The sequence below is a fragment of the Haplochromis burtoni genome, unplaced genomic scaffold (assembly GCF_018398535.1).
Source record: "Haplochromis burtoni strain Fernald_Lab_line unplaced genomic scaffold, NCSU_Asbu1 Contig_13, whole genome shotgun sequence".
In the NCBI taxonomy this organism is placed as follows: domain Eukaryota; kingdom Metazoa; phylum Chordata; class Actinopteri; order Cichliformes; family Cichlidae; genus Haplochromis; species Haplochromis burtoni.
The window spans coordinates 3716977-3819476 of NW_024582374.1; the positions used below are offsets into that span (position 1 = coordinate 3716977).

Sequence of the window (102500 nt, forward strand, 5' to 3'; positions counted from 1 at the left end):
GCAAAAGAACGGCAATAAATCTGAAAACAGAACAGCACATAGCCTTATTATCAGAGCCCCATCCTGCACACACACAAGGCCGTCATGAAGAAAACAACGCAGCCCATGAAAAAAACAACAAGGCTTTCCAGTTCTCTGCCTCTACCTCCCCCCTCCTCCTCCTCCTCCCGCAGTCTCCTTCATTCCTCAGCCAAAGGTATTCCCTGATGGCCAGCCATTTCAGAGAGCAGCTCCGCCTGATCATACGGCAAACTAATGAATTGAAAAATGAATCGATGCAGACAGAGAGGGAGCGAGGCCTTGACCCCCTCATGAAGGTGAAACTCAAGACACTCGCCAGTAGATACTCAGGTCTTCCAGGCCCAGGTCTCGTATATTTTTTGCACAGATGTTGGGAGGCCTGCAGGGAGACGTGTCGTTGTTACTCTTAGCCTGAGCCCAGAGTCTGCGTTTCTCTGACCAACAGGAGAGGCGGGTGAGATGTCTGGACATGCTCTTTGTTCTGCTGGGAGCTTTTCCTCTAATCAATAACTGAGAACCGAACGATGACAACAACACGCTCGGGCATCCAGCCAACTACATTACAGCTGCATAGGAAAAGCAGAATGTAAGAGGAGCACATGAGACCCAGTGGAGATGGGGACACAAAGGCCTCACTACAGCAGCAGCAGCAGCATTAGCAGCATCAGCAGCAAGCACACCTCGCCAGCCTTGCCTGCGCTGGCAGAGCAACAGTGCCCCCTGCTGTTGAAAGCAGAGACCGGCATCCAGCAGAGCAAGGGGGGTTCAGCGTGGAGAAGAGGGAGGGAAGAGCCACTAGATGCTGAGGAGAAGTCATGGCACAACACATTCAGGCCTCGCAGCTCTTTGAAGGCAGATCAATAGCTAACCATTATCCTATTGTTGTTCCTCATCCAACCAGCACTGGTGAAGCCGGAGGAGGGGGATGGTTAGCCTGAATGCTGAAAATGCAGGGATTTTGCAAAGGCAGGGATTTATTTGGGCAATCCAAACGGAATACAAGAAAATTACACAAAGAGAGGAAGGGGAAAGTACAACAGAGTAAAATGTAACAGAAAGGCATCCTAAGTAAGACACATCAGTGGTGCAGTGGAGGTTTCATTTAGATTAGTTTTCAGAGGTTTTATGAAATCATTGATTTTCCATTCATTCATTTCATCTGCTTGCAGAAAAAAAAAAAATTCAACAGATGTGATTTCTGTCAAACCTGGTTATTCCCACACAAGGGTTATCAGTAGCTAGCCCAAAGCTAAACACCACACTCAGCTGTTAAAATGCTACAACAATTAGTGCCAATGCTTACTGCCTTAATGCGAGTCAGAGAAAACGGTGCGATGGTTAACACACGGTTACAGTGCGCCCTGCAGATGATGGGCGGTGTGTGCCATAGCGCCCAACAATCAGCTTTTAACTGAATGAAATTATACTTTTTTAGTAAAAGAAAAGAAAAAAACAAGAATCTGATTTTAAAGGCAAACAATAACCAAACCTCAAATGAGAAAGACACCAAACATACAGTGCAACACAAAATGTTTCCAACGCATAACTGGACACATTTTGAAGCAGAAGAAAATCTCTCATTCTATCTTTGGTTCTCTACCTCCTCTGTCCCTCTAACCCCATTTCCCCCTCCAACCCCTCGCCCCCTTCCTCTCTATATTGATGCGGGTATTTAATTAGTACCATAGACACAAAGTTTCTATTTCTTGTTACTATTGTGCTCTGTTGTGCATAAGTATGGCACCTTGTTGATAAATCAGAAACAAAAAAAGGAAGGACTTTTTAAAAGGGAAAAAAGAAGGATGCAAGGACTGAGGCCAACGAAGGACGTGGTTTTGTTTCTTTTTCTTTTTTGCATTCTGTGTGAATATAGACCTGCAGGACATTTACCACAAGAAAGAGAAAAGACAAGAGAAACAGGGAGCTGCTGAAGAGAAGAATAAATGACAGACACTTTCTCTCCTTTGGCATTTCGTGTCGGAACTGTGGTACTCTCAGCCCCCCCGCCCCTTTAAAGCTGAGCCCTGAGGATGGGTTAAAATTAAGAGGGACAAAACATGACCTCCAAATGTCCTGGCTGACTCGCTATGTTTTATTGGAGGGTGGGGTGGTGGTGGTGGTGGCGCGGGGTGTTTACGCTTGGGACTCCGTAGTTATCTGTGTGGTCTTAAGATGCAACTGTAGCATTTCCAACAATGTAGTCAGATTAGCAGTGCAGATTAGATAAGAGGTGGTCATTGTAGAGGAGCTGATCAGGAGGTACTGACTAACTTCACATTGCTGTAAGCAGTGAGTTAACGTCGCCAAAGGATGATGAGCTTAAATTGACTTGTGGTATACAGTTCAGTGAGCATAGATAAATAGCTAGATTCAGCTTTAGGAATGACACTGACAAAATGACGTTTGTAGTAGTGAGAACCAATGTGGCTACCTCACTAAGCTGAGTGGTTTGTGAAACCGCCACTAATACCAAAGATACTGCAGCCTACCAGTCACAAACTGCCTAGGGGGACACAAACCAAAAAAACGAGAGCCCCCCCTCTTTGCCCCAAACTGTTACAAACACACTGATGATATTACGCACGCACACACGCACACACACACACATGTTCCTACTAACAGCGCAGTCAGACTGCATTGTGCCACATAGGAGGAGGTGGCTGCCTTGCAGACAGAGTTGAGTGCCTTTTCCCTTCAACCACGGGTGGGACTGCACTGGACACACACCCACACACCAACACACACACACACAGATGCATGCATATAGCGGCATACCCACTTACAAGCGTGTGCTCACACAGACAATGCACCCATAATTGGATGGACAGAAAGGGGGGCCAAAGAGAGGGACACAGAGTGGGGGCTGTGTCAGCATTTTCTCCCATATTGACCTTCCATCTTGATACACTAGAATACAAGCACTTTATCATGTAGAAAGTCTATAAAACATTTTCTATACGCTATTTATTTGAAACAAAATTATATGTTACTCCTTAATCTGTCGGAGTCTTCGTTGCCGTATCGTCGATCTTCTGCTAGCTCTCAGCCTTCGTGTTTCTCTTTTGCTTTCCGCCCGGCCTGCTTACGCTCTCGGCCGCTTTACCTTCCTCACATCAGAGATATTTTTGTGTAACAGAGAAAGAGAAGGGTAAAGAGGCGGCGGCTGTAAGCACCCAGAGGGCTGTTGTTATAAAATCTTAAATGCCAAATGGCTTTCTTTCTCCCCACTGCGTGCAAGCACAGAGGCTGCACTGGAAAAGTGTGGAAGACTCGCTGACAGTTTATAGACACACACTCTCTCCTCCCTCCCTCCACCTTGTCTGTCCAGTCAACTTTCCCCCTGGCTAGTGCTAGGACTTGGTAGGCGTGTGTTGACAATTAATTCTGAAATACCTCAAAAACCTTTCATGTAAACTTTATGTAATTTAAACTGAAAATAATACTGCTAATGATAACAATGATTATGAAAGTATGATACTATGATAGTTAGTTTTGGAACTTGTGACTTGAAGCTTTATACTGTTAAATTCCTTTTATTCGTTTGCTTATTTTTCTCGTACGTTCTCTCGTTTGTTTTTTGCTACGGCATGTACTTACTGTTTTCATAAAGGAAAAGACATTGTGAATGTTTCTGTGGAGGGTCACGCGAGAAAAAGGAGAGACAGAAGAGAAGGCGAGAATAGAGGGAGACGAGCGAGAGCTGCTCGCTTCAGATGATTAGTTCAAAGCTCTCTCACAGACGCCTACATTCAAAGAAACAACAAAAAGAAAGAAAGAAAGAGAGAAAGAAAAAAATGACAAAAATGTGATTTGGGTTGAATTATAAACCAAAAATTTGATGTTAAACCAAAGGAGGAATAACCTTATATCCATTGTTAGCTTTCTTCTGCCTTTCAGTTGTCTTTTCTCTGAAAAAACAAAAAGAAAAAAAAAACAGTTTCACAGTTACTTCTGAAGGTTCCTGGGTGTGTTCAAGTGCTCCTGATGTTCTTAGAATATTAAAGACCAGCACCTCCTGTTGAAAAGAAGGTGCACTTTTTTTTCTTTTGTGCATGGATATTGTATAACTGTATAGAAACCAACAGGAATGACCTGTGATTTTGTGGGGAGAGGAGGAGGATGGAAAGACTTGGGTGTGGGGGGAGAAGGGTGGGGGTAATAGTTTGGTTATCAAAAATAAACAAAACAGGGTGGGAGGATTTGGGTTTTAGGCGTTGGAGGGGTCTTTGTTTTAGAATTTCTGTCACTGTTGGATTCACTGGTTGTGTGCATGTGTTGTTGCAACCCTTCCCCTTTCCCCAATGTTTCTTTGATGTATATAAATCCAAACAGTAGGGGGCAGTGTGTGCTGGGGGAGGTCAAACTCCTCTCCTCCCAATCAATCGCATTCAATCTTCATTCCTCAGCTTGCGGTCCTCACTCGGGTCCTGAAACGTGTGTCTTGCTTTTCCAAAGACGGGCTGTTTACTTGGAGTTAATCACAGGGACACACTCAGACCTGAGCGGCCTTCCGATACCTGTACGTCTGTCTACATGCTTTCCTTCGGTCTGTGTACAATGTATATGTGTTCATTTCTACCTATGTGGAAGACTATTTCTATTTTCTGTTCCTTTGCTATGGGTTGCAATATTTGTCATGCAAAAATCTGAAACCATTTCTTACTGACCGACCAACCGCAGTACCATGTGGCAACCGATCATCCCGCCTGAAGTGTCGTCCGCATCTACTGTCAAACAGCATATTCGTGTCATTTCTCTGTGGGATTGAATAGGTTGCCGGTGGGACTGATGTAGACACCCCCAGTCACACTGTGCTCTCCCTCTTCTGTTACCTGTTAATCAATCAGAACCAAGTGTCTTTGTGATGGTAGAAGACAATCAGTTTCAAAACAAGAAAAAAGGTAGAGAGAGGGCAGGCCAGAGGAAGGGAAGGACGGAAGAACAAAATCACGCGGAAAAGAGGCTCTCTGAATCGTGACATGCTGTAGTGCCCGACTGCCAAACGACTGCCCCACTCACTCGTTCATCCTTCGTCCCATCTCGACCAGATCTCACAGCTCAAACCCCTCGAACCGACGATCGCATGACCAGTTCCCCGCCACCATTGTAGTCCGACGCAGCAGTGCAAAAAAGAGCTGTGGTGCAAAGACCATGTTTCCCATCACCCACCACAATGTCCTGCTAATGTAATGACGATGTAACCAGCCGCGAGGAATTAAAAAATGGCTCCGGTTGGTGGCTTTTGCACAGAGAACTATGCAAACACCTGACCCCCCCAATCCTAATTGTTGCTGCTGGGTCAGAGTGTAACCCTCAACCCCCTCTCCCATCCATCCGCGACATTTAAACGCTCCCACTCATTTCGACCTTCACAGCCATTTACTCGGCCAATTAACCAATCCCATGAGCCCAGTGTGGGCGGAGTAACCCCAGTCACTCAGGTTATGGTGAGAGTGGCTGGGGACACAAGAGCACTACAGCATCCCATGTTTCACCACACTGAGATCACTTAACTTTACACGAACGCCCCAAACTGCCACTGACATCAAAATGGAGTCCATGCTGATGTTTGCAAGCCGATCCACCACACTCATGGCTCCATCGTTCTACAATGTTCGACTGTCTTTGTCCCCAGCGCCAAGGAAGGGCCACAATCAATGCAAAGACACTTTCATTGTACCTACTTAAGTTTACAAAGTTGTCTGGAGATGGTGGCTTATATTGCACTCGGACAGACAGACACACACACAAACAGACACAGGCACATGCTGGAGAGGGTGAGTCTGCCTTTTGAGAGTGTTTGCTGAAACCAAAGATGAAATCAGAGGTATGACAATCTGGCTGCCAAACCTAGAAGACAATGTTCAGCTCTACGGGTCCTGTGATTTCCCGGCCGTGTGGACATTCCACTTATTGCACTTAAACACACACACGAACACACGTGTACATGCACATACCCCAGCGTAAACCCGTCACACATCTCCGCACCCACAGAAACGAGGGAAAAACCCACTCACGTCTATTCAGAAAGCCTTTTTTCCCCTCCTCCCACTGCAGAAGCCGGAGAGCCTGTGGAGGACTTTTAGTTTCATTCTAGTTGAGACTTTTGAGAAGGAGAATAATCTGAGTAATAACTGTTACAGAAAAATAAAAACTTAAAAGGATAATATGGGTAAATTGCGTGTTTTGAAATAAATTAACAAATAAAACAATTGTAAAACAAGGCTATGCTGTCAGTTTATTGTGTTTGGTTCGATCCTCAAAGGAAATCCGCTGTAACCTCAGCAGATGGAGATTTGATTTTTACCTCTGTTTGAACAGATCCAAAGTGCCAATGCGAAGATAATAAACAAGATTTATGATGCATAATATATTTTGTACATTATATCATTAACTTTATTTCGAAATAGTATCTGTACAATAGTGTAACAGAACTGCCCACAGAACCATACGCAAAACACTGAAAGACACAGAAAAGTTTGCTGCAGGAGCAGACGATAGATGTTATCTGTTACAAAAACTTTTAATGCAGCTCTCCATTACGCATGTTTCACACAGTCAGTCACTTTTCGCCTTTGAGACAGCGCAGTTATGACTTGCAGTCACTTTCTCATGTGTGTCGCTGAGGTGATGTGGCGTCCGGACCCAGCTCCCTGAGAGACAGCATAAGAGGAACGGCGGAGAGGCGTCCCCCTTCTGAAACGAGACCTCAGTTCCACTGACTGATGGGATACACTGTGGACCTGGGTCACAGAAGGGGAGAAACATATCAGCGACTGTTTACTTTATATAAGGTTTTTGGGGGTGTTTTTTGTCTCTTTTAACCCAAGAGTAACAAGAAACTCAGTAAACTGAACCGGAGATGATGGCTGGGCATGTCAGCAGCAGCTACAACTGCAAGCATGATCTCCTTTCTGTCTCCAGTGTCTTCTTATTAAAGCTCCTTTTCTCTGGTCCTCTTTTCCCTCCTCTGTCTCTCACGCTCTCTCACCTCTGCTTTGGACTTGGGCACCAGCACAGCACCTGTAGGTAAGGTGTATCTGTATCTCTGTGTTGTCCGGTTCCTGTCTTTTTCCTCAGGCGGCACACCTTGGGTGCATCGGCTAATCAGCATGCTGTACTCACAACCCCTTTGCCAACCCACTTCTCAACAGACTCTCTGTCAACCTCTGTGGTCTGAGGATCCCCTCGTGCTCCATGCAGCCTTTGTTGAATCCCATCTCTGATGATTTTCTGATCATCGCTGCAACTGCTGCATTATTCAGTAATTCTTTGAACTTCGCTCTCTGGTCTAGTGTACTGCATCTGAGTCTGCCGGTTCTTTGAAAATAAGCTCACAATAAACTGCAGCACACGACTAGAAAACGATCAGATAATAATAGAGAAAGAATAACTTGAGATTGGCGGAGTTTTTACGAGCTGCTGCAGGTTGTTTGGCGTGGTATGTGCTGTGATTGTTGACTGTGAGGACAAAGTTTCTGTGTGTTTCCTGTCAAGAGCTGCAGTTTATGAGTCTACAGTTTTTCTCAGTTTTTATGGCCCTTTTTACACCTCTCTTTTGACAGAGAGATGGCATAAACTGAGCAAACTGTGAGATATGGAGAATGACATTCAGTGACTCGAAACCTAAACGGACATACAATTTACATTTTTAGCTTTTCCTTTTGAGAAGTATTCCTTTTCAAAAAGATACACAAGTAGATCTTCCGTTCATACTCTCCCATACACAAAAAGATCACCTTGTGTTTGTCGTGGGCGTTGAGGATGACACTGAGGGCGTGAGCAGTCACTGAGGGCAAAACAGCTGTCCAGGCAACAAGCAGAGCTGTGAGCCACACAACTGGATCAGTGAAGGCGTAATCAGACGCACCTGATAAAAGGACAAACATAGAGCAACTATATCTTTAGACAGAAATGGATAAAGAGCCACAATTTTCTAAAGACAAATTGAAATCAGCTCCTTGTTATTGCATGTTTTCTTTTTTGATTTTTAGTCCAACAATGGGATGTTATGTGACATCTTAAAGCAAAATCTCACAAGAGTGACAAACAAATAATAATAGGCCTGTGCTGAATACCAAGAAATATATATTCCTTGGGTGATTGCTCAAAAAGGAAGCGGTTGTGGGTGATCCTGGTACAGATGAAGAACAGCCCCACGGAGACAATTACAGCTGCTATGTTGAACTTGGTCCAGTGTCTGGTCAGCAGAATAATCTGAGACGTGGAAACACATTAAAGGATAAAAGTCCAACTGGATATGCAGTACAGTGTTCATGTCAGAAAGGAGACCGAATAGTAAACATTTATATAATCATATAGTAAGTCTATACGAAATAACGGACCAACAGATAGTTCAATTACTGTAAATAAAAATGAAATTATATAATTAAGTTTTCTAAGGTTAGATCATTCCTATTTAGATCAGTGTTAGAAAAAAAGTAATTAGAGCAATATATTATGTATTATATCAGAGCTGGTATAAAAATAATTACGTTCAGATCACCAGTGTTGGGCAAGTTACTTTGAAAAAGTAATTAATTATAGTTACTAGTTAATTCTTCAAAAAAGTAACTGAGTTAGTAACTGAGTCACAAGATTCTAAAAGTTATTAATTACTCGAAAAGTAATTATTGCATTACTTTAAAAAAAGTTTCACTCTCTAGGGTCCAGGGTATAATTGGCCATTTTTACCTCTACATTTTACCTTTTAAAACTATTTACTTTGCCTTGTTTGGTATCATTCTTTTCAGCACAATCTCACGTGTCTGAATTTACAGTCATGTTTTCATTTTGACATACTGTATTAACACAATTGATCTAAATTCAGAGAAAAAAACATAAAATCCAAGTAGAAAAAGTTATATTTTTACTGTAATAACCACAAACATGTTTATTGAATCATATTTTATAACTTTAAATGCAAATATAAATTGTCAGTTTTAAAATCATATGCACAAGTTTTGCAAACAACAAAGTTATTTGCAGCCATTTTCCTTTTACCCTTTTTTTCAAACCATTTCAAACTATTTACAGAACAATCAGCTGTTCTGCATTCAATAAAATGCCGCACAAATTATTTGTGCCGCTCCAAAAAAATAATTTCTGTCCACTATAAAGGAGAACATCTCAGCCTGATACCTGCAGGTCTGACAGCAGGAGAGGTGTATCACTCCTCCTGTTTTCTACCTGGAGACGGCAGTCGCCTCATTGTTCTGACACTCAACACAAAACTATCCACAACACTACACACTAACTACACAACACAACGTCTTGATGCATGCTCAATCATCCAGGTAAGTAAATCTCCAAAAGTTGATTCTGTTCATCTGAACGTAGCGTTTTCAGTGTGAGAAGTGTTTCGTCACTCATCCGAGTGACTTCTTCAGTCTCAGCTGACTGCAGGTTTCCCCAACCTTATAAACAATACCCTTGCTTAATTACTGAAACCAGCCCACTGAAGGAACAAAGGGCTGGGAGGTCAGTCCCTTCATCATAATTATGCAATGCTCATGAGAATTTGCAGAATTCAGAATAAGAAGCCTGCAGTCAGCTGAGACTGAAGACGTCACTTGGATGAGTGACGAAAAGTTTCTCCCACTGAAAACGCTACGTCCAGATGAACAAAATCAACTTTTGGAGATACACAAGACAACACATTAACTACACACTCCAAACACGCTAAACGTCACAAATCTCTCACATTTTAAAACTCGCTCTCTCTCTCTCTTTCCCCCTCTTCCTAAACAACCAAATGTCATGTTGCCATATCATTTTTTGATTGGTCGACATGGTGCATTTTTCCACCAACACAAACGGGCTGTTTTTTGTTTTGTTTTTTTATTTTTTGGTCATAAGCAGAGAGTGCTTTCTAACGCTCTCCTTAGACAGTAAACGTGACGAAACTATATATGTGTGTATATATGTCTGTGTATATATTGTTTATTATGACTCTGGTTTTACATGGTATATATCACCTTGTTGCTTTGTCATCTTAAAGTGGTCGTGTGATTGTCTTACCACGACTACTTTATTCTGCCTCAACCAAACAGCAGCATTAATGCGATTGTTTTGCCCCCTTATCTCCAGGTGTTGTGCCAAAAAGTGATCCTCTGCCAGAAAGTGATTGCCTTCAGCGGGAAGGCCTTCACTTTTAATGATCGCTTTCAAATTATTAAATATGTATTCCAACAGTGGCTATAGATGAATAGGTAATTAATTATAAAACATTTTGTAAACATTATCAAGTTTTCATAACATAACATTCACAAAAAACTTAATTAACTATCTACAAAACATTTAACTGTGGTTATTATAAATATAAATCAGTTAAAAATGTTACACTTTCTGACAACTGCATCTATGAAAAAAAGAATAGAATAGCCCTTTATTGGCATTGCCCATGTACACACAAAACCATAAGACATCCTGACCTCAATCGTGGCAGTGAACGTAACTGCCATGGAAACCGTGATCGCCATCGTCTGGTAGTCAAAGACCGTGTTGTCGAAAACGCCAAGCGGGATGAAGGCGAAAACGAGCGATGCATACACAGCATGCAGGAGTGACAAGGACAACTTGAGAGGGCTCACGAGCTCATGTCTCTGTCCACACTTGTACAACTCGGGAAAATTTAAGCTTTTTTCTGCGCTGACATCCTAAAAAAGAAAGAGGCGATTTTTATTGTTTAGACATTCACACTTATCTTCTTTTAGTTTAAAATAAACTCTCCAGCTCACCTGTTCAAAAAAGGCCAGGCAAAGAATTGGGTATGCACTGTAGAAAACCGTGTATAAAGCGATGAACCATGATTCATACAGAGACTGTGAGAGAAACGTAATTTTTTGAACCTCACTTCATGCCGTGACTATAAGGCTTTAACTGGCATAATTTAATATCTGTTTTTGTCTAACCTGAGCACTGAAGCCATTGAAGAAACCAAACCATAGATGCACAAGGGCAAAACTGCAGGTCTTAAACAGGAAATAGCGCAAGAAGAGGGAAATGCGGCAGTAGGACCAGCGGCCATGGACGAGAAGCAGCCGCTGCAGAAACCTGAACTGGGCCAATGCAAAGTCTGCATTCTGCACCGCCTGACCTCCCTCCACTCCTGCCAGACCCACACCAACATGAGCCGCTGGTGTTGAGGAAAGAGGAAGGAGGCAAATGTTAAAACATGAACACAAATGATCAGAGCACACTGATTTATTTTTACTTTTTTATATTGTAGAACTACAAATAAACCCTTACTCTTGATCATATTGACATCATTGGCACCATCACCAATGCTCATGGTCACTGAGCTGGTATGTTTTCTCACCAACGTGACGATTTCGGCCTTCTGTGCAGGTGTTACGCGGCAGCACAGCACAGACTGACAATGTTCTGCCAGGCTCATGAATGTGGCCCCCCACTCTGGCCTCTGGTCAAACTCTGTCTGGGGAAAACAACACAAATGCGTAGATGCGATGGAGACTTAAATAACAAAGTCATTTATTATGGCTGATGCAAAGTCCAAGATACAAAATCCAAAAGGCAATAGACTCAAAGAGGACGTTAACAGATGCTCAGACAAAGAGTGAGGGGAAGGACTGGACTATTTATACACAAGAGGGTAATCAAGGAAGCAGGAACAGGAGGGTAATGAGACAAAACTGAGCTTAATTTAGACAGAGACAGAGGGGGGAGTAAAACTAAAGGTATGAAACAGGAGAGAAGTCAAAAGTAAAGCAAAACATGATTAAAAACAAGGAAACACAGAAATTTGAACTTTACAGAGGAGATAATGCAGGAAGAAAACAGAGGAACTAAGAAACTCTTTAAATACAAGCAGTAACTAACGCAAACTGAAGACACAAGTACTAGTGAATAAATGAAGATCAACGCTAAATGATCAACAAAACTAAGAACCGAGAAACTATGAAGGAACCAATCAGAATTCTCAAAAACAACAAATCCAGGCTTAATAATAAACAAGAACTGAAATAAAGAAATAAAGGCCTGATAGTAACAAACAGAAGACTTTCTAGAGTTTAAAAAATTACTTTAACCACCTCACTGTACATAACCCTACAACAAAACCCTCGAAGGGGACTGGGGGCAGCTCCCGGGCCTTGCAGATCCTCATGTACTAAATAGAAGTGAATGAGTTAAAGAATTGAAAAGTTGAGAGAGGGTGAGGCACGAAAACGAGAACGAACAGTTTGTAGAAGTGGGGGAACAAACATAGATGAGAACTGGAAGCAGTGTGTTTGGAGTTGTGGTCCCGCTCCTGAAATTCAGATAATTTATCTCCAATTAACCCCTTAGCAGTCCTATTAGTCCCCTAAACCATCCAATGTCCCGTGGGCGGTACGTCCGACTGCTAACAGTTTAATGTAAAACTAATGATTTCTTGTTTGATCATTCCACTGGGCGCAAGAAATTAGTCCTAAAAGAAGAAGAAACAGAAGAATCTACTGCTCAACACCTTTTAATATCACCTCTCCATGTCTCTGCAGAATACAACTTCTCATGAAACCAAATCGTCCGCAAATCATAAGATTTACAAAACTTTACATTGTCTATGTATAGCACAGGTTGGTGTGTTTACCAGCTCAGGTCCGGTGAGGACCACGGAAGTCTTTGCTACAGCCATCTCCTTGTCTACAGCCCACAGCTCTGTCTGTCTGGGCTTAAAGAAACTGACCCGTGGATCTGGGGACTGGAGTATCTGTCTGCAGGGGCAAACAAACAAAGATCAATGGGATGGTGTGAGTGTGTGTATGTGCATGTGGTTGGATGCGTCTGTGTATTTCTAACACTGCTAACCTCAGCTCGTCCCATTCTACTATTCTGCTATCAGGATCCAGTAGTTTGCAAGAATATCCAATATTCACTGCAGTCTCTACAAACACAAGGAAAGAAGTCACAGATGGAATCAGAATAACACAGAAACCACTGTGAAACTTTATTTTTATGACACGTTCAGAATTTATGCCATGCTCCTTGTCGTGTCACAGCTTATCACAATACCTTTTTTGTCTCCAGTCAGTACCCATACTTTAATCCCGGCCTCTTGAAGTAGAGCAATGGTTTCAGGCACTCCATCCTGAAGTCGGTCCTCAATTGCCGTCACCCCCAGCAGCTAAAGCAAGACTTAATTTCAGCATCCATACAGCATATTCACATTTTTAAATATTACATACATATTTCATACCACAAAGTTCTATGACTATGCCCATAAAAATATGAAATCAGCCCTTTAAATTAGACTAAAGACTTCTTCCGGGGAAGAGTGCCTACCTGTGCATTTGTGCGTGCCCTAAAACTCCTGCAATGTGTTGGAACAGACATCCTTCAAATTGATTATCATTTTAGAGAAGCAACCAAAGTCACAGTGAGAAAGACTGTATTGCTGCAGGCAATAATGTTATCAATGTGTTGTGTGCTTGTTGCATGCACTGCAGTTCATGCAGTTTCCACAAAATAGTGATGCAGCAGAGAGCAGACTGAGAATAAACGACGCCATCACAAACTACCAGACTTTCAAACATCCCCAGTGTTTGTTATCTTAATTAACTGTCTACAAATATCTCTCAAAGGTATGTTTAAAAATGCAGTTTATTGAACAGTTTCTGATGCATAAAGTGCAAGAACACTGCAGTGTTTTGCCTCAAATCCTCATGCAGTTAACCTCTCAGCTATAAGGGAAAATACACAAAAAGCTTACGGGTCTGACCTGCGACTTTTGCCCCCTTTACTGATGCAGGCAAATTTTCTGTTTTTAGCTTGTGGTGATAATGCTGAGTGGACTGTGGTCAATCAACAGTTTCTTGCAAACCCAGTGCAGTTTGGTTAGACGTTTAATCACTTACAAACATGCTTCAAATCAGTAATCTATTTGCTGTTACTAAACCAAACAATGGGCAATAAAAATAATAAACAAATATAGATAAAAAGAAACACATTTGCATTTTAATATAGAATATTTTAAATATTATGAAACGTAAAAAGTAAAAAATTAAAATTTTGGACGTCACAGTGGAACTGTTTTGATGTGCCGAGCGTGGTAGGACAACTCATGACTGACCTCAAGCTTTGCATGAGATTCAATCACTGAAAATGGTGTATGGTGAAACCAGATCTTTGTGATTGTAGTCTAAAGTTGTATGACTACATCAGAGTCAAAAATAATGTGAGAAACTTGGTCAAGTTTAACCTTATAAAACAGGTTTTAACGAAGAAAAAAAAATATTTAAATCAGTCTGCGCTCAGCTCCACAAATGCGAAAATAAATTTTGGGGAAAATAAAGGGCTGAAATCTTTAAGAATTAACATTATTAGAACCCTTTAAATGAAGAACTGACAATATATAAAACCACACTGAGCACGAGCCCACCTGCAGGTCCATTTCCATCTCGTCATATAATTTTTCCAGCAGCGCGTCACGGTCGCAGGTGACCATGGTGGCAGACTGAGCCAGAGTTTTGTTCCACTGCTCCCATGATGCTTCAGGAACAGATCGAACCGCAACGCACAGTGTCCGCAGACAGGCCTCGGCAAACAGCTGACAGAAGATAAGTTAGATTGGTTTTTGATAGGCTGACGTTATTTACTGAGTAATCCTTCAGGCAGAACTGGAAGAAAAAAAACAAGCGATAATCAGGGATGCCTCAGCTATCTCATTAGCTAGTAACGACTGGTTGGATCCGTTCTTGAAAACCTACTAATGATTGATTAAGAGCCTTCAGTATAGTGTGTAGATGGTTTGATGATGTGACAAATGATAACTGTAGTGGAAGATAATGTAGTTTTAGTCTGTGTAGACTTGCACACATCGCAGTCACAGAAATTTGAGAGCAAATGCAGAGTACGTGATAACTGTTAACAGGACGGAAAAAACATTACGTTAATTTAGCTTAGCATAGTGATTCAAAACAGGATTAATAGCAAGAGGGAAATGCTTTACCTCTAGAGCTCTTTCAGTCCTTTCCTGATGTGGAGAGTCCTTCTGCAGTCTCTCCAGGATCACTATATCTGCCCCTTTACAGTACAACTTTATTCCACCTTCTGGCTCCCGCACTAAAGGCAAAAAAACCCCTCTTAGTATGGACTAAACAAAAGGATGTCTAAGAAATAAAAAAAGGCTGTTTGACTTAGAATCAAACCTGTGTGAGCCAAATGAAAAAAGCTATTATATGCGTGTGTTTAACAAGAGCTGCTCTTACCCAATACAGACATGCGTCTCCTCTGACTGGTGAAGTCCAGCAGTGCAAGGAGCTGATACCTGCGAGTGATGCCCAGCTCTGAGACAACAATAAAATCTCTCGCCCTAGAAAGAAAGACCCAGCCCAGCTCTCTGGCAGCACCAACAAGTGCTTCCTCATCTGGGGACGCAGCCTGGTAAACTGGAGTCTCTGTGGGAACGCGGTTAGTGCACAAAGGAGGAAAACATGTTGTCTTCCAGAAAAGGACCACAGTTATTCTGCCATGCACATTCAGATTAGTGATTTACAGGTTTTCTTAGATAATAGCAGAGAAAAAAACCTTTAATCTTTATTTAACTTTAGTTAAGTTGACAAAATTCACAACTTAGGTAAAAAACATTACGGACTCACGACATGTGCAAAGCCTTACGTTTCTTCCACTCTGTCATGACAGTATGGCATAAAGCCAGCGCTGTAAGGAACTGTCTGCTGAGCGGACACTGGTTCCCTCTAAGTCTGTCCACGAGGGCTGGGGCTGACATAAACAGGCCACCACAGGAGAAAGGATTCCAGCTTAAATCCATGGGCTGCCCAAAGGCGGGGAAAGAGGTAGAATATAAGATGATATCATTTCAAACATATACTGAAGGATCTTTAGGGAATACCTTAGAATAAGGTTAAGTACATATAAAAAAAAGTGTAATCGTTTACCTCTACATCCTCTGCCCTGACTGAGGCATCACCTGTAAATGTATAAAATAAGACATTTATTTATTAATATATATGTTTTAAAGAAAGAAAAAAGAAAGTGTCATCTGTGGTGAAGGTTGGTATTAATATTCTCCTGTGGTGGTGAATGTTGGGGTTACTGTTGCACTGAGCATGTTAGGAGTCTCCGCTGGCCTTTCTCGAGGGATGAGGTTTATGATGTAAGCATCTTTCTCCAGAGTCGTCTTTGTTCAACTGTAAATCTTTGCTGTCTAATTTGAACTTACCTTTACCTTGTACGAGTTTTTAATGAAGGAAATTGCTGCAAATAATAACTCAGCATGTAACCTCACACATTACTGGGCACAGGCTGTACTGTTGGACCATTAGTTGCTAACAAAGTATTCTTAGGGGAACAAACTGTGTCATTGCTGCTAAAGTTGTGTCACGCTGATGAGAAAAACTGATTTAAAGCTTTCGTGTGTGACTTTGTATCAGCGGCTGAGCAACAAAGACACACAGTTCTTTCTGTGCTACTTCTGTGCTACTTTAAGCTGACTCCAAAAGTGAGTCGATCCCATGTTTAAATGCCAATTTTATTAATATAGCACATTTCACTACACCTAAACTCATTGTGCTTAACACAGAAGATAACAACATAAATACCTTTGTGGATTTACAAAGCCTTGAGGAAGTGCAAACAGAAAAAATAAAATAACAATTGCCACACTTTATGACATTAACCAAAATTGCTAATCTTAACTGACAACTTCTATCTCTCAACCAATCCAGACACGGTGGCTTCATCCAAATAAAAACTGCATAACTGGGCACTTTGCAATTACATTTTAAAACACAGATTCTAAACATCTGTGCAAAATCATCTGATGTATTCTCTGTTAATGAGTTTTGCTTTTGTAAAGCAGAGTATTTGGCTTGTCCAAACATCCACATGTGGCATGACCAGAACATGTATTGGTCTGGCCCGCTTTAAGCTGAAAAATTAAAATATCACATTAAATATAGTGTTTTGTTTAGTCACGACACACTTTCAGGTCAGTAATCTGTAAAAGAAGGAGCTCTTGTTACCATAGATTTCCCCAGCTATGCAGCATTGTCTGACGAGCAGGCGATTCTGGGTTAGTGTTCCAGTTTTGTCACTCAGCAGGTATCCCACTTGGCCGAGCTCCTCGTTCAGTGAGGTATTCCTAGCCTGAGCCGGTTTGTCTGCCTGCTGCCAATACATCTCCAAATCCCAGCCAATAAACAGGCTGTGGACCGTGTGGACCAGCTCAAACCTGCAGGCACACACACATGCATGCATAATAACCCAACACACGCACGCAGATGTGCATACCCACTTTTCTCCCCACCCACAAATGATTGCAGTATTGTAGATGGAACTAACGAGATGTAGAGGGCTATAGGCATGGCTGGGCTGAGAAGGATGATGTAGCTCCAGTAGATGAGGAATCCGGTGTAGACAGCATTGCTGTTAAACACCAGAGCAGACAGAACGCTATTCTGTCTCATGAGCTGAGCAGAAAACACGCCGCTGCCAATGGCAAGGAACAGAGCTGCCAGCAGCACACACAGGACTATCTAGACAGAGCACAGACACACAGAGTATATAAAAACTGCAGAAAATGTCTCGTGGTTGTTATTCTCATGCCCTCCATGCACTCACCCCCATCACCACTTTGTTAAAAACTTTTTCCATCTGAGTCCTCTTCAGTTTCACTTTCCCGCTGTTCCTCAGGATCTTCGTGTCTGCGCCTGCCGTTAAAAACACCACTATTAGATGCTATTGCTGACCGGGCTGATTGAGTAGACGGTCAAGCAGCCAGAGGGTGAGAGTTCAAGCCCGCATGTCAACAAGCTTCTGCTGATGTGCCCTTGAGCGAGACGCTGAATTCCTAGCAGATCCGGGGGTTTCTGACCCCGGTGCAGGGAGGTCAGGGGAAGAGAGAGTTTTTCTTTGCAGGGATCAATAAAGTATCACATTATGTTTTCCGACGATGCTGTCTCAATCTCGCAGACTGTGGAAAGTCGCTGAACTTTGTGTGCAGAAATGACAAAACCATTCTAGGGCAGAAAACTGATTTGAACTCAGCCCTACAACAGCAACAACATGCAAGCTTTGATGGAAGCAGGTTATGTCGAGTGCGAGTTTGCTTAGAGTTATTGTCAGGCTTAACTGGGGTTACACCAGTGGGCAGCTTCAGATTAATAGTATGAAACTCATCTCTGGATAAATTTGATGTACTGATCTGCTTAACCAGAACGGGAAGGGTCAAAGCTATGGAATCCGTGACACTTCTGCCTCGTCCAATAATGTCAAATCAATGATGACTCAAAAGACAGGAAGAGCCTATAATCTGCCAGACGCCCACAGCTATAAGAGTGAGGTAATCAGGACCATTATTAGCAGCAGATTGTATTCCTCATAATAACATTTGTCATTGAAGTGAGTGGAGGCAAAAGTGCAAGGTGAACATAGCAGATCTGGGAACATTGTGTAAAAGTGATATCGCTGTGCACTAAAGTAACAGTTTTCTGAACACAGATGAAATAGTTCCACTCCTCTTTTCCATCTAAAGAGTACCGGTGTAGATAGCCAAGCCATACGCAAAGCCTGTGTTGCGTAGGACTGTTCCCCTCAGCAGGATGTGCTCGCTGTCCAAGAGGAGACCCTCTCCCCGCCACTGCAGCTGACCTCTGAAGGTGTACAAGCGGTTGTTGGGTTCCTCACAGCGTACAACACCTGGGGGAAAAAAAATCACATTAGATCTCACTCTTACTATTTGGTTTTTATAAATGCACATCTGTATTTTTAATAAAAATAGGTTTATTCACCATCAAAGGAACTGAGGGCCTCCTCTGAGGGATTAGAGGTCAGATCTTCGTGTGTAGTGCTGAGCGCCTGTCGGTACTTGAGGTTGGTTTCTCTAAATGAAGAAAAAAACAGAAGTGTTCATTACAAAGTCAAACAAAAGAGCATCAATACACTGAAAATACTGAAAACACAAATTAATGTTTTGGTTATATGGATGAGTCGTACGGTCTTAATTCTGTAGTTTATGAGTTCAATAAAAGACGATTTGTATGCACTGACACATACAGTCACACCTCTGCCTCCTCTATTAATAAAGATGTTACATTTATGTCATGTTTTCAAATTTTCTCCTTCACAAACATTTTTTGACGTCCATATTTGAAGCATTTTTATTGTCCTGTTCAAAGACTTAGAAAATGTATCATTACTGTTACTGTCTACTTTAAGCATCATAAACGTTTCTGCATTTACATCAGTGTGTTCGGTGCCAATACATTTTAAGAGAATTATTCAGGGACCGGACTGATTGTGTCTCTTTACCCATCTATATCAGCCGTCTCCACGTAACACAGACTGTGAGGCTCTGAGCTACATAAAAGAAGAAGATCGGCCTGGGTGGGAAAACAGAAAACATTAAAACAAAGCAGAGAGGGTGATGAGGGCGAAGGTGTGGAAACACAAACTGACACAAAGCACGCACTAAATCCAGTTGGATCCAGCTATCCTAAGAATATACTGGGGTTTTTTTTTTACCGTGTACTGTATTTTCTAACAATATTATTGTTATTATATTCTCGAAACAAGGACAAATATAAATTGCTGCACATTTCTACGTTTTATGAATCAAGAAGCTCACTGGGAAGACTTGGTCTTTGTGGATCCGCAGCACATCCCCCACACACACGTCTTTCCACTTCTTCATTTGAAAACTGAGACAGAGAACAGACGAGAACTGAACGATTGAGAAGAAAAAACCCTTTTGAATGGTTTTCTAGACAAACTCAAGCAAAATGTTTTAAAAAGCAACGCATAAAAACATAATTAGTAACCAACATTCAAATTAAAGTTTTGTTCAGGGCAGGAATTTACAGATTCATACTGTTTAGTTACAAAAACAATGAATCATCTTTACACTGGTTGTGTTTTTTTGTGCATTTAGTTTGTTAGTTCTTTGCAGGACAGCGATGATTACATGAAATAGTACAATTCTTCTGTAATATGTGTAATATTTGCAACATAATATTCTCAGAAACAGTAGAAGTTAAAAAACATGTGTCATTAAGAGGCTGGTCATAGTTCTTATCTTTCAATAAGTGGGGAAACTGCTCAGTGCATTTGCCCTGCTCTAATGCGAAAACGGGACTATCCAGGGATTCACTCATTCACACTTCATTAGAGGTTCATTAGAGGTCTGTTTCAAAGTGGAGATGTGTTGGCTCCTGAGAGAATAACCCCGCCTTTGTCCTCACCTTTGGGAAATGAGAATGTCACAGGGTCTGGAGTTAATCTCAGAGTCACTGCGTCTTCTTGCCTGAATCGGATGTAGGGAGAGAAGGACGGAGACAGATGGAAGGAGAGTAAAAGAGAATGAGCAATTGCTGGGAAGCATGACAAGGGTGGAGGGTAAGAGTGATGGACAAGGAGCAAGCGAGAGGGAGTGAGGGTGGCCATGAAAGGTTGAGAAGAAAAGAGGAGAAAGGAGAAATGCCATTACGGGGCTCTACAGTGACACCAGCTGGGAGATTTACACCCCCCACTAAATGATTAGTCAATAGAGAGGGGTCAAGCAAGCATTTCACCCAGAGCTGTTAACGACCGTAACTCAGCGATGCACTTAACCAGGGAATTCTCCATGCAAAACATCACACCTGCATTTAAAAGGAAAGGCTTTAATGATAGGAGAGATAAATTAATGCTACTGGGATGACTGGTTCCGTCAATGAGGAGAGGACAAGGAGTCAATGAGGACAGTGAAGGAGAGAAACAAGTAAGTGGCATGGGCATAAAAGCATGCGTGAGCCCGGTCACATACTTATATTCAAACTCCTTCATCTGTGTGAGTGGAAACATGCAGCTCAGAGAGGGACGGGAAGCCTCACCATGTCGTTGCTGAGGTCTTTCAGCCCTCTCAGTGAGAGAATGGAGATCAGCGGGATGATGGTGATGTACCATGGTACTGATGAGATGGCAGGGACACACTTGAAACCACATGCAAACACAAGCACGCGTCAGCCACATCATCCAGATAAAGTTCCTCCACCATTATTATAAACTATGCAAAATGCTTGCAAATGTCTGCTGAGTTAAGTTCATTTTGACAAGCTACATTAACCAAATACGAGCTGGTTTGTGATCACGCTCACTAGTAAAAAAAAGAAAAAAGAAAAGTGAATTATAGAAAATTAGCAGCAGGCTATATCAGGTGTAAAATGTAAAAATGTCAGCATATTAAATTATGCATTTGTTAAAGCTGAGCTGACAGAAGCACACAAAGCAGGATTTTTGGATTCATAGCATGTAAAAACAAAGCGAGACGCCACAGCAGAGACTTCATCTGACCTGCAACACCAAGATGAGGAGATAATAGACATTGGCTGCTCGCTGGAACTGTTCAAATAGCGTCAGGGGCAGGAACGTCAAAGGGGTGTACTTGTAGCTGCGCACCACATTGTCCTGGCAACCGATGCGGAGAGCCATGGAGAGGGGCAGGTGGAAGACACACATGCAAACATCAGCGCATCAGCCTGACTCTGAATGTATCAGCAGGTGTAAGGTTTTCGTGTGGGATGGCTGACTCACAGCGGATCTCCCCCAACGGAAGCACAGAAAGGATTTCTTCTGTTTTGGTTTGTGGTAGTGGCGGCTGTTTGCTCTCACCTCCCATGTGAAGCCTGTCAGAAAAACTCTGTGATCTTAGACAACATTTACATAAAGTGATTTTTTATGAGTCATTTTTAACAGTGATTACAGATGCAAAGAATTTCCTGCACTGTGCGTTTTCATGCAGGTGGATGCTGTATAGTACCTCTGTCAGTCCTCTCCTCATATCCCCCACTTAGAGTCTTAAGAAAGTTAAAGAAATACTCAAACAACATCTGCTAAAGAAACTTTATCTACTATAAAAAAAAAATCAACGTGGATGTGAAGGTTGCAAATCAAAACTGACATCCAACTGCATTCCTTTCTGGACGGATCTTATGAACACAGATATGAATACGATGTCTGAAATAAAGTACAAAGATCAAAAGAGACGTACCAGATTCAGCACTTTCATTGACCATGATGTTGATGAAGACTTGGACGCTTGCAGACTCCTGTTTGCTGCTACACAAAGTAGAAATATGTTTTATCAGCAGACATGCAAACTCATCGCAGTTCAGTGACCACACAGGCAGCAATTTGATCTGAGTAGGGCTGAGCTCATCAAAATAACCTATTGGAAAAGTAGATTTCACCCTCTTTCACCTTCTTTCACCATGTTTTAACGGAAAAAACACAAAAACAGAAACATTTACACTTGAAAAAACACCCAGTTAGAGAGGAGATGATAAATGGTACGGAATGGCCACAGCAGGAATTATGATTTATTTCATTTAATCATTTGAATATTATTGCGTATCCAATGGATACGGGAGATGTGCTGTGGAACATTCAATCCCTTCGGTAGTACATTCTTGGTTTATCAGTCGTGTACTTACACTTTGTTACTGCTGATGTGCTGATTTAAAAAGACTACCCAGTTCTCTGTAAAGCGTACTCATACTTGATTAACTACACCGTGGCATAAACAACAGGTTACTAAGGCAACCTGAGGGCAACAGCAGGCTGACACATGTATGATAAAATACTGAGACGAGTACCTGATCTTCCTGCTGAATCTGGAAGCTAACGAGCAGTCCTGGTGAAAGAGGCGCGAGGATGTTCGGATCCAACCAGCTGCATTAAATCTGCAAAGTTTTACTAAAACAAAGAAAAAACAGACTCATCAACAGAAGATTTGTATGCTAAATTTTACCTGTTTCTAAGTAACAACCATCTGGGCCATTTAAAAAATTGGAAAGCCATAAAGTATGGGAGGATGTTAAACTCGTTTAACTGCTCCTCACTCACAGAGTTACAGGTAACATGTCTACAAATTAAGGAGTACTTTACTGTACGTTCCATTTAGAGTATTGCTCTAATATCTTTCACAGTACTTCTACTGTAATCTCATTTACAGTATTTTTACTCTGTTTTTACTGCACTTTTATTGTATTTTCCACTGACACTGATTATAGTATTTTAACTGTGAACTCATCTATAGCATTATTACTGCAGTTTATTTTATGGTACTTTTTTCTGTATTTGTGCTAAAAACGCTTGTGTTGTGTATTCATTTATAGTACTGTATTTTCATTTACATCATTGTTGATTATTGTGAAATATTCTAAAACTTTCATTTTTAACCTGTAAAAAACATTTGAATTACAGTCCAGCGCTTTAAACTCAAAATTGAACCCTAAAAGTGAGGTTCTCATATAGATTTGGACGTAAAATATGCTTTTAATTGTAAAATATCACTTTAAAATTATGAACAGTACTTGCTTATTTAAAAGGAACACCGACTATTTCCACTTGTGGGCCTCAGTAGTGTCTCATATTAAAGCATATCATTAAAAATCTATTAAAGCACTTTTATTGCTTAAAAAAAATTCTCAGTTTAATAAACAGGAACCCTTTTTCAATAAACACTGTTATTTCCAGGGGGAAAAAACCACATAACAAAAAACATTAATAACTAAATTTAGTAGAATTTGCCATCTCATGACCATGATTCTTTAGCAATATTGACTTAATTTGAAGAAGATAAGAAACAACTTGTCTTTTTCATCTTTTGTGAACTCTGAAATCCTGGAAACAAACTATGAGCAGATAATTTTGTCTTTTTTTTGGACATTTGGTGGCCGCTAACCAGCTCATGTGTTCCTTACCAGCTTGCTAGGTCGTTTATGTAGCAAGATTCAGCCATCACCTGTTATTCAGGTGTTTGCATCTCTCATCCTGCTAGAAGACAGACTCATCTTGGGCTGGATTTCATGATTATAATCTTTGTTATTCTCTGGAGGGTCACTTTAACAGAACTAACAGCAGGAACTGGTTCATTTGCCACTATCTCAGGCCGGAAAGCACAACAAGAGCAACCAATAACAGTTGGAGTTCATCCACAGGACGGAAGACTCACTGGAAATGTTATTTGTCACAACACTGCCAATCCCACAAATAGAATCGAAATCTGTGAGAAAAAAGCATAATATATGCACAACACCTGACACCATTCCACTACACTGTGTGAAAACATGTTTAATGAACCACCTTGTTACAAAACAGATGATAAACATTGTGGGACGTCTCAAGAAAAATAAGGCAAATTTTAACTCTACACCTCAGTTTTTAAGAGTAAGTCTACCTGCCCTTATTACACATAAATTACATGTTATAGAACCCAGTGAATCTCCTAAGGCAAAACATATTATTTTACCACATTATTCAAGCAACTTGTCAAGATCTATGAATACTTCAGCCTTTGCTTACTTTTCCATTCTTGCGCAATGGTGCTGGAATGGCCACAGTAGGAATAGCGGTTTATTTTATGTAAAATCATTTGAATTATTAATTAAATCTCTGCAATTTCTACTGTTTACAAAGATACCAATGGGCTGGATTGGATATGGGAGATGTGCTGGACGTTCACACCCTTCGGTAGTACGTTCTTGGTTTATCAGTTGTGTACTTACACTGTGTTATGTTACTTATAAATCCCTGCTGCTGATTTAAAAAGACAGTTCTCTGTAAAACGTACTCATACTTGATTAACTACCCTCTGACATAAACAAAAGGTTACTGAGGTAACCTGAGGGCAACAGCAGGCTGACACATGTATGATAAAATACTGAGTCGAGTACCTGATCTTCCTGCTGAATCTGGAAGCTAACGAGCAGTCCTGGTGAGAGAGGCGCGAGGATTTTCAGATCCAACCAGCTGCATTAAATCTGCAAAGTTTTACCAAAACAAAGACAAAACAGACTCATCAACAGAAGATTTGTATGCTAAATTTTACCTGTTGCTAAGAAACAACCGTCTTAGCCTTTTAAAAAATAAGAATAACAGAAAGCCTGGGAGAATATTAAACTCTTTTGACTAATCATTAATCCTGTTTGTACTGCTGTGAACAGTAACTCTGTCATTCTTAAGTAATAACATATAAACATACAGTTTTCTTTAAGTCACAAATTTACCTCCATTGTCTGCTGCACAGTCCACGAGCCTGTGTAAAAAACATTACAAACATCTGTTTAGCTTAGTCATTAATACTGACTCCACAGACCACGACCAGACATTAACACGAGTGTTTTCACAACCATTCTTCAGCTGCTTTACATAGCTCAAATCTGCGCTACCTGTCTCCCTCCTTTATCCCTGTGCAACATGACTCCACCTTTCTCGTTCTCCCATGTGAAGACTCCAGTAACAGACTGTACTCCCCGAGCACTGTACCTGAGGAAAAAGAAGGTAACGTAGGAGGGGCATCAAACCCTCACATGCATAACAGATCACTGTTTAAATCTCAAATGTGAGTAAAGCACAATTAGTGATTTTAAAAGAATCTAAGCCAAATAACTTGAATGAGCCAGAACGTCCTCATGAGGATATGACAGCACGGCCATTGTGTCAGCAGTGGGAGTATCAGTTTACAGGAATGTGAACGCTGTGAAACTTTCAGATAAGGCAGGCACAGCCGACACACAGTCTTTCTTTCTATCTGCAAAATACTGTTAAATGTGCACACAAATTAAACAGGTGTCAGTCTCCGAGTGCTGAGTTTAAACAGCGGCTGAATTAACGATTTTTTGGTGAATCCTGGCCTTGAGTATTTGCTCAATGCTCTATAAGCAGATTTTCTTTTTCTTTTTTTTTTTTTAAAGCTTTATTGCCTTTGCTGATATTTGCATATGTATGTATTTGGATCTTAAGCAATCCAGCTCAAGTATGAGCTCATCCATTTTTCTTTGATAGTTTAGAAAACCTAATGTATGTAAGTAAAGGAACGTTTTAATGATTTGATATACACCAGTCTTCTCCTGTCTCCTCCTCTTATTTAGGGGCTTTCTAACAAGTGTTTTGAACTTCCTCATGAATCTAATGCCACCTGGTGGAGGTGAGCACCCACTGCAGATCAAGCATCAATTGAAGGTCAAAAAGGGTGAATTTATAAACAGTGGCAACCCCGAACAAAAGGCAGTTTGCTGAATTGATGCTCACTCAATGTCAGTTAAATGCACTTTTTGTGGTTTCATATCTCTTTGTCTCCATTGCTCTTTCCTAAGTGAGGTCCCCCCCACAAACGCCACACATCTACACCTGAAGGTGTGTGTGTATCTTATTTCTTATATGTGTCTCTATGTGAGTGCGTGTGCATATCTAGGGCAATCTTTCCTATCTATTTTTACAGCTGGGCTGCAACGCAGAGTGGTTAAGGTGATGTGCCAGTGGTGTGGAATGGGTGCTTCAAGGCCTCCACAAACAAATGACAATCGATAGGCCAGACTGTTCCCACCAACAGTTTAACCGTTGGCCAACACGGCTGCAAACCTCAGAGCCATTAACGAAAAGTGGATTTGTCTCTTCGAGCCTGCGGGTTTGGTCAAGGTTCAAGGCAATATGTCAAAATACGCGAATATTAGAAATTACAGCGTTTCAAAGTCATGCAACACAAAAGCTTATGTTACAAAAATCATCAAAGTAAATAATGAAACGTGGACATTTTAAGCAGAAACGTGCTCTCCTAAACTTCACATTGGTAAAAACACTGCCAGTTACGCAAAGATGAGGCCTTGATACCAGACTGGAGGTCACTTAGTGGTCACTGATAGAGCTGGACTGCTAAAAATAAAAAATAAACAAAAAGCACATTATGGGGTATTGCTCATGTATGTATGCATGCTAGGTGCCAACAAGAACCAGCCTCTGCAAACATTAGTGATCCCTTTATTTGTTTTAACACCTTTTAAATACCCAGAAGTGACCAATAGATAAAGACATCACTTAATATTAAAAAAAAAAACCCTATTTAGATTGCATCTTGTTAGATTCACAGTCTTACTGCGGTAGTTAGTGAGAAAAACAGATGACAAGTTTAACTTCCTCATATCTTGCTCAATACAAAATGGAAACATGCAAACTGCTAAACCCGAAGGGGGCTAAACACTGCAATAACGACCGCAGCAATCAACACACAACTCGTTTCAGGAGATTATAATGGTTGACGTGCTGAGCTCTAAAAATGGCAGATTATGACTGAAATACTTTTAAATAAGTTAGTTACTTTGCTGCTACATGACAAAGCAAGGGTGCAAAGTGATAGGTTGTTTTAGGCTGACTTTTATTTTAAACACATCACAGTTACAACTTTATACAAATCTTACACTGACAGTAAAAACCACAGGTGGCAAAACAGACACATTCATTATCACTGCGCTATTTATCAAATAGTCGGGGGGGGGGGAAACGCCCAGAGCTTTTATTACATGCCTAATGAGCTTATGTGTGTTCTCATCTTCTACTATATCTCACAGGATCTCAGCAGTGCATGATCCTCAGGCCACTCATGTATCAACAGCACAGTAAGTGTGAGAAAGCCCCATGTTGTGGGAAGCTACACAATGCCCTTATTTCTCAGGGGCCTACATTACTACTGTAAAGTTGTCATGTGACGCTGTACAAAAGTCACACTGCAGTCGAGTATGAGGAGGCGATATCCTCTTCATACTCGCTGAGGCTCAACTTCCTGTAAAAAGTGGTTAACAGCTGAGCTGTGAATTAAGGAGTAGGAATCAGGCCAGCAAACATCAACCTCAACAATCACACAAATTACCTCCTTGGAGGGGTTTGCAGAAGACATGGGGTCTGATATGACATACAAACTCACCTTAAATAGGTCAGGTTAGAACCAGAGCAAAGCAGAGGGGACGGGAGCTTGTTAAAAGCAAAACATCTGTGTGTGTCTGCGTGTGTGTGAGTGTGTGAGGGGAATGGGGGTGTGCGGGGAGTAGGGCTGACATAACAACAACAACGACATCAAAGTTTACAGGAACAAACTGATTAAACTAACCGCCCCAGTGATGACTCACCTGGTGGTATCACAGTGAAGTGAACTGTGTGGGTGCACTGAAACACGTTAGTAATGGTAAAACTGTGGTTTGGAGGGTGCTGCTTAAAGTAGGGGTACCTGGGCGAGAGCTGATTTGAAAAACAACCAAATAATATAACAAGTTTGTACTGTGACTCCCTCAAAGTAGAAACACTGTAAAAAAAAATCTTTCCATTCTCTCTCGCAGTACTTTTGAGACAAAGGCCCACGTGTCCAACGATTTACTCAATTCATCATTATGACAAAGTTATTACAGTAGTATTGTCTAAACGAATCAGTAGTGGTAAACAGTTCCACTAGCCATATGTTTTTTCTACATCTTATCTATCTGGGCACTAGCTCTGAGTGACGTTTGAGTGACTTTGATGATAAAGATGACCATTTATTGAAATTTCCACCAGCATGACACATCATCGCTTGTGTGCCCTGGAATCCTCGAGTGTTTCAGCATTAATCACAAGTCACCCTTGATTAGTTTAGCCCCTGCCATGGAATAACAGATACAACTCGTTTTTTCTTAGGACTGCACATAAAGGGATCTCCTTGACCTCTGCATTGGCTAAAGTCTGCTGCCTGCATATTCAGACAGCCGTCCTGACAGACACTAACGAAGGAATATGAGTTGTGCCTGAGTTAAAGTGGAATTATTATACTCATATCAATCTCCATATTATTATTCCTGTACAATAATAACAACAACAACAACAACAACAACAACAACAACAACAAGAGAAAAACCCCACTTAGCTTACTTTAACCTAGCTGATAAACACCCTCACAAGCAGATGAAAAAACCCAGCATTACATCACAGGTCACTTTCCTTTTTTCTAGCTTCTGCCTGTCTATTGCAAACCACCAATAAACACATTGATATATAAGCGAGACCATTTATGCTCATTTCCAACACCAAATTTTACTCGCTGGCCACACAAAACTAGCCTTCCACGAGTTACAGTTAAAAACACTCCTCATGTCATCTTGGACACATGTATTTGATATCTTATCACACGTTATCACACGCATATCACACATGCTTAAAAATATTAACTAAACTCAATCGCAAACAATAAATGTGTAGATTTTTCTTTAGCTTATGCTATGAATCGTATTGGGAACGGACTGATTTCTACAACCCTCACGCACCCGGTCACGTCCATCCACACAAGAACCTTTTCCGATCTTTAAGTGTTTCTTTGTAACATGGGGCTCTGGCCCAACCCAGCCAACCTTTTGATTAGTGGTTGACCTGCTCTACTCCTGAGCCACTGCATTTATATAGATATAGGAGTAGGGTAATGGAACCCCTAACCTCCATTATAGAAAACAATACAGAAGTGCTTTAAACTGGCATTCTTTCTAGCCGGTAAACTGTTTAAGTCTACAGAAAAACAGCGCCAGACTCAGTAAATCTTTTTCCTGATGGGTTAATGACCTCAGTGAACCAGCTTACAGATTTGGTAACTACAGCACAATGTTCATTTCTGTAAATAGTGTAAAAAACAAAGGACAATGAGGCAGAGTATGCTTTAAGATGAGGCAACACTGTGATTAAGGAGCTGGTTCTGTAGGAGTGAGGATTTTGACGCAAGTTTAAAGTGCCCTGAGTGCTTAGGTCAAGTAGAAAAGTGCTATATAAGAGTCAGTTCATTTACCATGAAGATGAAAACACAACTCAAGCTCTCCCAACAAAACTAATGTCTATGTACAACTGTCTGAGGCATTTAGAAAGGTCATGGTAACACTTAAAGTGGGTATGAGGAAGAAAGAATATATACATATATACACTTTTAATGCACAAGGTAAAGAAATTCAAAGACAAAAACAAGCAGAATAACTTTCTCTTTGTGACATAATGTGCCAAAAACAACAAAAGAGACATCAGTCATCACACTTCCTTTTTTGCTGTGCGCATGGCCAGTGTAATAAAGCTCAAATTCACTGATTCTTTTATTTAGACAGTAGGTCACTTGTCTTTGTGTTTTTCACAACCTCATTTAGACATATGACGAGGAGAGTGATGGGGAGGCACGTATGTGCAAAACACTTGTTGCACTTGTGGAAAGATGCATTTGGCACCTGGTGAACACTAGCAAAGTGTAAACACACTTTTAGAACATTTACTTCTCTTTCTTTCTTAGTCACTAAGATCATAATCTCTATCTGTCCACAGTGCATTTGTGATTTACAGGGCTTTGTAGTGAGTGGTACCCCAAAATTCTAATCTACAAGGCATTAAAAACAGATTTGGTAAGACTGGAATTCTCTAGTGAGCTGATCAACTCACAAAGTTGAACGCAGACTGGGCTGTCATATTCTTGTGCATGCATGTTAACATTAGCGCATGTGTTCAGATTTGTGCCATGATGAAAACGAAACATATGCGTGCAGATATATGTAGCACTTTGAGGAGCTGATAGATGGAGAACATGAGAAAGTAGGATGGATGAATAGAGGACAGTTAGTGAATCAAGAAGTGCAGAGGATTAGTAGTGAGGAAGTGAGGACAGCTATGAGGAGATGGAAGAGTGGAAAGGCAGTTGGTGCAGATGACATACCTCTGGAGGTATGGAGGTGTTTTGGAGAGAGGGCAGTGGACATTTTAACCAGACTGTTTAACACAATCTTAGAGAGTGAGCACAGATTTTCGAGAACAAAGGTGATGTGCAGAGCTGGACAGAGGGATAAAGCTGATGCGTCACACCATGTTATAGGAAAGAAGGAGCCCTACAGATTCTTGTTTTGGGAATGTTGGCGGAGGTCAACCATCCAAAGCAACAGAGAGAGTATGAGAGAGGTCAAGAAAGGAGTGCCGGCAGGGTTGAATAGGAAAGGGAAGGTTTAGGAGATAGTAGTGAGACCTGCAGTGATGTATGGTTTGGAGATGGTGATGGTGACACAAAGACAGGAGGCTGAGCTGGAGGTGGCAGAGCTGAAGATTTTTGTTGGAAGCGATCAGGAGAGATAGCTCAGGCTGAGCAGTTTGGAGACAAAATAAGAAAAGCTGAGCAAGGCTGAGATGTTTTGTACATGTGCAGAAGAGGGAGAGTGGATATATTGGACAAAGGATGATAAAGATTGAGCTGCCACGCAGGAGGAAAAAAGAAAGACCTCAGAGAAGATTCATGGATGTAGTAAAGGAGGACGTGCAGAGGGTGGGTGTGATTGAGGAGGATGCTGGGACAGGAGGAAATGGAGGCAGATGATCTGCTTTGGTAAACCCTAAAGCGAGCAGCTGAAAGAAGAAGAATAAGGAATAGAGGTCAACTGGTGTTCTTTGTCACAATCATCGGATGTGATCAACATCTGTTTGAGAATCCTTCTTTCTTAGCCTGCAGCCAGCTGTCTAAACAATTCATGAATCCTTTACGAAATTAATTAGAAATCCTGTCTGTGAGGATAAATGTACTAGTGGTGCACAGGCTGGGTAATTAAAACCTGGAAATGACTAAATCATTAGCTTTTTCAAAAGATTTATTGGTAAAAGGAATACAGCCTTTAACAAATGTTTGAAGGCCCTCCGCATCCATATTTTCGATAAAAATCAAAGCTGCCGGCAGCATGATGTCAGTCGAGCAATCACTGGTACGAAAGAAATACAGATAATGGTCAAACGTTCAAAAGTGTTCTCTCAATTAGACACTGAAGCATTATAAAGCCAACAGGACTTATACTGCTGGCGCTGAGTAATCCACATAAAAGAATCATCTGCAACATGCAGTCAGGATGTGGGTGTTGCCACACACAAACGTGGGAGTGCAACAAATTATGCAGGCCCTTCATATCACAATGTTTTCTAAGCATGCATTTTTTTTTTAACAGTGATAATAAACTATCCTCGAAAAGGTCCAGATTCACACAGTGCTGAGAGACACAGTCGAGTAAATTGGATCGCTGTCTGTCTAAAAAAAAATCAGCCCTGTATTTATTAATAATTTGGATGCTATCATATTTATAACACCTGCTTCCTGTTACTGCTACAAGTTGAGGCTACACTGTAGTCTTCACCTGCATATATGTATATGTGTGTGCGCATGTTTGTTTCTGTGTTTTCTGTGCATGATAGTTTGTCTCTTTTCAAAGCCATCAAACTAATATCCGGGAACCAATACAACCTGACAGGTACTATGTCTTTAAAAATCTGGAGACAACATTCTTACTAAAAGAAGACTGTTGGAACATGAGCGACTGTGGCTGATGCGGTTATGATGAGTCAGACAGAAAACTCTACTGGAGTTTTTAACAAACACACATCTGATAGGACACCCCCTGTGATATGGACAGCCCCCTCACTCTGCACGCTACAAAGAAGTCTTCAGCACCAACTGCAGAAGAGTGATGTTGTACAGTGTGGTTTTCCATTCTGGTTGCTGTTCGGCTTCTGTGTCTTCTCGCGAGAAGCTGCTCTTTTGCAGCCTTTCAAAAGAATACCCAGACTAGAATTAGAATGTGAACAGAAAAGGAGAGGTGGATCATTAGGTTTCACCTGTGCTTCTCAAACTTGTTAATGCTTAGGCAGCTGCCAGGCTGGAGATTTCAGTGCTCTCCGCAGACAACCTAATGTACCCTGGTGCACTTTGCCCCTGTCCCCTGCAGACAGTGATTCATCTCTGGCAGCTCGGGTGAGGCAGGATTCAAACAACAGTCTTCTTGGTTGTGTTATGAAACATTTTGTTTTTTTCACCAATAGACGGACAGGTGGATTTGCCACTCTTAAATGGAAAAATACAACACAAACGAACAACTGGAGAAGAATGAGAGATGTGGGGAATCACGTCTGCACCAGTGAAGATTAGTGACATTGAAAAAGCTAGAATAAAAATCAGGCGCATAACTAAATGGAATTCCACACCATGTGACTAAATTAAATATGGATAGATGAATACTGGGGAGAGACTCGCCAAAGGCACAAAAAAGGGTTTAACGAATCACATTTATTAAAGTAGATTTGTATGTGTAAAATACTCACTGTACAGCTACCTATTTTTGTAGACACGTGTTGAAGTGAACAAGAGTTGTGTGTGTATTGTGGTCATGTTAACATGACCACAACGTCCTGACATTTTAGAATAAAACATTAACACTGCAAGGCACAGATGGTGCTTACAGATTCTAAAGTCCTGCTTTATCAGATGGCTGGAATGAGCAAATCCAGCAATGGGAAAAGAAATTCCCACAATCTGAAGCATTCAGCAGGAATTGCCTCTTGAAATATTCCTTTTAATATAGCAAAAAGGAATTTAAACTGACCGGCAATTTATCCTTCAATGTAATTTGTCTAATTAAAAAAAAAAAAATACAGGGAACGCTAAATTACAAATCTGGACTTTAGTGATTCCCTGCATCCTTCCTGAGGCTGGACTAGTGGATGACTGGACCCATTCAAAGTCCGTCCTGAAATTTAACTGTGAGCACGTGATTAGCAGTTATGTGCGCCATAACCTTCATTTAAGGAGGAGTTACAGGTGCAAAATCCATGAGAAGTTAAAGCTTTTGTTACAGTTCCCGCAGTCTCCATTTGAGAAGATGCGCCACATGCTGAGCAACACCGTGATGTGGAGCGAACTTTTTAATGAAAAAAAAAAAAGAAAGAAAAAGAAAGAAAAAAAAATCTCTAAATCTCTCTAAATGTAGCTCGTGCTTTCTGGGATTTGTTTCAGTGTTTTATTTCATTTCGTCACGTCATTCAAAACAAATAGATAAATACATGTCAAACAAATCTCAAAGTCAAACATAATCATGTCGTAAACCAAACCATGTTTTCTACTAATGAGTAAAGCTTACTGAACAGTGGTGTCACAGTGCGACTGTTCTAGACACGTCGACCGATGTGCTGTAATTTTACAAAAGTAATAAGTAGGACGGTTGATCCAAATCGACTCATTTCAGTAACACCTGTTGGTTAGATCGTGGCCACACACAGCTCTCTTGGACTTCCGCACTCCAAGTTAAAGTTGCCTGATCGGTTTCCACAGAATGAAAGACAGCACAGTGTGATTGGCTATCCGTGTGGCCTATATGTGCGCACCGCCCAGCAGCTCTGCTCTCCACATCACCGCTGATTGTGAGTGAATGGTAAGTTCAGCCCTTTCTCTGTTTCACCCCATGTAACACCCACAAACTTAAAAAAGATTAAGTCACTTTTCCAAGTGCTGCGCGTAAAACTGTATGTCGCTCTTTCTTATGTGTGTGTTTGCAGAGCTGCAAGAGACGCTCAAAGTCCCGGCTTCTAACAGTCCCACAGGTGTCATCCTTCCAATCAGGTCAGTGTCAGTTCAACTTTACGACGCTGTCTAATTCTAAGGCTTTAAAACGTGAACGCTCACATTCAATATGCTCGCGTAAAGTTCCCTCGAGGCTAACTTTTAATGTATCTGTCTTAATCTTAAGAAGGTTAGAAACTGTTTTAAATGAAAAGGCACCGACACTGTCGTATGTGCCGACATCATTTAACGTTGTGGTGGAGTAAGGCTGTTTAGAGTAATGCACATTGAATTTACAGATTATTAACTCGCTTTTCAACGTCAGTAAACTACGCGTTTCGTCAAATGTCTGAAGTACATTCAACTCAAAAATGCTCAAAATAAACGTAAACGAGTTTCATTCACGCAGATTTTTCTCAGCATTAGTTATGAATCGAAACTTATGCAGCAATCATTGCTTTAGGTGATTCAGGTGCAGCTAACGGGGTCAGATTTATGCTTGATGCATGGATGTATGCATGCTGCTTGACTGACACTTGTTTCCCTCCACTAGTGTCATGAGCTCCCCGAAAAGCCCTGACGGTGCCGGGACAGATGCTCCTTGCCAGCCCTCCTCTTCAGTTGAGAGCAGTGGGTACACGGACACGGAGCCTCGGCTCCTGGCTGGGACTCGGTCCTCCCTCCTGGCTCGACGTCTCATGCGCTTACAGGCCTACAGTAGCCACTTCACCCCCGTTACGCGCCGGAAGAGGGAGATGATCCCAGACGATAAGAAAGATGCCAGCTACTGGGACAAGCGACGCAAGAACAACGAGGCGGCCAAGCGGTCCAGGGAGAAGAGGAGGCTGAATGACCTGATGATAGAGGGCCAGCTACTGGCTCTGAGCGAGGAGAACGCCCAGCTGCGGGCTCAAGTCCTTAACCTGCAGTACATCAGTACCCTGAGCATAGAAAAAACCAAAGCACCCTCTCCCTCTGCGACATCAACTGCGCCTGTCCTAGCGCCCACTCTGCCCTTGTCGCCCATACCTCCCCACACCCCTTCTCTCTTCCAGGCAGGGATCAGGGCTGTGCGACAACAGGAAACTGCACTGAACCAGTATGAGTCCAAGCTCCCTTGTTTTGGCTCAACTAGAGGTCTTTTTAATCCACTAAGCCATCGCAATTGTGGGACACAGCCAGGCATCCTTCCTCTCACCGGCTCCGGTGTCCTTTCGCGCCGAGATAGTTTAGGGAGCGGAAGGTCAGGGGAGGTAGGAGTGGATGCCCAGCGCCAGGTCTCCTCCGTCGATGTAATCCCCATCTCTCCCAGTGTATCTTCCCCACCCGTCTCTTCCTTCTCAGCAATCATGTCCTCTCCCGACACTCTCCACCATGCCTCTGCGCTCTCGTACCCACCCCAAAACTGGCTGGTGCCCCAGCTGAACCACTCGGCTGTGTGTAATAATCTTCTTCTGCCCTGGAGGTCCTCCTACCTGGCTCCGTCGGCCGTCTACTCCGGCCTGCCTCTCCACTTACAAGAAAGGCAAAGCCAGGGTGTCGGTGTGGAGGCGCACATTCAGAGGGGGCTGAAGAGTCGGTTCAGCAGTGCAACGCCTGGTTTGTCTCAGCTCGGGATGCATCTCAGTTCTGGGGGACGCTGACTGGACAGTTTAACTGTTAAGGTGTAACTTACAAGAAGTTTTTAAAAAATCCCCAAACTTAACGTGATTCCATATGCGTCCAAATGAGATGTGAGGTGAAGGCTTTTTCAGCTGGTTTTTTTTGTTTGCCAGTAAATATGCAGTCCAAAAAGAATGAAACGTGTGCAGTGGGTCATAATGAAAATATGAACAATTAAAAAACGAAATAAACAGCCTTCACGTGGCCTATATTCCCCGAAAGATCAGCCATGAACAATGTATTTTACCACGAGCTACACGGCACGATTTTCTATGGTTTTATTCTGTTTGAATGAAGCTTTTGCGCTCCCGCTCTTTGTCTGAATTTGTTTTATACAATGAAATATTAATGTATAATGTAATAAACACACAAGCTGTTTTTTTGTTTTTGTTTTTTAATGTTATTCCGGACTTTTCTTTTTCATTCAGATTATTTAATTTCATTGCAGTACAGGTATTTCTTGTACATTTTTACCCTTTGCCAGTGATGAAAAACAAACAAACAAAAAGAAAAACACAGCGACTGCACCAGTGAAACTGTGCGTGCTGACTCGGTATTCCCCTTTATCCCCACTGCGTGATTTCCCAGCACAATTCGACTCGATGGAAAACTGAACGTTGAACCGTTTATTTGTGGGTCAGCAGCTCAGTGAGACACAATCCACCACATTTCAGTGAGACACCACATCTGGGTAATGTTTAAATCTTTAAATGCTATGCTTTTGTTAGAATAGGGTGTTTAATATATGAATGTATATCCATGCATTCGAATAGTACTGTTAGTCATTTTACAATCAAGTATAAAAGTAATGCTTTAAGTCGAAAAGTAAGTATAAAACTCTAAGAATATACTTAGAATATACTCTAAGTATAAAAAGTATTACTTTTATACTTGTCTAAGTATAAAAGTAATACTTTAAGTACAAAATATACTTAGTGTGTGTGTGTGTGTATATAGATATATAGATATATATAGATATCTATAGATATCTATATATATATATAGATATAGATAGATATAGATATAGATATATATATACCAAGTATAAAAGTAATACTTTAAGTATAAAATACGTGTCGTGTGTATATATGTGTGTGCATATATATACACTAAGAACAAAAGTAAGTATAAAACTCTAAGAATATACACACACACACACACACACACACACTCTCTCTCTCTCTCTCTCTCTCTAAGTATATTTTATACTTAAAGTAATACTTTTAAACTTAGTTGTCTAACTAATATCTATCTTTAGTACGCACTCTTGGGAAAATGATTTATTCATAAGGGTCAGTAAATTACATCTGAGATTTTATTTTTAAAATATGGAAATAAAGTCAGGCCGTTAACGTGTAAAGGCAAATAAACAATCAGGAACATTCTGATTTAGGTCTATATCTTAGGTCAAAACGTTCACTGGAAAATCCACCTATAATCCTTCCAGCCTCATAACTTTGGTATTAAATATGCTAACATTAGCGCTTAGAAAGCCTCGTAAGCTTCTGTTCGGTATTTAAGCTCAAATCCACTCTTTGAGTTATGGTTGGCTTTTACAAATGTTTTAAATATGATTATGTGACAGCAGATTGGCTATTAGAAGTACTTTCGGCTGCTCCCTTTCTTATAAAGCGTCACCACAGCAGGGGGGCTCTGCCTGCTTCATTTCTTTTTTTATTTGTATTTTTAAATCCCTTTTTATGCCCTTCTTGATGTAATCCCTCCCCACCCACCAAAAAAAAAGAAAGATCCGGGTATCCTCTCGCAACAGGATCTTTCACTTGTTAGGCGAATGGAGCATCATGTCATCTCTGACCTGCTACGCAGTGCCATCGCAATCGGCTCTTAAATACCCATGCACGATCCCGAAGCCTCCAGCAGAGGGCGCTACAACACAAACGGTGTGGCAGGTGGATTTCGTTTTGTGGAATAATTTCTGCCTCTCCAGTAGTATGTATGCATTTTTCACACATACACCGGTTTTAGAGTAAATAACTAAATAAAGTAAACGTAAACTAATATTAATGCTACCAATATATTCACATCGCATATTTTTATTCAGACTTCAAAGAAAGAATATTATTTTAAATTAAGGAGACCGGATGTTCTATTTTACGTGAGCTTATGTGACATTTGTATGCCTTCTCCTGAAACTCAACACACTCAGACACTGTTCCACATTTTGAGTGGTTTTAGTTTACAAAAGTCAGTACACATAAGTTTTTGAAGAAACTTGTGGTTAAAAAAGAGACGTGCCGATGCATCCCTATTAAAACCCAAAGATTAGTATCAGGCACAGCAGCAGCTGAAATAGCAATAAGGTTTTTTATTGTTAGTCACATCTAAAAAAAATGTAAGAAGACAAGCTCATCATTAAAACAAACTTTTAACCTTCCTGTGACCAGTGCCCAAACTGTGACCTGTATAGTTTGTGCGTTTGTGTGTCATGGGTTAAATTCTTTTCATGGGATATGTCATAAATGACAAACTGGTGACATGACCTATATTGTCAGACAAAATCATATCCTTTGACCCAGATTTAATTTGTTTGGATGTGGTCAACCCAATTCAATCATGGATTTGAACTTTACTCTCCTCTGAATAAATGCTTGACCTCCTTTCTTGAAAAAGGGACGGCCTAAATTAAGGCATCCCAGGTGTTAAAGTTAAAAACAGAAAAAAACGATGACTGAATGTCCTGTTTAACGTACTGGAACTCGTCCGTCATGGCTCGTGATGTCAAATTCATGTCTTTGTGTAAGACACGTTCCAGCTTTGACAAACTGAGTGCGTCTCAGTGTTCGTCCATCCGACACAGAGAGATGGACTGAAAATAAGTTTACGTGCGAGTTTAGAAAATAACATTTTAGCATAAAAGGAACTCTCTTTCAGCCCTTTGAAAAAGAAAGCATTTTTGCCTCCACGTGGACCTCTCGTGCTTATTTTTCTAACATTAAGGACTTACACGCATCACAACAGGAAGCCAAAAATCTGTCTACATGTGACACTGGCTATACATAGAAATGGGCGTTGAAGTAAAATTTCCAGTCACGACAAAAGCATGCATTTTAATTCCTGTGTCAAAGTCATTTTGACACAGGAATTATTATATTATAACAAAAGATTCTAAATTTGGACAAGAAGAAGATTAACTGAGCAGAGGCTTGAAATACACTCTCATAAGTCACAAACACTTCTGCATTTTCTGCGAATCTGAGGTGCCAAAGATTTATTTAAAAGTCACACATAAAGTTTTAGTCACGTCTCCTCACACTTATGCTTTACACTAAATATCTGAACAACACAGAACTGATGGTCATATCATTACCTGGCTGTTGTGGCTTTTATCTCTAAAACGTCTCATATTACTAAGACTGCCGCAACTACTGCTGCGCCCAAGCTTTTCTGGAACGAGACATCAGGTATGTGACTGAATTTTAACATGTGGTTAAAACATTTCACTGAGCAAAGTATCATAGTACAGCTGCAGTATGAACAAAATGCTGTAAAGACGCTAACAATGCATTTACTCTAGAGATTTAAAAAAAATCATATAGCTTTACTAAACTCTAGGGCATTAGATGCATGTTTTCATTTAGTTTTGGCATGCTATCGACCAAATATGCCTAAAATTGAAAGCAGCATCATACAGGGGAGACCCCTGTGTGGGCAAGCCACTACCACCACAATATGATCGACATCAAGGAAAGCAGTCAGACACTTTTCATGCGACAACAGAGGTGGACAGCCAGAGTTAAAGACAGGAAAACAGCGCGTTAAAAAAGGCTGAGAGCAAAGCAAAAAAGAGAGAGGTGAGTGGGTAGGACTGAAAGCAACAAAGTATTATGATCCCCACTCGACTCATATGTGCATTAATTGCTTGACAGTGTCTAACAGAAGAGTTCGGCACTCTAAGTTGTACATTAGGGCAAGAGCGAGACCTCTCTGAAACAGTTCACTGGCAGCTCGACGGCAGCAGATCTTGTGGATACGCTTGCAGAAGGTAAGGCCTGAAGCACATTTTCTCACATATACTGGCACTGACCATGTATGTTAAAAGTAAAAAGACCGAATGAAGGAAATGGTTGAGGTGTTAGTGACCAAGGGACGGACATTTATCAACGCGTGCACAACTGGTCTTGCTGTGATCACAGCAAAACATAACTGTGTATTCTGTGATATTGTCAGCTCAGCAAACCTTTGAATCGTTTCACTTCACTTGCGACCAAAAGCAGAATTAAGCAGCCAGACTTGTAAAGTGTCATTTTCTTAATTCAAAATGAAATCAGGTATTTATTCTATATTCTATTATCTGGTGACAGTTGTTTGAGGAAGAGGAAGTGTTTGCACTGTGTAACTATGCGCAAGAGGAGCACAGTTGTGTACATGGAGCTTCTCTACAGCAAACGCCGTATTTCTGTTAGCTGTATTTTTTTAAATAATCTACCAAGGTTAGGAATAAAAAATACTTTTTGATGTTCTGCAATGACCTCACAGTTATATCAGAATATGAACGCTCTGAAGGTTATTTAGCTATCTCAGAAAAAACGAACGTTTGTTTCATGAAAGGTGAAAAGATATACAAAGTTAGAATAGAGCACAGAACAACAGTAAGATATGATGTTGGATGATCTATAGCTCATGTGAATTGCTGTATGTCATCCCTGCAGTTGTGTTTATGTGAGTAATTCAGTTTGTATCTGTATGTTTCTCTATTTGCTAGTGGAATTATTCAAAAAGTCCGGGATGGATTTGCATGAAAATGACCAAACGTGGGGCTCGGCCCAACTCAGAGATCGTTGACTTTTGAAGCCGAGCTAGCTCCGCATGCAGATCCCCATTTTTGGAGGGATTCTTTACCATTGCGAGGGAAGGCGAAACTGGATACTTCGTGCAATTTTAGCAAATCCGTATTAAACTGAAGTCTTAAAAAATGGGACAACTAATCGTGATGTTCTCAAAAACAATGTCACGAATGAATCGCTTCTGATCCAATCAATTCGACCATGATGTGGAGGAAAATGTCTTGGCCCGCTCTTAGATGCTGCGCTGTCCTGTAGATATGAGAAAGTGGGAGTTTTTAAACATTTATTAATTCATAAGTTACCAATCCATCATCGTGCATACTTCTCAGACTAAGAAGTGGTCTCACCCAAAGCTGAACATTTTTAATAAAATTCTACTTACTGCAATGACGATACCCGCGTCTTGGTCGCTTAGTAATATTTTACACGTGATATAGTTGGGACATTTTGCCCGTATGAAGCCTGAGTTTGATCGGAGCTGCAAACATCACAAGTTTGCAGAAAGTGAAAGTGTGTTTTATGAAAGCATAAAATGATTTTACTAGTAAGTGAAGGTTCACTGTCCACTCAGAAGTAAATAAAGGTCAAGCACTTTGGTAGCAGCGGTTGCTAGTAACGCTCGCTATGAGCAACCGGAAGACTTCAAGTATAAATCCAAAAGGTTTCAAAAAGTAGTGCGATCACAAGTCTAGCACATTTATGCAAATTTTATAGCCAGTCATGAAGCTAAATGTTTATTTTGTGATACGAATCCTAATTTGTGACACTTGAATAATAAAATGTTTATGTCGGTATGGCTGACTAAACAATGAGGAAAAAATATTTTTCACGTAAAGTCAGGAAAATTACAAAAAAGGCAGAACGCCTGATGTTTCGGAACATATTTACTGCATGCAAAGCATTGTGAGGATGGTAGTTTGTATTTTATCTGCTCATCAAGAAATGCATTGCATTACAAGACGGTTAAAAGCAAGAACGGAGGCGAGTTCTTTATCCACCCAACAGGGAATTCTCTCATACTAATGGCAGTTTCAAGGTGATGTGAATAGAGTACATTGAGGTGGAAAGCCACAGAATATGGACTGACCAACTTTTCCTATGAGCACTTATTTTAACAAAGCTTGGCAGGCTACAGAGCAACACAACAACAGATGTTAGAGTGTGAGAAAACGGATAGACACCAAAAGAAGAAGTCTGAGAGTTCCTTACTAAAAAGCAGGCGGGCTATAATTAGTCGATAAGAAACAGGTGCAAATGTGCAGCAGAGTAGAGAGCGGGGTTGGCCTCAAGAGAGATTTCACTCAGGAACCCTCTCTTTTTTTATTTTCTCTTTGTCTGTGTCTTCCTTTGTGATTATTGTTTTCTCTCTTCCTGCTGTTGCTTTTCTTTTTTTTTTTTTAATGTACAACAAGTAGTTTTTGTGTCAGACACCAGTTTGCAGGTGTGCACGTTCTCACACAGAAACACACGGGGTTTCTCTGGGCAAAGGTTTGAATATTTTTAACCAATGTGTACTCTCACCACTACACACGGTACATGGCCTCTTTGAAACTACAGTTTTGTTGCCTCTGGCAAAGTCTGACTGTACGGTCACTCGACATGCTAAGAAAGTACTTTCATTTTGTACAACTGAAATAAAAAAAGGCCATTCTACAGCCTTGCAGGGCATTGCACGGTAAGTAATAAGCTGTGAAGTTATTGTTTGCATTTAAGAGCATGCTATATGTGTGACATCCTGAGTGACAGCTTTTTTTGCAGCTCTTCTATGAGGTGTCACAATTGACTACTATCATAAAGTACTGTGCAGTGTACGATTAAAAAAAACCACTTATCAGGTATTATATTGTGAGCAAGAATAAGGTGTGAATGAAACATCAATGAGTTAAAAGAGATAAGTGTAAGCCTAGCCTGTATGAGTCTATGTGTGTTTCTGATTGCACGTACAGGAGGCTGGCTGTGGTTTTTAACACATTGTTCACCCATCTTGCACAGCTTCCCATAAAAACCACCCACAAACCCACGTGAATAAAAGATAATTCATTAGCAGCAGTCAGTATTCCTCCTATTCTATTCATTTAAAGAAGGATTCGAGGTAGATGTACAGCAAAATGGACAAACTCTTACTGGCTGCACGTTTGTTCACGCAACAAAGTGACGCACAAAGATGAAAGTGCTGGAGAGGGGAAGCAGTGACTAGAAGGACAAGGCGATCAAAGAGGAAGATGAGGGGGAGACAAAGTGAGAAACATGAAGCATTGTTTGACTTCACGTTAACTAAAGATACCTATGCGTAATTTGCATACGCCGAGCTTAGGTCACCTCAGCTGAACTAAAAGCCGCTTGGTGCGACAGCATCTTCTCGGTCGCGTAAAACCTCGCGTGAAAAGTTTCCGTTAAGAAGCGTTTTATTTGGTTTCACAGATATAAAAGTAAAAAGAGAAAGGCTCGACGAGTATTTTTATTTGGTTTTGACAACACAGATCTGTAAAATCACAAATGCAAACTCTTCTAATTTGGCTCCTCATCAGCCATGATGCAGACAAAGCACGCTGATGACTCAGTATGGAATATGGAGCTAACACACAAAGCCACAATCTTGCCATTCTATGTATTGTTTCCAGCCTTATTATTTTCATATGTTTCATATTGAGACAGGTAGGTGGTGAGGCTAGTTCAGGAAAGGGGGTTGTGGGTCTCGAGGTGCTAGACAGAGTGTAATAAAGTACTGAACTGTAATAGCCTCTAAATATTTTTGGAGAGGAAAAAAACATAATGGTATGAAAATGGTCTGCCATAGATGGACAGCCTCTACAGGCACGTGCAGCATTTTATACAATTATATCCGATTTTTTAAAAAGCCCTTTATATCTGAACATTAGCCATTTATATGCTTAAAGCGAGACAAACAAACACAAAGTTGCAAATACACAAAGTATATGTGCCTCTATTACTCAACACATTATAAGATTAGGGACTAGCACTGCAACAGCATGCCGTTGTCATCAGCGGCTAATCTGTTTTCTCAGTGGTGCGATTAAACAGCTTGCCCTAACAATGTGACAAAAATATGGAGAAGTGTCTGCTGTTTTCTTTAACCAGACCCTGAAACTGCATCCGTAAGTGTAAGAATCCAAATGTAAGACATATTCAGATTATAAATGTGTTTAATGACAAGAATCACTCAGAGCGTTCAAACCTTCACCGAGGCAGCTCGCTCTGTGCGCGCGACTTCCTTTTAAGGGACTAGGATTGCATTTGGTGTATGTTCACCTTGTTTTCCTCGTTCCTTTAAAATGCATTTAAAATATGTAATGGATAACGGGTACTGATTTGTAAATAACTAACTATATTCTGCAGCATATCTCTGATTAGCTCATTCTCTCTCTTGACGATACTTTCTTTAAATATTCAACATATTTGAGGATCATCTTGAAAGAAAGGCAGATATGAAATTAAAAGTGAGATCAGAGGTCAAATGTGACGTGATATTTGGATGCAAACGATACTCAGAATCCTCAAATACCACAATCATCTCCTAAATGTTGTCAGGACAAACAGGCAGCAGAATTTTAAACATAAGACATTTTACTGAAGTTTGACCTTGAAGAAGAGGTCAGAAGTCCAAAGTAATATTTTGAATCCCCCTATATCATTTCTCATATTCCCTTATGCTGTCAATATAAACAACGGTAATTAGAAACAGTTTTAAACAGCTCTACGCAGCATTATTATCACGTCGACTTATCTATTGACCTTGAAGGAGAGGTCAGAGGTCAAATGTGACATATTTTAAATCTTCACACGGTACTTTCTATATGTTGACAGCGCACAGTACAGCTGTAAGGATACAGGAAATCGTCATGTTATTTGAAAAGAACCTCAAAGCATAAATATTTTGTGGTTCCTGTTTGTTTAATGTAAAGCTATATCTATAATTACCTCCACCAAGGACGTTTTTGGTAGCGTTTGCACATGCGTCATTCTGTAAACGTGATATTTCAAAACGTCTTTATTGAATTCTGACCAACCTTTGCAGGAGTGTAGAGCGGTGTCACATTGACAGTTCGTTAAAATTTCTCTCATTATTCATTAAAAAACTGCAGAGTAGTTTCCTGATAAAGAACTCATTGCTTACTCAGCTGCTCGCTTCAGCTCCACTAACTGCTCTCCTCTATTCGATTTCAGGTCTCTGTTGTGACTCGCTCTTCATTTAGCATGGAGTCCCTACCGCTAGCTTTTCACGGGGGCCAAGAAAACCATGTTTTACACATGGAAAACGATCTGGTACGTAAAGGACCCCGTCGCAAGAGGGAGTTCATACCTGAAGAAAAGAAGGATGAGCTCTACTGGGAGAAACGTCGCAAGAACAACGAAGCTGCCAAGCGGTCACGGGAGAAGAGAAGGATGAATGACTATGTGCTGGAGACTCATCTCATGGCTCTGAAAGAAGAAAACGCCAGGCTCAGTGCTGAGTTAATGGCCATCAAGCTTCACTTTGGCTTGGTTCACCCTGCAGCGTACACAGGCCAACAAAGTAATCCACTGCAATGCCATTTCAACAGCAGCAGCCAGCCTGTAAGCACCACCAGCACCCACCAACAATCCCTGCAGAGAAACTACTACTGGGGTGGTAGAGACTCTTCTGTCCTGCCCAGTCACCAGCCTTCTAACTCCTTTCTGATCCCTGCATACGCCCTTCATACGATGAGAGGCTATTCGTATTTCAACAGACCAGCTACTAGCGGCTCTGGCATCCTCAAGCCCCTTGTGCTTCCTCGAAATCTCCTGCCAACCCATTCCCCTCATCCCATAGGTCCTCTACTGAAGCCCATGGCAACAAGAACCCCCTCAGATGAAGAGGAGGAGCAGCAGGTTCCAGGGCTGCTGTCCATGTCTTGCCCACCTCCGCCTCATAAAATCATCGCCAGAGCAGGCAGAGCCCATTCTCCACAAAGACAATACATGTCTGACTGACTGTGAAACACAGAAGGACGAATCTAGCGTACAGCTTCATCGACCAAGAAACAAATGTGTTATTTCTTTTTCAGTACTGTCATACATGCCTGCTGACGATGTAACGTTATTGCTGGGAACTAACGGCTCAAGGTGCGCAGCCCTTTCAAAATGAGAACTTTTCAAGTGTGTGCAGCATGCAAACCTCCCCCCCTCTCCACTTTTTGTTCCTACAGAATCATCTGTCAGCTCTAAGTTGCTGACCATTCCCATTGCAGCCACATAAAGAACATTCTAAAGTAGGAGTACAATTTTTTCCATACAGTCCATTCATGCTGTTTAACTTCACAGAACACGATGCTGTGGTGTTTGTGCAGTTCGCTGTTTGGTACTTTCCTGAGAAAGTATATAAAGACTAAAATGCACACAGAATTGGGCGGGTAGCCACATGTGGGTCAGTGACGATAACAACACACGCTCACCTTTGCCCACCACTCTCAGTTCAGAAATCTGTTAATGTTATGCAAAACTGTGACTGAGCTACAGATGTGTGTCCGGTGTCACGATGTTTCACTGGTGTTAATGCAGAATTTACAATTAAACTTCTCTGTCATCATATCACACACTGCCTTTACAAACTGTAGGCCACAGTCTGCCTCCAAACGGAAAGAGTGAAGTATAAGATGACCTGTTTTCCTGTGCGAGCAGATGTAGTCATGTTCTTCCATACTGTGCCCACAATTTGTTTTTATTGTTCCATTAACCTTCAGAACCCTGACATTGTTTTTAATATTTTTACACGCAAAATTGATTAAAACAGATGAATAACAGCATTTTGAACAAAGTCTTTGCTTTATTCTTTGACACAGTGCTCACAAAGATTAAAAAACACTTCTCTGACTTGAACCATGAAGATTGCCCACCCCTGGGCCTCTGTGTCCATGCTTAAGGTTTTTTGGGGCTTTGCTAATAAAGTGTGACAGTCTAACCTCATAGAGATAAAAACAGAACTATTGCATAGGATTTACAAAAACAGTAGCTGTGACCCCTTTCTTGGATTTGGCTTGTGTTTCAGTGTGTTTTTGAGTCAGCAGCCAGCCACCCCGGCTGTAGCAGGTTGCTGGCTCATTGCCTGACAGTGCTGCTGGCCAGGCAGGCAGCCAGTCCCAGTGGCTCAAAGACAAACTCAAAGAAACATTCAGTGTCAACAGAGAGACAGCAGCTGACTGCAGATGAACTCTTTTTATAATATCACACTACTTTAAAATAACTTAACCAGCTATTTAACATCAATTACGAAGCAACATCAGATAAGCAAAAGTAAATTGAAACTGGGACTGCATTCAATAAAGAGTGAGCAATAGAAATCCCACCTGTTTGCTTGCTTCTTATTTGTCATAATTGTCTCTCACGGGTAACGCCTAACTTTGTTATCAGCAGACATCCAACTGAAATAACAGGCAGCTGTTATTCCCCTTAAGCTATTAGCTGGGTTATATTTCTCATCAAGAGTACAGCCAACAGGAGTCTGACGGACAGCTAGCAAGCTATAAGCTATTTTTTTTTAGCCTTTTTCAAATAGGAACAGTGGACAGAAAGAAGGGGGAGGCATGCCGCAAATTATTTTTACGCGCCCTCAGCCATACGGCATTGTGGTCGCCGACTCATCCCAGTGAGCTTAAGCAGCGCAGGAAGCTACTGATCTGGTGGCTAAACAAACCTTCCATGTAGTTAAAACAGAGAAAATGTGGTAATTTCAGAGTGAGATGCACTTACAGGTTTTTAAAGCTGCCGAAGTACTCGTGGTGCTCTTTAAGCATTTGTGGACATTAGATTAAACAAATAAAATAAAAAATAAAGCACCGGAGGGATTTTTTTCCTAAATAACTTTGTTTTACCTCTGGGCTACACACAGCCAGGATTATGTTTTAGCTGATCACCAGTGGTTCTGATCTATGAGATCTGTTATTAAGACTAGTTTATGATATATTGTTTTCTTTTTTGTAGTGGTGAAATTGAAGTGATCAGAAAAAACACTAAATAAAACTTGGCTTTCTAAAAATAGTTTTGTATGAACACAAAACTATTACAGCAAAGCTGCACTGCTATAGTGGTCAAGGGACCAGAACAGCAACTTCAATTTCAAGGGCTGCAGGGAGGTGGGGGTGGCCTAAGTTTATATTTGGTGAAACCCTGATTGAGATATACTGGTGACTTCAGTTACATCAAATGAAAGCAAGCAAGTTACAGTAAAGCAACATATAGCATCATACGTGTCACCACAACTGCAGACAAAGTCCGAGCTGTGACCTCAATCACAGCCTCGCTGGGTCAGCCCAGCCAGAGCAAGTGCTCTAAACAGAGATCTGGTTGCTGTATGACAGTTTGATCTTTTGAAAAGAATAATGAGCAATGAATGAATCATGATTATTTCTCCTCTCTGTACTGGTTACATATCAATATAGTAATCAGTATATTATCATTAGACTGGTCCAACACAATAACTCAAAGGCCCAGAATTTTCCATTTGCACACTGTCATCACAGTCAGGCATACTGAAATACTACTACATATAAAAACAGTGCAGAATTATATCTGGGTTATATTGTTTGTTTGTTTTTATTCAGTGGCAGACAGGCTCCCGTGAGACTTCATGCCTCTCAAACATAAAGAGCAGACACTGTTTATTTTCTATTTAGTAACTTCTATAATTATCATGTACAGAACTACTGCATATAAAATTAGCAGAGACATACTGAAATGCTGTAGGCTATATTTTATAAGCATATTTGCTGCCTATTAGTTTCCATTTGTCTGTAGATTTTTCTCACATCGAGTTTTAGTTTATGCTCTTTGGTTTAGCTTCTGTTTGACATTTTGTGTCTTGTTTAGTATTTTCGTTGGACTGGAGTTTTATTACTGTTCGACTCCTTGTGTTTAGTACCCTCTTGTATGTTATGTGATTCCCCTTTTAGTGACTTCCTGTTTTCTTCTGTTAGTTATTAGCCTCTTGTGCCTCACCGTTGGTTTGTCTTTCCTTGTTATTGTCTTAATTTGTTTCAGCTGTGCGTTGTTACCCTGCTGCTTGTACTCTTCTTGATTACTTTGTGTTTATGCGTAGCCTCAGTTTCCCTTTTTCCTTCTTCCGGGTGTCTGTCAATGTGCCATTGTGTGTTCCTGCTTAGTTACCCCATTTTGGATTTTTATATTCTCTGCATCCGACCTTATTTATCTTTATTTGTTCTTTAGCGTAAATTTTGAGTCTCACATTTAGGTGCTGATCCAGCAGTCAGTGATACCATATTTATAGCCTGAAATACATTTTCCAATAGCTTTAGAGAAAACGGCTTTTGGTCTTCATATTTGTGCATGTTACATTTTTATTATTTTTTAAAGGTAACATATTAGACTGTAGCCTAAAAGTAAAACAGTGCTGGATGAGCAACCATCATTTCAACTTCATATCTAACTAAAAATAGAAAACTAAGTGAAGAGAAAACTGGGTGAGCATTTTGCAGCTATTTAGTTTAAGTGGCAGCAGGTCAACAACATGATTGGGTATAAAGATCGGCAAAAATTTAGCAATCTGGAAAAAACACAGAACTATTTTAGAGGGATGTTTCTCTATGTACAAATTCAAAGTGAAATTTTACAGCTAAAATAATGAAAATCTGATTATCTAACATCTTCTGAGAATCTTCTGAGAATCTAGAGAAATCTCTGTGCAGGAGGCACACGGCTGAAAGTCTGCACTGGATCACTGTCATATTTGGGTCCTCGTGCAGCACTACATAAAAACAAGGATGATTCTGTCATTCTGAATGAGTGCACGGGCTCGTGAACACTTCCAGAAACGCTGCTGTCTCCTCTGGACCAGAACTAAGGCTGGGCTTCAGTGGAAAGCTGTTCTGTGGTCAGATGATTGACGTTCCCGAGCCCGTGTGGTACAGAATCAATTAGTCGTGTCATGTTATACACACGTATCTTTTCCTTTATTGGTTTTTGACCTTGTCTATTGTGTTCAGAAGTTTTTCTAGAATCTTTGAGTCGTTTAAGCATCACAGATGATAAATTCACCAATTTTATGTTGACAAGGCCTTGTCATACATTGCTGAACTCATGCCCACACAGTGTTTTTGCAGCACGGGGAAATCCTTTTAGTTCTCAGAAACTCCATCCCTCTGACACTGACAGTTAACTTCAGTTAGTAGTGAGATATTCCAGAGGATGTTTTTTGAAGTATTACACAACTTTCCCTCCCTTTTGGCGTCACAGTTCTAAATTTCTGGAAATGAACACATATTTTTCAAAACACATTGGAAATGTTTCAGCTGTGTTGTTTTTGTAGTATGACTACAATATGAATGATATGCATCTAAGTGTGTTCTTTTATTTGCATCTCAGTGTGTATTTTTCCATGTTGCCTTTATTGATTTATTTCTGTATTATTCATATTAGAACCACAGTTTTTGACATGCAGCCATCGGTGGTTGCTGGTAATTCTTTGTGCGACCTGCTGGCGTGAAAGAGCGTGCTAATCTACAAGTACTTTAACCACTTTATGTTGTGATATAACTGAAAACAATTTGAACTGTTTGAACTTGATCGTAGACTTTTTATTCCAGTCACAGTAGCAAACTAAATCATCATAACACTGACAAACACAGGTATCAATAAATGTCATCTCACTACTAGTTAAAATCTAAACCAGTACAAAAATGACAATTCCCAAGACAAATCACCATTCTGAGATGACACATTGCAAACACTAACTAGTACTGATTTGCACACTTTTCTCGTTCAACTCTCAGTCATATGCTAGCTCAGTAATCAACAGTAATCTATTAAACTTTTGAGAAACTCTTTATCAGAACATGTGTGAAGGTTTGGGGATTTTGAAGCAAGAAACTAGGCTCAGTTTAGCTGCCCTGCACTTGTTCTCTACTTAAACTAGAACCTACGCTTGCAAATTGTTACTTTCCTCTTTTTTCACCCTCACCCTCACCAACGAGCAGCTGTGGCAGGAGACACTGTACATCGGAAGTCTTTGTTCAAACTAATGATTCAGATGTAAGATCTTGCCTTAAACTTGTGTGAAATGCAACCTTTGAAACGTTTTGTGGGGCACAGAATTTGGATAATGAATGCAAATACATATTTATTACGCACAAATTGACAGGTGCATAGTGCAGGTGTGCTTTTTGAAGAGCTTATCAGAAGCGCTGCAAGCAAATGAAAAGCGGCGCACATGTCGCAGCAGGTGAATTGTTTTTTATAACAACTGCTAACCACTGCATTCCCATTTAGACCACCACACCTCAACAACATGGTAGCAAAAAAACGTGTGATTACGACCCCCCCCACACACACACACACACATGCACACACCCACTGTGTTACATCATTTCAGCCACTTTATGCTTGTTCCCATGGTACGGATGGAAATAACCTTGCTGAAGCAGAAGCTGGGTATCTCTGTGTTAAAGTGCATTCTGACATCATTTCCTCTGGCAACCAAATGAAGAAGGTAGTTCAGGGCAGGGTTTTAACACGCTCTGTATTTTGCCACTTTTGTCTACTCCAAATAAATTAATAAATGGTATAAATGCAAGGCAGACCCAACTGAGTAATGATGTCATTTCACACTAATTCTGGCATCTAAAGCAGGTGATGACACATCTGACATGTTCATTATGTCTCTTCAGAGACCGCCGAAATCTGCATAGGTAGCCACAGTCAGTGCTCAGCAAAGGCGGAAGGAGTTTCAGGTATATTACTTTGAAGTTACAAATGAAAAAAAAAACTGTCATAATAATTTGTTTTCAAAGAAAATGTAACAATTTAAAATTCAATTTCAACAAGTTTTTGTTAAAATCCTATCTTGACTGTAAATAGCAGAATAATATTTAACACGGAAGCCTGTTTTTATCTATTCGCATAAACGCTATTGATTCGATTGCAGCAGGTGTCTTGAAGAATAAAAAGCTAATTATCAATAAGTCCTTTCTCTTTTACATACAGTACCTACATAATCAGCTACTCGATAATTAAAAAAAGAAAAACAAATGTTATTATATACCAAAATTCTTGTTCATGGTCACTTTTTTCAGATATCTTCCCCTGCGTCAGGCTAAGAGGTGTATATAGGTGAGACATCACTAGAAAGACCTGAGAGAAAGAGGGGACAGTCATAACAAACGCACAGGCTTCCACACGTGTGACACAGATGAGCGGTAAAGGTATTCTCATTCCTAGTATAAAAACGGATGAGATGTGATGATCAAAATTTAACAAGAACGTAACGATCAGAGGTGACTCATTGTAGAGTCATTGTAGGTGCAAAAACCATTCACTTTCACATGTGCCTTCAGAGGTATGAAAAAAAAACCTTATAAGGCGAGATGAGTCACTCTAGTCTGTATTCTTGATAAGTAGCCAAGTGTTAGACTGGTAAACACAGAAAAATTCTTAAAGTGTGAATGACACCCCCTCCCCCCCTCCAGGGGATGGATATGTCTGATATGCATTGGGGGTAAACTGCTTATACGTCTAGTTCTGAGGAACGCTTCTCTTCTCTGCATGTTTTCAAACATTTTGTGGTGGTTTGAGTGGTTTCAACAGTTGGGGGCACAAACATGGTGCGATTATGATAAATACCTGTGGGTGATTTTGGACTCACGTTTATGGGAAAAGCTTTTGAAAGATAATGCTCACCTTGATGTCATCTGGGCTAAGGGGCAGTAAACGTGTGGCGTGTTTTTGTCAACACATTTGCAAATGTAGGATCTTATGACCTGTTTGCTCACCTTTATACAAAATAAAATCTATAGTTTTGTTGTTGTTGTTGTTGTTGTTTTGCAGATGAACTCCAGATATATTTTGAGACCCTATTTTTTTAAAAAAGGAGGAAAATTTGATAGAAAATAATACAGGCCTATGAGTAAAAGCAAAATGCGTCTTACATCACTGAAAGTTTCAGTATATGTGTACTGCAGGCTTCAGCTTTCCACGTGACATCAGTGTAATTTAAATACTGAAACCCTCATGGCTTCCAGAGTAGCAATGATGCCACAGATCTTGAACATAAACGTGTTAAAATCAAATTTATAAATATACTTGTTGTTCCTACAGTATTTAAAAGTAGAACGGGAGGCAGAGCCTTCAGTTTTCAGGCCCCTCTTCTGTGGAACCAGCTTCCAGTATGGATTCAGGAGACAGACACTATCTCTACTTTCAAGATTAGGCTTAAAATTTTCCTTTTGCTAAAGCATATAGTTTGGGCTGGACCAGGTGACCCTTAGTTATGCTGCAGTAGGTCTAAGTTGCCGGGGAATTCCCATGATGCACTGAGTGTTTCTTTTTCACTCACCATGTGTTTATACAGCTCTCTGCATTTATTCTTTATTTAATATTAATCTCTGGCTCCCCTATCTTCCTCCCTTCCCTCCCAACCGGTCTCAGCAGATGGCCGTCCCTCCCTGAGCCTGGTTATGCCCAGAGGTTTTTCCTGTTAAAAAGTGCTTCTATATATAGGGGTTTGTCTTTTTGTTGGGGCTTTCTCTGTCTTACTGTAGGGTCTTCGCCTTACAATATAAAGCAACTTGAGACAGCTGTTCTTCTGATTTGGTACTATAGAAATAAATAAAGTAACATTGAAATTTAATGTTAAAATATTCCTGGATGAGGAAGCAATTTAACTAAATAACTCAAACAAACTTTTAATGCACGGGGATTTTAATGGGGCAGTGGTTCACACTGTTGCCTCACACGGTCCTGTGTGGAGTTTCAGTGTTCTCACCCGTGCCTACATGGGTACTCTCCAAACATTGCGGCTTCCTCCCACAGTCCAAAAAACATGCACAGGCTAGGCTAACCTGCGATTCTAAATTGGCTGCAGATGTGAATATGAGACTGTCTCTTTCTCAACCCTCCAACAGATTAGCTTTCTATTCAGGGTGTACCATGCCTCTCAGCCCCTGATCCCTCCACTCCATGACCCTGAACTGGATAAGGAGAAGAAAATGGATGGGACTCTTAATGAGTATGAAGCTGTATACTGAGTGTTAAAATGCTGAGAACTTTAAGTGTCATTTATATGACCAGTTATCAGTCAGATAACTGGTCATATCAGTACAAAATTAATTCATTTACCCAGTGAACACTAACAGGGCTTGATTTTGTTTTATATTAAACTCACTGCCATGGATTAAGTCATCATACCCACACGATTAAGGAGTAACAATCTTGAAAGCCCACAACAGACACATCTGAAAGTGTGAATGCAGAGTTGACTTTATCTGCTCACAAAAATGAATTTATTTTTTGTAACTTTTGACGAATGCATAGAAAATGAACAGTAATAACCGTCCCCAGACACTATATCATGCTTACTCATTCATCAAGTCCGGACAAGGATGCTTTCTGCTGAGCTCTATATCTTTACTTGTGGTGCTGATAGCACATCAATCCTTCTGATGCAACTTTCTTTTGAAATGAAAATATGAGCACTTCCTGGGGAAAGAGAAGCAAATAAAAGCACAAAATCTTCTAAACACAATTTCCATGGGGGTTTGGGTCACAGGTCTATCGATACGCTCCTGAGACCACCACCATACAGACTGATTCGCTGGCCAGTTGCTATTAAAATGGAACAGGGGACAAGACATGATTGTAGCAGATAATATCACATGCTTTATAAACAGTGGACTTCATTATTTATAAAACAGTAAAGTACAAAACAGTATAGCACAATTTCCATACACAGTGGTTTCCATATTTACAGGAGGGATCGGGGGGAGGAAAAGAAAATTACAACTGAAACCAAAGTGTTTACATATTGAAAAATACAAACAGGAAGGCTAACTGATTTGAGATCGGTCCACGGATGTATTCAAAGTTTAGTATTAATAACTTTGTTTGTAAAATTAGTTGTGCGGTGTCTATGTTGTTGAAACACGGGACTCAGTTTTGTGTGTTTGAAGAGGCAGGGTATACTGTTGAGCAACAATAAATTCATTTTTACTTCCAGCGCTGATTTAGGTCGACCATTGCTGAATTCCACATTTGCCTTTTGAGAAATTTTAAAAAATGACTTAATATTAAGTAAAACCCTGCTTGCACTATAGAAATAGTGAAAAGTACGATACTCGTCTTAGTCAACAGAGGGCAGCAGAACAACACTGTTAGAAATCAGCAGTCAAAGCCAAACAGAAATAAATGGTTTGTGATGATGACATTGGGTCCCAGCCCTAAACCCACAGATCATGAGATAGAGCTTGAGGGCAGAACGGCATGCGGGTGACCTCTGTTATCAGCATCTAGGCATCAATGTTAGTCACAGTTATCATGCAGCTTTTTGTTGTTGATTGTATCATTAAGCTTTCCTCAAATGACTTTGGCTGGTGTCATTTAGAGTTTTGCAAAGATTTTTTTTAAAAACATTCACACCGAATGCCTCAAACGCAATTAGAGTTTCTTCAGCCACAGGTCAGAAAAGCCTTGGTGTTATTTGTACAGCTACAAATAGGTAAACGAAGTGAAACTTGATGCAAATGCCCTTCATGATTTGCTGAGTGAGCGAGCTCAGGGAGTGGGTTGTGTTTCAGTCGAAACTAAATAAAAATAAAAACGCTTCTAACTGAACTGTTATGAGTCATTCCGAATAGGACTTTAACACTTTAATAACAGCATAACATTAAAACCTTATTAATCACTCAACAGTACTATAAACGACCACAAGAACTTCAAGGTCAGTAATTACAAAATATATAATACATCTTATGCACCCCTATGAGTGTTTCCTTTACAAATAATACAAGTTATTCAAAGTAAGAAGCCAACTCTGTACATGCATTTCATTTTATACACATGTTTGCAGATTAGGAGGAAGCTGTAGTTCTTTACTGAACAACAATGGGAAATCTGACTAGCAAACGTGTATTGGCATGTGCTGATTTGTCACCACATTACTGTGCACCAGGTCCCACTGTAGCTAAAAATCTGTAGATTGTTATTTTAAACAACTTCCAGCCGTAACTATTGATGTGAAACGTCTTTTTGCCGTCCCTTTGGACTGACAGTGATATTACTTGGTGCTTTCCGGTCGAATTGGCAGTGTTGCAGAGTGTATTCTAAGTGTAATATATTCTGTACGAACCCACCATCAGCAAAATGTCTTCAAGCAGAGCGAATATATTGTTGCGCTCAACTTATGACTGTGAATAAGTCTAAATATGCAGTATATAGCTGGAACTACTAAAATACATATTGGCATGTCCTTGGCATTTATTGAGCACCACCCTAATATTATGTATTCACCGGTTTGTAGACAGAGCAGACGGAGGAGAAGGGTGTATTCTTTTTGAGATAAACGGGGGAGAATTCCTCGAACTGAGCTGGTCGGAGCATGAAGATAGTGTAGATGGGACTTTGCCGATTGGTCTTTTTAACAGTCTGTTCAAGAGTTTAAAACATATTCGATGATAATATAGCTTTTCTCTGCACAATAATGTGAATACACATGAAAGAGTTATAGAAATATATCAAGGTCTCGCAAAGATTTGACGTTGATGCTCTTCAAGCACAGCAGTCCACTTTGATGTGTGCTTATAATCAGCACTGAGGAGAGAACACTAAAGCATATCAAATCATTTTCATGTTGAACTTCCGTGCTCCACCTTGTCCTCCACTGGCTGCAGGCCCGTCCACTTTTCTAAAAGAATATTCTACAGAGAAGTTGTTTTTGTGCTGCCCTCGCCCTCGACTCCACACAAACAGCAGAATGAAACAGAAAAGGACTACCCCCAGAAACATGATACAGCCCATGGCTGTAGATATGAGGATCGTCTTGAGGTCCAGAGTAAACTTCAAGAAGACTCTGGTATCATTCAGATTTGTGTCATTAAGATCCCCAGCATAGTAGGTGCGGTTGGCCATAAGGGCTGCATCCAGCGGCAGCCCACTCACTGTAAGTGTGGCAAAATATGTGTCATTTCCACCGGCATTGCTGGCTATGCAAATGTACGTCCCACTGTCTGTGACCTGGGCATAGCGGATTTCTAGCGTGCCTTCTGGTAACACGGTAAGGCGGCCGCTGCTCTTTGTGGTGATGCGGCGGCGCTGAGGAGAAATCCAGAATATCACCGGTGTGGGTTCACCTTCTGCTCTGCAAATAAATGACACTACCTGTCCCTCGCGGGCAGATATCTGCTGCAGTTTCCGGTTGCGGATTTTGGGCTTTTGACAAGTAAAGTGGTCAAAGAGAGCTGAATCAGAGAAAGCATTGAGAGCACGTCCTTGCACTTCAACAGGTGTCATACACACCGGGGAGGCACCATCAAAGTTCAGGGTCTTCCTGCGCTGAAGGATCCAGAGCAAGCGGCAGTCGCAGGCCAGAGGGTTTCCATCCAAACGCAGCGTCTCCAGAGTGTTGACAGACTGAAAGGCTCCCTCCTCCAGGGTCACCAGGCTGTTAGAGGAAAGGTTAAGAAGGCGGATTTGCCTTAGACCACCGAGCGCATAGGGCTGCACTACTGCCAGGTTGGTTTTGACTAGATGCAGCTCCTTCAGCCTTACGAGATCCCGCAATGCCCAGGACTCCAACACAGTGATGGGGTTGTAAGATAGGTTGAGGCTGGTGAGGTGAGCCAAACTACGCAGGGCAGAGGTGGGCACAGAGGTGATGTTGGTGTGTGTGATAGACAGCCAGGACAAGTTGAGACCCTGCAGGCTGTGAGGAGAGATGTACTCCAAAAAGGGCCAGTGATCGATCTCCAGGCCCCTCAGGTTTCCCAGCTTCCGGAAGTTTTGGTCCTCTAAGGCAGAGATACTGAGGTAGCGGAGCCGCAGAGTCACCAAGTTATGCAGGTAAGACAAAGACTGACTGGACACCGAAGTCAGGTTACACCTCTCAATTGTCAGCTCCTTCAGTCCCACCAAACCCAGAAAGGCCTTGTTAGAGATATAAACTAAATCATTGTCGCCGACCTCCAAGTTCTTTAAACTTCTCAAGTCTTGGAAAGTAAAGTCCAAAAGAATTACAATCTTATTCCCACTAAGGTCCAATGAAGTTAGGTTGGAGAGACGTGAGAAAGCTCCCATAGGGACCAGCTTCAGTTGGTTACCCCTCAGTGAAAGCGACTTAAGGTTCTGAAGGCTAGAAAAAGCATTTGGTTCCAGGACACTGATTATGTTCTCACTCAGGTCTAGCTTTTCGAGACGTGAATATGGAAGCAGGTCTCCGTGTTCTACCCAACGCAGTTTATTCCCACTCAAGTCCAGGATCTTGGTGTCCAGTGGGATTCCATCGGGCAGTGCAGACAAGCGTTTCCCATAACAAGACACAGTCTTGAGCTTAGCAATGCACTCACAGCGCTGGGGACATCCTTGGCTTTGGGCAGGTGACACTGTGATCATTAGTAACAAGAAAAGGAAAGGCAGCAGCCAGCCTACATCCTGACCCAGGCTCGCCCTCGTGGCCATCCTTTCTTCCTCTTCCTTTGTTTCCTGTCTGGGGTCGAATCACTGGGCCAGACACCTGCAAAACGAGAAGAAGGGATAGAAAGAGTTAGACAGAAAAAAAGCCAATAAGGCAAGAACAGAAAGAGAGGGGAGACAAAAAGACAGATAGTGAGAGAAATTCATTAGCGTCAGCTCTCTTTAAACAGCAGCAATCAAACACTCTAAATGAGCGGAATTACAATTACAAACTCTAATTGACCCGACACAGCAGTGAAATTAAAGCCAGGGCGCCAAGATAATCCTCAAAGGACTGATTCGGCATTGAGTTGAAACAGTTTGGCTTACAATGGCCGACTGTGCATTGTAAGCTTACTGGTTTTATAATCACTTGCCGTGGCACAAAACCTCTAATAGCCATGACTCAATTTGATATATGATGGTTAGGGTATATTGCTCCCCAGCCTGTCTGTATGAAACTCATGCATTGTAAATGAAAACGGGGAAATGGAGAACCTATTGTATTAAAAGCACCCCGTGTGAGAAATCTTAAAATGCATGAAAAGCTAAAGTCTTTAACAGCAAATACCTGAAATGGTGCACATAAAGCGTATGTTGTGAAACAGAACACTAACAGCTATACTTAACACTTTGTAGAAGAAAACACAAGCAAGTGAACAGAGTGACTAAAACATCAAAGCGACACTGAACAATCAATAGACATAAAGCACAGTACATCCACCCCAGAGTCTTTGAGTACAAGCCCGACACTGTCTCGCACTGCAGAAGAAGGCCACGACTGGGTGCTTCAGTATAACTCCCATCACATCATCTGCACGAGTCTCTGAGGCATGAGGCTTATCATGAGAGGAGCTTGTCTAGGCTGATCTGCTAGTGTTTTCATATGACACACACACATGCACGTGCACAATCCCTCTCTCCCACCTAACGTCTTTATCTGCTGATGCTTTGACAGCAGATTGGCAATCCTTTATAAACCCATTGTGAAAGACTAACAAGTAGGATGGAAAGTAACTCCATATTTCACCTTGTTTTAGTACCTGATTGTGACGCTAACTGTGTGTTAAGAGACGATCAAAAGCCACCTTTAGTTTGCCACGCTATCAATTGCATATTTAAACAATACCTATTATTTATACCTATTTCCTCTTGGAAAATTTACAATGCATCTTAGCTGACAGATGATTATTCCCAATACCCCACCTGCCACTAAATACAGTTATGCACCTGAAAATGTGTATAGAAAGCTCTGATAAGAGACAGGGCTAAATGAGCACATTGTTTTTAAAATTGACTTAATGACACTGATTTTTCGAGAGCCACCATCAAAGACGCTGTGACAGAAAGCGATATACCAAACATCCCACACACTCTCACCCACACGCAACAGCCTGACACATAGCCTTTTGCAGTCGACCCAGAAATTTTGTGTTATTCACTGCGATCTAACAAGGCTCAGTAGACACTGGAGCAAGAACTCGCGCTGCACCCATGGGTAGTGTTTAGATTGTGGCTCAGACTTTGTGCATGGAAAACAAATCGCAGCAGATGGTTTGGTAGCAAGAAAATGGCAAAGAATTAAGAGATTTAATCGCCTGGCAAAGCAGATGTTCCCAAGGCACAGACATAAACAATGCCGTTTTAAAATAGAGCACCGCTAACGTAATGCAAATCATCTTACTTCATTTGATGGTCCAACATTCGACTCTGATCTTTACAAAACTTAAGAGAATATGACGTTTTAAGTTGGAAAGCACTCACTGAAGGATACTTCTATTTCCTATTTCATTCTTTCCATTGCTGATGAGAAGGGGACTGGTTTTTTGGGGAAAAAATATACATCATATAGACCTCTAAATTGAATTGCTGAACTTGTCTGCATGATTTCAAGGACTTTGTGTCATGCCAAGCATGTCTTTAGTTGGTCTGACATGTTTTGACTGTGTGACCCAGGGTCATGCTGGTAAAATAGTAAAAACTCACCTCATCTGCACAAGTAAAAATATTTCTTTCAGTATTCACCACCAGAGTATTAGCCACAAACTTCCTCCCTAGAGTCCTACTGTCCTCAGTCCTCTGCTTTTAAAATGTCTCCAGTTTCTCTGTCAGTCACATAGCCATGCTTTACGAACCCATATCTGGTAGCAGACATTCACTAATAAGCCCAGAGGCCCCTGGCCAGAGAATGCACCATAAGTCAACAGCAGGTGGATAGAGAAGTGTGCACTCTACTTTGTGTGTGTTTGTGTGTATATATATATATATATATATATATATACATATATATATGTTGATATTTGCAATAATGTCTCTGTCTTTTCTTACAATATCAAAATTTGCAGTATTGCACAGCACTAGTACCCAGACCTATAGGAGTGCCAGTCAGACCAGCTAGCTTAGGGGCAGAGAGCATGGCCTTTACACTGTGGCTGTATTAGTATGGTTTTCTGCTGGGTGATAATAAATGCCTGTCAGCTGCTAAGGAGCTCTGCTTTCTATTTTTAAAAACCTTCCGTATAATGAGGATGGTGCAATGGTTAGCTTTGTGGCTAAAGTGAAATTTTGTCATGGTTGTTCAGTGGTGGAGATCATTATTAACCAATGAGGTAAAGCTACTACACTCACATGTAAATGAACAGCAGGAAACACACAAGTGTTTGCTTTTATTAACACAAACTTACTCTCACAGGCTATTTTTTTCTATAGGTAATATTATAATTTAAAAGATTCTATTTTAATAGCAGTAATTGTGTAATGCCACGAGTTTTAAATATAAAGTCACCGAGCACAGTCAGTGTCACATCTCTCTGATTATGCACTATTATGTTCGCCGCTGACCTTCGGCTATTTCAATGAGCTACAGTGAAGCTGCTGCTCAGGCTAAAGAGTGGCTTCTCTTGACAAAGCTGTGACTGACAGCAACTCTTCCTCGTTACTCATAACTCACTTCACCCTGAATTTTTAAAAAGAGTAACATTTTGTGGTTTCTCACCAGCCAAGTTGTAAAACTGATCACTATTGTACTGGCGTGAGTCATTAATAGCGACACTAGTGAAACAGAAACTTTAAAGAGGACGGAGGACTTCCAAAAGCGGACGCCAAAGGAAGAGAAAAAAAAAAACTTGTGAACAGCGGTGCTAACGTGATCGTGTCCCAGTTTTAACTATTTTAGAGTCAGTAAAGTAACTGAAGGGTTTAAAATACCCGGTCCATGGGATACAGGGGCTGTCAGTGAGCTGCTCAGTAAAGTTCAGTTATGTAAACACTCATCTGTGAAGTCAGAGGATGTTCAACAAGCTGAGATACATCAGCTACGCCTCGCAGACAGAATCAATATGCAGCTCTGATATGAACCGCAAAGCTTCCAAAGGACAATACTGTAGGTGTTTAATGTTGCCGTGGCAACGGCTGCACCATCTCCCCCCACCCATCCTTGAAACGCTGTCCTTCCCAGTCTCCTGTTTTTCATATCAAGCTCAAATGCACCTGTCCACCAGATAGCTTCAGTAAGTTTCCCGCCCCTAGCGGCTGTTCCTGTTTACAGAGACACTGCTCATTAGCTCTTTGATAAATGTTGCTAATTATTAACAAGTATTTTAAGCTCAATTATACTGTGCTGTTGCTGATGTGTAGGACATCCTTTCTGCTTCATACCTGTAGAATTTTCTGCCCCCCCCCTTCCCTTTCCTGCTTGGTGTAGGTGCATTTAGGTCCCATTTCCTGTTACTTACCACCATCACAGCTGCCTGTCATTTCACACATTGCTTGTGCAATATGTGCACACATTCATAGCACTGACAAGTGGTCAGTTGTCTTTTGTTTTACTATTTTTGTTGCCAGGCAACATTTAGCACATGCTATTAGAAAAAAAGCTTCACTGCCTGAAGTCATTTTCTACTCCAGAGTTGACTCAGTGTTTAAATGCATGGGGGATGGACTCATTTTATTTTATTTTTTTCCTGAGAACGCTGCACTGTTAGCTGCAGCAGCTTTATATTTCTGGACATCTAAGCTTACAAAAGCGTGCAATTTGTATTAGAATTTGCACATGATGGCTAAATCTTTTGTATTCATGCATTTCTTTTCTACTTTGATACGTCAAACTATGGATAATTCAAGAGGCAAACACAGAGTGTTCCTCGACCTGGATCTGAATTTAACTAATACTTGAATATTTTTAAAGGAATGTGGGAAACTGTAGGAATGATCTGTTAATTGTGACTAAAAATTACCTGAAAAATACCAGCAGTTTGCTTATGCAAGATCAACACACGTGTCAGTGTCCCTGTGGAGATGAAAAGCATGAGTACACAGTCAAACTGCTGCCATGAAAGCGGAATATACAGAAGGCAAGTAAAAATCAGACGATGGCTTAATCCTGTGCTGCTCTGCACTGTGTTGTTCAACTTAATTTAGCCCGTACTATCGAAATAACGAGGGGCTCCAAGCTCTGAATAAAAAATAGTTCTAGAAACTAGCTATAATTTCTGATGTTTAAGAGCACCAAAGGTACATGTAATATTAAACTTTCTGGGGGAACTCAGGGCACCCTAATGCACACATGAATTAACCACAGCCACGTAAGAGCCACGTTACAATATTCAGGACATGTCTGTCTAATGGGATGGAATCAGCTTTAAGCAGACTTTAGTCAGGAGCTGACAAAAATGAATGTGGTGTTATTAAAATTTCATTTCACCTTCCTAAGACCCCTAAGTTCTCAGGGTGAATCATTCCCACATTTAATTAATTTTTATACTGAACTCAAATTTAATTAGTATTAAACTAATTAAACGTTTCAAATTTGACTGTGCGGTATCCAGCTGTCTGACATCCTGATGGTGTATGTCATCTTTTCGGGTGCATGTTTTACAACATTTTGAACAAATATTAATGATTATTAAGACTTATTAAGACATCACCACAGGATGGTGTTTAAGAACTTTTTGATTTTGATCCAGATATGTGGATCACAGGATGTGACCCTCAGCAGGCTCACTTCTAGTATGTGTTTAGTGCAAATTACCAAATATCAGGATGATAATAAGCGTGTTGTTTGCACTGAAAACACTGTTTTAGTCTATGTCCAGGAATCCATTAGCTCTTATTAATCATGCCTGTTTTGCTTTTGTTGATAGATTTTGTTGTTTTCTTCTAGTACGCGTAGCTGTGGTAAATAACCCCTGAGCTCTGAGTCTCTAAAGTGCAGATGACGGAGCAGGTGACCTGGAATTCATGTGCTCTTTGACTCCGGCCCAGTTACCATCTGAGACATCGCACATACCCAGAGAGCGGGGGTGTAGCAGGAGATGTGTGGCTTTTAGCTCGAAAAAAACCAAATGCAGGTTAGCTAGCAACAGCGCCATAATTAGACACTAGAGTGGGCAGAGGCCACAGCAGCGGGGAGGCTCGCTGAGATGTTCTGCCACTTCTCAACCCCACCACCACCTCTTCTTGCAGAAACCACTACATGATTTATTTCACTTACTATCTTTACTGCCAACTCATCTCCTCCCTGGTCTCTCTTTACACAAAAGCAATCAGAGCTTGAAAACTAGCAACTTAAGCTGATTGGCATTATGTAAACACTGTCCTTCTTGCTGCAGCAGAAGAAGAGTCTGTGTGTGTTTGTGTTGCCTACAGCAAGGCCCTGAATCAGAACCAGCTGAAGCAGAGCAGAGGATGAGACTGGCAGACTTATCTGCAGGTGTAGGACACAGCTGACAAATGAGCAGGAAGCGTGTTGGAGTGTGTAGGTGTAAGCAGGCACCCTCCAGAAAGACACACAGGCCGAGGCATAACATCCACAAAAGCTCCTCAAATGGCTGCGCTCGCTGATTTTCACCGTGCCCACTCATTACGGTTTATATAAGCAGATCTCTCTCTCTCTCTCTCTCTCTGTGGTATGTGCTGAAAGTGTCCTCCAGAGAAAACACATTAGTCATTTACACTGAGGGAAGCCTTCGTCAGTGTCCATCAGTCTGTGCAGGGAAACCCTGAAGACCATGGCAGTGCAAGTTCCAAGGAACACACAAATAAACACACACTAGTAAGCAAGAACAAGCTCAGGGATAAATGTGACTGACTTGTTTGTTCCCTCTAATGTTCCTGTAACTTCCACCTTGCAGTACAGTGATGGATCATTGTTACCGGGAGGGTCGCGCTACCCGACACAGCCAAGGACGAAGAAGAAAAGCTGGAGTGGAGAATTTGTGGCATTCATATAAAAGCAGTTCCAAATTTAGGAAGAAGAATTGCTGTTTATTTACGCAAGTAAACGCCTCTTCGTGTTCGAGCACACGGCCTTTCTGTGGACACTGAGGCTAAAAGAGGAATGGATGAGAGAAATGGTACACAAACAGCTATTTAAAGCGATTTCATCCCCGGGCACTGCATTACAAATTGATCGGTTATGTCGAATATTTCCATTGCACCTCAGCATCTGATGCAGATTGATATGAAACGCTTGTCTAAAGATGCCAAATAAGACTCTCATTATTATAATGGGTTCCAGGGAGATTCTTAAATTTCATTTCTGTTCGATGCAAAGCATGAACGTTGAAACCGAAGGACACAAAGGGGTGATTAAGAATGTGTGCCATGAATCTTTAATAAGAGAGACCTGTTTCAGGGCTTATGGATGTAAAGGCTTCTACAACCAGGAGCTAAATAATTGATGACGTTATGCTGCGTGGACATGACCCACTGACATGGAAACTTTGACCTTACCTGGAGCTAAAATAGCTACATAACCAAAGACATAGAGAAACAAAAATATTATTATTGGTCAGTTACTGGTTTTATACTTCAGCTGATATAAAAATAGTTAAACTTTAATGATACATCTTAGCTTCAAAGAAATACCTTATAGCAACCTGCCTCTCGGTCCATGTATTAAGTAAACGGATGACAGCATTTTGTATTTCCTTTGTCTTCTGACGCATAATAATAAAGTTTTGGTCGTTTATTTACATAACAAAGGACAAAGTATAGCATAGAACAAAATGGACTTGCATCTTTTTCTAATTTTATTATACCTCAAACTGCACTGAAGGAGATTTCATTCTGTGATGTTTTTCAGTTTAGATGAGAGAACAGGTGGGGGCCACGATGCCTTACAAACACACTATCGTGACAGACTCTGACCCAGTTTTCTATCTTATCAGTTTGTACTGAGGCATGTTCACAGCTGAAGGTTAAAACAAATATTGGGGTCCCTACACAAACACTCCCACACAATCTGAGCCCTCCGAGCGCAGTCACTTTGATTTAACACAAAGGGATCTGTGGCTCCAAAGAACATTAAATTCGATGCCAAGCTCGGAGAGGCCACAGGCCATCACTGTAATGCAGAGGGACATGCTTTGCTACGGTCACATACACACACTGTATGAAGCTGGCTGAGGTTTATTGAACAATCAACATTGTTACAGCAACAAAACACTGAATACCTTCAAAAAGTGTACAATTACTCAATTACTGTACAAATTCTGAAAAATGTGCTCCTCATTATTAATAAAAACTCAAACTAATACTGAAAACTGGAAACAAAAATAATAATCATTTGAAATATAAATAAAACTCTGCTTAGTAACTCAAATGTACTTAAATTCAGGCTTAGCTTAACTTGAGACATGACATCAGTCTACTTAAAAATCTACAAATGAACCTCCCATTGTCTGAATCTTCTTCTAACCGTGATTGTGTTATTAATCAACAAAGGTGATTATGAACACAACTGAAAAAAATGATGGAGATATCTGGAACCCCTCTGGCTCTGCTGTTCTCCAGCAACAGACATGGGTTTCACAGTGGAGCGACACTAGTCGGTCACCCGTCTGTCTTTTCGGCCTGCTTTCCGCATAGGCAGGCTGCCACTGGCAGCTAGCCTATTAAATGGCCAACCTCTCTTTAAGCCCTCGTGATCAGACTGTGTCAGTCAACCAGCAGTACCCCTCCTGGAGCAGCCTCTCGGGCTAGTTACACGACTTCAGCAGGGATGAGAAGTGACAGACCACCAGGAAAGAGAAGACATAATTGGGAGGACTAAGAGTTTGTGCTCAGCGAGGAGAACAAAAACGTTAATTTGTCCTTGTCCAGATCTTTCACGACTGTTTTTACATTTAAAAAAATACATGAGTAGAATTTGGTCAGCACCCTGATTGTGTCTGGCAATTTCTAGTAAGTTGATACAATAAGACGTCACGGGCCATTTAACTATGAGATTCATGTCCTTGAAAGCTCCCTGATCAAATGCTAAACGTAATGACTTGGAAACATCCACTGTCTCTCTGTAGCTTCAGAGTAAATAGCTGGTTGTCATTTGCTCCAGTTTGACTGTTTAGTATGCATGACACATGCAACCCATTACTGTATAGCGCTCTCTTGTTTCCATTATGCTGTGAAATAGAGAACCTGGGCCAATATAACGCCGAGCATTACTGCTGGGGTTTTTTCCCCCTCTTTACCAATTAAATCACATAAAGCAGATTCCGCCTGTAAACTTGTACAAACAGTGACAATTCATCACTTGGTCTCCATTCTCACAGCGAAATAAACAAATCCTGGGTAATTTCAGGACCGTCATCCCATAAATAAAAGTAAGGAAGCAGTAATAAATCATGATGCAGACTCCAGTCCCTCAGGAAAGAGGGGTTTTTTTTTCCTTCTGTGCATGAATAAAACTTGAGGTCAAAGGTTAATAAGAGTAATATTCACAAGCTCAAATTATTACTAGCTACTCTGTTGGCAGCAGACTTTAACTGTGACCCTTAATTTGAGGTCATTTCTCCCATAAATGCAAAACTAAAGCTGTATAATCTATATTGCCTGTTTTTGGGTTTGTTGTTTTTTTACAGAGGACAAAGAGACAAGAGCCAGAAGTTCTTAGAAGGTGGAGGTGAGTGTGATCTGTGTCTCTGTTGGCATCCGTTTTCTGACTGGCTGACCTGTCTGCAGTGTCACCAGCCATCACTTCAATCCAGGCTCTTTCCATGCCAGTTGGCTCGGCTCTCGGTCGCTCTCACACTGCCTGCCACATTCAGAGACGAGAGGCAACGATGGGGCATTTTAGGCTGGCATCACATATCACACGCTTGCAGTTCTTTGCACTTCGCATACACACACGCAGAGATTTGCGTGTTCCAATTTACGCAGGAAAATGGTCGAATGCACAGAGATACGAAAACAGACATGCATGCATATTCACTCACGCTCCCACTGTCCTCGATCTGCAGGGGAGTGTGTGTGAGTTGTATCTTAAAAGGCTAGTGTGTAAGGGATGCTGACCTTTATAACAACCCTGTTTACAACATAAACGCTGAATAGAAAGCAGCTAAAAATCAAGTTGTGGCAAACGTGGGGTGTCTATAAAAGATGTAAATCGTACATACTTCAACACTTTTCTTTTTCCCCTTTGGTTTGAGAGACTCGTGGAAGCATCATAAGGGAAAAAATTGCTGGCGCCTGCTTTAATCCTTCTTGAAGCCTGCAGGCTCTCCATGTCCTTCTCATTGGATTCATTAAAAGGATCCCTGTCCTCTCAACTTCCCTTTCACTGCCTGCCGCCTGCTCATCAAGTGGGCCAATTACAAGCACGATCAGGAGTCAAGAACTATCTGAAAGGGGTCACATACGCACTGCAGCTCCCTCTTACTTCCAGACGGAAAGGCTGAAATGATGTCGTGTAAGCAGTGATGCCACTTGTGTAGAAAATAAGGAGCATATTGTGTAACTATATCCAGCATACACAGAACACGTGCACGGCTAGTCGCTAACTGTCTAAACAGTAATGTCCTTTGTTGGCAGCCTAATGTTCATATTTTATAAATGTAGATGCTAAGCAGACAGCTGCTACTAGCCCGGGCTGCAGGACTGGTGAAGAGAGTCTGAGTTAGGAAATGAAAAATCTGTGAACTGTGTCAGTTGAAACTGGCTTGTAACGACGTGCCTGGAGCAAAAGATTAACTGCTGAGTAGCACACCTGGACTTTACTCAGCAAAGCAGAGGTGGTTTCTATATTTGTACACTTCAACAGACTAATTTGCCATTTTTCCATCTGTAGTGTTATGAGAAGCATCAAGTGCCGCACACTTAGACACAGATCAATGTTGTGTTTTCTTACTTTTCACCCACTAGTGAATTAGTTTAATCTGTAATGGAGATTAATTTCTTAAAGTTTTTATGTGATTGGGTTAGAGTTTCAGATGGCCATCTAATACCCTGGAGGTCCCTTGAAAACGAAGTCTGACTACCAGTGCGAGGCGGCGAGGGGGGCGGTGTGCAAATTGAAAGTAATCCTCAGACCTGGGCAGCAGTGCAGCTGGATTCACGTCTATTCATAATTCATCACTCAACAGCAGTGGGGTGAAGATTGTTCTATATGTGTAATAAAGCAAGAAGAGACGTCTCTGAAAGGCACTGACAGAATCACATAGATCAGCCATTGTGTTGCTGAACGTCCCAGGTGAGGGACGCGCTTGTTATAAGCAGAGAGGCAGACGGAGACGAGAGCTGCAAGTCACACCGCGTTAGCTCCTACAGCCATCCATCCGCAACTTTCAAGAGGAGAGCAGCTGACTGAGCCTCTGCCAGTCTAATATGAACTGTCAAAAGCCTAATTAGACAGCACCCAAGCATCACTCACAAAAGGCACCAGTTTCCCTCCAGTTGGAGCGTTCAAGTTTTTCCTGACCAGAAAGGAGTCAAACTGCTACACTAAACCCCGAGGGCGAGAGAAAGGAATAATTGGTAGCACATTTTCAGAACAAGCTTAAACATTTTAAGCAGACACTTGTGGTTGGTAAGTTCAATATTCACTTTTCTCTGACTCTTTAAGTTTCCTCCAACATTCATGAAAATATCTAAAAACCTTTGCTGTAAAATCATTTAGATAAATAATGTTTAATCACAAGTTTTTCCCGGGTTCCAGGTTTAATGCAGTCATCCAAAACATACGATGAGGATACTTCGGACTCAGAGGAACTGCCAAATCACACTGTAATTCTCTGCGGGTTTGTCTTTTCTGATAAAAAAAAGAAAAAGATGATTTAATCCGTTGTTATTGTAAAAACATAAGTCACAGTTGCTTCATCACTTTTATCCTTGTAAACTCGGCAGGGTAAAATGAGTTTATTTCAATGATATAAAAAAGTCCCTTTTCCCTGGGCTGTTTCTGTGATAAACTCTTTGAAATAAATTGAATCATTCATCACTTTTCAAATTAGGTATCTAACGCATGAGCATAACTGCAGCTGAGGATTTAATTCACTCGTGGGACAGATGCAGAAATCCTTATAGCAGCTTGATGCTGACATTTTTTGGAAGACAGCAACAGCAAGTCAGCATGATTGATGATGATGACAGACATATGACAGACACTCAGACAGCTTGTGGACCCTAGACACTCAGCACTGCTTTACCTAAAAGAGATTAGGAAAAGTTGAAACAAATTCACATGCCGAAACCCTGAAAACAGCTACACTCAGAGGGTGTTGAGGCTTCACCTTGAATACAGAAGTTCAGTGACATGTCCTCATCTTCAAAGATGCGCAGTTTGCATAGTGACAACACTGAGCCTACTGCACACTGTGGAGGTGACTTTGGCTGTCAGAGATGTTGGCTGCCCCCCTAAAGTTCTGACATCACACGGTCCTGATGCTGAGGACACGGTGGAAGTGAGAAAAAGAAGGAAGGACTTTTAAAAGATGCGATGTGGTGAACTACTAGATGGCATATAGTGCCTGTGTCATGATAATACTCTCATAAAGTTTTGTGTGCTAAAAAAGTGTCGTATTGGAATGTTATTGTGCTTAGGTTCCATAGTGCACGCAACAGCAAAACAAGCCTGGACATGTCTGAGAGCGAGAGCAGCGTCAGCATCCCAGGACTACTTCAACAACCTCTAATCAATAAAGTGCAATGCAAAATATGTTTTAAAAAAGTATACAAACAAAAAGTATGTTTGTAGAGGTGCAAACAACAAAAACACACTGTGGAGTACAACAAGGCCACGAAGGGAGGCCAGCTGGTGATGTGCAACCCAAAACTAAACTAATGACTCAGTCAAGCACTGCTTGAGCGCTCAATGGTTGCACTCCATATGACAGGAAGAGCAAACGGTAGATGCAAATTACAGATGCAGTAACATGGTAGTAAAAATGAATGTTAGGACAGTAATGTGCAGGCCCCAAAGAGTAACAAGGTGGTTAATTTAGTTATTGCTACAGTAAAAATGTAAGCACCAAGGATACTTTTACATTTGACTTATGTTGTAATAATAATAATAGTAGTAATGTATACCATGGGAAAATTACTCTGCATTTAACCCATTCACTCAGTGAAGCAGTGGGCAGCCACCAATCCCGCGACCGGGGAGCAGTGTTCAGGGGTACCTCAAGGTAGCCATTCAGTGGATTCAAACCCCCGACCTTCCGATCATGGGGGCAACCACTCTACTCCACTCTCTGAGCTGGCACCAAATTCACACTTCAAATTAGGTAGTGTGTCATCAGTGACAATAACATCTTAAGTGTCACGATTGCAAATTTCCTATAAAATGTAAATATATTTAAATAAATATAAATAATAATGATAAATAATTTTATGGCTATACGGTTTCTCATGTTTGTGCTGAGTCAGGCTAACAGACTGCTGCCATTACTGTTTTATTTAGCATATAGACATGAGAGTGGCATTGAGCTTGCTTCCTATGATGTTATTTTATTATATATTTACATTTTATTTGGGACTACCGAAGCAGGAGTGGAACAAGATGTTGGAAAATGCAAAGACAGACCCAGAGTAAATCTAACTTAAAGATGTGATATATTAGGTTACCTCCAGAGTAAAGCTCACTGCACCATGTGCTTTGTCAGCTCTTTGTAGATATCCTAATTGCATTTTTACAGATTAGTCATAAGGCTGACGTGGCTTATGTGAAATACGGCATTAAAACCATAGGTGAACAATAATTTGCAACCAGGAGGTTTTTTCTATGTGTCTGGCATTCCTGACCTCCCTGTTTCTAAACTGCACCGGCTCATCGTTGTCACTGATATTTTGTAAGATGTTGCTGTTCCATGTAACGAGTCTCATTAGGCTGCTGCTCCAGCAGGGTAGGTCATAAAAGGTCATCAGCATCCAAATCAACAGCTCATAACTAACATCTGCTTCAAATTAAGGATCCACAATCTCAGTTCCTGTTTCTGTCAATTTGGATATTTTCAGTGTTGCTATCGTTTCACACTACATTGAGGAAGATCATCTAAATATGCCTATTTGAATACAAAAATACAGCTGAATATCTTTCTCGTCTCGCTCCTTGAATGTGAGAGATTATCCGAAGTAACCACGAGTTCACTCATCTATATTAAAATCGTTTTCTGTAAAGAATTTCTACGCAGCTCACTCCACAGCAGTGAGCAGACCCAGCTCTCACTCTCGTCTTACGTTCAGTAATGAATACAACACAAACCCGTGCTGCAGAAACAGAGCGTTGACAGCTAGCCTTGTTTTAAAAAAGAAAAATACACCAAGACCGGTGACATCTCCACAGCTGTTAGTCGTCAGTGCTTTGTTCCCTTAAATGCAAACAAACGCTAGAATTGATCACTTCTCTTTCAGATATTTGACACGAGCAAAGCGATTTTGCTCCAGAACGCATTTCCTGATAAAATAGGGCACCTCTGACATCAGTGTGAGTCTACATTAAGGTGAAAATAACACAGAAATATCCACAAGTGTTCCTGACCAGTAATTATCCCTGTCTGACACACATGCAGCAGGAATAGCCGCTGGCCTGAACGGGATTACAGCGTAATGACATGCTGATGAAATGTACTGGGCCATCCAGCTCTGTCTATGTTATGGCCTGTTGTCCATATTTCGGCTGAGCCTGTTTGTATGGCCTACTTCGCAGTCCCACCCTCTAATCCCGTGCCGATGGGAACTGCCACGCCGCCTGGTCCCCTTCCCATCTCTCCTCCACTCAGCTTTAATCTCACTTCGGCTAAGACGGTGATGGTGAGCGCCAAAGTGGGGATGGCTGACAGTCAAAAGCAGCCTCGGTTAAAGTGTGTTTTTGATTCTGATAAACAAAAAATACTTTAACTAAATCTCGTTATTTTGCCCACAATTTACAGTCTTCGCATGAATGAAAACAGCAGCAAATAAAACGACTGTGTGCCATTTGGAGCTGTGAGCGAGTGGCATGTCTTCCTTACTGTTGCGCCGGGTCTAATAATTTGAGAATAGCGTGGTCTGGGATTTTGGTGTAATTATCCGAGAGCGCTAATTGCAGTAAGAATTCGGAAGCAATTATGAGGATCTTGAGCATCGACGCTGGCACTGAATCTGCATGGCGCAGAGTCTCACAGCAGCTGTTGATTAATCTTCAAGCTTCACTAACACACAAATCCCTGCACAAAACTTGTGGCGATAATCATTCATAAGTTAAATCCCAAATTTATTCGCTCATCCCTTTATTTGATTTGTGCGCACTAGGAGGGGATGTTTAGTCTGGAAAGAAACTCTTGTTTATAGCTTTGAGCTGAAGCAGAAGAAGCAGAATGTTCAGTATCTGTGCCACGTCTTCTGAGAGATTAACTAATGTGGCAGCAAGCTGCCTGATAAAAGGACTCAAGAAGTCAAGTGGCAGGAAAGAGAAGAAGGCGCTGACCAATGAGGGAAACGAAACAAAGCAGTCAAGAAAACGAGGAGAAACGAGAGGAAAGAAAAGCAGTTATTGAGCACAGGAAAGCAGAGGAGTGCGCAAGAAGAAATTATAAATAGAAATAAAAGAGCTTTTTCTTTTTAGTTTTCTTTTTTTTTTTTCTTACAGGGTGACAGATAAAAACAGAAAGCAGAGATGTGAAATGGTTTAGGGAAGGTGATGAGGGATTATACATCCTGACAGAGCCACAGAAGAAAGAGAGCCTTAGAAATGGATTTGTCAAAAGTGAGGCACTTCAGAGGAACGTGGACTGCAACCGTGTGTGTGTGTGTGTGTGTGTGGTTGACAGCCACACTCTCTTATCGCTCTGTTGTAAATCTGAACTCAAAAGAGAATCTGTCACTGACTGTGCTGCTGCTGCCGTTGTCCATAGAACCGCTCTGAGCACCCAATTGAACACTTACATACTGACAATGAAATTGTAAGGTACACATAAGTTCTGCAAAAAAAAAAAAAAACATGTACAGGCTCTCAGATGAGGCTTTCTATGGCGTCAACAATGACACAGGTTGTCAGCACCTGTGATGAAGGCTTAGTGAGAGAAAGGGCTGGGAGCTGGGGGGGATTTACCCCCAAAGCAAACAAACAACTGTTCACGGTACAAGCGCGAAGGATGAGCAATGAGTGTCCTTAAAGGAGGTCACCATGCCTCGCCATCTCACCAAGTCCAAGGCAGATTACGGCATCGTGGCCTTTTATCTGCCATGCAAAGGGACCTCTTTAAAGTCTCTAGGCATAGCTTTGGGCACCCAGTAATTGGGTCCTGCCTGCACATTAAACATAGATCTGTTCTGGCATCACGCAGGAACTCAGCATCGGATGTACCGGGATGAAACAGCATGCTGGATGGAGTAAGAGGCACACACTGTGCCACACCAAAAAAAGAAGGAGAAGAAGAAAAAAAAAAAGATAAAAACCTCACCCGTGCAAACAGACTGAACCACAGCTACAGTCAGACATACAAATTATTCACAGGCTCTTTTGAAACTGTTTACTCTGGGATGCAGATGCTGCCTTCCTCACACTGAGACAGTCGAGAGATAAACTGAAAGTGGTTCTGATGAGGGATTGGTTGTGAAGGATTTGATTGTGGGACAAAAGTGAGATGCAGAGGAGTTCTTTGAAGGAAAGCGACAGTATGCATGCATACAATAGGCTGACAGAGGCAAAAGGAAGCAGGCAGAGCTGCCTTTGAAATAGGTGAAAGAGGCTGTGACAGTGTGTTTTCAGGCAGGCGAGCTGATCCCTGATTCTGTGATCAATGTTTTCCAAGAAAAAAAATAATAAAAAAGATGAATAATTCAAAACAGACGAGCGACAGGCTCGTGAAGACGGGTAAAGCAACAGTAGTCGTCTGGCTCGCATAATAAATTCATAACATTCCCCTGATGTCCAGAACCGGCTTGTCCTTTTCGCCCGAAAGTGTGGCAAACAGCACACATCAGAGAGTACACCTGTCAGAGCTCGAAAATGTGACAGAGCATGAGCAACGATGCACTTGTGTACATAGGCAGCAGCACAGTCGCATGGACGGATATTTATAGCTACGCAGATCTACAGATTGTGATCTATACCGACAAACATAACCCCATAATTCTAAGAAGCAGCATGAAATCCACCTCCACATATAAAATGTACCCACCATGTTCCAGCTATTCTGTGAGTAGAGTATAGCCTCCATAAGGTATTGACCTAAACAACAGAAAAGAAACTTGCCACAGCTGTGATTTAGTTCAAAGCAAAGAATCTCAGCAGACTACTTCTGATCAAACACGTCTGACAGGCAAACCGAATCTGTACACTCCCACAAAGGGGGGGAAGATGAGAGGAACCACAGTCTGTTAAGCCCAATCTCATCACACCCATCTGTCACGGTTACACACGGACATTTACAGCTGCACATTTATTAGTTCAAATCAGGCAGGAAGAAAACAGGGAGAGATTTTCTTCCTTTCAGATGACAGCCTGGAAAAAAGCTTCCCCCTATAAATATACTGTCCCTCTCTCCGCCACTGCATGAAAATAACACACTTGCTTCTCAGTGCACGGCAAGTAGGGTCATCTTTTATGGACTCTGCTATAGCTGCTGTTTTAAGTGGACTAATATTAACAAGGCATGCGTAAATAAAAATCAATTAACCTTTAATTCTCAGCATTATAAAAAGCTTCAGCATTTTCATAAAGTGGAGGTATTTCTATATCTTGTTAAACTATTTGAAAAAGGAAACCAGCTCAAACTAACATCTCCATAATTATGTATTACACCAGCACACGGCCGTAACACCTTCGAGCTACAAGCTCAAACGCTCTAATGAACACAGTAACGTCTGATATGTCTTACTTGACTTCAGTGTCACCTCCTTTGATTTATTAAAGAGGAATAATTTTCTTTTACCTCTGGTGATCAAAATCTGAAAAATGAGGAGTCTCTTGAATATATTTAGGGAGCAGAAGTTAGCCAGTAGTTAAAGCTGTATCCACGAATCCATTCCTTTATTTGACACTTCCTAATTATGATCCAAATTTCAATTTAAAAAAATGCTTGAAAGCTTCTTTTAGGTTCTTTTGAGAATTATATTTAATTTTGTTTGAGCTGGAGGCAGCATCAGGTTACATTAACTGAAAACAGGGGGAGGCCGCTAGCTTTGCTGTGTCCAATTTGCTGTCACAAAACCTGCAAACTGCTGGAGACTCATTGTTCCCAGACCAGAAGTAATCAAGTAAAAAGAAAGCACACCCTCTCTCAGTGCTAAGGTTTTACGTATAAAGCCATAATAGAAAAACGTATGTGGTCCTCGGCAGGTGTTGAAAAATACAACCTGAAATGAAACATTACACATATTTCCGAGTCACTATTTAAATGAAAACTGGACAATAAAATGTTTCCACATTGGAAGGAAGGATTCATCAGCTCGGGAAATGGGATCATCCAATGAGCACGTGAATGAACAGTTATTCAATTCCGAAAGTGAAGTTCACTGATTTGAAATCATGCATAAACAAGGTTTAAATTACAGTTCGAATGCTCCCATTTCTTGTTTCTATAGGGAGCAACTAAAGTGCACGCAAGCTAGCAAAAATATACTACAAAAGACGCAACACATAAGGCAAGTGAAGCGAGGATAAAAGGAAAGAGCAGCCTGACTGCGCAGTTCAATCTCATCTCCCTGTTCCACTGATCTCCACTTCAGGAAAATGATTTGATCAACTGATTATCTGATTTATGTTCAACAGCTGAAAAGGAGATAAAAGTCAGCTTTAGTTCTGTCAGCGTGATCCGCGGAGCAGACAGAGAGGAGAGTTGGAGGTCGTGGAGTGAGCTGAAGATGCAAAGAGGCGTGAGTGTTTAGTCTTCATTTATACAGACGGTTCAGTCGGATATTTAAAATAGCTTTAGTAGGTTCAAAGAACAATTATTTAATGAGGATGAGTAAGAGAAACAGACAATACCTAAAAAAGCTCCACGGATGAAAGTAGACATGGAAGCGATGCGCCGGAGTATTCATATTCTGCACGACTGATCTTGATATAAATGCAAAATTAGCTGATCCGGGCCAAGATGTTGAAGTAGCAGAGAGAAAGCCATCTATTGCAGTGATGCAATCACTTAGACATAATAACAGATTCATAGCTCCTGTGAAAAACACAAGATGTCAACTGAATCCAGTTCAGCTTGGCAAACTTTATACACATCTGGAACAATTTTACGCTACGACATGCACTATGGGCTCACCAGCTGGAAACAACAACGTCGGACCCCATCAAAATCTGCAAAAAGGCTCGTTACATAAGAATGAGCATCATCATTTTACAATTTCAACAAAATATAATACATTAAACTGGGAAAACACTGCCAAACGTGCAGATATCCAAGTGTTTGAGCAAAATTAAACACATCTACTAAGTATTTAAGCAGGTGGCTGTGGCTCGGGAGAGGCGGTAGTGCAGGTCATCTACTAATTAGGAGGTTGGTGGTTCGATCCCTGGACGCTCCAGTCTGCATGCCAAAGTATCCTTGGGGAAGATGCTGAACCCAGAGTTGCTTATCGGAGTGTGACTGTTAGACAGAAATCACTTGGACGTAGAAAGAAAGTGCTCCTGTGAATGAGCCGTGTTGTATAAAGAGCTTTGAGTGCTCGAGAAGAAAAGAACCATTTATCATTTTCTACAGAGAATTGTAAATACTGCTTACAGAAAGTACACTCTGTCTTGAAATACTATCCAAAAACCAACATCCGTGTGACTCGATGATAATTTGTCTTTGCTTTAGTAATTGTGCTTATGTCCTTCATTCAATGTATTGTTAACTGTCGTATGGTTATGCCACAGTTTTACCATTCCTGATCATCTCAGCTTTTGTATCTTATTTGTTTTTATATTTCTCGATTTAGCTCTTTGCTACTTTCTTCATAGCTCCCTCACTGCCGGCTGGGATATATTAATATACACAATTTAGCAGCCCTGAATTGAATAAACATGTATGAACGTTATGCGACAGACTGGCGACCTGTACGGGTGTTCCCCGCCTCTCGCCCTATGACGGCTGGGATAGGCTCCAGTGCCCCCCGCGACCCTGGGAAGGATAATCGGAAGCGGATGGATGGATGGATGGATGAACGTTATTATTAACATTAACATTATTATTGCTGGGTCTTTACCTTACAATATAAAGCGCCTCGAGATGACTGTTGTTGTGATTTGGTGCTATATAGATGCAACTGAACTGAATACAGATGCATGGATGTTTATGTGCCATCAACTTGCCAGGGACTGTAGATGAAAATAAGCATTTGTGGCCAAATCTTTCATGATGTACCAAAGCACTCGTGTTAATTAATGTGCATTGCCACTATTTAAATATATAAAGATAAGCATCACCGCACAAACACTTAACTGAGTGTTTTCAGAGATCAGCTGGATCGAACACACTCTTAACTATTGTTAACATCAGGACCTATTTGAAGACTGATTAATTAATCCCTTCCTTGATAGTCTACTCTGACCGCTACACATGAAGGTCTCATTAAGCCAAAGTCATCAACCGTATCTGGACTGAGGGAACACTATAAAGGGGGGGGAAAAGGTACATTTGATTAAGCACTTAAATATTAATTAGTGGATGATGTTGACTGGATGAGGGTGTGCAGGTGTGCTTGAAGATAAAGCTGCGGAAGTTTAATTAAGTATTGCAGTTTAATCGTGATGTGTTTTAATGCATGTGAGGGCAAGAAAAATGGGAAAACGTCGCGACTGCAAACACTCATGCGTTAATCTAATCTTGCTCGTAGTTACATAATTTAAGAGAGCTGATTATGAAGCGATCTCATGTGCGGGGTCTGTGGTATGAAAGATATGTGTAACTTGAGTCAGCCCATAGGACACAGCTGGCTTGACGCAGTGGTCCCAGATACAGTAAGCCGCGACCGCCTGGCTCAGCTGCTGCAAATGCAGTTTAATGACAGAGCTGGAAAGACTGATGCCCCTCGAAGATGAAGTAATAATATTTCTGGAATCTATCAGTCGCTTTATACAAAGTAGAAAAGGTAAATTTACATTTTTATCTGCAAGTTATTTTCCATTGATGTGTTTAGAAAAACACTTTGAAATCCTTTTGAAAACATGAACTCTACTTTGGGCTAAATGTGAATTTATGATGTGAGAGTTACGGGTAAAATAGATAAAAGGCAGCTTTTAAAACAAGCTGTATTCAGAGAGTTAACATCTCTTACAGTCTGGGCACTTTTTCATTTGAAGAATCAAAACGTTTCTCAACACGTCCTGAACAAAGGAGACAAATAATGCTTTAGGATTCTGCAGTGAGATGAAAACAACCGGGTGCCCTTCAGAGATGAGTGTTTCCATGCTACTGAATTGCAGTACTGCAAAAAGTGTTTGCCCCCTTCTTGATTTCTTATTTTTTTGCCTACTTGTCACACTGGCATTCTTCAGGTTATCATCAAATTTTAATATTACATAACGATAACACAGGTAAATAAATAATGAAAATTCAAAAAGATGTATTTATTATGGAATAATCTATCCAAGCCTTCCGTTGCACTGTGTACAAACTAATTACCCCCTGAACCTGATAACTGGCTATTCCACCCTTGGCGGCAAGAACAGCAATGTTTGTGATACCTTCAGACACATTGGAGGGTTTTCCAACATGAACGTCTTTAAGGTCACGCAGAAGCAGCACAGTCTGATTTAAGTCCAGACTTTGACTTGGATTCTCCAAAACACTCATTTGTTGTTTGAGCCATTCAGAGGTGGACTTGTCACTGTTGAGTGCCCTTGAGCTTCAGGACATGAAGTAATGAGCGGAAATCCTCCTTCAGGGTTTTCTGGTATGGAGCAGAATTCATGGTTCCCTCAGTTACAGCGAGTCGTCCTGAAGAAAGCAGCCCAGACCATCACACCATCACTACCACCGACTGCTGCTGGGATGTTCTCTTTATGAAACGCTGTTAGTCTGATGCAGATGTAACGGGACTCAAACCTTCCAGAAAGTTCAGCTTCTGTCTCATCAGTCAGAAGATTTTCCCAGGAGTCTCTGAGGTCATCCAGATGTTTGTTGGCAGATGTGGTGTTCTCCTTGGAGGCCATTTTTGCCAAGTCTCTTTTTTATGGTTGAGTCATGACATCTGACCTTAACAGAGCCAGACAATGCCTGCAGGTCTTTAGATGTTGTTCTGGTTCTTCTGTGACCTCCTGAGAGACTTTTGGTAGGCTGATCACTCCTGTGACTTTATTCTCAGTGCTATGACTGAGAATAAAGTGTTATGGTGGTGGTTGAGCAGTTAGAAAGGACAGGTAACCAATATTACAGTATACATTTACATTTACTCTGGTTAGTTGTTTCCTTTTGCAAGCATTTCATCTGATAACTCATAACAAGTGATGTCAAATGCAGAATCTATACCTCAGATGTAAACGGACAGTTTTCATACCAGACTGCCCAAAGATGTCACAACAGTGAGCCCATGTTTTACGTTTTTAATAGCAGAACGAAGTTGGCATACAATTTAAAACCTAATTTAAAACTTGAATAAACAGTTATCTGTGTCACTTATTACTTTATTCAAGACTGCTAATGCTATGCTAATGATATATCATGTATTATTTTTGACTGGACAGATGGATTATTCTTGATTTAAGGACATTCTTTTTGAGGAACTGCCATATGCAGTCCTCAGAGTCCTGTTTAAATAATTTCTTACGCTATTAAGGATAACATCTCTGATGAGACACCGAGCAGGAGCCCTGAACTCCATTTTCTCCAGCAATCTCAGCCATGATTGTCGATCCATATTGAGAAATTTTGTTTTATAGCCGTCCGGTCGCACCACTTTAAGCTGCCAGCAGCAGCAGAAATACATAAAATGAAATGAGGCGGAGAGTCTGACAAGTATATAAGCTCCCCAGAAACCCTCCTCTTCAAGCCCTAGCACGGCTCAGTGATGGAGACTCTTTGCTCTCTGACACACACGTTAAGTATCAGCTCAGACACATTAGAGGTTTAAATAGTTGATCTCTCTGTTCTGTGTTGTTTTATAGATGATTTCATTTTTAGATCCAGCTGGCCTGGTGTCAAGCATTCATCGCCACAAACGTTCTCATCCTAAGGAGCGCTGGGCAAACAAACTGACTTCATGCAAGAAGCATGAGACAAAGTGTGATCTCTGAACTCCTCTTAACTGTGTAAAATCAGACACTCGTGAGACTCATTTGATTCCTCTTATTATTTACGTAACTACTAAGACCGTCTCATCACACATTCTTTCATCCAGAGGCCACGGAAAACATAAACTATGCAGCATCCAGAGTGCAAAAACCACTTCTCTCATGCCATCGTTTCCTCTCTGGATCTCGCCTGTGTCCTCCAAAGTCACTCTAGAAAAATCATCATCAGCTTAAACGAGCAAAATTTCAAAAGTACACAGATGATACAAGAAGTTGAGGTATTATAAATAGGCTGTGCAATAAAAAGAAAATACATTAGCTAATGTAGTTTTAAACTGAAGGTAGATATATTTTCTGAGTGGGCCGTGACAGAAATTGCATCTGTATTGTTCTGGGTTGATTTATTTCTTTGGCTTTGATTCTATGGCTTTTAAAAAAATCTAACAAAAGCCTCTGTAGTTACTAGCGGCTCCATTAGAGTCACATAAATAAGCAGCCCTGCAATGACAAACTGCAGCGTGTGGCACTTCATGACTGCACTGCCGTACTAATTCGTCTAAAGCTTCAGCCTATTTTCCGCAGGTCAGGGAGCATAATTTTGAATAAAAACGCTCACATTTGGCCTTGATTAAGCCCTGGAAAAAGGTACACACACACACACACACACTCACATGCAAGAGTCTAATTTCACTAAATTATTCTAGATGCCATTTGAAGATCAGTTCACATTCATAAGGTGATATATTGAGATCAGTAATTGCCATCCAGGGGACACAGGTGTTTCTGCAGCAACCACGGTTACGTAAAGACTGTCAAGCTGCTCGAGCAATCTTAAAATAGTTAGTTGAATGTAATATATAAACAGTGAAATAGTATAATGCGTAGCTCCAGGAGCTCCAGTTTCCCCCAGCATCAAAAAAACATACAGGACTTTTTCTCCTGTCATGTGCTCTCGAACAAGGCACGGTGGCTGGCAACTACTACTAATATAAGGATGGGTTACAAGAGGAGAACTAGCTTCCCTACAGGGATGAATAAAGGAAATCTTACCCTCTATAAGTAATGAATAAATGATTAATCCAGAACGTCACTGATGTAGTAGCGCGTCCGACTCATGATCATCACAATTCACAGGTCATTATAATGTGTGAGGTACAGAAAGAAAGTAATAGGCTTCGCAGTCATTGGTTGGAGGTATTTTATAAACTAATGAAAATTTAAATCTATTAAAAAGTCAAGGAGGATTGCAAACAGTCACACACAGGAAACTACAAGCTGAGCATTACTCTAAGAGGAGTGTTTTTTGTGACAAGCAGAATGACCTTGACCTTGATCATTGCGTGTAAGTTTCATTAAATTCTAGCCAGTACTCTGTGAGCACTAGCAGGTCTAATCTCCGAGCTACATCATTAGATCCCTACTATAAATATTATTTAAAATAGCTAAAAGTGGCGATAGGCAGCTGGAATATTTGGTTTAACATGTTAAATAAAGGATTAGCCATCTGACAGAGTACAGAATTAGCTAATAGTAACAGATAAATTGATAAAATTCCCTTCAACTAGAAGGTGAATAAAATCCATCTTTTTGGTCAGATTTTATCCCAACTGCACTCAGTTCGAGGATGCGATTGGACTGATCTGACAGGGCTGTTGTGGTCCATCTGGCAAAATAGGACTACTGCTCTAAGGTAACGAGGTCAACCAGGCACTAATGTCACAGCAAAAGCGAAATGAAGAAATCTCATTTTTAAAAAAGACTTGTAACGCCCACGTGCTCTCTAAGCTCTGCATTAAGGTTACAGCCCCGTCTGAATGTCTGTAATGGCATTACAGTAGTCTGTGGGAGGCCGGCCAGCGGACGCAGGCCGACGATCATTCCAGCTGGACATCTTAACGCAGACAGATGACACGCCAGCCGGCCTGCAGGTATCGGACAGCCACTCACAGGAGCACTCTCTCCTTTCAGTCCCGCATCGCATGCCACCTCCTCCCTTTTCCTCCCTCTGCACTCTCCTCCCTGTAAGAGCAGCGATGCCCTCATCTTGCTGACAGTGGATGCATCTCTGTTTTATTGCCCTCATAAATACTGTGGAGTTGAAAACAATGAGGCACTGTTAAGCTGAGCCAATGTGACTGTTGAGCTTGGATGACAGCTTTATGTGCAACAGAAAGGTTCAAAATGAGAAGGTAAGTGTAGGCGTAGTAAAGGACAAGGCTAACAGGCCTGTTTTAATAATGCACTCTGAGGAACTTTGCAGACATTTCATTACTGACACATAAATCTGTCAAATAAGGAGGCTAAGTGGCACCTCGGGTACCATTAAGAGCCGTTTCATAATTGCCTTCACTTTAGTTGCTGTTTTTTTCTTGATTTTGTTTTTTTAAAGTAACTGCTCTCAGCAGAGATCTATAAGATGACACATGGAGGCACGAAATGCACAGCATAAATCCAGTAATAATCCTGGGATTAATAAGAATGTAAGATGTTAAAGGAACTGCACCTAGAGTACCTTAAGCAGATTAAGCATTTGCAATGTGACCCTTACTGTATGAACCCAGTGACGAACATGAACCCAGTGTCCAAGGACACTTCAACAGGTCGAAAGCAGCCAGTGACTGAACAAAAGCTAAGGCACCCCACTGCAGGACACCAAACATAATTCTTCAGTCACAGCGCATGAAAAGAGGGAACATGGTGTTTGAAATGATTTCCATTTGAATGTTGGTGAAATTACTGACTCTGCGGCTCTCTACCCACCTCTTATTGGTTTAACGGTGACCAATTAACTGGGGCAAGCATGCAGTGACACTACGGTTAAAAATCATTGAAAGGGCCAGTCTCAGACTGACTGAATCAATGTAATAAATGTGCGCCTGTGGCTGAGAGATGTGAATGTCACGGTATAAAAACAGGGTAGTACGAAAGGCTTGGACTCGAGTACTTTCAGGGACCTTTGTTGCATCTCATTATCCTCCTCTGTCAACAAGTCACCCCCAAAATACTCAGATGATCAAACTCACAGGAATTACAATTCCCTCCTGTACTATCTTAAAAACAGAAACACATCAAATATGCAATTTCAGCAACAAAGCAGCCAGTTACAGTATGTATGCAAGCACTGCTGGACCAGAGGAGGAAAGAGATTAAAGCAAAACTATATTCAGAATTTTCCTAAAATAATCATCCGTCTTCCAGAGACTGCACTAAGAACAGAGCAGAGGCGCAGTAAAAACAGAGCTGGGAGAGGGCTGAGCAAACACCGACAGAGGGTTTAAGACATGCCAGGCGGAGGACAGGCACCGAGCTTCTCGCACCGAGACAACTGCAGGGATCGATCAAAGGCTGCCTCCCCCCTTCCTTCGTTTAGATCATCAAAACCTAATTGACAAATGGTAACCAATGACACACACACAGTGGCTCTGCTTGCATGGTTGCACTAGCACACCATCCCGAGGTTGACAATAGAAAAGCACGAGATAATGAGACCTGATGTCCAACTGAGTTAGAGAGCAAATCAATCAGCCGGGAATGCACCATAACAGAGTGAGAAGTGTCTGAGGGGATGGGATGTGTGGATGATTACAGGTGCAGCCTTGGGCTCATCAGGTTGTCTGTTAAGGTGCGAGTTGAATATAGCAAAGTGGAAGAACGAGTGAAAGACATGCAGCAAAGAAGAGGGACACAAATGATAAACGCCATGTGCACGGTCTCGTTTCGTGGCACATTAATGGATCGCAGAGGAGTGTGGAAAAGTGTTTGTTTGATTGCAAGAAAAGATGGTACTTGACTCACCCAGGAGTACAAGTTGACCGGCTCTCCCTCCACATCTGAGCCTGGAGGTACCCTGGTCTCCGCTGGCCGTCTCCTCCGAGTCTGTGCAGGATGATGTTACAGTGCTGGTCCTCCAGCTTCTCCAGATGCTGGGCTTCTTCTTCCTCCTCCTCTTCCCGCAGCAGCAGCAGCAGCTGGACCGAAGTGCATTCACTCACCTACCCTCACCGTTCTCTGCTCCTCCCAGCAATGTCGCGGAATTATCTCTTGCCTCCCAAATTGAGTCCCCGGATTCCCCTTCACCTCTGCTTTGTGCTACAGAGCCAGCAGGAGCTCCTGCCACAGCTCTGCGTGTCGGCGAAGGCAGCCACTAGCGAGCGGGTTGGACTGATGGAGCTGTGGTTACTGGATCGCGTTTGTGTGAGTGTGCTGGCATTTGTGTGTGAGGGATGTAGAGCGAAGTGTGTGTATGAGTGTGTGTGTTTGAAAGAAGACCCGGCTTCTGATCATTGGGGCTCATCTGCGCTCTCTCTCGCTCTCGTACTCGGGCAGTTTTGCGCTGCATTCACGTTCCGTGTATAAAAACGGAAAAGAGTCACCTGCTTAGAAATTCAGCCCACCTCAGCTGAATTGAAATGTATGAATGATGAAATACATTTCAGCACATTTCAAAATTATTCGTTTCTACTACAATATTTTACTATTTGATTTACTCAGTTTGTGTTTGGTTAAGATTTTTATTTATTTATTTTATTTTCATGTATTTAAACTATAGTCTCGCTTTCCTCGGCAATACCCTAAACTTCTTATGATGTAGTAAACAACATCCAATTTAAGGTAGGCTATTTCCGCCCAGCTAATAGAAATATCTATAAAAATTCTACTTTTAGCTCCGTTTTTGTCCTCCACCAGCTCGCCAGGGGTCTCTCATTAAACAGTAAGCAGGTGTTCTGCAGTGGATTTACCAAAGCCTACTTGTAAACAGTTGCTAGAGCTGCTACTTGAAACTAGCAGTGAGAATGAATGAAAGCAGAAAATATTTCTGACCATAAAGCCAAAACAATGAGCCGAAGGACAGTAAAAACCCTGCAGAGTTGTAGAGATCTGCAAAGACAAGTGGTTTTTGTACGAGGCCGTCCTTGCATCTACAGCTAGTTCTATATTTGTTTGACACGGTTTTCATAGTTTTGGCCCTGTACACCACTGCAATCGATTTTAAATCAAATAGACACGAAGTGATTGAAGTGCAGGTTTTCAGCTTTAATTATTACAACAACTGTGCATTAAATCTTTGAAATTTACAGTAGTTTTTATACACAGGCTCCCATTTTTGAGGCACATTATTTATTGGACCATTGATTGCAGTTTCATGGCCAGATGAAGCCCATTCCCTTTTTAGTTCATGACAAATGAAGCAGAAATCAAATCTGAAGTTAAAGTGTCGAGTTTGTATTTTACAGTTTTTCGTTGTAATTTCTGAATTTGACGAGAACAAGAAGCTATCAGAGATAGAAAAGGCTTTAGGAGGGCCAAATCAATAATTTAGTTCATTCGTAAAAGAAGGAATGGCGAGCTGAGCAACACCAAAAGACTCAAAAACCAAAGGAGGTAAAGTGGATGAAGACAGAATTTTTTCCATAGTTGACAATTATCTGACCAAGATAAGATCACTGCTGAGGAGACAAGTGTATCATTGTCAAGCTCTATAATTTACTAAAAGTTCTACAAAAGTGTTTTTCAAATACAGAGAACAATGAAATGCAAACCACTAGCTACACTCACGGAGGTCCCATTACACATTTACCAGGAGACATCTAAAAGAGCCTGCAGGTTTCTGAAAATACATAAAAATCTTGTACTAGAATGATGGGAATAGAAAAGTCTGGGCAAGGAGAGAAACATGAAAAGCAATAACATATCATTGCTGGAGCCAATATTATACTATAAGGATGTATAGCCACTACTGTTTATTATTATTATTACCTTTATTTTGCCAGGAAGTCCCACTGAGATCACATTATCTTTTACAAGATAGCCCTGACTGAGGTTGCAGCCATACAACCTAAAGAATCTAAAAATGCTACAAATGCAACATAAAATCTAAAACCACAGCTTAAAACACAATATAAATATACCCATAACATAAAATGTTAAATCATTAAGTGATTTTATAAAAGAAACATCCACAAATCTTTCACTGCATTCCTCATTATACTTCTAAAGGCATGTTTAAATTTTGGTCTTTCTGTAAATTATTCCATGTCCAAGATGTCTAGTAATAAAAGCAGTTTTTCTGAGATCTAACAGAACCCCAGGTACATCAGAAGGCAGCCATTTAATGGAGTGATGATGTGATAATAGTAGTAAGATGAAATGTGAAGTGTACCATGCTGTACTCTCTGCTCAGATTCAACTAAACGCTGCAAAACTATCTGACACAGTGCAAAAAATAAAGACCCAAAGCATAAAGCAAATGCAACCCAAGAGTTTCTCAAGGTGAAGAAAAGTGATGTTCTTCAGTCCCCAACCTAACGTGGAGCTGAGAGAGCAGCTTTTCAGTTATTAAATATAAAATACAGAAGAAAGACACGCGATCAAGCAGTAACTAAGGTAGCTGCTGTAAAGGCCTGGCAGTGCAGATAAGGGAGGAAACAGTATTTGGTGTCCATGGGATCTAGACTTCAGTCACTAACTGAATTCAAGAATAACAAATAATTCCTATATTTAAAATTATGTCTGTTTGTTCAATTAGATCCTGAGTTTCTGAAAATGGGGAACTAACTCTCTGGCTCTCTTACAGTTTATAAATAGTCCTGGTAAATAAGTGTTAAATCCATGTTGGTCCTCAACTATCCTGTTCCAGTTCAGCTTCCTGTATTCCCAAAATGACAACCATCAGTGAGCAGAGGTCTCCATGTAGGAACAAAGGGAAGCAATTTGGGGTTTAGTATCTTGTTCCAGGAGAAAACAAATGAGCAGCACATTAAATCATAAACTCTAGCCAACCACCAGCCCAGCCTAACTGAGCAACAGCTGCTACACTGTTGTTCTACAGTGAGACTGAGGGGAGAGGGATGGTGTGCCAGGTGGCTGAAACTACAACAAAGCTTGAATTTTCAGTCCATGCTGAGTGCAGAATGAAGCTCGTGCTCTTTAAATCTTAGATGATGTTTTTCATCTCTGAAAAGAAATGACAAAGAAAATCTTTTTTTTTTTACTTGCACCAGAAGGTACCCCAAAGATGAAGATGGCCAGCACTCCAGATAGTTGTTTTTGTCCTTTATTCTACTGATATTAATTCAAAAGTATTTTTGTTCTTTTTTAAGAGATAAGTGTCTGTGATGGAGGGAAGAGAGGCTCCAATGATCTTCTGAGCTGTTCTCACTATCCGTTGTAGGGTATTGCGATCTGATATGGTGCAGTTACCATACCAGGCAGCGATGCAGCTGCTCAGGAAGCTCTTGATAGTCCCTCTGTGGGTGTTGGGAGATGGTTTTTTCTCGGCTTCTGCAGGAAGTAGAGACGCTGTTGGGCCTTCTTAGTTATGGAGCTGGTATTGAGGGACCGGGAGAGGCTGTCCGCCAGGTGAACACCAAGTTGGTGCTCTTGACGACCTCCACAGAGGATCCGTCGATGTTAAGTGGACCGTGATCTCCATGCAGTCTCCTGATGTGCAAAACAGAATGCATCACGGGGAATTCATAACAATATAACATTACCATATGTTGTGGATCTGAACTAAGAGAGGCTGTACATCTACAGTTTTCAGGCTGGACTGCAGCTATCCCATTATACTCATCCCTAACTCAAATGCTAGAATTCCTAAATGGGCTCAAATGCCAACAAGAGCTGGAAGTCTTGCGGTCTTCCTTCGGGCATTGTAAGGAAGAGGACTCCCTTACTGCATTTATTTATATTATATGTATAGCACTTTAGAGCACACCTTTCACTTTATTAAAAGCACCTTATCAAGCACTTTATTTAGCATTGCACTTTAAGCATGGATTTGCACACAAGAAGATTTTAAATATTTATTGACTATTTATTGGGAATTTTAAAATCAGTTGGTAGCCTTATTTCAGATCCTGCACAGCTGCTCCTCATCAAGGAATGTGGTGGTTGTCTGTCAGGAGAGAAGAATGGTGATTGAGATTGTGATTAAGGTTTACCAATAAGGAAAACTAATGCAAATGTGTGTGTGAAATCTAGGGATAAAAGTGGTGCAAATAAGTGTTTGTAAGTTAATGATTACTCACCTTTCTTGCCTGTGTCCTCTTCAAGGTGTTTGGGCAAATGTTTCCCTGGGGGTCCAGACACCATTTAAAGGTTCCGGGAGAGACCATTGGTAAAGAGAGTGTGGTGAATCTTGTTGTGCTTGGGTTTCTGGGTTTTTATAATATTGGGTTTGGTGTAACATTAAAGTGTGAAATATTTATTAATATGTAAATGTGAAAATGTATTTATGTATTTATTTATTCTTATTGATATATTGTATACTGTGGTGGAAGGTTGGGATTTAAGAATTTACCTGAGAGTGGAATAATGGTTTAGTCTGTGACAGCTGAACATATTTAAGACTGCCAGTTGTCATTAGAGGACGGATTTTTTTTTGTGCTGTGAAGAAGCTCGACAAGTTAATTGTTTTAAGGAGAGCCATATAGCAAATAAATACTTTGTTCCACTACACTTGCCTTGGTCTGTCTCACTGTGTTTCCAGCCGCTAAGGGCTGCCCTGTTACAGGCATCCTCACACATCTTTCACTGCTGCGTTTTAGCAGGGAATAAATCTAAGCCTGAGGCAGTCATGGAGTGTCATATCCAGGTGAAAATGGCAGCTGTGCTACGTTTCATCCCATCTGCAGTCTGCTTTGCTGTCTTAGACGCACACGATGGGGCTTTCCTGTGCTGATTTCTCTCTGCATGTGTGGACTATGCATGCTGACGCTCTCCACACAAATACTGGATGTATATATAATACTGCTTGTTGCATTTTTAAATCCAAACTTCTGAACTGCAGTAGCCTGTAGTACGGTGACCTCTGAAAGCTTCGCCATAATCGCAGCAGAGCAACGATCACCATACCTGGTAAAATTAAGTCTGCTCTATGGGTTTCAAGGGCTTTTCTGGCAGAATATTTTTAACAGTTTTTGCAGTACAAAAGTATTGAGGGGGCGAGTGTTGATAAATATGTTATACATAAAACATGAATGCAATGCACCTGCCTTCTGTGCAGGCTGAAGCGGCTGTACATCAGCTCTAGGACTTTCTACTCATTTGTCAAACTGAAAGGACTGCTTACCCTTATTTTCTCTATGCATGTGTGAAGGGCTCAATTGCAACGAAAATAAAGTCATACAATCACAGCCATGTTCCCGAGATCCAAAATATGTCACTCAGTCACAGAAATGTATTACATTCATATACGGTAATAAGGTCCCCAAGGAGAGCTACGATGTAATAGAAGTGTCTCATTAGTTTTACTTCACGCTTTTCTGAAGAAAAAAAAAATGGATGTAAGAAACCACATTTACAGCTTATTCCTGTATCAGACACACTCATTTTATTTATTTATATTGTTCCCATTGTTTATTTATTCATTGTTCTCAGACCATTGTCAGTGATTCCAGTTGATGGGGTGCTTGTGCTTGTATGCTGTGTTAGATTTTGTGCATTATGGACCAACATCTTGCAGTTTCTCTGAACATTGATGGGGGCCAAAAGCTGCTCCTTTAGCATCATTGCTGATATCTTTGCTCGTTGTGTTAAGTTAACACACCTGAATAGTTCAGACCTGCAGACTGTTAAAACCTCTGCTTTTGTAGAGGTGCTCACACTTCAAGTGCATTTGATCAGCAGCACTTGGCTGCTAGTTTCCCCCTTAATTCCTGAAGTAAGGGTGTATTTAACTTCTCACAGGACTTCAGAGTACTGTGAAAACCTCCTTTTTCAAACAGTTATCAACCATAACTGAAAGACACAAAGACAGAATATGTAGCTAATAACATCAGCCTTAAAATTACTTTCATGCTATTTCAACCTTGTTGTCTACACAAACTAAAAAGAAACCATCTATATTTACTAAGGCTTTATTTCTCTCTGCAGTTCAGCTCACCTTGGGTCAAGGCCATTAGCTGACTCACTATCCACTTTTGTTAGATCTAATTAAAACTAGCACAGGGAAACAACAAGCTAATGGTGTACAATACTGGCCTCTGATACTTTGCAATATTCAGCCATCACTCTATCCCAGCTGCCTTCTCCTGCTCCTGGTTAACCCCATATACATCTGGTTAGTTGTCTGTCTAAACCCTGAAGCCCAGAATCATCCTAGCTTTGCTGTTCTCATGTTTTTTTGGAATGGTGAATCCCATCAGTGGGAACTTCTGCACATTTCCCAGTCATTTCACTATGTTTCTGACAGTATACCTACTCACCCTGCTGCCATGTGCTGGACTGTCTCAGGGGCATCTTTGTTCACAATATTTCCTCTTCCTCCTCATCACCCTTTGCCTTTTCTTGCCAAGGCTATCGCGTATCAGTTCATCCTATAGAGGCAAACAATCCATAAAATGACAATTTGTAATATTTTTTAAAAGATCCACAACAACCGTCATACACACTTTAACAACTGCTGCTTATAAAGATGAAGGTATTTAATCCTCATTTACCTCCCAACATAGTAAAATCAACATTGATATGGCTGTAAGAAACAACTCATTGTGTTTTTATACATATAAATATATATAGGTATGAATATCAATATATGGGGATGATGAGAGGCAGCCCCAACCCCAAAAATGTTGAATATATGCATTTATGCCCCAAATAAAACATGAAAGGAGCAAAAGGCCTATTCAGAAAAAAGAGTTTTAGCTAGTAAGGTCCCGGAGCTTTTAAATAAACTATGTGAACAGGTAACTCGAGCTAAGCAGGTTCATTCTGTGACTTTTACATCTGGAACCAGACAAACACAAGTCCATATGTGCATTGACTCAGCCAGGATGATGACAGTTTGATAGAAACTGTAGTAAGAAATGCGTACAGTAATGCCTGAGAGCCAAAGCGCAGGCGTGAGAATTGACAGTTTGGGTGAGGGTCTGTTGTTAACCACTGATATCTTCTTTGGCCAGTAGGGGTACATAATGTCAGGTCCTGGTGCTTTAGACTTGTTTTTGATGACTGACTTTGTGCTAAATTATTGGGAGCTCTCGTCTGAGATCCACCAGCCGATTGGCAAAAAAGTGTCACGTGATGCCTTTTTGTTCTGCTGCTTAGTCTCAGCTCTGGGTGGGTCTGTCCTTGTTCTGTTGTTTCCTTCCAACTGGGAGTTGTTGGGTCTTTGAAGGTCAGACCATTTATTCTCTATAAATAGACAGATTAAACAATCAGCAAAAGGATGTTACCATTCATCCTCATGAATGTCAGATTAGAACAGTCGAAAGGCTTCTTCCTCTGGTAACCATGAGTGTCAATACAATTTTCATGATAACCTGAGAAACACTTTAAAGAGGCTGGTAAACACATTAGCAAAAAGCCCAAAAGCTGAGAGCAGGATTTTGTGTCTTTCTACAGAGTCCTGTAATCTCTGAGTGGGTAAGAAGATCAGGCAGAAAACTGCATTTGTGCTGCAATATGCCACACGAGACGAGAAGTGGATCTTTGTTAATTAATATATGTCATTAAGTGAGTGAGTCCATGTGAGTGTTGGAAGTTTGTTCTGCAGGCTTTTCAAGCTGAGATCAACGTACCCGCTTCCTGCGTGAAACTGACGAGGAGAGCAACCACGCTGCACACAGTAACTCCGTGTGTGTGTGTGTGTGTGTGTGTGTGTGTGTGTGTGTGTGTGTGTGTGAAGGTGAGTATGAGTAGCCACGAAGGCACAGTGTTAGATGTGAAAAAGGCTGCATGAGTAATCGTTGCTGCTCAGCTTGTCTCTCTGCTATGGGCTTCCTGCTTGTGAGGTGAGCTCAGAGGTGGCACGTGTACTTCGCTAACAATGCAGACACATTCAGGCAGCCAGCACATTCATCACACCATCGGCGTGAAACCACAAAAACACACGGACAAAATGACAGAAAAAGCCTCCGGCTGGGTGATGTGAGCTGTAGGTTCCTAACTGCTGAGAGCCCATCCCAGCTGTTATAGGGCGAGAGGGAGGGTACACCCTGCACAGGTCAACAGTCTTCAGCTTTCTAATCTGTCTCACCTGCAGTCGGAATAGACGCACAGGACAAAAAATGATGGGAAATGCTGCGTGTGCAACATATTGTGCTACAGAATACAAGTCAGAGCCAGACTTGGATTTCTTGTGTACAAGCTTCAAATATTATGGCATGAAATACAGTGAGAATACATTTATTAAGTGCTAACATTAAGTTGTGTCATCATCTTTGACCTGTAGCCTGACCCATCTTATTTCCACCATGGCTTTCTGCAGTTGGTCTATGCAAGCAAGCTTATTAACTCTTCTTTATAATCTGATGTGATGAATAGAAGTAAGGATATCCGTGCTGTAGCCAGGCAGAGGCAGGATGAGTAATATGTTGGTGCTTCAGTGTTTGCGTGTGCGTAGGCTGGACAGTCCCACAACCGCAGGCTCAGACAAAGGTTGGTGACTCAGCAGAGCTCAGCTGAAGCAGTAAGAAAAATAAAGTAATGGAGAGAAGGTAGAGCTCTGGATTAGCGGTGGCTCTCATGAGAGAGAAGAGGAGAATGGGAAAGGATGGAGGAATGAAGGTCTTGAGGGAGCCTGAAAACCCAAAGGGAAAAAACGTGTGAGCAGAAAGGAGGAGGCGCATCGGAGGCATTTGCTTCTCCCTAAAGGCTGACCTTTGGGGAGTGAGTGAAGGACGGAGGAGTAAATAAAGTATAGACAGACTATGAGAAAATAAACAGCACCCAAGGGGACTCTGAGGGAAGCAGCAAGGAGGAAGAGGAGACAGCTTGGAGGAACTCTGGAGACTACCAACACACACACACAGACTCACAGACTTCACTTTGGATGTGGGCAGGAGACCATATTTACTACAGTAAATACAGAGACAAGTGTGAGTGTGTGTGTGTGTGTGTGTGTGTGTGTGTGTGTGTGTGTGTGTGTGTGTGTGTGTGTGTGATTGCACAGTTTCTGACTGCACAGCAGTGTTTATCTAAGCAGGACTGCAGTGACTGTGGGCCTCAAGCAGCTTCTGACTTCTTGCATTATGTCAAATTGCTTTGCAAATTAGTGCAGCCAGAAGTAGAAAGGTATGAAGCTTAACTGCCTCCACAGAGAATAACCAGCGATTAAGGAGAGATTTCTTCTTCCTTCACTTTCAGTGCAGTAAAAGATCATCTTAAAAGGAACCATGTGGAGTTTTTGACCTCTGGAGGTGCTTTTAAAGCAGAGTTTTGATGGGTCATTCTCCAGTGGAAGGAAATATCAGCAGCTGCAGTTCGTTATGTGCAAGAGTTTGTAAAGACATTCAACATCACTGCAAAACCTGAAGTAGTTTTTTGTGCTACGTACATTTTTACCTCTACCGTGGTGTGAAATTGTATAATCAGTACAAAATACAGCACTTTCACTGGTTACAGCAATTAGAAAAACTGGTAGAATATCATCAGTCCAACCTCGTTTACTTCAGAAAGTGTCTTTTGTGTATACTAGGACAAACCCCATGAGATACATCATCCACTTTTGAGGGGGGAAGGTGGGGGCGGCGTTTAAGCATATTTAGTATGTGGGCTCTAAAATCCTATGTGGCCAGACTTCTGGAGAGTTACTTTATGCTTACCGGTTCTGTTGTTAAAAGTTTGAGGTCAGTCAGTCCCTGCTGCAGTTTACTGAAGAACCACTTTTCTTTATTAAAAAATTTCTTAAGGTTTTACTTGAAAAAGGAAAGAAATTCACTGCAAACTTATGACAGATCTTTGTGGAACATCTGCGGCACTGACTGCAAGCGTTTGACTTTAGATGAGCAGTTTGACCTGCAGCACAGCTTCCCCTGACTTTGGAGTATTTTTACACTTATGCATTTGATGCTTTTGTCTAATAAATTATATTTTAAAATGCTTGTTTGTGCACAGCTGGAACAGTTGCTCAGAACTAAAATCTGTGTGTTACAACTGTCAAAAGTAAAACTACTTGAAAATCTCATAGCTTTCATAACTAGATTGTATCATTTTCTAAGATTTCAAAACAGACTAAGGTATATGGATTTTTAACCATCTCACCTCGTTCATACTAAAGCGACTGGAGCTAATACTCATAAAACTGACTTTTAATCAGATGTAAATTCATGCACTCCTGCAGCAGCTTCCGGATGTAGGCGTAACTGGAGGTCTTGGACAATGGGTCAAGGACTTTCTTTAAAACTAACCTCCCACAAAAGAGTCCACATTAAAGAAGTGCTCTCTGATTGGGTTCCTTTAAATACAGAAACCCCTGCAGGGCTTTTATTCCCCCCACATTTTTCATTTCACACCAGTAATTTCCAGATATTTAATCAAATATCACAATGACATGACATTAGTGGGGCTTTTCCATGAAAATAATGATGGCTCTGATTATTTTAATCAGAATTCTAAGTTGGAAAAAAATTGGTCTTATTCACCTCATTGCTTAAATGAGATTATAAACCAGCACACACAAATAATATGGATTTACAGTGTAGGAAAGCAAGCCAGGGACTGCACTGAATTCAGAAACCGAAGGTATTGGAGGGAAAATGGATGGAGAGCGTCCTTGGTTTTAATATCTCAGTATGGGTACTTGACTTTGGTGACAAGAAAAAAGCTGACAGCAGGGAAGATAGTCGGCCACCAAATGACCTTTACAGTGCGGCTCTGGGTCGAGACAGGAAAGCCCTGTTAATTATTAATCACACGAAACATCTCCTCCACCATGAGCTTAAGTTTCGCCCTTTAGGGTGATGCTAAAGAACAACCCTTTTTAAAAAAAAGCTCTGCAAAGGTTCTTTTATCCTACATGTCATTAATATGGTGTGAATGCACAAACTGTTGTGTTTAATCGTGACGCTTTTATCTCATCTGAAGATGTTTGTATTGTGCTGGGTGAGAACAAAGGCGACTTTCATGCCTGATCTAGACAAAGATGCTTGTTTAATTCTGCTCTATTTAAAAGGTTTGAGGGAGATAAGTCAAGATCTTTAATGAGGGCCGGGCCTGAGATGCTGATCACAGTCCTCTCTTGCGGCACATATTTCTTTTCATTTTATTTAAAAAACCTCTTATTATGTCTGTGCGCTTGAAATCTGATCAGTGAGACTTAAAACTTTAGCTTCTGCTGATGGGAAAAAAAACTTTAGAACTGCTTATAATCTTAAATTTATATTCAAGGCTGAAATTGATCCCAACCAAACGAAGGAACGTTTCACAGAGACATTATAAAGAGTGCAAAACAAGGCAAAGTAAGGTGAAGGTCAATAAGCTATGGGACAGTCTGAGGTGCAAGGTGGCAGCATTGGATAGCCTGAAACATAATGTCCCAGAGGTCTTCTATTGGATTTAGGTCAGACAAGCATGGGGGCCAGTCAATAGTATCAATTCCTTCATCCTCCAGGAACTGCCTGCATACTCTCACCATATAAGGCCGTGCATTGCCGCGCAGGAGGAGGAACCTAGGACCCACTGCATCAGCGTAGGGTCTGACAGTGGGTCCAAGGATTTCATCCTGATACCTAGCAGTCAGGGTGCAGTGGTCTCTGCGTCCCTCTGTGGATAAGCGTCCCAAACCCTCACAGACCCACCACCAAATCAGTCGGGTTGATATAGGCAGCATAACACTGTCACAGTTTCTCCAGAGCCTTTCGCAACAGTAAAAGGATCTGGAGTGGTGGATCTGGCAATTTGATGTTCTGTGACAACGGCCAGTCGGCTCTGCTGTGCTGAGATGTACACACCAATGATCTGCTGGAAGTCCTTTTGCAGCTCTGGTAATGCTCATGCTGTTCCTCCTTGCACAGAGGAGCAGATGCCGGTTCTGCTAATAAGTTAAGAGTCTTCTACGGCCCTGTCTAGCTCTCCTAGAATAAATGCCTGTCCCCTGAAATATCCTCCATGTTCCTGAGACTGTGCTGGGAGACACAGCAAACCTTCTGTCAATAGCATTGACAGGCCATCCTGGAGGAGTTGAACTACCAGTGCAATCTCTGTAGGATCCAGGTTTGGCCTAATGCTACCACTAGTGACAGTGGTCCTACAGCTAAATTCAAAACTAGTGAAAAACAGTCTGAAAAGATGAGGAGAAGTAAATGTCAGTGGCCTCCTCGTCTTTATTTGTCCAGTTTTGTTATGGTTATCTCATTGATGCCCCTCTAGTGCAGCTGTTGTTAATGTAATAAACACCAAAGCAGGTGAAACTGATTAACAACGCCCTCTGTTAGTTCACTGACCAGTTCAGTGACGACTCACACTGACAAGTGCTCCTGTAGGTTTTTTAAGCAGTGTATTTATATTGTAGTCAGATTCAAGGACAAAAATCAATCTATGTAGCATTTACAAGAAATCCGTCTTTATGAGACATCTGCCTAACCCAGTTAGTCACAAACCTTCAAGGATGAAGTTTGACCTCACGTTTTGTTTTATTACTACAAAAAACAGATAAAAATAGTGAGATTGAACTGAGTGCAGGCTGCGTGTTTCTGTGTCAGTGTCAATCGCAGTGTGAAGTTACCTCTGAACTAAAGAGACCCTAACCTTTTAGTGTTGAGGGTCAGCGCCTCCAAAAAGGGCTGTGGAACAGCTCCCCAAACTGTGCACACATCACTGCTTCACATGGGAAAAAAAAAAAAAACCCGGCAGCTTCCCGCCAGCGTCAGGGACAAACAGGGCATGGAAACACCCACAGCAACAGCAGGGAGAGAAGAGCATGTTAGTGGCAGATTTCTCATTAAATGCAGACATGCAAATATTGTATTTATGCTTTTCTGCATAAGTGCATGAGTCTGTGTAGCTGGCTGTGAGACAGGGAGCTGAGCTTGACAGATCCAGAGCCATGCAGGCAGCTTCAATGAAGTGTTAAATAATTGATTGTTCCCTGGCAAAAAGAAAGGAAGTAGCAGGTCTGTGTATGTGTGCGTGAATGTTGCTCGCACTATATGATTCCAGCTCAGGCTGTGAATGAATTCATTAATTAAATCAGGGCTAAACCAAACCCTGTAGACGAGTGCAAATTCCCCTGCTAGGTTAGCTAATTAAATCACAGTAATTATTTATAGTGCAGTCATAAAGTTAAATTAATGTTTAATTTTAAGTGGGGAGGTGTGTGTGTATGTGTGTGTATAAGACAACAAGAGAAGTACAACACTGCAATGTTAGAAAGGAGGGCGTCACAGAGAATAAAATATTTTCTCATCCTGATTAGAAAAACAGCGATGAAAGGCCTCGGTGTTGCAGGCGACAGTAACATAAATGAAATTAAACAGTACACAGAACTCGGTGGCAGCTCAAGGATAGCACGCAACAGCTGAGATCATCCATCAAATGAAAGCTTTTAGCACAGAACGAGCTGAGGCAGCAAAGGACGGTGCAGGTGAAAATCAGTCACAGATCTCAGTAAAGCTGAGCTCTGCAGAAATGCGAGCGAGTAAAGAGGGCAGCTGCAGCAGAGAGGACCGAAGGAACATGAAGTAATCACAGGAACGTTAAGACCAGGGAAGCAACAGATTAAACAGCCTGAGCAAACAGCGCACTGACTTATGCTTAATTATAAGATGTCAAAAAACATTTGTCCAGCGCTGTGACAGACTGGCAGCTCGAGGTCGTCATCATCCTTGTTGCGCTCTCATCTCTTGCTCACCCACACACACACACACACACAAGTCTGAGCAGACAGTGGAGACATTTGTCTGTGTGAAAACAGGCTCAGATTACTGCAAAGGTATAATATCGTAGATTATATTTAATCAAAAGACTGGAGCCAAAGTCCACCTGGAAGCATTGTTAGTTTGCAGCCATGTTAAAATCGCTTGCAACACTTGGGGAATGACACTGTACATCCGTCATGTAGAGCAGCAACAGTTAATTAAGTTATATTGCACATTAATATTTAGAAGCAGCATACAGTACTGTGTGCAGTGTTGCAGTGTTATCGGTTTCTGTTTCAGTGTGTATTCAATATTTTATTAGATTAGGCCGGTGTAAAATTTTAGCAGTTGCGGAAACAGGTACCCAAGGTGTTTATGTTGCCATGGCAGCAAGATATAGATGATGTCGGCCTTGGTTTTGAGGGAAGCTCCCTTCGACGGCGTTCCTTGGGCTTTTCTGACGTTTAGCGTTCCACGCTTCCTGTGTTCTCCATCCTCCTGTCTGTGACCCTGAAATCAATCTCAGTCTGCCACCTTAAAGGATGACTCAGCTCCTCTCCCGCATCAGCAGGAGAGAGGAATGAGGAAAGAGGAGGCTAGCTATGATCATGGATGCACAGGTATTTTTACCCTTGAAGGACAAAATCAGTCTTCAGCCATGTTACACAGGCGTTGATCCTATGGCAGCTCGATGATTGGATGCGCTGCTATTAGCATAACACGTCTGACAAGCCAAAACATGATGTTTTGGCTTTTGTTCCTCTCTCCGTATGTCTCGTCTTCATCTCCTTCGCTAAGAAAAGAGAAGCATGGGGTGAGGAGGTGTTTATGCAGAATGCGGACTAAAACATAGGTTCAGTACTTGGACCCACAAAGCTCAGCTGCTCAGAGTGACTGATGTGTTTCATATGCACAGAGGAAATGACAACAAATATGAGGTACAGTCACCACTAGTCGCCATTAATCAATTCTTTTTTGGTTTGGGATGTAGATCATTTTGCAGTGAATGCACGAAACAATGATTATCTTGCCTGTGGTGACTAAAGCCCGCACCTTTAACTTAAACGTTTGCAGCCCACAGCGATTGAATATTAAACACTGCAGTTAGTGGAAGAAACACTGAATGCAAATTAAGTGTTGGCTAGCTGTGTTTTCCCACCGTGCCCGCCGATGCTCCATACAGCTCCTATAAATCCAACATGGCAACCTCCGATGTTTTTAATGATGTGAAATTGTGATGATTGGTTCCCCTGAAATGTTTTTTTCTGCTGTATTGCTATTTGCATCGTCTGCTCCTGCTGATAGGAAAGACACAAGGCTTTACACTGACTGCACCTCTGCAGTTGAATACACATCATAATTACAATCGCCACCTCTAGCCCCAGCAGACTCCGTCCACCCTACCCGCTGTGAGAAAAGATGTTAAATCGATTTCTTTTTCCTACACCCAAATCATGCACACTGAGCTTATTAGAAACCGCTTATTTCTTATTTATGCCACGTCCACAGCTATGTCTTATTTTGCATTTTCATTCATTAATCCTCCTTCGGTTCATATCTGACACAAACTTAAACGACATCTTTACATTTCTGATATTTTACATTGCTTTGGCAGGTTCTCTGGCACACATGCAAAGTTAGAGCTGCCATCTGTTTTGCTGAAAAAATAATTCCTTAATGTTCACTTAACAGCAGGAGATAAAGGAGCGCATTAGATTTGTTTCCTCTATTCTGGATCAGGCGTTTTATGTGATGATGAGAAAGGAAGTAAAAGGAAAGCTTCTCCTGTGCTCACCCTGGAAGGTCAGAGGTCAGGGTTGACTGTAGGTAGTGGCTATTGAGCATCTTTCTCAAAGACAGCTTCACGGTGACACGTGTGGGGACATGCCGAGCGTACGTGCAGGAGAGAAATCTCATCCTTGTCCTCGCTCTGTGGCCTGTGTGCCACTGGGGCAGCTAATGAGCAATGTAAAGTCCAGCCAAGCTCTCAATCTGCTGCCCACAACATCACGGCACACCGAGTCCGGGCACAAAGCCAGGACTCATACAAAGTGCCGGACTGTCACGAGCACCCTGTGTATACGCTTCCTAGCTCCGGGCTATGGGTGGGTTTTCTGTTATCCCTGTAAGAGCAAGGACACAGCTGACATTTAGGTGTGTGTGTTTGGAAGCAATCTGTTGTGAATTTAACAGTGAGTACACAAAGGCCAGGGAGGTATTGATTACTTTTTAGCTCCTTTTTGGATTGAGATGCTAGTGTGCCATTTAAGTGTGTGAGCGTGTGTGTGTGTGTTACTCCACGTGTTCAGACAGAGCCATCTGTTCCAGTCTATAGATTTAATGTATTATCCACTCTCACTGTCAGCACTGGTGCCTTACAGTACCTGCTTTGGAGTTAAGTTCTGCAGCCGTGCCACTGAAATTAAATTTAAAAGGTCGCACTGAGAGTATGTGAGTGTGGATTTTTGCCAAATGCGTCTACAGTAACTTGCATAAATCGTTGAATTTGCTTCTTCCCGGAAGATTATATTGGTTAAATCTACTCTCCATCATCTGAAGTGTGCAGACGAGCTTTTTTTTTTTTTCAAAGAGAGCTCAGACAAATAGCTTTATTTATTCAGCAGGGAGAAGCCTTTGCTCCAGTCTTATCTGAAGGTAATGACAAAACTGTCTGTAGCCGTCACACAGAGAAACACGCCGGCCGTGATTAATCCACCTCCTCTCTCCTAATCCAATCTCAAGTCCACTGTGTTTGTTTTGTCTTCAGTCTTAACAAATGGATCGTCCAGTCCGCCAAGAGAGAAGTGGACTCGTAGAAAATAAAACAATGTCAGGGTCAGCTATTGATGAGCCCCGCAGGCAGCGAGCAAGCCAGACGAAAAGAGAGATATCAGGAGGCGAAGGTAGCAAGAGAAGAAGAGAACAAAAAAACTCTCTTCCCTTGTGGAAAGTCAGCTCTAAAAGTGAGCGTTGCTGAGGAGCGGTGTGGAAAATGTGATCACGGTTTCAATTTGAAGCTGTCAGGAGTAAATAAGGAGTATGTGGCTGGAAGGCATAGAGGGCAGGATTACTGAGCCTTGCTCTGCTGTGGCTCATTTCCACCTTTACTAAGAAAAAGAAGGAAAAAGAAAACACCCAAAGAGTGAGAGACTTTAAACTGCTTAACTCCAGCAGGCAGAAGGATAAGCCGACAAAAATATATAGATTCAGTATATAACACTGCAAGTGAATCATGGTGAAAACTCGTGAGCTAAATGTGGATTATTATGAAGAGAATTGTGCATCGTTTTAAGCTTGTGCTTCTCTTTCAGAAAATCAGCTGCAGATGTGATGTCATTCTTTGCAACTTCTTTGCCAACACAAAAATAACTTGGATTTTTTTTTTTTTTTTTTTTAAAGCATGCAGCATCCTGCAGAATGCGTCAGCAGGGATTATGGGAGCTCGGTCAAAGTGATGCTGAGCAGTAAGTTAGAAATCATCCATATGCTTAGCACAGGGGGATAAACAGGTCAAAGGACAAAGCACAGGTCTGCCCTCTCAGCATTTCTCTGACTCATATTTAAATGCGTGAGGTCAAGTGTGACATAAAAATTGCACGCTGAAAATTGGACATCAACACTGCTTGTAAATATCTGGAGGCAGCGGTTGCTTATAAAGGCTCTTCTGAGCTTTCCATGGCATTTATTTATGCTTATTGAGATAAGCATGCAAATATAAGCAAGCAAATATTGTCCCCAAACCAAATTATAGCACATCAACATCCCCAGAGTATCCTCATCTTCTGGCCTCACGTATGCAACAACAAAAGCTTCTGATTTCCTGTTTGTCGAGAAATCTTTAAATGCAGATGAACTGCAGGCAGCGAAAAGAAGTGACACATCTCTATCTGTGCTCATCGCTTTAGGCCTAGAATACGGTTCAGGTACTTTTATCGAATGATAATATGTGTGAGGCGCGTGCATACGCTTCCCATATTTAATGTGGCATTAGATCAGCGAGTTCACACAATAGCCTCCCACATCGTATGCAGATTGAAGCAGAGCAGAGGATTGTGGGTGGATTAGAAAGCTCTGGGGTTATGCTTCTCTTTTACTGTGGTTTCCAGCCAGCTTTAACAGCTCAGACAAGAAGAATCCAAATCGCTACAGATCATACGAGCAAACGAACCAGGGTAGATACAATAAAAACCAATTAGATGTGCACAAAAGGAGACGTTTTCAATGTTTCGGCTTTGGCAGAGTAGGAAAAAAAATCTTATCAGTAAGTGTAGATTTCACAAATTGGATTCTTAAAATTACTTTAAGAAGGCAGAGATATCACGTTCTCCCTTCAGCCTCTGTTGCCCCGCTCGTGACTTTCACATTGCACTGCTCCAGCTGATTATGTATATTTACCTCCAAGCGGCACGTCTGGAACAACAGGATAAATACTTCTTTCATATTTGCATTTTATAGGCACATTATGGCAC

The 102500-nt window shown here is 41.3% G+C and overlaps 3 protein-coding genes across 5 annotated transcripts; 1 reads left to right on the plus strand and 2 right to left on the minus strand.

Moving 5' to 3' along the window:
* Positions 1-6392: 6392 nt before the first annotated feature.
* Positions 6393-25472, minus strand: atp8b3 (ATPase phospholipid transporting 8B3). Of its 3 annotated transcripts, XM_042216981.1 has the most exons (31): positions 25191-25472; positions 25029-25057; positions 24696-24782; positions 22614-22713; positions 22010-22077; positions 21553-21644; positions 21313-21426; positions 20853-20951; positions 20223-20284; positions 19610-19682; positions 19294-19364; positions 18774-18865; positions 18523-18681; positions 17605-17693; positions 17326-17519; positions 17007-17215; positions 15921-15952; positions 15640-15796; positions 15231-15419; positions 14972-15084; positions 14402-14569; positions 13036-13147; positions 12832-12907; positions 12614-12737; positions 11272-11458; positions 10935-11158; positions 10761-10844; positions 10455-10679; positions 8100-8238; positions 7761-7891; positions 6393-6764 (listed from the first exon to the last, which is right to left on the minus strand). In XM_042216981.1, the coding sequence occupies exons 5-31, from the start codon at positions 22032-22034 to the stop codon at positions 6624-6626; spliced, it is 3381 nt and encodes a 1126-aa protein (XP_042072915.1). In that variant the 5' UTR covers positions 22035-22077; positions 22614-22713; positions 24696-24782; positions 25029-25057; positions 25191-25472; the 3' UTR covers positions 6393-6623. The 3 variants fall into 3 exon arrangements, with proteins under 3 accessions (XP_042072915.1, XP_042072921.1, XP_042072922.1); XM_042216987.1 differs by lacking the exon at positions 25191-25472 and having other exon boundaries at positions 22010-22074; positions 25029-25180; XM_042216988.1 differs by lacking the exons at positions 22614-22713; positions 25191-25472 and having other exon boundaries at positions 25029-25180.
* Positions 25473-33768: 8296 nt separating this feature from the next.
* si:dkey-172o19.2 lies at positions 33769-36559 on the plus strand. The gene is made up of 3 exons (XM_014336853.2): positions 33769-34013; positions 34138-34201; positions 34695-36559. The coding sequence occupies exon 3, from the start codon at positions 34699-34701 to the stop codon at positions 35782-35784; it is 1086 nt and encodes a 361-aa protein (XP_014192339.1). The 5' UTR covers positions 33769-34013; positions 34138-34201; positions 34695-34698; the 3' UTR covers positions 35785-36559.
* A 16382-nt stretch (positions 36560-52941) lies between these two features.
* On the minus strand, positions 52942-84812 carry lingo3a (leucine rich repeat and Ig domain containing 3a). Its single transcript, XM_005932438.3, has 2 exons — positions 84248-84812; positions 52942-58096 (listed from the first exon to the last, which is right to left on the minus strand). The coding sequence occupies exon 2, from the start codon at positions 58039-58041 to the stop codon at positions 56203-56205; it is 1839 nt and encodes a 612-aa protein (XP_005932500.1). The 5' UTR covers positions 58042-58096; positions 84248-84812; the 3' UTR covers positions 52942-56202.
* Between the last annotated feature and the right edge of the window lie 17688 nt (positions 84813-102500).

Excerpts from the sequence above, each read along its gene's own strand:
- lingo3a (XM_005932438.3), bottom strand. The coding sequence starts at position 58,041 with ATGGCCACGAGGGCGAGCCTGGGTCAGGATGTAGGCTGGCTGCTGCCT.
- si:dkey-172o19.2 (XM_014336853.2), top strand. The coding sequence starts at position 34,699 with ATGAGCTCCCCGAAAAGCCCTGACGGTGCCGGGACAGATGCTCCTTGC.
- atp8b3 (XM_042216981.1), bottom strand. The coding sequence starts at position 22,034 with ATGGTCAATGAAAGTGCTGAATCTG. Across the intron at positions 18,866-19,293 it reads GAGACGGCTGATATAGATGG|AGAAACCAACCTCAAGTACC; the intron begins GTAAAGAGACAC and ends TTCTTCATTTAG. Across the intron at positions 11,159-11,271 it reads TGATGTCAATATGATCAAGA|CGGCTCATGTTGGTGTGGGT; the intron begins GTAAGGGTTTAT and ends CCTCAACACCAG.